The 141,250-nt window shown below is 41.4% G+C and overlaps 11 protein-coding genes across 16 annotated transcripts in view; 4 read left to right on the top strand and 7 right to left on the bottom strand.

Annotated features, from left to right (window-relative positions):
• The window catches only part of bphl (biphenyl hydrolase like), a 3,151-nt gene extending 1,276 nt beyond the window's left edge, over positions 1-1,875 (top strand). For all 3 annotated transcript variants that reach the window (XM_072679421.1, XM_072679412.1, XM_072679402.1), the window contains 4 exons: positions 322-475; positions 621-752; positions 1,194-1,317; positions 1,477-1,875. In XM_072679421.1, coding sequence (XP_072535522.1) covers positions 322-475; positions 621-752; positions 1,194-1,317; positions 1,477-1,567 — 501 coding nt within the window. In that variant the 3' untranslated portion in view covers positions 1,568-1,875. The remainder of the gene's footprint in view (positions 1-321; positions 476-620; positions 753-1,193; positions 1,318-1,476) is intronic.
• Positions 1,876-2,854: 979 nt separating this feature from the next.
• Positions 2,855-4,355, top strand: psmg4 (proteasome (prosome, macropain) assembly chaperone 4). The gene is made up of 3 exons (XM_072679434.1): positions 2,855-3,447; positions 3,683-3,758; positions 4,153-4,355. Exons 1-3 carry the CDS (start codon positions 3,265-3,267, stop codon positions 4,272-4,274), a joined length of 381 nt encoding a protein of 126 aa, XP_072535535.1. The 5' UTR covers positions 2,855-3,264; the 3' UTR covers positions 4,275-4,355.
• Positions 4,356-5,880: 1,525 nt separating this feature from the next.
• Positions 5,881-24,145, bottom strand: LOC140555976 (solute carrier family 22 member 23). Its single transcript, XM_072679391.1, has 10 exons — positions 22,964-24,145; positions 21,327-21,430; positions 18,377-18,531; positions 16,265-16,433; positions 14,231-14,358; positions 14,001-14,103; positions 12,024-12,235; positions 11,584-11,616; positions 10,212-10,335; positions 5,881-7,812 (listed from the first exon to the last, which is right to left on the bottom strand). The coding sequence occupies exons 1-10, from the start codon at positions 23,417-23,419 to the stop codon at positions 7,431-7,433; spliced, it is 1,866 nt and encodes a 621-aa protein (XP_072535492.1). The 5' UTR covers positions 23,420-24,145; the 3' UTR covers positions 5,881-7,430.
• A 9,990-nt stretch (positions 24,146-34,135) lies between these two features.
• dspb (desmoplakin b) lies at positions 34,136-56,278 on the top strand. Of its 3 annotated transcripts, none has more exons than XM_072679361.1 (24): positions 34,136-34,470; positions 38,439-38,532; positions 39,107-39,240; positions 39,851-40,001; positions 42,022-42,147; positions 42,384-42,443; positions 42,562-42,729; positions 43,254-43,358; positions 43,449-43,544; positions 44,003-44,128; positions 44,280-44,432; positions 44,581-44,735; positions 44,954-45,080; positions 46,101-46,287; positions 46,486-46,712; positions 47,161-47,339; positions 47,424-47,562; positions 47,663-47,856; positions 47,978-48,140; positions 49,690-49,773; positions 49,940-50,047; positions 50,158-50,256; positions 50,379-52,205; positions 52,487-56,278. In XM_072679361.1, exons 1-24 carry the CDS (start codon positions 34,295-34,297, stop codon positions 55,733-55,735), a joined length of 8,127 nt encoding a protein of 2,708 aa, XP_072535462.1. In that variant the 5' UTR covers positions 34,136-34,294; the 3' UTR covers positions 55,736-56,278. The 3 variants fall into 3 exon arrangements, with proteins under 3 accessions (XP_072535462.1, XP_072535480.1, XP_072535471.1); XM_072679379.1 differs by having other exon boundaries at positions 34,137-34,470; positions 50,379-50,876; XM_072679370.1 differs by lacking the exon at positions 39,107-39,240 and having other exon boundaries at positions 34,312-34,470.
• A 1,039-nt stretch (positions 56,279-57,317) lies between these two features.
• tbc1d7 (TBC1 domain family, member 7) lies at positions 57,318-61,809 on the top strand. The gene is made up of 9 exons (XM_072679348.1): positions 57,318-57,600; positions 58,073-58,196; positions 58,350-58,430; positions 58,556-58,746; positions 58,830-58,967; positions 59,318-59,463; positions 60,067-60,196; positions 60,555-60,644; positions 61,489-61,809. Exons 2-8 carry the CDS (start codon positions 58,085-58,087, stop codon positions 60,639-60,641), a joined length of 885 nt encoding a protein of 294 aa, XP_072535449.1. The 5' UTR covers positions 57,318-57,600; positions 58,073-58,084; the 3' UTR covers positions 60,642-60,644; positions 61,489-61,809.
• phactr1 (phosphatase and actin regulator 1) lies at positions 61,442-80,675 on the bottom strand. Of its 2 annotated transcripts, none has more exons than XM_072679333.1 (13): positions 80,517-80,675; positions 69,021-69,185; positions 68,833-68,913; positions 68,568-68,672; positions 68,197-68,391; positions 65,690-65,924; positions 65,400-65,611; positions 64,549-64,705; positions 64,134-64,189; positions 63,473-63,534; positions 63,131-63,271; positions 62,882-62,958; positions 61,442-62,786 (listed from the first exon to the last, which is right to left on the bottom strand). In XM_072679333.1, the coding sequence occupies exons 1-13, from the start codon at positions 80,626-80,628 to the stop codon at positions 62,771-62,773; spliced, it is 1,614 nt and encodes a 537-aa protein (XP_072535434.1). In that variant the 5' UTR covers positions 80,629-80,675; the 3' UTR covers positions 61,442-62,770. The 2 variants fall into 2 exon arrangements, with proteins under 2 accessions (XP_072535434.1, XP_072535426.1); XM_072679325.1 differs by lacking the exon at positions 80,517-80,675 and adding an exon at positions 71,196-71,814.
• Positions 80,676-83,267: 2,592 nt separating this feature from the next.
• On the bottom strand, positions 83,268-89,796 carry gptl (glutamic--pyruvic transaminase-like). Its single transcript, XM_072695947.1, has 11 exons — positions 89,707-89,796; positions 89,006-89,095; positions 88,736-88,844; positions 87,144-87,277; positions 85,918-86,161; positions 85,747-85,826; positions 84,908-85,044; positions 84,483-84,657; positions 84,238-84,393; positions 83,468-83,601; positions 83,268-83,355 (listed from the first exon to the last, which is right to left on the bottom strand). The coding sequence occupies exons 1-11, from the start codon at positions 89,794-89,796 to the stop codon at positions 83,268-83,270; spliced, it is 1,437 nt and encodes a 478-aa protein (XP_072552048.1).
• Positions 89,797-90,254: 458 nt separating this feature from the next.
• Positions 90,255-103,655, bottom strand: LOC140538241 (uncharacterized). Its single transcript, XM_072661095.1, has 20 exons — positions 103,652-103,655; positions 103,314-103,442; positions 102,416-102,541; positions 101,305-101,445; positions 101,063-101,188; positions 99,506-99,628; positions 99,269-99,391; positions 98,151-98,273; positions 97,875-97,997; positions 97,342-97,464; positions 97,068-97,193; positions 95,804-95,929; positions 95,577-95,669; positions 95,281-95,376; positions 95,088-95,183; positions 93,819-93,914; positions 92,094-92,195; positions 91,794-91,899; positions 91,536-91,652; positions 90,255-90,880 (listed from the first exon to the last, which is right to left on the bottom strand). The coding sequence occupies exons 1-20, from the start codon at positions 103,653-103,655 to the stop codon at positions 90,802-90,804; spliced, it is 2,178 nt and encodes a 725-aa protein (XP_072517196.1). The 3' UTR covers positions 90,255-90,801.
• A 4,312-nt stretch (positions 103,656-107,967) lies between these two features.
• Positions 107,968-113,232, bottom strand: eef1db (eukaryotic translation elongation factor 1 delta b (guanine nucleotide exchange protein)). The gene is made up of 8 exons (XM_072679312.1): positions 112,337-113,232; positions 111,826-111,940; positions 110,456-110,527; positions 109,502-109,586; positions 108,784-108,890; positions 108,514-108,699; positions 108,227-108,421; positions 107,968-108,092 (listed from the first exon to the last, which is right to left on the bottom strand). Exons 1-8 carry the CDS (start codon positions 113,227-113,229, stop codon positions 108,054-108,056), a joined length of 1,692 nt encoding a protein of 563 aa, XP_072535413.1. The 5' UTR covers positions 113,230-113,232; the 3' UTR covers positions 107,968-108,053.
• A 5,775-nt stretch (positions 113,233-119,007) lies between these two features.
• pycr3 (pyrroline-5-carboxylate reductase 3) lies at positions 119,008-122,489 on the bottom strand. The gene is made up of 6 exons (XM_072695946.1): positions 122,200-122,489; positions 121,168-121,232; positions 120,753-120,932; positions 120,455-120,667; positions 120,182-120,274; positions 119,008-120,074 (listed from the first exon to the last, which is right to left on the bottom strand). Exons 1-6 carry the CDS (start codon positions 122,282-122,284, stop codon positions 119,892-119,894), a joined length of 819 nt encoding a protein of 272 aa, XP_072552047.1. The 5' UTR covers positions 122,285-122,489; the 3' UTR covers positions 119,008-119,891.
• A 1,322-nt stretch (positions 122,490-123,811) lies between these two features.
• On the bottom strand, positions 123,812-138,800 carry LOC140555928 (GDP-L-fucose synthase-like). The gene is made up of 10 exons (XM_072679299.1): positions 138,723-138,800; positions 133,521-133,669; positions 132,963-133,077; positions 132,745-132,873; positions 130,720-130,793; positions 129,293-129,426; positions 127,731-127,862; positions 127,482-127,561; positions 127,081-127,180; positions 123,812-125,961 (listed from the first exon to the last, which is right to left on the bottom strand). The coding sequence occupies exons 2-10, from the start codon at positions 133,667-133,669 to the stop codon at positions 125,906-125,908; spliced, it is 969 nt and encodes a 322-aa protein (XP_072535400.1). The 5' UTR covers positions 138,723-138,800; the 3' UTR covers positions 123,812-125,905.
• Between the last annotated feature and the right edge of the window lie 2,450 nt (positions 138,801-141,250).

Here is a 141,250-nt window from a genome sequence, read left to right as displayed (position 1 = left end):
ATCAAAATGAGATCATTCTCGCCACTGTGATGGGATGATGAAAATGCTCATCATCAGACCAAAGTTTAAATGAATGCTAATTTAAATGCACTATAAGAATCTGCTTGCTTTATTTCCATACCTTTATATTTTATGGCATTTGGCCGAAGCTCTAATTCAGCATAGTGTGCATTTTAATTATGTTACCCCAAGGACTCTTACTACCTACCTACCTCAACCCTCGGTCTGCCGTGTGGATGACCGTGGTACGCACTGTGCCATACCAGTCATAACTGAACCCATATCACACCAACCAATGGCTCTCTCCCCTTTTTTTGTCAGGCATTGGGATTCAGAAGGTTCTCCTTGCTGGGCTGGAGTGATGGCGGCATCACTGCTCTCATCACTGCTGCTTTAAACCCTGCCCTTATTAAGAAGATAGTGGTGTGGGGCTCCAATGCTTATGTCTCGGAGCAAGATGTCAAAATCTACAATGGTGAGAGATGGGGGGGGGGGGGGGAGAGAGAGAGAGAGAGAGAGAGAGAGAGAGAGAGAGAGAGAGAGAGAGAGTGAGAGAGTGAGAGTGAGAGCCTGGCTGAAGAAACTATACACACTACAAGCAGACCTTCTGTATGTTTTAGCAATTAGAGACGTGTCCCTGTGGAGTGAGCGAATGAGGAAGCCGATGGAGGAGATGTACGGCACTCAGTATTTCACTCAGACATGGGAGAGATGGGTGGATGGCATCAGCCAGTTTACACGCAATCCTCAAGGTGAGATTATACCTTAAAGTAAGGTTGCAACAAAGAGTTCTTTAAGCATCGCAATTGCAGAACCAGGTCTAAGTTCATGAAGAACCATGTTTGCGAAGTGGGAAGAACCTTTACATCCACGTCTTCAAACCTGGTTCAAAAATGGTTCTTCATGAAGCCGAACGTGGTTGTTTTGTGGCATCGCTCAGAGAACCCTTTGTAGCAGCACTGTTTTTAAGAGTGCAGGGTCCTGCTGGGGCACCCATTGTTCATTGGTTTTACGCCGGAATTGCTCTGCCTGAATTGATTGTTCATATTAAACCCTTCCTGAATTAGAATTGGGCCTTATCAGCCAAGTACGCTTGCACATCGTGGTTACACAGTATTTTCACACTGCTGTTCACTGGGTGAAGATAAATACTATGATTAAGTGCTTTGTCTGTTTATATTTTCTTACTTTAGGTAGCATATGCACAGAGCTATTGCAGCTGATTGTCTGCCCCACACTAATTGTCCATGGGGCTAAAGATCCTATGGTCCCCTCCTTCCACCCAGAGTACCTCCTACAGAACATACGAGGCTCACGGTGAGTAGATCTCTGAAGAGCAGCTATGTGCAGAAGAGCAGGATCTGTTTTCTCACTCTGTTTTCATTTCACATATTTAACACACATCCTGTTCTTTCAGTCTAGTTCTACTTTCAAACTTCCTCTCATGTTCTGCTGGGGGTTTTCTCTTCCTCCCAGGTTGCACATAATGCCAGAAGGGAAACATAACCTGCACCTGAGATTCGCCACTGAATTTAACACACTAGTGGAAAAGTTCCTGACTGAGTGAGAGGAACCCGGGCTGAGATTATCATGCTGGTTTGTATAGAACAGTGGATAACATCACTGGTTCGCTTCCCTGCACACTATGATGTACCAGTAAGAGTTCCTGGGCAAGACTGCTAATACTACATTCTGCTAAGACCTGGTTATATGATCAAATTGATCTTGATCAGACTGTTTGCCAAATGCTGTAAATATAAATGCTGATGTGTTTTTGTCCAATCAGCGAAGGCCACTATCCAGCGTCTACCAAAGAAAAATGGCGGTTTTCTGTCTCTTTTGTCATTGGTTAGCTAATTAAAGGTGTAGACCTAGCTTTGTCTGAAGCTGTTTTGTGACAATGCTCAGTTGTTATAACATCTAAATATAAATAAAATGAATCAGTTCAGTATTGAACATAATTATTATGTTCTGTTGAACTAAAACGAAAATGCAATTATTTTTCCATAAGCTAGCATTTTTGAGCTAATGGATTGTAACAATAGATTACATTGAGACAACGGTCTCAGAAATGGCAGTTGGCCTTGTATGTGCAGAAATCAATGGAATACAGCATTTAAGGTTTGACTGCATATAAACAGGCCTGCTGCTCAGAAAAAAACTACAGGTTAGAATACATATAAAAGAAGATAACCTACAGCCAATTAATGTAAATGAAGTACAAAATAAGTATACAGAGATAGCAACAAATATATAAGAATAAATAAAAAAGGCAGTACATACACCAATTTTACACAAAATAGAAAAGAAATGTGCAATGCAGGGATGAGATGTCCAGTGCCAAGTGGGTGTGCACTCGAAAAAAACGGGCTTTGAAATAACGGCGATCACGTGATCGCTGGAAACGCAGCTTAGTTCCGTCACTGAAACGCAATCACGTTTCAGACCCGAGCGAATCGCGCTAAACAGGAAATTTAATCAAATGTGTCAGCTACACAAATTAAATAAAATATAAATAAATAAAAGTGCGCGTATTTGCTTGACTTTTTTGTCGGATGTTTTTATTTTTTCCCCCGAGCTGCCAAGAGATAATAAAAGTCCTTTTAAGTCTATCTCCTTTGTTTGCTTCTGTGTTCAGCAGATGTATACAGTCTACATGCGTGATTAATCGCGGTCTTTTATCAAGTAGTATCAGATGTGATCATTTTGTATACGAAGAAAACAAAACGATGAAATACTCTGATGAACGTGCATTAAATAAAATAAAAAAAATGTATGGTGCTCAGGTTTAAGTTTGGACAAAGTCTACCGACACACAAGTGAACCAGACAATGGTGGTGTAGTGTTTGTATTTCGAACCATTTTGCCTTCAAACGTTTTGCCCATCCCTAACGTGTGGAGGACACAGCCTGCCCCTGCCCCAGTGCGGCAGCAGTGAGGGCTTACCGAACTTTAAAAAAAAAAAAAAAACTTGGTTAAAACAATACTATATGAATGACAAAAATGACCCCAACAGAAGCATATGTATGTATATCTATAAAATAATAATTTTTTAAAATCCCCCCGAAAACAATTTCCTCTGTGTCTGTCCTCCTCCGCACCGCACGATGGCGCTGTTAGTCCGAGGTTATTGTTGAACTCAGCGGTCAGAAGAAGTGGAGTCGCTCTGCCGGACTTTCGATTTTGTTGCATTGGGGCAGCATGAAATAAAGTTAGCTAGTGTTATGCGACATTTTCTAGATTGCAGTAATACTCTGGACTAGTATGGAGAACAGGGAGAGCAGCGGTCAGTCAGCCGTTGAGGGCATCAGTGTCCATGACTTCTCGGAGAAGCTCCTGGAGCAGGCTGTGCATTTCCATGTGATGAAGCTGACCGGCGGATTCTTCCTGTGGGTCGGAACGAGCCCTGTATTATCCAACCTGGCAGTTTCGATGAACAGCAAATTTGTGAGTTTTCACATCTGCATTTCTTACAGGGGAGGCCTGTTTTGTTTATGTTCATGTTCAGCTGTGTGAAAAGCAGCGTGGATCCATTAGAAACGGAAAGGAGCTGCATCATGCCTGATCAGTCGTTTCTGTCTGTAAAGAAAAATGTGTGATATTTGTTTAGGTGTTTGTCAGTAATGCCTCTTTTGGGGCTCGAATAGAAAACCTAGGCTTATACAGGTGCTTTCTTTTCCAGGACTCCACGCCGTTGTCCACACTGGTCCTGGGAGATTCATCAGACACGACCGCAAGCTCCTTAGCTCAAAGACTAAGTAAGAGACCTCCACGCCGGTTAAATCTGGGCTGCACAGTCAAGTGCATTTTAAAAGATCAGCATTGAGCCAGCATTGCAGAGCGGTTTCTAATCATGTATTTGTTGTACTTAAGAAGAGCAGATTTGTTTAGGCGCCTCTGGGCTGCCTCTATACAAATTAAATTCATCATCCATAATGCTTATCCATTAACTGTGGTCTGTAGTCTAAATGTTTGTGCATCAGCAGATATCTGCATGTTTAATAATATCACAGCGCTGAATCTACATTGGTGCTAATAGTAATCCATTACTATTACTACACATTCATTACTACATAGGGTGTAGGCTTGTCTTCTTCACATCTTTTATTGTAAATGAAGTGCCTGATCATCTTTCCCTTTCTGAATTTGCAGCGAAGAAGACTGAGAAGCAGGTGTTTGTGAGTTATAACCTGCCAATGACCGATTCCAATTTAACACTGTTAGTGGAGAAAAGGATCAAAAAGGAGATGGAACTCCACCCTGACAAGTTTTAAACTCCCCCTTTCATCCTTTTGCAATATTGCATGTGTTTTGTACAGTACATAGGTAAACTAATAAATGCTAATGTTTACACATCTTGTGACTGTGCTGCTGTCTGTTTTCTATAGCGTACAATGATACACTCAGCAGACAGTTTGTTTGTTAGAAATGCCTACCCCGTTCAGCCAAAGACTACACCCTGCATTGCTGCCATGTATTAGCCATCTTCAAGCCATTCATCAGTGGTCAGTGTCTGACCACAAAGTTGAGCTTGGGTAGATATATTTTTAGAACCACTCTCCCAACCTAGCAATGATCCTGACTTGTAAAGATTTAAAAAAACCCTCCACAGACACCGCTGCACTTGTGTGCACTTGCTATACAGACACAACCATTTCAGTGATGTGCTGAGAACGGTCACCCACGCAAATAACATCTGGTCAGCAGCAGCCCTGTTGTCAGGTAGTAATCAAACAATGAATAGGATATTGTAGCATTTTCCCCACTTTAACAAACTCCCTTCAACTGTAAAATAATCAGGACAGCTATACTCCGGAAGAACGCTTGGTGAACACAATAGCGTGCTTATATTGATGTGACCGTTTGTAACTGGGCACCTTTTGAGAAGACCTCTATGACAGTAGTGATGTAGTATACAAGAGTTGTTTTTTATCACAATACATGTAAAAACATCAGTAACAACAGATTCTTAGAAACTACTATTTAGATTCTCCTCCATACTAAACACAATGAGTTTTATTCAACATCTGCTGCACTTCATCTAATTAAACCAGTCTAATTACACTGTTAGTAATGAAGCCTGCAGCTGATCAGTGTTTATTAAGCACTAACCGTATCCTCAATATGCTTAGAAAAGTATATTGATATCACAATAACCAAATTTATCACAATACGATAAAATATCATCATATTGACCAGCTCTAGTTTACAGATCTAGATACAAGCTGGTTAGTTATTGAAAAGGCATTTAAACAACTGATTCAGCTTGAATATAAAACACTACAGCTCAAATACCTGGAATGACTAAAGGTTTGCATGCTTTAAATGCAGCAACAAGTATTTTAGTAAACACACAAATGTATTTTTGTGTGTTGTAATTAATGCTGTAATTATTATGGGAACACTAATTATTTACAGTTTCTCAAACATTTTAATGTTAGAGACCTGTGAAGGTGCACTTTACCCTCTCTGCTCCCCGGGTGCTGGAGTTAGCTGCCCACCGCTCTGGGGGTGTGTGTGTACTCACTGCCCCTAACACGTGTGTGTGTGTGTGTGTGTGTGTGTTCACTACCAGATGGGTTAAATGCGGAGGACACATTTCGCTGTACCGTGTACACTGTACAGTGACAAATACGTGCACCTTTACCTTTTATATTTTTGCATATCAGCAACCTAATGTTTTTTTTATATTATATATATATATTATATATTTTTATTATATATATATATATATATATATATATATAAATAAAATGTATAATGTATATAGCCTAAACTTTATAAAGTAGCCATTGCACAGGTTTTGTATTAAACACAAACACATGAACATTTTTTAAGAATGCTTATTTACTGAAATGTGATCAATAAATAAATGGTTTATCAAACATTTATTCACAAGTGCAATGTCTTATAAAATGGACTATTGGCAAAACAAAAAAACAACCAAACAAACACTACTGAATAAGTCATTTAAGAGGAGTAGTCAGTTATGGAGCCATGCCGTTCTCCATTGGATGATACAAGGCCAATTATACCACTGTTGTGCTTAACAAGAAAGAGCGGGTGTTCTCTTGCCATCAGGACCTGCATTACATCCTCAACTCATTAGGTTTTGTTCGTCACTATCGGCATGAGGTTCCTGTGAGGGGGTCCAGATCGAATGTTAAAATGTCTGGGTGAATGCGATGGTTTGCTAATGGCAAGATCTAACTGGCCTTCTTGTCTAAACATAGCCTCAGATTAATGCTCACAATGTAAGGCCAGTTATTCACAGATATCTTTTTAAACGCCTTGCAATACTAAGTGATCCTTAGTAAGCCTTAGTTTGCACGAAACAGTGAGACAGCTGTGAATGTTTTGCATGTTATGTGCCATCAACAAAACCATTTCATTAACAGTAGAAATGCATTTTAGAATTTCTTATTTAAAAGCCCAGAAAACTACATTTTGGATGAAGCCAGAGACAATCCGCAGTTGGAAGTTGCCACACTGCTCAGCACACAATCACAGGAAATTGTCAGCAGCCGGTCAGAAGCCTTTCCTCTGTCTGTGCTCTGCCCCACCTCTTTTTTTTTCTTTTTACATTTCCAAATGGAAACAATAACTGTTCTAGTGTACAATTACATAGGATATTCCCTCCCATACACACTCTCTCACACACACACACACACACAAATACGATGCTTCAAAACACATCTGTGCATTCTGCAAACCTGGAGACAATTCTTCCAGGTTTTATGCTTCAGAGCATTAGGAGCATTGTTAAAAGGTAGAGAGAGCATCACTATGAACACAATCTCTGAAAGTGAACATGGCCTTAATGCTGGGTTTGTTTGTTTTTTTGTTTTTTTAAGAGACAAGGCTATGGATTCCGACTGCTTTTTAACCTCAACCATCATAATCCACAGGTTTCTCTTCACAGCTCTCACTCCCTTTCACACACATGCAGAAGACGTCACATATTTACAAATTCTAACTGACATGATTGCTTCTTTTTTTTTTGTCTGGACTTAGTGCAAAACACCAGGTAGGCTTGAGAAGACCTGAAAACTGTGTGGCAACTCCACATCGCCAACATCAACACATCGACTTAGTGGTCACTTGAAAAATAGACTTCCATTGATTGCGTGAGTGAATCAATATTAATTTTCACAGCACTCCTCCCTCTCCATCCCCACTTCAGCTGGCTTATGAGGGTTGACACGTTATGAATCGTTGCAACCTGTTTTATCGTCATTGCTGTATCATCATTCACAGGCTAAAAAGTTCCCTTGTCCTAGTGGTTTTAACCTCATGATGCATCTTTGTGCTTGCGGGCCCATCCGACCATGCTTCCACTGTTCTTCATATGGCCTGTGCTGTTTGTGTGGTTTTTGTTTTTTTGTTGTTGTTTTTTTATTTATTTCTATTTGTGTAACACATCAATGTGATCAAGTCCTGACCCCATTGGCTGTGCTGTTGCTTGGTGCTGTGCTGTTGCTCGGCGCTGTACTGTTGCTGGGGTTCACCACCTGATGCAGGGGAGTGTCCTGAACGCGGGAATACTCCCTGACCTCTTGTCTGGCCAGGAGGTGATGCTGCTCTCCAGGAAGGAGGGGCCTGCGCAGTAGCCCTTCCCCCTCTGCCAATGTCTCCGGCAGCGGCTGGCCTGCCGTCTCCGGCAACAACGGGATGCAAATGATGCAGAGGAGAGTGCAGCAGGTGAGGATGACATGATGTAGGAAGAAGCCCTTCTGGTTGTGGAGCTCCATGAGGGGCGCTGTTAGCATGCCAAACCCTGCACTCGCAAGGACCAGACCTACACCTCCACCCCTATCACACACACACACACATACAGACACACACGCATTAACAGGGTCTTAACAGAGAACACCATACAAATGACAAACTGTTGGGATCTCTATCTAGCTCCGCAATCTCTTTTAATGGCTAGTTTGCATCTTGTGTAATGTACATCGATCAGCCATAACATTAGCACCACTGACAGGTGAATTGGAAAACACTGATTATCTACAGTGGCGTCCGTCAAGGGGTGGATAGATTTGGTAGTGAGTGAGCAGTCAGTTCTCGAAGGTAATGTGTTAAAAGCAGGAGAAATGGGCAAGTGTAAGAATCTGAGACACTTTGACAGGAACCGAACTGTGCTGTTCTAGACTAGGAGGGTCTGGCGTCTTGTGGGTCTCGTGGGTGAACCTGCGACAGGATCATGGGCACCTAAGGCTCTTTAATACAATCCATGGAGGCCCCATCTTATGATTTACAGGGGCGTCACACAAGGGAGTCAGTGAGTATTCTCCAAGTGGGGCCAGAGCCACCCAAAATGTTCAATCGAGTCTTTCTGGGATATGTTCTTGGTGGTATTCCTTGACATTCTGTGCACTGGACAAAGATTGCAGTTCTTCAGTCACCTTAAATCACTTTATTTACACTTAAGTCATTTATTCCTCTGGCATTTATACAGAGAGCTGACCATTATCGTTCGCCTCTGTACTCTGATCCGCTCAGCCATCGTATTCGCTGCCAACTTACATTTCTAAATAAAGTCTCAGGGAATATAAGCAGCCTAAAGCATGCAGCCTTTTAAAAACTGCTTTCCTGATGAGCATGCTCACTATACAGCTTCAAATAGACATCATTCATTTCAATTTCCAATCACAATAAGTCTACAAAGATGCACCTCTGCTCATTCTAAAACACTTTAGGACTTGTGTGTAAAAATATAGGAATATTAAATATAGTTTTATTAATTTATTTTTGTAATCCGTTAAAAATAGGAGTGGTGTCTAGAAAGTGCTGAAATTATGTATGTTTAACTTTATTTTCTCTGGAGGATGTATTCACAAATTCACTTATTCACATTTAGGAAGTCAATAAAGTCTTCTAACTAAGGTTATAGGCCATACTTTGGTATAAAGACAGAGAAAACAAGAGAATAAATGCTCTACAGGACAAACACTTAAATATGAATAGTTTCTGCCCATTTTAGAAACAACTCCTTTTTATTTTCTGAACATAAAGAAAAAAAAAATACATATATTTTGTATGCCATTACTTATACACACATTATTTGCTATATGTTATTTTATGTATGTATATTACATATGTTATATTGCTATATGTTATATTAAGTACGCTTCAGAATGTGCAGAAGTGTGTTCTCTGTAGAAGTGCTTATTTTCTTTTGGAAAAATCATGTATACACTATATTGACACATGTATTGGGACACCTGCTCATTCATTGTGTATTTCTGAAATCAAGGGTACAAAAAGTAGAAATGTCTTTCTTGCTATTATTGGAGCAACTGTCTCTGATCGCATTCAGCAACAACAGTGTTAGTGAGGTCAAGATGCTGGATGATCACCACATCACCTCATCCATAACTCCTCAACTAAGCCCAAAAGTATTGGATGGAGCACCATCGATCATTTCAGAGCACACAGTTTCACTGCACCACAGCTCAGTGCTGGGGGCTTTACACCCCTCTAGCTCATGCCTGGCATTAGACATGGTGCCAATAGGTTCATGTTTATCTGCTCCAGAAAGTGTGATTCTATTGACAGTAGTTCTCTACAGGGTCTAGAGAAGTTGTGAGTGAGCATTTGCATATTTGTGTCAGCAATGGGTGCAACTTAAAGTAGAGTGTGATAATAAAGATATACTGTGATATAAAGAGATATAATTTGACTGAGGTGAATCAATGTTTTAGGTTTGGCTGGTCGCTCTGTTTTGGGAAAGAAGACATTCTTTTGCGTTCAATCAAGTTTCGGATTGCAAAGCTCCAGAAAACCCTCCATTCGCCAAGATTGGTCGCTTTCAGGAATCTCACCCCTACATGTTTAGTTGCGTAATGGTGCTTCAAGATTTAGTCAAAACTATGTTTTTGTGAAAAAGAAAAGAAAAAAAAAAGTTAAGGTAAAAGACACATTCAGGTAAATATAGATGCACAATAAACATGCGGGGCTAATTTGTTAACATGTGACTGGCCGTATGTGACCCCTTACTTAAAGGATCTGCTGCCAGATACCACAAGACTTCAGAGGTCTTGTAAAGTCCATGCCAAACGGTGAGACCTGTTGTGGCAGCACAAGGGAGATCTCCTTAGTTAGGCAAGAGGTACTAATGTTATGGTTGGCCGATGTGTACATATATAACAAATTGGCTTTTCTTCTTTTCATAGATGTATATAGATATAGAGCAAAATGTGACTGACCTGATGACAGTAGGTGTGATCTCCGCGCAGTAGAAGATGCTGAGTGTGCTAACAGCACGCGATGAGAACATTCCAATAATAGAAAACGCCACGGAGAACCGCCGATTCAGAGTATCCCTCAGAACTGACATCACACAGGACAAAACCTTTAAAACTTCTCCTTGGCAACATGTGTGTGTGTATTCAAATGAACAAGTTTCAACAGCCATATGGCCGTGATGCAATGAAATACACATGTAAACATCTCTGATGGAGCTAAATCATTTTTTTTTTTTTAGAATTTGAAAATCAGATCTGCCTTTTTAACAGTGTTAAAATCTCAAGACAAACAGTCCAAAACAACTTACAGTGGCATGCAAATGTTGGGGCACCCAAAAAATGAAAGAAAAACCCAAAGCAAGCATTATTGTAGCAATATTAAAATTATTGTAGCAATAGTGTCTTCAAATTTTTGTTTGGCATCTAGTTCAGTGAGATTATTGAGCCGTCTTGTTGCACTGCTCTTTTGAGGTTTCCCTCCCCAGATTTTCGCAGGTGTTTAAGTCAAGGGACTGTCAGGGAAATGGCAAAACCTTCAGCTTAATCAGTGAGATGTTTCTTGTGCCACAGGACTTGTTTGCAAAATGCATCCAACTTGTTAAAAACGTCGCTGAATTTTGGGGCGAGGATGCAAGAAAGGTTCTAATCTCATGACTTCCATGAAGGTCATATTTGTGCAGGTGGAAAAATGCACTACCACCCCGGAGTCTGCTAAACCGTCCTGAAGGAGTTTCTTAGTCTTCCAGACTTTATCTGGACCATGACCTGTCCTGGTTACTGACTTTTCTAAATTACATTGCAGACTGAGGTAACAGCTACCTGAAAAAGCTTTGCTATCTTTTTGTAGCCATCTTTTGCTTTGTGGGAGTACTAGGTAGCTGTGTAGAGCCTATGACTGATAATTGTTTGGACAAGATTTGAGGAGTCACAGTATTCATTAAACTATTTATAAAGCTATAAAGGCATTACCATCACCTGGTCACCTAACTCGGACTGTGAATGGTGGGCCAAAGCCCAAACAAGCTAATTCAGGTCTGAGACTGTGGTAAATTATCTAATTATCTAATTATCTAAAAATCGATCTTTTTTTTGAGTTGCTCAACCATTTGCATGGTGCTCTTTTCCCTTTTTTCTGACTCCATAATTGTACAAAACTAAAATAAAAAATAATAACAGACAATTTGACCAGGAGTACCCAAATGTTTGCCTAGCACTGTAAATATTAAAAGCTTACACCAAAAGTAAAGAACATATTTTTTCTTTCTTCTAGAAAGTTACTTTTTTGTAGACACAAGATTTTGTTTCGGCAGGTATGATATTTAAGTCATCTTACCTGTGTCATAGCGAAGACTGTACTTTCCGATTACTGTATTAGAAGAAAAACAAAACAGACAAGCATATTCATTAGCACGCATAGCAGTTACCTCTACATGCACACATTCAGATACACATTACCTCCTTGTGTACAACTACACACTAATACAATCAAAAAGGAGTTATTGACGCGCTGGTTGAAATATAGAACTAGCAGGATTGACATCTCTGTGACCTCCAGCCACTGTAGATTTACTGAGCTCCACCAGCAGCCCATCTTTTTAGTCATGGACTGATTAGATATTAGCTGTTCTTCCTCAAGGAGAGCTATGGAAATGGTTAAGGTTATACCTTTAGAACATTTGCACAGTGTGTGTGTGTGTGTGTGTGTGTGTGTGTGTGTGTGTGTGTGTGTGTGTGTGTGTGTGTGTGTGTGTGTGTGTGTGCGTTTCCACTCACAGCTAAGTAGGCCAAGCTGTAGCAATGAGGCTAGTGCTGTGATGATCATAAAGGTCAGGAGGCCGCCTCTCCTGCCAAAGCCCACCACCACTGGACAGAGCACCACACATGAGGCCATGGCAATGCCTGCCAGAGCATAGTAATGCAGGTGAGACGTGCTGCCCTCCAGAACACTGCGTGCAAAGCAGTGGTGGATTCCATAACCTGTCAGCCTGAGGAAGAGAAAGACAATGATGTACAAATCTAATGTAAAGTCAATTGAATTTCCTTCTTGTTTAAAATTAGCATTGTGGAGCATATATGAGTGATATGAATTTATAACCGATTGATTATATTAATGAAATGTTTGATCAGCTGTCTGGAGAGGCATTCAGCATGGTCCCGCACAACATTTGCTTTTTTTAATCTTCATTCAGAATGCTTTGTAATCCATGACTAACCTTAATCCCTGTCTGGAATGAAGCTCAGTCATGTCACTAGTCAGGTGCAATTAAAATGATTGAACAGCCACTGCAAATTAAGCTTATTAGCAAGATGTACAAACTTTCTGCTGTTTACAATAAACCCATCAAACAAGTCAAATTTCAACATTTCAACACAACTAATAGAAGAAGTGCTTTCTCCTCATTCAACACACATTGATACTTTTAATGAACCACTCCAGTCTCACTATTATTCAACCCCTTCAATCCCCTTTTACTGTTATGAACTGCTGCAAACGTGATGCATAGCCAAACACCAGCTTCTGGTAGTGTTCCTGAAGAATCCTAGCCCATTACTCTTGAGCAGTGGCCTCCAGTTCCCTAATATTCTTGGGTTTGCTGCTGCAACAACCCTCTTCAAATCCCACCAAAGATCTTCTTTGGGGTTCAAGTCAGGCGACTGTGATGACCTCTCCAGACTCTTCTGAAACCAAGCCTTGGTGGACTTTCAGGTATGCTTGGGAACATTGTCCTGTTGGAAGGTCCAATAATGCCCAAGCTTCATCTTCCTCACAGAAGGCGGACATTTTCTCCCAGAATTTCCTGATATTTTAATTGAATCCATCTTGCCCTCCACACCCTGCAGGTTTCCAGTGCCAAAGAAAGCAAAGCAGCCCCAGAGCATCACAGAGCCTCCACCATGCTTTACTGTAGGCAGGGTGTTCTTTTCAGCTTATGCTTCATTCTTCCTCCTCCAGACATACCGCTGATCCATAGACCTGAAAAGTTCCAGTTCATCACTCCACAGAACTGAATCCCCAACCCCTGTGTCTTATTTATCTGGTTTAGATTGGACTTCAAACACCACAGTCTACAAACCCAGAGTCAGCCCAGGCATTTGATGGGTTTTATCTCAAGCAAACCTGAAGAAACTAATGAAGACCTTGATTTGCCAACTGATTTGTAAATGTGTCCTGTTCAGGGGTTGCATAATGTGCGACTGCAGTGATTCATTAAAAGTGAAAACACTTCTTCTATTAGTTGTGTTGAGATATTTAAATTGGCCTTGGTTTATTGTAAACAGCTGAAAGATTGTACATTTTGCAATGGGGAATGAATCATTTTGATGACAGCTGCATGTGCAAAAGGTTTCAGACGCATACTCATCCATTATATCTTGCTAAGCTATTAATAAAAAGTTACCACATTAACAATCTACGTCTCTGGGAACAGCTTTACTGGTTTACTGGCCCAAAAATAGCACACCAATTCATCCTATTTAAGTATTTAATGGAACGTCGTCACTTACAAGAACCTGATCTGCTGCTCCAATAATCCAGTGGCACATTGTTTCACATTGCTCTAGCTAACAGAGGTGACCTTATGGTTCTAATGTGTCCCATTCTCCTGACAACACCCTTCTATGGAGATTACCTAGATGTGTGTGGGTATTCTAACACCTGTGTCAGCAACAGATGTAAACAGCTGAACGCTGAAATTAGAAGGGATATGTGGACATGTTTGGGCATACACTGTGTACAAAACACACACTTACGAGTTAACACAAAGTACTACAGTGCTCTTCCAAAGGTTTCTGGTGCTGCTCAGCTGTGTGATGCAGGACGTTCTAGGCTTCTGCTGCAGCTCTCTCTCCAGCTCTGGATACAGACATCATCCACTTTATCATCACCACCACCACAATCATCATAATTTTCTTCCTCCTAATTTTTATCAGGTTGTTTAATTTTAATTGATCCTACTAGTCCATGCCATAACACTACTTACCTGTAAGGATGCCAATGGGATCAGTTGCTGTGTCAACACCGTTACTCCGGGCAATAGAGTACATTTGCTTCTTTGCTCTTTGATAGTGTTGTGTGGCCAGCAACCAGCGTAGTGACTCAGGAAACACCCTGTAGAGGGAAAATTGGGGAGATAGCACGTCTCATGATTCAGCGTTAGGGTGCATGTTTATGCTAAAAGGGGACTGCCATCCGGGAATACAACTGCCAAGTCTAGGGCATAAATGGAGCAGGGGGGTGGCTTATGGGACTCAAGCCCTGGATGTTTTCTTGAAAGCCCCAAATCTTTTTTTAGATATTAAAGTTTGTTTCCCCTCACTATCTCTGACTGGACTGGCAAAATCACTGCCCAAACGTGTTGCGTGTCCCCACAGACGTTATAAATAAGGACACTGGATGAACTATGCTCTCATAAAGCTCAACGTGGTGTCTGTTTAGAGGTAAAGTCCCACCCTTCAACAAAAAGAGCCATTTGGCTTTCTGGTTAACAAGGGTCAACATGCTAGTGTGGAAAGACCCCTCTGTGTGCAGATCTGGCAGGTGCAGTAACCAAAATTACCTGGCAAATTATACAACTATAATTTGTTTCCAGTTTTGATAATCAGTTTCCATTATTTTGGTCTTTTCCCATTCACTCCATCACCTCTGCTTGCTAGCGCTAGTTAGATAACCATGCAGCATCAGCACCAACGGGTGAACAATTTGTTGTCCACAGTGAGCGTGTGACGTTGTTAGCATGATTAAACACTTGCTAAAAAAGCTGTGGTTAGCTAGTTAAATGCTCTAACAAAATAAATGTAAAACTAAGTTTAAAGTTATTTACAATAGTTGGAATGTAATGAATTCGACAAGTTAGTTGAGGTTAGCAAAGTTACTGTGCTGATCCCAAGTTAAGCAAACTTTGAATTGAACATTTTATTAGCATAATATAATGTTAAAATTGCTAAATTTAAGGCCTAATTGTAAATCATCTGTTTTATACATTTCTATTGACTTCGTTTATACTTAGTGTAGCTTTGCAACTCTGCGGGTACATGGGTTTTTGTGTTAATTTGAATATTTCTTTACCTAAATTGTGAAAGTGAGTATGTTCCTGGACATTAGGACTAAGCCCTGAATGTTATAAATATCTGGCTCCGCCCCTGTTCTTGAGACCCCTGGACAAAGTTTCTGAACTGTGAATAAAGTTATATTCAACAATAAACAAGAATGGGTTATTTTTTGTGGTGTATGACTTGAAAGAAAGAAAATAAAGGAGTATTATGCAAATTTTTGGGCACCCCATAAGATTTGAGCTCTCATATAACTTATATGGCTGTATGAAGACAGCAAAGCATTTGTAAAAACAAAGGCTGGAGATTTCTACAGAGAGCTAATGATCCTAAACACAGCTTAAAATCTACAATGGACTACTTCCAGAGGCACAACAAGTACTCCATGACCATATACAAGAGGTTTTCCATCATGGGGATGAAGAATTTAACTCAGCAAATAACTATTTAACCATCCATATGCTTCTTTGAATTTATTATAGTTCAGTAAACAAATTACTGCTTTTATTAAAGAACGCTAAAAACATCTTAGGCCTTTACAGTTGCACTACTGTAACAAATCAAATCACTGCCTTTTTGCAGTATTACACAGAATCCAGTAGTATAATGTAGAATCCTAAATGTCCATCCAAATTCTTATAGTTCACTCCACTTTTACAGTCACACAGACTTATAGGAACATCCCAACATCCTATAACCATATGTGGAAGATACAGCCTGAACCCTTCTGTGACTGTAGAAGATACTTTTTCTGCAGTAACTACAATGCACTCATTTATATTTAGGCCTCCTCACCCACTTTAAAAACGTTACACCTTCACTTCACCTCCAAACTGACACCATCCTCCTGCAGACTCCAAGCCACAATTACGGCATCATCCTCCCATATACCACTCACATGTAATCAGAATGTTTGCAGCACATACCAATTATTTGTTCAGTATATAGAAAGACTGAAGACTTACCACACGTATGGAAGCATGAGGATGAATGGGACGATGATGAGGACCTGAAGAATCTGCCAATCGCGGCACACTGCTGCCAAGCCAGGCATCAGCAGCTGCCCGCCCACCACAACCAGACTGGCAACCATCGTCATGGAGAAACGCCAACCAGGCAAACACAGCTCAATCCCTAAGAGAGAGAGCCGCAAGGTTATTAAAACAGGAAAAGGACACACACACACACACACACACACACACACACACACACACACACACACACACACACACACACACACAATAGGACAACATGAAGACAATAAATTCATTCTTGTTTTGAAAAGCTTTTCTCTATCATTTAACTGAGTGAATACTGTTGGGTGGGGGAGTAGGGGTGGGGGGGGGGGGTGCAAGATGATTGCTCTTTTGTTCAGTGACTCTTTCTCCATCACTCCCTTTGTTGCTGAAGGGTCCTCTGGTGCTGATTACCTCAGCCCACCTCCTGCACCCAGACTGAAAGTGATCCACTCCAGAGAGGACACTTTCACCCTACTCACCCTAATCTGCTCCCTCCCCCACCTCCCGCTTACACACAAACACATACAGAACACCTACTGCAGCTGGATGAGAAGAGAAAAAGAAGAAAGCAAACACTACAACGCACACAATGCTAGTGTAGCGTTTCACTCAGCTCAACCTAATTAACCCCATGTGTGTCTTTGTCCATAAATCATTAACATCACTGTCATCATCATCATCATCCAAATGAATTCCCACCAGACCACTTAATCCCATTATGAGTAGATATCAAACAAAGTGGAGGTATTCAACTATTCTGCCGTATTATTCCTTTCCTAAGAATGGTCGTCAATTTGTTCTTTAAAAAAAGTCCTAACAAAAAGTCTAGGTCAGATTCATGATGTGTTTTTGAAGCACAGAATTGTTCACAGCTCTGCCTTTACACTGATGGATCCCATTGTCCCTGCAAATTGAACAAATCCCAAGTGAATGTCAGAATCTTCGTAAAGCTGCATGAGTGGGTTTTAAGGAGGATTTCTTTTCCCTAAGAACACAATAAACACAAAAGGAACTAATGCTAGGTGATAGATCGTCTGTACCAGTACACTGTGTACCATTGCATACACTGTGTGCTTTTTAATAATATCGCCATAGCGTAACATTGCCTGACACCGTTTGTCAGGTTTGCAAAACATTCTTTTAACATACAGTAGCAGTACTCAGAAACCCTTAACGTAATTAACATAACAGCTGTGTTCCAAAGCCTAGGCTGCAGCCGAGGTAGAACTGTCCTAAAAAGTCTCCTTCCTTTGGCGTAGCCTTCGGCCACACAGATGGATCAGTCTAACCAGGTTGTGTGGCAACATCTTCAGAAGGGCCCCCTACCTCTTGCAGTTGCAACGAAAAACATAAATTACATGAATTAATTACATTTATTATAAAAACTAACATTTTAAAACAAACTCAAGACTTCGTTTTCCAACATTTTTGTGTTGCCTATGTTGTATGTGCATAAAGAACTCTATTCTATTCAATGATCAGGAACATCATGTTGCGTAGGCTGCATTTCTGGTCTGTATAGGAAGAGCACAGGCTTCGCTGTGATGCAGCAGCCGAGAAATGCAGCCTAGGCTCTGGAACGCAGCTAGTATGACAAGTGGCGCGAACCAACAAGGTAAAGAAAGTCAATTTTGATTTCAGCTTGACTTTAATTAACAGGGAGCAGAAATGAGTCAACGCAGAACTCACTTTTAAAGTGAGCTATGCTCTTTGCTTAACTCTAACTCTGTCAGCAATGCTTAAAGATTTGTCATCAAAAACCCTCTGTGTAAGCAGCGTTAAGTAATTGAATCAATCAATTACGGAAACAAACGATCAAGTGCAACGGAGAGGGAGCAGCTGACATTTAAAAGCAGTCTGCTGTGGATGCCGTTTACAAAAAAGGAACATTAGCTAAGCTAAGACCAAGGATGCATGTAATTGTAGCATTTGCTGTACGCTCATTACAGCACGAGATGTGTGACACGGATCACGACCCAGCAGCAGAAGATATATGGAGCAAATCATACCCACGGTGTCAGGGCTGAAAGGATGAAGGAGAGAACCAGCAACACCTACTCAGTACGAAGAGTGACAGCCTGATCGCAGCAAGGCAAAAACCCTCAAAGAAGCGCAGAGTACTGAACATGGCCACATCCACAGAGAAGGCCACGGCCAAGCCGAAAGCGAGCACGGACACCACCGACACCAGCAGCACCGGAATACGACCTAACCTGTGGGGGGAGAGCAAGACAACAATTAGAGGGATAGAGGGGTATAGAGGGGTACACAACCAACACCCCCAAGCATCATTAGACTGCAGACAACTGTGTTATCTGCTGTTTTTTTTAGTCCTTTCTAGAATGTGATGAGAAGGTATCTACAGTGTGTAGGCATGAGGCTCAGTCTACTGGCATTTCAATAGGACAGTTTTTGGTTGTTCATTCACTTGATTGAATTTGAAATGGAACAGAGACTACAAACTACAAAGACTTAAAACTGAAGTTGCTGAGATGTACGCTATATGGACAAAAGTATTAAGACGCTGATGCAGTAATCAAACAAAATAATGAGAAAACATTTCAACAACACCCACAGGAGCTTTTATGAAATCCCATCCTAAATTCATAGGCACTACTATGGAGTTGCTTCCCAGTTATGCAGCTCTAACAGCTCTTCCAGAATGATTTTGTACCACCATGCCTTTATGCATTAAGATTTACTGGATCTAAGGGCTCTATGTCAACCCCTGAAATGTTCTCCTGGCATTCACCAAACCCAAACTTGACTGCCCGTTGGAAAAGCGTGATTCGTCACTCCACCAGAGTCCATTGTGTTTGCTGATGCAAGCCTTGCATGCAGCTGCTAGTTCACAGAAACCCATGCCATGAAGCTCCTGGCCCACAGTTTCTGTGCTGATGTTAATGCCAGAGCAGGTTTGGAACTCATTATTGAGCCAGCAGAGCGTTGGTGACTTTTCTGCACCATGTGTCTCAGTACTCTGTGATCCTGCTCTGTAACTTTCAATAATACCACTCACAGTGGATGGTGGAACATCTAGGAGGGAAGAAATTTCATCAGCTGACTTGTTGCAATGGTGGCGTCCTTTTACAGAACCACGCTGGAATTCAGTGAGCTCTTTGAGAATCAGCCATTCTTTGACTAATGTGTGTAAAAAAAAAAAAGACTAGCATGACTAGGTGCTAGATTGTATACATCTGCGGCAATGAGACTGAATGATTCAGTAATAAACAGGTGTGTCCCAATACTTATGTCCATATTGTGTAAGTGACAATGCCATAGTTAAAAGCACTATTTCAATAGAAGCAGACTTAAGCAAACAAATAGCAGTATATTTTCATATACATATTATACAGGCCTACACGGTTCATAGCATGGATTAGACAAATTTACAAGCTTAAATAAAACTAGCACTTGTTTGGGAATCCTTTGCAGACTGCTTGATGTCTGCAGCCCATAATCATCACCAACTGCTGGTGGCAACTATCTGCTGGCAGCTATCTTCTCTGTGATGTTCTACCAGGAGCTGTAACGCATCCGTTTTCTGTTTCGGGTTGTTTTGGGGGCTGTTTTGCTTCAGTCTTGTCTTTAGTATATAAAATGCTGCTGTTTTGTCCAGGTTGGGTGACTGGCATGGCCAGTTACCAAGCACTCCACTAATCAGTGCACCTGACAAACGCAACACATTTGCTTTAGCATAATGTTGTCTCGCTCTCACCGGCCCAGTCGGCCTCTGCTCTCTCAGGGTCAGGGGTCACCTAATTGATTATTTCTTTTGGCTCCTTTTTCTGCCATTGTGGAATATCCCATGGTTTGGTGCCCTTAATGCTGTGGGAGGTCATCTGAGCTTTGAACACCCTCACCCTAAAAGCGTGGGAGTGTGTGTGTGGGGGGGGAGGGGGGTTGTTGGTGGAGATAGGGAGAATCAAATGGGGGATGTCATTAATTGTTCTTCAGCAATGGTTTTAAAATGCTTGCGGCCTTTGATATTGATGGATCCGTAAATCTAGGCTGCCAATCCTCTCAGCGTACGTGTGTCACCAGTCAGGACACGAGGCTTTGTGGAATTTAGGAGGCGTTTTGGAATTTAGGAATTACATAGTAGTGATGGTGAGGGAGCATACTCCCACTACAGAGTCATTTAAGGACAGGATGCTTGGTTAAACCAAGAGTAGTTAAGGTGTTCCTGTTCACTCCATCATTCTTCCTGCAGTCAATTCATAAATAAAGAGAAGTGCACCACTACTAGTGTACATTGCACCATATTTGACAGATGAGGTGTCATGCTTTACATCATAAGCAGTCGTAGGCTTTCCCCCCCAATCACATGTTCCAGATCTCTTTCTCTAGAAACATCAAATTTTCATCATATCGGTCCTTGAACTTTCTTTTCTAGAAGTACACCCTCCTTACACTCATATGTTCTTCTTCTTCTTCTTACCTACCAGATTCTCATGCCAACATCCTGTATATGACAGTTCTCCACAAGATCCTTGCCAGACCTAACACTAGTCACTGGCTTCTCATGGATCTTCTCTTTGTGCCTCTGTTTAATCTTACATATACATTTTCCTCTGAAGTGGTTCAGAGGAGAACAGGTCTTTTTCCTCCTCTGAGAGTTTCCATCTCATGCTTTTGAACTTTTCAGTACTCTTCAGTACTGATTCCTCTCAGGCGTTTCTTTCCTCCCACTGTAGACTCTTGGCTGGACCATTACAGGTCTGGACTGTTTAGCTACTTGTGATCTTGACTGGTCAACAACAGGAACCTTATGAAGTAGAGCCTGAGGTACTGGCACACTGACCACTTATGGGTGAACATGTCCTCAAATGAAAGCAGCAAACTAGCCTTGTTATTTTCACAAGCAAAACACTACAACTATGTCACTGCACCTAATGTGTACACACCTGTGTTTCCCCTGAGTTTTTGATGAGTGGAAGCAAGTGGGTTATAAGCAGGAGAAAAAATGAGGACCTCTGAGGTAACACTGGTCACTGCAAAAGCTTACCAGTCTGCCATAGCCCCCATCAGCAGGTAACCAAATATGGATCCCACCAGCAAAGAGAACTTAGCAATGTGGACCTTCCACTCTTCATCACATACCAGCTGCCACTGTGGAGATAGAAAGAGGAGGAGAAAGACAGGGCGTTACCACGGTGCTCACGAACACACATCCCGAGGACAGCTCGGTCATACCACGGTGCTGCTTGTTTAGAGCTTGCTAAGTGATACTTTAAAGCACATAGTGTGCACTTAACTACAGAAAAGAGTATATACTTATTCTAAAGGGTGGTGGAACGCTCGTGTTAGTGAGTGCACAATGAAGGTCCCCGAAAACAAACCCACAATTAAGCCGCTTTATATTCACAAAAATGTCTGGTACTCCATGTTAAGTATGTGGAGAGCTGCGGAAAGGCAGCAGCAACTGAAAGTTAGGAGTGAGGTGAATTTGCACCTCATAGCCTGGCCATTCCTTTACCTCCAATTTCAATATGTAGAGACGTCATTTTGAGACATTAAGTGCTTCATTAACATGCATTAGCACATCTGTCTGCCTGAAAGAGTAAATGCAGCAGACCAGGAGTGTGGAAATGGCCTTACACACACACAGAGCATACCATCACTGCATGCTTCCATTGCTGGCCAATAGCCCATACATTCAATGACTGAAATGCAGGCACAGTGGATAGCACATTTCTTAGTGGATCATCTACAGTCTACGCTAATTAGGTTCTATGTTGTCCTATTAAGGGTCTTTTAACAGGTCTCCATCATAAAAGGATGTCACCATTTGATAATGTAAAGATCCTTTTAAGCATACAAATGTAAGGTTTGGGTCTTCTAAAGGGTGTACACAAAGTGTGTCTTAGCCAAGAAGGTTTGTAAAGGGTTCTTTAAAGAACCATACTGTATTGTAAACCAGGGGGGTAGGTTAAGGATCCTGAAAGAGGAAACTCGTGTAAGACAGACCATCACTGACTAATCTTATCAGACACAAGCTGCAAGTTCCAACTGTTCTCAGTCACATGTTCTATCGGTGCAAAGCAAAACATCCCCTTTCCGCCCCCACGTACACACACGTTGGGGCCCCCCTCAGCCGGGACATCCTAATCTTATCGATAGACTATGCAAGTGCCGAGAGAACACAGCGTATAGGCACGCTGACGTCTACCGCTGCTGAGTTGGTCTAGTGGGAGTACAGCTAAGGCCAGAGAGTTATCTGTTCAGGACTGAGGTGGGTGGGTTGGACTGCTGGTCACATTATCAGCCGCTGCAGCCGGCTGCGTTCATCGGCCGAGTACGTGAGCCCTCAAATTGCCATTAAAGCGCCCATGTCATCCTATTCTCCGTGTACCCCCCCCCCCCCCCTCCTTCCGTCCTATACCTGCTTCTCGAGGGCCTGATTTTTAAGTGCACACAAGCCTCAGTGTTACAAAATGAGGTCAGACTCGGAAAGAGATTCAGCCCCGCGAATAAAAAGGGGTCCGCTAAAAGATGCAGGGGGGTCTACAGGGCGTGTCTCGCCTCAGGTACAGGTTGAGGTGAAGTTAGTGTAGCGTGCGCGAGAGGGGGGTCTCCTTCATACACTGAGCAGCTAGGTTTCCTCAAGGACGTGAGATTAGCGGTGCACGGTGACTGCCATACCTTGGTGACCACGTTCTGCTGCAGTCCTGACTGCAGCTCGAACCTGCCCTCGCCGCACATGCACGGCGCGCTGGCGTTAGCAGCGGCATCGTCGTCGTCGAAGTCCTCGGCCGCTGCTACTAGCGGCTCCGGCGCAAGAAGGAGGCTGGATCTGTCGCTGGGGCCGGGGCCGGGGCTGGCGCTCGGCATCGCGAGCCCGCTCCCGTTCCTCGCGCACGCGCTCTTAGGCTGCGCCAACAAGAAGGAGTCGGAGAACTGACTGAAGGCGATGAGCAGCGCGGGCACCCATGTCAGAGCCACGAGGCGCCGCTGGTATGACCCGAAGCCACCGAGGAAGGGCAGCACGGCGGCGTCCACGCGCGACAGCAGCTTGGAGGAGCCGCGGGGCTCCGGCGTCTGCGGCACGGCGCCGTTTTCCGGCAGCTGCTCCAGTCCGTCCAGCCGAAGCGCGGCCATGGCTCTGCCGCCGTCTCACATGCACTACCGCCGCGCGTGCACAGTCTATTGTCTCTGCGAAAGAGCCGGCACGCCGACACACACACACACACACACACACTCACTCAAACACACACAAACACACTGCTGCTGCGGCAGAAAATGGGAGAGTTTTCTCTTATAGCGTGCTGGATCTGTCGATAAATCCAATCGGGCAGAGTAAGCTAGAGGCCAGTTTGATAGATCGCCCAAATGTGGCAGATAGAGCCGTGTGAACCAACCAGCGGGTCAGGAGCACCGCACGGCATGTCCTGCCTCGCCTTTGTGAGCCTCCTCCGGCTTCAGATCATGCCATCGCGGGGGGCTGCTGCTGCAGCTGCGTGCCAGGAGCTCCGGTGGGGGCAGCGCGTGGTAAACGAGGCCCGCCCCGCGTCCCCCCAGGGTCCACAGGTAACACACCTGTCTCTGCGGCGATCGCGGGCAGGTGTGGCTCCGGCACCCATCCCTCGGTTCTCTCCTCAAGAGCCCCTTTCACACCGCTCCTCTTCGTAGCGGCGCTCGGCGGTATAATTCCTTTAGGGGGGAAATGCGGCCTTAAAAACCCGCTCTCCGTTCGAGGTCCTTTGCTACAGTAGCCGCTTTTACTCGAAACCGGTCTTGTTTCTTAGCGCGGATCGAGGACTACGCGACCATTTTCGCCGGCGATTCAATTCAATAGCCTCCACAGAACCGGGCAGCGCACGCCCGCAGCATCCAAATGAAACGCCCCTCTCTACAGCCTCCCCGCGCGCTCTGATTGGTTAAGACGCACGGGACGATCTGACCCCCGGCGTGTGATTGGATGCAGGAGCAACAAAGAACCTTTGTGTGGCCTCTTGCCCCCACGCTCCTATTGTAAACATGGTGTTGCTCCCAAATAAGTTACCCGTCGAACTGTCCGACCTCAACACAACCCAGGCCGTTACCCTGATCGACACACTTCAGGAGCACACTGGAAGTGACCTACTGTGGTCTAATGGCTGGATGGCTCACTGTAGCCTTCCAGTACACAGGTCTGTCACTGACTGCTAAACCAGCAAGATTCATCATTTGCTTTCCAAAGAGTGAAACGGTTTATACCTTCTCATCTCGACTGCCTTCAGAGTTGACCTAAAATCAGACAGGGAGTTCACTGGATGCATCTGGGCCACAATAAGCTTTGTAAATATTGCTGCTGTCCAATAAAAGCCATGTCCATCGGGGCAGTGGTGGCTCAGCGGTTAGAGCGCCGGGATATCGATAACAGGGTTGTGGGTTCGATTCCCGGGCTCGGCAAGCTGCCACTGTTGGGCCCTTGAGCAAGGCCCTTTACCCTCTCTGCTCCCCGGGCGCTGGAGTTGGCTGCCCACCGCTCTGGGTGTGTGTGTGTACTCACTGCCCCTAACACGTGTGTGTGTGAGTGTGTGTTCACTACCAGATGGGTTAAATGCGGAGGACACATTTCGCTGTACAGTCCACACTGTACAGTGACGAATACGTGCACCTTTATCCTTTATCTTTTTCTGGATGAATAGACCAATAGAAATGCTCTAAATTACTAGAATAAAGTCACCATTTACTCCTGTAAAGTCACCATTTTGGAGATACATGTTTTTCATTAGACAGCGACGATATGTCGATATGTGTCATTTTTGGCTGCTTTGCGTTTTGTTTAACAACTGATATCTGTAGTTTCTGTCAGCAAAGGCTATTGAGCAGTGGAGCCCCTCCATGCCCCTCAATGCCCCTCTATGTTTATTTCAGCAACACAGCAAATTTAAAAGGTTCCTACATGACATTTATGACATGAGGCCCACTTATGACTTTTATGTGGTGTTAAATAACAGTTCTTATTCATTTGTGTCCATTCATGTGGTTTTTTTTTTTCCACAAATTAAAAATGTTTTAGTTTTGAATGTGAAAGTTGATTACCTTTCAGCTGTTTACAATAAATCAATCAAACAAGACCAATTTAAACATCTCAACACAACTAATAGAACAAGTGCTTTTTCTACATTCAACACACATGGATACTTTTAATGACCCGCTGCAGTCTCATAACCATTCAACCCCTTCATCACAAGCGTCTGTAGTACTTAGTAGAAACCTTCTACTGTTTTGACCTGCAGCAAATGTGATGCATAGCCACACACCAGCTCCAGTGGCCTCCAGTTCACTAATATTCGTGGGTTTGTGGACCTTCAACAACCTTCTTCAAATCCCACTAAAGATCATCCATGGGGTTCAAGTCAGGTGACTGTGATGACCTCTCCAGAATCTTCTGAAACCAAGCCTTGGTGGACTTTCAGGTATGCTTGGGAACATTGTCCTGTTGGAGGGTCCAATGATGCCCAAGCCTCATCTTCCTCACAGAAAGCTGACATTTTCTCCCAGGATTTCCTGATATTTGATTGAATCCATCTTGCCCTCCACACCCTGCAGGTTTCCAGTGCCAGAGGAAGCAAAGCAGCCCCAGAGCATCACAGAGCCTCCACCATGCTTCACTGTAAGCAGGGTGTTCTTTTCAGCCTATGCTTCATTGTTCCTCCTCCAGACATACCGCTGACCCATAGACCTGAAAAGTTCCAGTTCATCACTCCACAGAACTGAATCCCCAACCCCTGTGTCTTATTTATCTGGTTCTGAGCAGATTTTCTGGTTCATAAACAGTTTGTTTGTGAAGGCAGTGAACTCTTCTCTGAACTTTCTGGATAACTCTCTTGACAGAGTTATATTTCTAACATACAGTCAAACACCACAGTCTACAAACCCAGAGTCAGTCCAGGTATTTGAGGGGTTTTATCTTAAGCAAACCTGAAGAAACTAATGAAGCCCTGCAGTGGGTCATTAACATGGCTAAATGTTCCTTGTACCACTGGCTACAGCAGAAGCCCAAAGCATGATTGGGTCTAAACCTTTGCATGCCTCTGTATATAAATTAGTCCGCCCATGTGAAATGAAGGTATAAGGTCCGGACTGCTATTTTAATGAGATATCTGATGAGATGACAGTGAGTTGCAATTGAGATGATTGAACCACCACTGCAAATTAAAACTGAAGTTGAAAAGAGGAGGGCTTCTACAGCAGAAAAAAAAATCATAAACAAACAAAAATCCACAGTGGACTATCTTAAGAGGCACAGGCCGAAGGTTTTGCTGTGGCTCTCAAAACCCCCCAGCATAAACATCTTCAAAATTCTGTGGATAGACCTCAAAAAAGCAATGTGTGTGTATGTCAGCCCAAGAATTTCACAGAAGCACTTTAAAATGAAGAGTGGACGAAAAATCCCCCAAAGCAAGATCTGAAAGACTCTTAGCTGACCAGTGGCAGTTATATGTGATACTTACTGACCATACAGGGTGCCCAAAACATTTGCTTTGATCTCTTTCCCTTTTATTTGTATGGAAGTGAATGTGTCATCTTTGCCCTTTAGGAATCAGGTCATCTTTTATGCGCTTAGCTAACATAAAAATACTTGATTGAATTATTTTTTTAGCAGATCTGAAAAAATATCAGATTTGTGATCAGACTCAAACTGTGATTTTTGAGATTCAGCATCACTACAATGAATGGTAGGTTAGCATGACTAGGATAGCACAAATTGACTTTGTTTGCCTGAATTTAAAGAAGATTCATCAACTATTTTATGCATTTAGTTTCCTTACAGAAAAAAATATTAAAATCAAGTGTTTTATGGTTTCCTTTTTTCTGTCACATTTGAATGAATAAATAAATAAAATACATTTTAAAACAATTACAGTAATAAATGTAATAATTATTATATAAACAAATACAAATTAAACAATTAAGTAAATTAAAAAAAAAAAGTTGAAAAGTTGAACTGGTAGAGAGACACTATCGAGCAGAACTTTACAGTTTCCTGTGCAGAAATCCAGCTCATGACATGTGATGGGATATGGTCACTCTCAATGTTTCCTGGTCTTTTACCCTCTCAGCATATTTTTACAATACATGCTGGGAGGGTAACACACGTACAAGGGGTTTTCCTATAGTAGGTAAAAAGAAAAAAAAATGGTCTGAGGGATTACAAGAGTCAATCCTGTTTTTGTTGGATAACTGTCTCTAGAAGAAGAAGGCTTTCTACTAAATTTTGGAGGAGTATTGCTGCGAGGATTTGATGGCATTCAGTGACAAAAACATTAGTGAGGTCGGGATGTTGGATGATCACCACGCCACCTCATCTCATTCCAGAGAACACAGCTCCACTGCTCCACAGCCCAATGCTGAAGGGCTTTATACCCCTCTATCCCACACCTGGCATTAGGCATGGGGCCACTTGCACATCTGTATCATTAAAGATGTAACTTTAAAGTAGCTGAATGCACCGTCCACAAACATTTGGCCCTATTGTGTGTATAGGGAACACGTAGGCGCATTACGCACTCTGCCCTGTAGATGGCACCAATACGCCGTCCACTATTACCCCTCCAAGGCCATTGTTCGTTGTTCAGGGGTGCAGGAAGTTGTGTATCTGTGATCTATTGGAACTGTGTCAGCTGACCGCGGTGTGTCACTTTACTCCAAATTCAGCCTCAAGTACAGGGGTGCCTGAGAGATGTATTCCTACATGTACATGAGCGCAGCTTTCTGGACAGCGCCATTGCTTGGGGAGATCATTGTGAATGGCATATTGGTGCCACCTACAGGTCAGAGCGAGTAATGCGCTTAAGTTTTTACAGTACATATATTATATTAACTGTATTTTGGAATGATTGTCCTGAAAACATTATGTTGAGATAATTACTTAATAAAAAAAAATCATTTGCAATTGAAAAAAAATGTCATGTCATTTTCCCTTTATGTCCTTTCCAGGGCTCCGTACAAGTGTACAGAGGCAGGGCGTAATGGTAGAAGGCGGACAGGGTAGAAAGCAGACAGTTAGATGGTTTTTCGCTTTGATGGGAGCATCAAAAGCGTGATAGTGAGGACCTTTCCTCACTATTTCATCATTAATTAAGGCGCAGTTACAGGCGCAGCATCTGTTCAGCCTCTAGGGGGCGCAAAAGCCAACGTTCGAATAGCAAAAGCATAAAATGAACGTCGCTGGATACGGATACAGCACATGTTTGAGCAAAATGCAGCCATAAACATGTGTGTGAACATGTCTGCAGAGAAGCATTTTAGCATATAACACTAGTTTGAGAAGTAGAACATTTTTGTGTGCTCAAAAAAGGGTTTGAGTTCCTGCTCCTGTTCTTGTTTACAGCACCGGAGTGCTTCCCGATCTCATTCTTTCTCTGCTCCTGCAACTCAATTTGTTATGTATTATTAATGTAGGGAGGAACAATTGTCAAATGCCATAGTGACTGAGGTGCAGTGCAGTCACACATCCAGCACTGACCTCAGTGAGAATGTGTGTAGCATGTGCATGCTCCAAAGAGAGAGATGGGATCGTCATTTTCACACAGGCCTACAACCAAGGACTCAGACCTTACTCATTTTTCATATATGTGTGAACCTTCATATGTCTCTCTCTCTATATCTCTCTGTTGTAATAGAACGCATAGCTATGATTGTTGTGCTATGACTTATGAAACTGAATGACGAAGAAGGGAGAAACGAGAGAGAGAGAGAGAGAGAAAGCCTAATTGGTTATAATTTGAACTACAGTACTGTAACTATGTATACTGTTGTTTATTTAATGGAGCTGTAATTAACATGCCACCTTAGTTATGTAAGAAAAAACAAAGTTGAATTTAAGTGGTTTCAGGAGAGCATTTCGCTAGTCCCTTTAGCCTCAACTAAGGTGTGTGTGACTCCACAGTAAGACTGGGTCTGGAAACATTTACAAAATATACCTGGTTAATCCCTAAGCCTTTTTTGGACAATACCTTATGGGCAATCCTTACTGTAACCTTGGAAGCAAGGAGAAAGGAATAGCAGGAACACTATACTAACATCCAAACATGGTGGTGGTAGTGTCAAGTCAAGTTAAGTCTGATTTATTCGTATAGCGCTTTTTACAACTGTTGTTGTCACAAAGCAGCTTTACATAATTAGTAATTAATAAAAGACAGAGACAAATAAAGAAATAACGTTAGAAGACATGAAGGATCAAAGACCCCCAGTGAGCAAGCCAACGGCGACAGTGACAAGGAAAAACTCCCTCAGAGCTGGAGGAAGAAACCTTGGGAGGAACCAAGACTCACAAGGGGGACTTGTCTGACGTCTGACCATTAAAGAACAGGATGAAAGGAGGCTAATAACAAAGTCTGCAGAGAAACTGGAGGGCTACAGTCTGGAATAGTAGAACTACACAGTGCTCCTATATGGTGAGTGGGCCGAGTCCATTCAAAAGAACCAACTCTTCAAAGTCTCTCACTGCCTATCACTGATGTAGAGGGAGTGTCGGGTTTCGTAACATGATCAGCTCAGAGCTGGAGAAACAACACACACTTTTCCTAAAGGACTATCTATGTCAAGATCTATACTAATCCTAGAGCAGCATCCTTCACAACAAATAAAAGAACAAAAAGCCGAAGTAATCCCAATATTACAGACTATAGAACTTCTCTATCTTAGAGTATGTAGCTGTACCTTCCGTTCTAGAGTATTTGTCTTATTATAAGTCAAAATGATCATTTCCAATAATAACATACAGTGAGTGGCCAGTAGTGAAAACACCACAGAATGTAGTTAAATGTGTAGAAGGATCTCCATTCAGACAAATCATTACTGGAAAAGTGGATTTTGCAATACGTATTGCCTCAGCGGCACCTGAACACATGACTAAACATTTGGCCTAAGAAAATCATCCACGCAAAACATGATGAAGATACCAAGGGAAACAGTTTGAACATGGGTCACACCTGATGCATATCAATTGTGATGATTTATATCATTATTAAACTGTGGGCTTTGTATGAGTGTGTGTGTGTGTGTGTGTGTGTGTGTGTGTGTGTGTGTTTGAGGCAACCAGGGAGCTGTTGGATGGTACTTCTACATGTCTACCTGTCAGAAGGTAAAGTTTGATTAATAACCGCCTTTGCTGCAGGCAGTGTTCAAAGCTGCAGTTTAAGCAGTTCCACCTGCTATGTATATGAGAAAGACAAGCACTGCCCTGGCATGTCAGGGAAAAAATGATTTGTGTGTGTGTGTGTGTGTGTGTGTGTGTGTGTGTGTGTGCATGTTAAAACTTAACTGGCCTCTTGAGTGCTTGAGTGGATCCTGAGCAGATTCTGACAGGTGCAGGGAGTGAAGTTCTCAGGTTGTAACAGGATCAAACCTTTAAAGTAAATCTCCTGGAAATGTAAAATATGACTAATACATATATTATTTGTCATTCCAAGGTTCTGAGGTTTTGATAAGGCAGCAGCAATATGTGCAACCTGATCGGGAACCACATAGGGCCTCACCCAAACTTTCCAGAAGTCCCACCCCTATTTAAAACTCTTGTGAAATTCAAAGAAATCGGTTGAAAACGCCCAAGTTGTGAGTCGCAATCTAAAGAACCCTGTCATTGGGAATTCTTGTGGCCTTAGGAGTGAATATCACAATCGCAAAAGGAGAAGTAAGCGTCATCTTGCTTTGGTGTTACTCTAAAAGGTTGATCCCACATTGCTAGAGATGCACAAAGTGTAATAGAGGGAACAAGTGGAGTTAGAGATGCTGTTGGAGTGTTGGAGTGTGTTTAGCTAAGAGGTTGGGGGAGTAAGTTCAGGATTGAGTTGTCCTCCAAACTTCTTGTCCATGGAGTCCATGGAGGGACAGTGGCAAAATGGCCTGTAAGTTCTCACAGAGAATGGACTGCGTATAATGTTTTGATGGGTGAGGCTGGGCATCAGAAGCTTGTGGTTTGAAGAAACTGTAATTTTGAGAGTTTGGACCATTCCATCTGAATTTTGTCTCCTTGTATCTCCATTTTTGCCAACTTTTTGGACATAATCCCAGTCTGGCAGTATTGTTTTTTTATGTTGTGTAAAGAGTTTATGCAGATCTATAAAATGACTCCAGAATGACTTGGGGTAAAATCTTTTATATGGACTTCCATTGAAAGTTATGACTTTTTTTTTGCCATTTTGGAGATTATATTATGATAAGGATTACAATGATAATGCTAATGATAATAAAGGGACGTTCAGGCGGCTTCTACTTTGTGCTTGAAGACCTGACCCCCTCTGATATGTGGTGCTAAGACTGAGAAAAATATGACTGAATTAAATAGTGGCGGGTTACAAAAACTTGATCATCATGGACATCTAGGGTAGAGACGGAATTTTTAGGATGCTGGTTGGGAATGGGGAGGGGCTTCGAGCATGTTCCTTCTCCCAAAATCCAGTTATTTCAGAACTCCACTAAGTGGAAGGATGAGTAGTTTGTTAAAAATCGTATCCAACAAAAATATACTTGAGTGAAAGTTAGAAAGTGTCGACATTAAAACACAGTAAAGATAAAACGATGGAGTTAATGTAAATGAAATTAGTTCGGTGGTGTGTGACACAGTATTGTTAGGTGTGGTGACTCAGCGGCTGTACTGGTGCTTGCACAAACACAAATTAGCATAGTTGCGGGCAGTTTCATTTTACACTGGTATGAACTGGCTGAATGCTTAAATACAAAATACAGTGACTTGACCCCTCACTTACTTCTGTTGATACTCACAGAATCCCACTAAATTGTTGGGGAACATGGCCTACTACTGCTCAAGTGAGAAAACACACATTCCTGTATTTGTGTTGGACTTCATGGATGGATCCATGAATGTACACATCTAATGGTTCTCCTTGAAAGGATGGTGAACCCCAGAAATGGTTCTACCACTAGTCTTTCAAGAATTGCTTCACAGATGATTTGCAGGTGCAGCATGCCACCCTGTCCCTGAGGCACTTTGTTTTTACTGGCCGGCGAGATCCAAAGATAGAACCGCGCATACATGTGGATAGCCTTGGTACACAAAGATCTCTCTCACGCACACACACACACACACTCACACACACACACACACACACACACTCACACACAGAATGTGGAATGTTAATCATTCTAAGGGGACAGTGTGTGTTCATCAGCAGAAATGCTGCTGTGTTCGGTTAGAAGAGTCTGAAGAGTATGGCATGTGTGGGGAATGCTTGTGTCAGGCTTGGGCATGCTTAGAAGCCTATCAGAAATGTGCCTGGAGCGACACGCCGATGAACAGAATGAGCCTGAGAACCTACCCTCCTCTCATACTGCCTGCCTGACTCTTAGTCTGCCTCCCTCGCTCTCCCCTCTTCACGTTCTCACTCTTTCTGAGAGTGTATGACCTTGTGTCAGGATGAATGTGCTCATTCACACATGGAGGAGAGAAATACTACAATTGGGTGTGTGTGGAACTAATGTGTTACATGGACACACCCAGCAGTCGCCCTTGCCACCCCCTACGCACACACACACACACACACTACAATATATGCAAATAGCCCAACTTTTTCTCAGTGTCTTGCACTGGCTATGAACCAAATAAGGAGACAGTGTGTGTTTTTTATGAATCCCAGCGCTCCAGTGACAAAAGTGATCTCACAACTGTATGTTTGTAGGAGTAGTCGTGTAGCAATATGGAAAGCCATCACTTTCTCAAGACTAAGACTTCATCCTGACCTCTTAGAATCCAGATGACTAAGAATAGCAGAAATGTGTAGACGTTGCGTAGTTAGAGGATGAAACAGTAGTCCGTACGCCCCTATGAGAGAGCGGCTGTGGCCCTTCCTTACAAAAGAGCTGCAGAAACCCTGGGCTAGAGGTCGAGTTTGTCACAACAGAAACTTGTTCTTCCTGAATAACTCATTAATGTGTCCTGAAATTTAAGACTGCGCCTGGAGGGAGGGCGGAGGCCGATTAAAAAAAACATTAACCCTCGTTTGTTGATCAAGGCGTAGGTGTGGTCGTAAGGGGGGATTTCTTTACTCACCCGAATTTGGACTCACCCGGCCTCCTGTGCTAGGAATGACTACTAGCGGTTCACTGTGCTAGTTAGTAGAGTAGAGGTGGATACTGGCGAAAAAAATACATGGAATAAAATTGAGTTTTGATTAAGTGCTTTTAAATTTCACATTTTCCCAAAAGTCACATCTGAAATGGTGGGAAAACACAAGTGAGTGCAAAAACACTTAAAACACACAACAAAAGCCATAGTCCATAGATTTGTGATTGGTTCTGTTTTACCCCAAATGATCCCAAATACAGAAGAAAAGTGACCAAAGATCTTCGTATGCTCATCGCTGTCATGCTAAAAATCTTTGTATCTCCATTTTTGCCATTTTCTTTTACATAATTTGAATGATCATTTGAATGGTTGTCATTTCTTACAGAATAACATGTAGTAATACACTATTTTTGCACTGACTTTAAGTTTTTCCCCCTTCTCCTGTAAAGTGGGAGAATTTGGAGATAAGAGGTTTTTGCTGCTATGGTTCTGCTCGAGTCGTTATTTGTCAGAGGCAGCAGTACTTCTACTGGATGTGCTGTGGATGTGTGTGGCTTCTCCCTCCACCACTGCAGAATCGTCCACTTGTTAGGCAGAGGCGGGTTCTCCTCTCAGCACTCAGTCTCGGGACTGGCTCTCGGCGCCCTCCCCTCTTCGTTACGATTGGACAGTAGTTTAAATACTCACGCTCAGCCCATTGTCAAACAGTCCTCCCAGCCAATCCTAGAGCAGCAGGCTGAGTTTCTCGGGAGAAAACCACAGCGCGTCCCTCAAAGTGAGCTCGCGGGTCTTCCGTGTGTGTGCTGTGCAGTGCGTGCCGCTGGGGCGCTCGAGAGCTGGTTGCTATGCGGAGTTTCAGTCTCGGTCACTCGACGCTTTTCTCCGGATACCTGTGGATCTAAACTTCACCAGCTAGACTGAACTCGCTTCGCTTCGGCGAAGTTTCGGACGGAGTCATGAGTCTGTACGGTTCACAGCGGGGGCTGCCGACGATGAGCCGGCGGACGGGCTCACGGAGCGACCTGGCCGGGGGAAGCGGGGGCAGCTATCAGCTAGTCCACAGCGGTAATGGATACACGCAGGAGTTCACGGAGGAGCAGAGCTTCAGCTTCCCCAGAGGATCTGTGCAGGCGTAAGTAGCCAACTAACTAACTAACTAACTGCTCTCCAACAGAGGAGGAAGATTAACTGTTGCTAAACAAACTATTTTGGTAGGAGTAAAAAAAATACACAATTAAAAAAAAAAAGCAATGTGTCGAGTTTCCCCACAGAGCTGCTGTGTATTCGCCTATCTACAGGATAATGAGGTTAAGCGTCTTGTTTTACTCTCTTTTAGTGAATTACTAAGCTATTTTCTAACCTGACACTAATTCAAATTAATAAAGTAATTAAAAAATATATAATGATATAATTAATTGGCGTAGATGTAGGTTTGTGTGCATGCAGGCTGAAACACGCAGTCTTGTTTTATGGGGTTGACTGGTGTGCTGTCTGCACAGCGCGTGCATGTACCCACCAAGGTTTGGCAGACGGTGCAACCATGCAGTCTCCTGTGTGTGACCATTGCATGTGCAGTGAGCCTCACACACTCCATTTTAAGGAGGTGTTTTCAGGGGGAATGCTACACTATAAACACATACAGTGGCATGCAAAAGTAAGTTCTGTTTCTGTAAGTAGTTAAGTGAATAGAAGTACTTAAACACCCCCTTTGGCTTGTAAACACTTTTTTTTTTTGAGTCTTTCAATTCTTGTTTGGGGTTTTCCCTTTTTTCCCTTGCAAAATGCTGTAGTTTTGTGAGGTTCATGGGCTGTCTTGCATACACAATCTTATGAGCTCTGTATGTCTGATTTTTTTTAAATGATGTCTGTGTTAAGGGGACTGTGACAGCCATGGTGAAACCTAAAATTTCTTGAAGGTCTTTTGCAGTCTTTCTAGCAATCTTCCAAAGCAGTCTTCTGTTTTTGTTTGTTTGGTTGGTTTTTATTTTCTTGGTTTTCCAAACCTCAACTTGATCTCCACTTTTCCTGTTAACTGACATCCCGTTATTATGAACTATGTGAAACAGCTACCCAAAAAATCTTCTTATAGCCTTTACCTACTTTGTGGGAATCCGTTATTTTAATTGATGGCAGGGGCAGCTGCTTAGAGGAGCCCATGGCTGCTAGGCGTTGGAGTCATACCTTAAACAAGCGCTAACAATTGAATTAAGGTCTGAGACCTTGGTAAAACGTTTGAGATTAAAGCAACACCGTCGAGCCTATTTACATTAAAATACCTGAAAAGTGTGGTGCTCCATTAATTTGTAATAAGGAAAGTGGCATCTGTCATTGGTGCTTTGGGCTTGGCATGCTGTTAACTGCACTGTGTAACTTGTGCGAGAACTGTGTAACTCTGCATAACCTGCATCATATTACTTTGCTGCAACAGTCCACATGCTTCTTTTCACTTTCTGTATAGTGGTGGTTTACCCACCCCAACTGAATTACCCATCCCAACTGTGGTCCATGAACAGCGATGTTTAGCCAGGAACGTCTAGCTGACTGAGACTTAAAGCACACCTGTTTAGAGATAAAGACTCACACCTGGGAGCACAGAGTTGAGAGGATGGTCTTAGGAGTGTTTTTCACTGTTTTCAGGCACTGCTTCATCCAGGTTTGCTAGCTTTCCCTCTTCGTTGAACTTAGCATGTCTTTAAATTTGCAAATACAGTGGGCGTCTTCCCCCACCTGCTTTCGGACTGGACTTCATTAAGTCTCTTCTGTAAAGAAGCTCTGAATTCCTGCTCTTTTTTGTTTTGTTTTGACAGCATTGTCACTGAACGCCAACACTGCCACTCAGTCAGTCTTTTTGCCACTCTGGGTGTGGCTGTAGTGACTCCCGCCACCTGTCACATCACATGCATTCCCTCTATTCTACTTTATGCTGCTTTCAATTTCGTTCGGTGCCCAAACCTGTGCATGAGGCTCTTCCTGTTTTTCTTTATTTTATGATATAAAACAGTAATTTTCTTTAAATATTGGCAAATGTTTCATCTTTAACTTTGTCTTTTGGAGGTCAGTTAATCTTCTACTTTTTGATCTATTCGTAGTTGGTGCCCAAATGTTTGCATGCCACTGTTTTCTTTTTTAAAAAAGTGATTTTTAAATACTCCACTTTGCCTTTTGTCTGTTTCCTCGTGGTTTTGATATATTAAACCTCCATTCCACTGGACATTCATGCACTCCAAGCCCCTTTGTGTAGTCTGCATGGACCACTGATGATATGTTCAGTGATGTCAGAGGTGTTTGCATTCAGACACTTCCTGGAATTTAAAACAGCGCCTGCACTTCAGTCCACTGGAAAGGATAGGAAATACCGAGCCTAGATATGATCAAATCACTCTATTCTGTTTCATGGCTCTTACTAATCAGGTACTGCGACGATAGTGCCAGCATTTTACGTCTTGATGATCCAATGACAGATAATCAAAAGACTGTGCAATCAATCTCATGAGCAATCTCAGAACTGTTATTGTCAAAGAAGGACAGACAATTGAATGATCTTTTCATCATGCACAATTAAATGCAAATCATCTGCTAGTCATTTGTTCAAAAATACAAGAGATCATAGATATTATTGGTCACGGCTTTTCTTTAATAGCATGCCTGTTTGCTAGCAATTCAGCCTCACTGTTTTTTACTGTATTGTCATGAGTACTGTACTTGCATAAGTGCTATTTTCTGCTACATTTAATGCTAGTCTTCTACATGAATGTAGGGTACATTTTAACGTATTGGTCGGACTTTGTTTATAAGCTTACCAATTTACTACAGTTGTAAAAGAAAATGCATGTTGCACTTCTCGGTTACATGTCAACTGTATTTATATGGCAGCAGATATTGTGGTGTTGGTTGGGGGAGAATGTGTGCAGAGTGTGCAAATACTATTGCCTCCACTCATCCAAGAAGAATTTGGCTTCACTGGTTCAGCATTTCCTGTAAATCATGCAGCAGTCAGTCATGGGCTGTTTGGGCAGGGGGTAGCCTGGTTAATGCAGTGAATAAAGGGAAACACAGTCAAGAAAATGTCTTGAAATTGACATTAAAAGGTGCTCTAGACCGCATTTATTCAGTTTATTTACAACCCTGTTATTTTGGCTCGAATGAAATGAAACACACTGATCTTTCTTTCAGGGTGGACTTGTTCTTTTATGGTGCCTGTTTCAGTCACTGCAACAGCCCATGTCCCCTTAACGTGATGTCTGTTCAACATGTGAAGAACTATTCCTAAGTCTTACATGATAGTGTTGTTGGTCCTCTCTGTGTCCTCTCGGTTTGCAATTAGCAGCTTCCTCTAGAGATTCTGGTAGGTTTAGCTTTTGGCCTACCACCTGCTTGGATCACTGGCTCTCTTTGCAGCTATTGTGCACAGCTAGTGCAGACCTCTCAAGGACACCCGCAGGGCTTTATTTTTTATTTTTTTATTATTATTTTTTTTCTCCTCCTTCTTCAATCGGCCCTCCTTTGGCAGGTTCTTCGCCTGGTCGGCTAGCGTTACCATTTTTTCTTTGTAGCCCTACTTCCATATTTTACTGAAGTAACTGTTGTGTTTAGCCTTCAAACTGCCTAAACAGCCTTCAACTGTTTGATGTACGCAGTATGCCGCTTCCTTATACCGAACATTATTCAACTATGCCAAGATAAATACAGTTGTTTGTTGGCTTTATAACATTCTCTGTACTGCCCGAAAGGGTATCCACATTGTTTCTTATTAATAGCATTTGTGCTCATTACACAACTTTTCTTGAGGCGAATATGTCTATGTGAACGGTTTGTTATGAATGTGTGATGTTGCTAAAATATAATAAAATAACCACTTTCTTTGGGAGCACGTTTGGATTTCATGTTAATGAAAAAGTTGATGATGGTTTTTTTTTGTAACTTTATGAAAATGTCTTTCAACAAATTAATAAAATTAGGTAATGTCTTTTTTTATTATGCACTTGTCTAGAAGTACTAATGATACTGATAAGTGTATATAATTGATCATAACAATTAAATATTTGTGTTTGTTGCTAGTCCCTAAATGATCTAACTGACCCCAATCCCTTTGTCCTGTAGCCCCTCCCCCAAGGTTATCATCCACCAGAGAGCTTCCATTCTCAAGGGCCAGTGCCAAGAGTTTCTGCGTAAAGCAGAGTTTATCCTACAAATGGTGAGTATAGAACATGACAAAAAAAAGAATAAAATTATAGGCTATTTTTTACAATAAACACTAGCACAGCGACTGAGTTCCAGAGAAAGTGTTGGATGGCCAAGACGTCCCCTCTATAAAAGCTTTTATTGCAGTGAAGTATGATGTGAATTAGCGTGGTGTTTTTTATTGTGTGTGTTTGGTGTGATGGTGCTACAACAACGTTCCTTTGTACTGTCTGGGTGGTGTTTTATTGTAGGCAGACGTTGGGGCAAAGTATACTAATGTAATAAACTGTTGGTTTACTGTGTGAGGCTGTAGGCTAGGCCTACACTGTGTGTAGTGAGACAGTAAGTTCTGTGTTGGTGTAACTGTTGTTACTGCAGACTTGGTGTCACATTACCTTGTGATTGTTCTGCAACTGTGCTGTAGTAGGCTGCCTCCCGAGTTTCAGTGTGTGCTATTGTAAGCTGGCAGATTTGTTATCGTGTGATGCTTTAGACTGTTGGGAGAACTGTTCTTATAGGGAACTGTGTTCATACTTACTGTAGGCTGACCACTGTGTTCACTGAGTGTCTCCATGCTGGTGTTGTAGGGCGCAGATGGAGGACGGGGTGCATCAGAGGTGGAGCACTGCATGGCCTCTGCCAGAGAGATCATTGAGCAGCTCAAGGGCCTCGCTGTGGAGCTGAGAAACATGGGGCAGTCCAGTGACAGTGTGCTCATCAGGTTAGATATAACACACACAGAGACATGAAGATACATGCACACATACAGATGGGTGACGAACTAAATGGTGAAGAAGCTTCCAGACAGGATAAACTCCATATTCTGCTTAAGTGGGTTAGCGTGTGTGTGTGGCGTACAACAAGAGGACAGTGCAGGTTTAATGAGTATGAAAGAAAATTATGTTTATTGTATGAAATGCTTTTGGACAAGTGTGTTAGTATTCTCTACCTCATTAAAACGCCAACTGAGAAACATCTTTTGGGGTTTCAGAGGCTTCTAAACTTGAGCCATTCTGCACTAATTTTGGCCCAGCACTTTAATAAGATCGTCACTCTTCTGTACATCCCTGTGTGCTTCTAAACTTTTTTTTATAAATGTATGAATATGAATAATATTATAATTAATAATAATTATAACATTATTATTAAAACAAGATTTTAATAATTAATAATTATAATATTGTTATGCTAAATTTTTCCTCAAGCACCAGCTGTTAGTCATTAGTACAGTTGTATATAGACAATAAGGTGATTTTATTTTGATGTATTTATTTATTTATTTGGATTCTGTGAAACTGTATACCAAGGGTTCTCTCTTTCTGTTTGTGTAGTGTGGAACAGTGTACGGAGCAGCTGAGAGCAGTGCACATGGCTGTGGGTGGCTCTCTTCAGAGGAAGACCAGAGGCAGCAGAGGAAGTGCAGGTTGGGATGACCCTGGCAGAAGCTTCCATGATGCAATTGCCTGGATCACCCAACAGAAGGTAAACAAGATATACCAGCTATAGGGATGGAGATTTGAATATGCAAATGATTTGGATTTATTTTCCTTAACATTGTGTGAAATGACATTTTTATATTAGAATATGTATTTAATGTCTTATTTTGTAAGGTTTTTTGTTTTTGATTTTGTTTTGTTTTTTTTAACTGCAAAAAGAACTACAGAAACTTTGGTAATGTGTAATAAGGGTAATAAATGTGTGCTAAAATTCCCACCCCCAGCCAGCAGCAGCATGTCTTTCTGGGGAGTAACAGTCATATTCTTTTCACAGTCAGAGAAAACAAAATAAGGGAGGTACAAAAAACATGGTCAGCTCAGGGCCAATGAGCTTAAAAGAATGAAAAGAGTGGTCTACCCACACTATAAAGAGCGTACTGGAGTTAAGCCGATACTGGGCACACCGCCATCACTCTGTAAAACCCAGCTCATTGCAGAACACAGGCCAGTGACAAACTGTCCAGTTATTCTCCCTCTAGTGGCAGGTGTGTTCTATGAAAATATGCCAATTTTTGTTTCACCCTTTTGCCTGCTTCCTTTCATGAAGACTCCAGCCAAAAACGCTGGAGCAGCAGGGGTCGAAAGCATTCAAACATTCCGCTCTGCACAAAAATTGCAGCGTGCCCCCAAGCATGCATACAAACCACCCCATTGAGCAACTGGGCCTGAAAGTTCATTTAAAATATGCTGGTGTTCACAAAAGGGGAGCGTAAATCTCCTGAGGCAAAGAGAGGACAGGGAGAGAAAAAGTGGGACAATGGAGACCCGGGAGAGAATAAGGCAGAACAGAATGAGAAAGAAAGGCTGGCTCTTTCTCTCATCTCCATCTGGCTTCTCTTTGTGGGAGTGTCATAAATTCCTCCCTTCTTTTTGTCAAAAAGATTTACTTCTGCACACTCATTAAAGTGCCTGCTGATGTAGCTGTGAATGTTCCAGAATTACAGCCTGCCTCTCTAAAAGACTTGGACTTCAACAACAACTTGCTGTTTACACAACCAGTGTGTCGTAATGCATGAGAAACTAAGAATGTGTAATGTGTTTGCAATTGAAACAGTGTGGCTGTGCTCACTTTTATTTATTATTATTATTTTTTTAAATGCTTCCCTTGATATTGTGTGTACAATTCATGACAAAATACCTTTTTGTGAGTTTCCCAAAAGCTTTGTAATGCTAAGTATTTTTGTTATCTAGTTGTTAATGTTCATTATTTAATCAGCTTGTGTTTCTTTAGGTGGGTTTTGCCCGCAGTATAGCACACAAATGCCCAGTGGCACTAAACAGGGAAGACATCTGCATTAAACTGGAGGACAAATATTAAACATAAATTAATTTAGTTGTTTCATAATGTAGTATTATTATTATTATTATTATTATTAATAATGTTATTATTAACATAAACCTAGTGGCACTATGCCTAATGCCAGGTCTGTTTTTTTTTTTGTTTTTTTTCCCTATTTGTAGCATTTAATTATTTGTAATATTTAAATAGTAATTATGTTTCAGAATATACAGACATGTTTTTTGTAGATGTTCATTTAGAAAATCAACAGCACATGTGAATAAATACTCTACTTAAGTTACCGTTTACAAAGCTCAGTCAAAATGTATTGTCCGACCAGGCATATTCAATGAAAAGTGAAACATGTATCTCATAGAGTTAACTAACTGACATACAAATTAATCTAGAATATGGGCTCTTTAGGAGGAACAGCATTTTGCATTTGTTTATATAGTCCTCTTACTAAACTTACCAGCACACATTGGAGGGGGGGGGGGTGTTGGCAAGATATGATGAATCGAAATTATTCATGCCGCAATCATTTACATAAATATTTTCTCTTCTAAAAAATATCCTCATTAACATTCAGTTAACATTCATACATTTTCTTCTGTGAAGTTAGCACTTAGTTAAGATGGTGACCATTGTGTTTGTGTTCCTTCCTAATAACTTACACCATGTCTTTTCTTTCTTTTTTTTTTTTTTTTTTTCCTTTGTGTTTCTGTAGCGCCTGATAGAGACCTCTCTGTGGGGAGACGATGCTGCCGCCATAGACCAGCAGATAATCAGTCACAACAAATTTCATGGCTCCATCCAGAGAAGCATGGAGGTGGAACGAGCTCGAGAGGAACTGGTGAGTTCACTTGCTTGTGTGTATATATGCACACACGCTCGCACTAAAGACTCCATTAGGATCTCCCTACAAGTCTCTCTAGCTCTCTGTATCTCTCTTTCACACTCGTACCCCTACCATTATATCTATAAACATAAAACTTAGATGTGCACACATCTGGTCTAGGTAATATAATACTGAAACAGCTGTGCGGTAATGACATGCCTACCTATAAACAATCTGTTTTTCTTTTACAGAGAGAGCGAAGAGACAAGGCCAACTTGCATATGCTTGAACAGGAATGGGACAGCCTACAAGTAGGATCAAACATCTGAACAGCTAACATACCATCCATTAGATCAAGCAAAATGGATTTGTTTTTTAGCATTTGCATTCTTCGAATTCTGTATGAGGCTCTTTTTTTCACACTTGCAGAAGCAGTCATTTGCACGAAGCGCCCAGCTACGTGAGCTACAGGGCATTATTGAGGAGATCTCTCGAGAGATCATGTGGGTGAACGATCGGGAGGAGGAGGAGCTGGTGTTTGACTGGGGCAACAAAAATATTGATATCTACATCCCCAAAAAGCAGGAGAGCTACTCAGTAAGACTAATAATACGCCTTCTTTCTCCTGATCACTTTATCTCAACATGATAATAATTGTTTCTCTTGCTTGTAGATCATATAGATCTTGTCACTATCTAAACCAAACATTTTAAAGGTTTTATTTAGACAAAATTATGATTCAGCTAATCGTTTATACAGGTTGTCAGCCATGAGAGATTTGTTTTGCCGGTCCTATTCCCCTGAACTGTCATTTCTTAACATTCGGCACTTCCAAGCACATTTGAATACCCTTTAGGGAGTGTGATTACAATTGTGCAGAGGTGAAGCCTAGTGAGCGGATAGGATTTGGTGTTTTTGTACACATGCAGACAGCTGTTTGTATAAAATCTTTTATATACATGTGCGGTCATACAGATTATATGTTACATTAAACTACTATCTGGACTAAGACCTAAATTTAACCTTAACCTCAGTGACCAAAAAAATAGGGCTGCCTTTCAGTTTAAAAAAGCAGAGAGTATTAACAGAAAACACTGAAGTGTCCTTATTTTCTTCTGCAGAAGTTGATGAGTGAGTTGGAGGAGAAAGAGAAAGATCTCAATAAACTCAAGCTGAGGGTGGACAGCTTGCTGACAAACAACCACCCTGCCTCAGACAAGATTGAGGTGAGAACCTGTTGTCTTTCTGCACAGACCTTTTGTTCACACTGTCTTGCTTGTACACACTGACCCTTCAGCTCCTGTATTGGTTCTCAGGCTTACATGGAGACTCTTCAGACCCAGTGGAGCTGGCTCCTCCAGATCACCAAATGCATCCATGTTCATCTGAAAGAGAATGCAGCATACAGCCAGGTAACACACAATGCAAAAAACACCTTCACACTGGTTTACCAATGTTCTCTCATCAACTTATAGCTTTAAGACCTCAATTTTGTAGGTTGGCAACCATGAAGGAAACTCTTTATTAAAATGCAAAAGAAGGCATAGATCTATTTTGGGTGAAAGGTAGGGTGAGGGAACACTGGGAAGTAGTTTCTCAGTAGTTTAACTGTATGTCCTACTAATTATTGGACTTTTTATAAAAGTAGAAACAGCAAAACCACAATAAATTGACCAGATAATACAAAGTAAAAATGCACAAATACTGTACAAGCCATTAATAAATACTGTTAGTGCACATTTTCTTTAATTGCAATATTCTTAGATGATTGATTGAGAATTTCCCCACTGCGGGACTAATAAAGGACTATCTTATCTTGATGTTAAATAATATGGTGCTTATCACACATGTTGTTTCACCTCTCTTTTAGTTCTTTTCTGAAGCAAATGAGACTTATAGTAAACTGCAGCAACAGCATGAGACCATTCGCAAGAAATTCACCTGTGACAAAACAACACCCCTGCAAAACTTACAGGAATTGCTTAAAGACCTGGAGGTAATATTCACACTCCCACATACACCTTTCTTTTTAACCTGGAGTCAGTATTCAGTTCAGTAAACAGTAGGGTATTCATACTTAGGAATTTGAGACTTGAGGCTTTTAAGCATGACAAGGCCATTTGTTTGTGTGTGTGTGTGCACATCAGAGAGAGCGTGACCGTCTGATTGAGCGGAAGCAGCAGGTGCAGCACCTAGTAAATAAATCCAAGAGCATTGTGAGACTGAGACCAAGAAACCCAGAGGACAAAAGTAGCAGCCCTGTTATATTACAGGCTTTATGTGACTTCAGACAAGATCAGGTAAAAGACGCACACATGCATTCAATAATTTGTCTCCCTGTTGTTGGTACAGGTCTGATCGGATTTTGGCGGCTTTATAAATGTTTCTAAGCTCTACTGATTTTCGATTTTCTCTTGCTCTCGCTCGCTTTCTCTTACACAATCACAGAAGGTGATCTGTAAGGGCGACGAAGGAATTCTAAAGGATAACTCTGAGCGCAGTAAGTGGCATGTGACTGGACCTGGAGGTCTGGATATGCAGGTGCCTTCCGTCTGTCTGCTAGTGCCCCCACCCAACCCACTGTCCATCAGCCTGGCCAACAAGTATGAAAATCTTGCACACTCATTTTAAATTCTCCTACAAACTTGTTTTGTACCCCTTGTTCTAAAATGTTCTGCCCCAGTTCACGCTCTTTTTCTTGTTCTTTAGATCACATTATTAAAGTTTTGTTTGTCATAATCTTACATTTGCAAGAGCTGCTGAGTGAGTAGAGGCTGTGTGTGTGTGTGATGAATGTCACATAACAAGTGCTGCCTTGCAGGAATGAGCAGTATTATGAAGCTCTTCTGTCACTGTGGAACCAGCTGTACATCAACATAAAGAGCCTCATTTCCTGGCAGTACTGCCTTCAAGACATCAACCGCATCAACTCCCTCACAATCTCCATGGTAACTCACATGTATACTCTTATGTGACCATAAGAGCGGACTAGATCCGGACTCTGCACTGCCATGAAAACTAAGTGGAATGACTAAGCAGAATCACATACAGTGGCATGCAAAAGTTTGGGCATCCCTGTTACTGTGAATAGTTACACTGGTAGAAGATGAACTGATGGGCGTAAGCTGAAGATTATATTTATTTCAGCATTTTAAATAAAATTTGTGCTAAAATGATTATATTTGCTTTGGAAAGTTAAGGAACACCATGCAAATCAGCAACCTAGCCCTCTGAAAATGTAAATAATTGATGCCCACAAAGGAGAAAACTGTAAGTAGACGGCTGTTTTCTCAGTTCATAATATAATTTAGAATGGGAGTTAACAGGAACAGTGGAGATCAAGTTAAGGTCTGGAAGACCAAGAAAACGTTCTGAGAGAACTGCATGTAGGATTGCTGTAAAAGAAAAGTGAAGCACTTCAGGAACAAGCCAGTGGCACTGGAAACATTTTCACTAGGAGAAGGAAGAATACTGGTAAATTCAGTGCTAGCAAGATCTGGAAGCAAACTTGGAAGCATGAAATGTTTACAAGCTGTGAGGCTTTCCAAAGGCAGTGTACCTAAACCATGCACAATGACCAAACTTTGGTCCCCTTTATCTTTTTTTTTTCCTTAGAAGTCTTGCCCAAAAATTCTTCTTGGCATAGAGTGATGTGCCTTCCCAGCTGGAGAATTGATCGGCCACAAAGGAGGGCAACATTTTAGTTGCTTGCTATTCACAGCAACATGATATTGAAAGGGGTGCTCAAACTTGTCCATGCCACTATAGAAATCATAGCTGTAATAGATTATCATAGCAGTTCTCCTAGTGATGCACCATATACACAACTTCTTTAAAAGTAGAATGTGTAACAGTATATTAATGTGTTTGTTCACCATTTATGTCTTACAAAGTTTGTGTGTGTGTGTGTGTGTGTGTGTGTGTGTGTGTGTGTGTGTGTGTGTGTGTGTGTGTGTGTGTGTGTGTAGCTGGCTCAAATGCGTCCAGAGGAATACCGCAGCATCGTTAAGAGTTTGGAAACGCACTACCAAGAGTTCCAGAGGAACTGCTTGGGCTCTGAGATGTTTAAAGAGGAGGACAAGAGATCTATAGAGACCCAGTACACAGGAGCTCAGCAACACTATGACCAGCTAGTCATACAGCTACCAGCATTTTGTGAGTGTCTTTACAATACAGTGTTTATACTTTGGAAAACAACACAGACAGCTAGCCATGGTGTTCACAGCCTCATCTGAGCACATAAAAATACGTATGCAAATGCGGACAGGACCATATGGAAGTGGAATACATTAGGCATTCACATACATACAAATGCAAGCATTATGCTGCATAATAATCATCCCTGTCTTTCAGCTGCCCAGCAAGTACATAAAGAGGTGGAGGTTGATGCTGTAGTTATGACGACAATACCGATAAGTCATCAGAGTCGTAAGGTTTCACATGGTGTGAACTTTCTTGGTGAACTGCACGCTCTGCTGCTGAAGCTGGAAGCCACAGAGTCAGCCCTGTCCACTCACCTGCACGTCCCTCTGGGACAGGATGGCCTGGCACAGTGTTCCACCCACATCACTCGCACACAGGTACACACATACACATGGTATCCCAGACAAACTAATGATAAACCCTTGCAACACGTTTGTTTGTTTGTTTTCCTCCCTTCCTCATGAGAACGAAAATCATAAATAGGCAACAAGGAGGTGAAACTAGCATCCTATTTACTAGTTTCTAAGTCTCACGCCAGGCTGCTTCCTACTGATTGACATAGAATTACTCAAATACATTCTGTCTAATGCTACACACTAGCAGAATTGCCTTTGCAGATTTATCGCTGACCTAGGCTGTGTTCTACAAAGCCAGTCCTGTTAAAGCTTTTGTGGATACTTGACAGTCCATTGTGTCTACAATTGATTATAAAAGAAGGAAATCTGCAGAGGTAAATTCATTTTAAAGGCACTGTACATACCATGACCAATTACTTGTTTTCGTGTGTGTGTGTGTGTGTGTGTGTGTGTGTGTGTGTGTGTGTAGGCAGTGCAGAAGGATGTGGAGACACTGAGGGCACAGTTTCTGAAGCTAAAGGAACAAGTGCAAGGAGAACTAGAGGACATGACAGACACAGATAAAGCTCAGTTTCTACGCAGCCAACTCGACCTCATCAATCAGAGACTGGACAGGCTTGGCTCTCACACTAACACTTATCTATTAAGGTAAAAAAAAATGCATGCAAGCCCGTTTTCCAAATGCTGCTTTGTTTGTACAAAAGTCAAAGTCTCCTTCACTTTTGCCATCAGGTCCAAATCAATAAAGGCTCTGCTGCAGGCCTTACTACAGGCAGAGGATGTGGTGAAGGTTTATGAAGCTCGACTCACCGAGAAAGATACCACGTCACTGGACCCAGCTGAAGTCCAAGCATACCAGAGCACTCTGAGGGTATTGAAAATGAAATCTGAATTATTCTTAAATGACTTGTGTGTGTTTAGGATGATTCCTATATTTAACAAATTTATGATACTTTTGTCTTGTCTTATAGATTATGCGGGCAGAGCTTGAGCAGAAAGAGAGTGTGTTGGCTTCACTGCATGCTGAATTAAACAAGGTCAATCAGTACAATGAACAAATTTATCATCCCTGTCAAAAATGTGATGTTGAGGTATGCCAATACGCTGAGCATGCGAAGCTGCTGTCTGAGCGTTGCAAACGCATTCAAACCCAGATTAACAGCAGGTAAGACACTCCCTTTTTAATATCCATTTTGCTTTCAGCCTTTTTTTAAAGAGCTATGCAGTCTGATGGAGAGAGCACATTCTATATATTTTTGTTTGTTTTTTTTTTTCCTTTCTGCCAGATTGAGTGATCTGGACTCATATCTACAGCAGCTACTGCAGTATCTGCATTCTAGCTCGACTTTCGGTACCTGGATTGATGAGACTAGAGGCCGTGTAGATGCACAGCAGACCTCCAAGACAGATGACATCACAGTCCTCACCAGACTCCTTAACCAGCAGAAAGTATGTAAACTCCCAGTTTATTGCAGTCAAATCACCGCTACAGTGGGGGGAAAAAAGTATTTAGTCAGTCACCAATTGTGCAAGTTCTCCCGCTTAAAAAAATGAGAGAGGCCTGTAATTGACATCATAGGTAGACCTCAACTATGAGAGACAAAATGAGAAAAAAAATCACATTGTCTGATTTTTAAAGAATTTACTTGCAAATAATGGTGGAAAATAAGTATTTGGTCACCTACAAACAAGCAAGATTTCTGGCTGTCACAGACCTGTAACTTCTTTAAGAGGCTTCTCTGTCCTCCACTCATTACTCATTATATGGCACCTGTTTGAACTCGTTAACAGTATAAAAGACACCTGCCCACAACCTCAAACAGTCACACTCCAAACTCCACTATGGTGAAGACCAAAGAGCTGTCGAATGACACCAGAAATAAAATTGTAGACCTGCACCAGGCTGAATCTGCAATAGGCAAGCAGCTTGGTGTGAAGAAATCTACTGTGGGAGCAATAATCAGAAAATGGGAGACCTACAAGACCACTGCTAATCTCCCTCGATCAGGGGCTCCATGCAAGATCTCAGCCCGTGGGGTCAAAATGATCACAAGAACAGTGAGCAAAAATCCCAGAACCACACGGGGGGACCTAGTGAATGACCTGCAGAAAGCTGGGACCAACGTTACAAAGGCTACCGTCAGTAACACACTACGCCACCAGGGACTCAGATCTTGCAGTGCCAGACGTGTTCCCCTGCTTAAGCCAGTACATATCCGTACATATACCAACTGTGAAGCATGGGGGTGGCAACATCATGCTTTGGGGCTGTTGCTCTGCAAAGGGACTAGGACGACTGGTCCGTGTACATGAAAGAATGAATGGGGCCATGTATTGTGAGATTCTGAGTGCAAACCTCCTTCCATCAGCAAGGGCATTGAAGATGAAACGTGGCTGGGTCTTTCAGCATGACAATGATCCCAAGCACACTGCCAGGGCAACAAAGGGATGGCTTTGTAAGAAGCATTTCAAGGTCCTGGAGTGGCCTAGTCAGTCTCCTGATCTCAACCCCATAGAAAACCCTTGGAAGGAGTTGAAAGTCTGTGTTGCCTGCCAACAGCCCTAAAACATCACTGATCTAGAGGAGATCTGCATGGAGGAATGGGCCAACATACCAGCAATGGTGTGTGCCAACCTTGTGAAGACTTACAGAAAATGTTTGACCTCTGTCATTGCCAACAAAGGATATATAACAAAGTATTGAGAAACTTTTGTTATTGACCAAATACTTATTTTCCACCATTATTTGCAAATAAATTCTCCGACAATGTGATTTTCTGAATTTTTTTTTTTCTCATTTTGTTTCTCATAGTTGAGGTCTACCTATGATGTCAATTACAGGCCTCTCTCATCTTTTTAAGTGGGAGAACTTGCACAATTGGTGACTGACTAAATACTTTTTTTCCCCCCACTGTATCTGGCCAGACTATAATTGAAGCAGTCAGTGAACTGTATATATCAAGTAGCATTGTTTGGTAACTTTGAATGTGTTGTTTAGGCACTGAATTCTGAGATCATGGCAAAGAGGGAGACCGTGGAGGCTGTGCATAGAGACGGTGATGCATGTGTGAATTCCATTAAGGTACAAAAATAATAAGCACCCATATATTTAAATCTGTGCCAACTTGCACTGATCATGGTCAGTGGTTTTGATTAGGTATTTTATTGAAGAAACTTTACTGTCATGAAAAGTTTGAAATAGTGATGAATACATGACTGGGATTTTTTTTTTACGTGCAAATGTATAGGGCTATGAAGTGGAGTTGGCATCTTACAGTGCTGGGCTAGAGACTCTGCTTAATATTCCTATTAAAAGAACTGTGCTACAATCGCCATCTACAGCAGTGACACAGGAGGTACATAAGTATACACTCTCAAAGTCTAGCACTTTTTTTTTTTCCTATTTTTATTTATTTATTTTTTGGGTCTTGTCTGTTTGGTTGCAAATTTTATGCTTGTGCCTCAGCTTTCCTCCTTGCACGCCCGCTACTTGGAGTTGCTTACACGTTCAAGTGATTACTGCAAGTATCTTGGCGACTCACTGAAAAACTTGGAGCAATTGAAGGTAGACAAATTTACTTTGCTAGAACCTAGGACTAGAACATTCTTTTGACCTCGTACCTGTATTTAAAAATGTATTTATATAATTTTATATTTACATTAATTTTCACTGTCTTGAATACATAGATGCGAAACACCAGGATAGATCTGCTCGAAGAGGAGTTAAAGCTTTTAAGAGCAGACATTGAAGACCGTGATGCTAAGAATACCTCACTTAAGGAGGCGCTCTCACGGTCCCAACTTCAGTTGAGTGAATCTCATGAACAACGTCTCTCGCTGGAGGAGGTCAAAAGGAGCCAGGCGATGCAGTGTAGCGCAGCACAGGAGAGCCTGAGCTCCTCTCAAAGCCATCTACAGGAGCTAATGGAGGAGCTGCAACGTGTGAAGCTGCTTTTGGAGAAGGAGAGGGCAAGCAAGAAGATTGTGGAGGAGCGGTACACCAGTCAACAGGAAGAACACGAGGAGGCCATGCGGAAAGGACAAAGACAGCTTGAAGGGGCCAATTGGGCCAAGATTGAGCTAGAGAAGACGGTGGCAGATCGCACCCGGGAGGTTGAGCGTCTGAGAAGACAGCTGGAGGAGGAGGTGCAGAACTTAAAGGAGACACAGATGGAGCTGGCTAAGGTAAGGCAGCAACACAGCATGGAAATGAGGGAGGTGAAACAGGTCTATGAGTCCCAGATCCTGGTAACACAGACCAACATTCAGAAGCTTTCGCAGCAGCGAGAGGATGACTCCTCATCCATGCGTGTGGAGCTTGACAGGCTAGAGGGGGAATGTAAGGAATTTCAGGAAGAGTTGAAAAGGCTGCGGCTGACCCTCAGTGAGGAACAGGTTCAAAGGAGACGTGTTGAAGAGCAGCTGCAGCAGCAATCGTCAGAAAGGACAGCAGAAGCCAGGAAGAAGAGTGAATTAGAGGCTCAAATAAAGCGGCTTCTCAGTGAAAAAAATACAGATGATGACAAAAGCAAGGAGATGCAAGAGAGCTTCATTAGGGAGCTGAAGGAAAAAAGCAGTGAAATTTCCAGCCTTAAACACTCGCTTGAGGAAGAGTTACGCAAGAGAAGAACTGTGGAAGCCCAGGCAGGTCACCTGGAAAAGGAATTAGCGTCCCTAAATGCTAAACACACAACCTGCAGTCAGGAGCTAATCCAGCTTCGCTCCTCACAGAAAGAGGTAACGGTCCTCCGTGTCGAGCTGGAAACCCAAGCAAACGAGAGGAGCCGGGCAGAGCAGAACATCACACGGCTTCAGGCAAAAATTCAAGAACTCCAGAAGGAGCTGAAACAGCTGGAGGGGGAGCTAGAGCAGCAAGGGCGTGTGGCCCAAGAGGAGAGTGCTAAGCGCAGGAGAATCGAAGCTCAGCTTGAGAAGACTAGCCAGGCCATGCGTGAGTACACCTCCACTTTCACGACTTTGCGGAAGAACCAGGAGGAGGCCAGCAATGAGGCCAAACAAGCAGACGAGGAGTGCAGGCGGCTGAAGGAGGCCCTTGACCGTAATCTAAAGGAGCATGGTGTCTCCAGTCAGCGTCTGGCCACGCTTGAAGCTGAAATGAAAGCTTTGAGGCTGCAGCTTGTGCAAGAGCAGGGTCGGGTTCGTGAAGCCAACCAACGATATGAAGCCCTGCATCGGAGCATGGAGGAGAAAACCCGAGCTCTAAATGAAGTGACCGCTGACACTGAGCGTCTGAAGAAGCACACAGAGAATCTGACCAAAGAGCGCCTCCACCTGGAGGAGGAGCTACGGGCCTTGCGTCTGAAACACGAAGAGCTGCAGCAAGGCAGGCGGCATGAAGATGAAGAGATGAGCTCCCAGATTAAAGCTCTTCAGCAACAGCTTCAAAACAGCCTGAGTGCCAGAGCCGAGCATGACAGCCTTGTCCAGCAACTCTCACAGGAGAGAGAAAAACTACGACTGGAGATTCAGAATATACAGAAACAAGCTAGCGAGGTATTAATTCTCTGTAGAGTGTCTGGGACTATTGTAGACTATAGTTTCACTCAAACGCTGTGTATGTTTAGCTTTAGCTTGCTGCATGCTTTTCCATGTTGTGCTGAATGCTATTGATTGCCCTTTTATCACATAATATTGCATGATTAATTCTTGCACTTGAGGATTCTTAGAAAGCTTAATTCCCATTTTAAGTGCACCCTCTGTTAGTTTTTTCTATGTTACTGATTGTATGTAAATCCATTGACCCCTAAATGATCTTCTCTTTCTCTTCTCTGCAGACTTCATCTTTGATCGAGGCTTCACAATCTCAGTGTACTAATTTACAGCAAGACCGAGATGCCCTCGTCAGGAAGATAAATACAATGGAACAGGATCTGACTCGCATGCAAAAGATTGAAGGAGAGCTCAACCGTATCAAACTATCCCTAGAGTCAGAAACACGTCTGAAAGCCCAGCTGCAGGAGGAGAATGAAAGGCTCAAGAAAGAGTTCAGCCACTGGAAAAAGCAATTCGAGACCCAGGAGGAGCGTGTGCAGAAGCATAACTCGCAGTGCAGAGTGCTAGAAGGAGAGCGCAACTCGTTGAGAACAGAGATAGAGCGCCTGCAGGCCCGATTACAGGAGGTGGAGGAGCGCTATAGACTCCAGCTTCAGGCATTGGAGCGGGAGCGCACAGATCTGCAGACTCTGAGGGATTCCTTGCAAATGGATTTGCAGAAACTACAGCAGAGAACGGATGCTGCAAATAGTTACACACAGACTGACCAGCCTGTCATCGATCCATCCACTCTAGTATTTGATGGTGTCCGCAAAAAGGTCACAGCTCAGCAACTGCATGACTGTGGTGTAATCGACAAAACCACATTGGACCACTTGGTCAAAGGTCAGAAGACTGTCGAAGATGTGGCTGTTGATATTAAGCTAAATCTCAAGGGCACAGGAGCCATTGCAGGAATAGCTGCTGGGCCTGCAGGAAACTTAACAATCACAGAGGCCAAGAGAGACCACTTGATCTCAAAAGAGAGCACCATAAAACTGTTGGAGGCTCAAGCAGCCACAGGACACATACTTGATCCCAGAGCTAATGCGAGGATGACTGTCGAAGAGGCGTATCTCAGTGGACTTCTGGATGAAGAGGATAAGGAGCAACTGCTGACTGCGGAGGCTGCCTGCATTGGATTCCGGGATCCAAACACAACCAAACTTCTATCAGCCAGCCAAGCCATTGGAAAGGGCCTGATAAATGAAGATGCAGCTATTCGTCTTTTGCAAGCACAGGAGGCAGCGGGAGGGATAATTGACCCTATTCTTAGTGTATATCTCCCTAAAGATGTCGCTATGGACCGTGGTCTGATTGATGAGAAGCTTTATCAAGCCCTGAATGCGAAACCAAACTGCTACACGGACCCTGAGACAGGGATCAGTGCTAGCTATGTCACCCTGAAGAGGCAATGCAAAGTTGATGCTAACACGGGCTTGCTCCTGCTTCCAGCCCAAGAGCAAATGATGGTACAGGGCTTACGAGGAAAGGTTTCTGTGTCTGATCTAGTCTGGGCCAAGTTGTTGGAGCCTTCAGACATTGTTCAGCTAAAAGAAGGCAAGCTGACTAGCCAGGACATCGAACATAGACTAAGAGCCTACCTGAGGGGATCCACCTGCATTGCTGGGGTCTACGATGAAGCCAACAACCGTGTCTTGCCTGTTTACCAAGCTATGAAAGAAGGACTTCTGCGGCCTGGCACCACAATGGAGCTTCTGGAGGCCCAAGCAGCTTCAGGCTTCATGATAGACCCTGTTAACAACCAGTACTACACAGTGGAGGAGGCCTGTAAAAAGCACCTGGTGGGGGTGGAGTTTAAAGACAAGCTCCTTTCTGCAGAGAGAGCAGTTACTGGATATAAAGATCCTGGGACAGACAAGATCATTTCTCTCTTTGAAGCAATTGAACGGGGTCTGATTGAGAAAGGCCATGGTATTCGCCTGCTGGAAGCCCAGATAGCCAGCGGTGGCATCATTGACCCCAAACAAAGCCACCGAATTGATGTGGATGTGGCCTATCAGAGGGGCTACTTTGGTAAAGAAATGAACCAAATTCTGAAAGATGAGGGTGATGACACAAAGGGCTTCTTTGATCCTAACACCCAGGACAATCTGACCTACCTGCAGCTGAAGAGTCGCTGTACTACAGATGAGAAAACTGGCCTTGTGCTTCTACCACTTTATGATAAGGGCAAGACCGAAACCACCCAGAAGAACACTACAAGGAAAACAAGGGTTGTGATCGTAGATCCAGATACCAATAAGGAGATGACCGTACGTGAAGCCTATGACAAGCAGCTGATTGATTATGAAACTTATCTAGAGCTTTCCAAACAAGAGAGTGAATGGGAGGAGATGACTCTTACTGCCTCAGATGGCACAAGCAAACTGGTCATCACTGATCGGAAAACAGGCCTTCAGTATGACTTGCAAGAGCTGCTTGATAAAGGGGTCATTGACCAAGACACCTTTAGCAGGTACCGCTCAGGGGCCATTACTCTTACACAGTTTGTTGAAGTCATTAACAGTAAGACCAAACTAATGAAAAAGCCCTCCAGCGCCGCCACCTCCTCCTCGTCCTCCTCCTCCTCATTTTCCTCTCAGCCAACAGTAATCAAAAGTGAAACCGTGTCAACTGTCAGAAGTACTCCCTTGCAGCCACGTCCTTCTTCTCCAAACTCCCTGAAGCACATTTCTAGCATGTCCATTACATTGACAACAGCTGGAGAGTCTGATGAGCAGACTCCAGTTGGGGCCATCTTTGACACAGAAAAGTTGGAGAAGGTCAGTATCCATCAAGCAGTGAGGCGCGGTCTTGTGGACTCCATCACGGCTCAGAGACTGCTAGAGGCTCAAGCCTGCACTGGCGGCATTGTAAACCCAGAAAATGGTGGTCGCATCTCCGTTCAGGAAGCTACCCGGCTTGGCATAATCGATGACGACTTGGCTAACCGACTGAAACCAGCTCAGAAGGCCTACCTTGGCTTTGAGGATTTAAAGACCAAGAAGAAAATGTCAGCAGCTGAAGCGGTAAAGGAAAAATGGCTGCCATATGAGGCTGGGCAGCGCTTCCTTGAATATCAGTTTTTGACCGGAGGCTTGTATGATCCAGAACGTGGCCGAAAACTCACTCTTGATGAGTCTTTACACTTGGGATGGCTGGATGGAAGAGCAGCGCAGAAGCTTCTGGAAACGCGGCACCACCCCAAGGCACTGACCTGCCCCAAGACTAAGCTGAGGATTTCCTACAAGGAAGCCATGGATGCCTGTATGTTGGAAGAGAAAACAGGGGTACGCATGCTTCCTGCAGCCGCCACATCCTCGCATGGTATCAGCAGCCCCTATAACACACAACCGAGTTCCGCTCCAGGCTCCCGGAGCGGCTCCCGCAGAGGCAGCGTGGACCACACTTTCTCAACTTCATCTTCGTCCAGATACAGCAGCTTCAGCTTCAGCAGAACTTCTTTTAGCACCAGGTCTCTGTCCTAGGAAAGCCACCATATATACAGGCTACCAGCTGTAATTCACTAAACCAGAGGATGAACTAATTTCTGATACAAATGATGAAAATTAATTCATAGATAGGATGTAAGCTGATGCCTGAGAGTAACGCTTTCTTTTCTATACCTTCACGTACGTGAAAATGCCTAGTCAAGATCATGTCTAGTCAGTATCCTCAAACTGTTTTGATAAATCATCTTTCACATGAATATCTTGGGATTATTAGCTGATGTGAGCTTTTCAGTTAGATTATATTGCAAGTATTAAAGAGTGGGCTTAAGGATTTCTTTTGAGAAAAGCAATGCTTTTGTATTTCTGAGGTGGTGTGGGTAGTGAGGATGTAAGGAATTACAGTGTAGTGCCTTTACCAGGTTAGACTGGGTAATGAGTGTTCATAATGCTACATGGTTCAGAATAGGGAGACGGTTTCAAGTGCCTTTCTTACCTTTCTACTCAACATTGACTGTTTTAACACTGTTGCTTACTCCTCCTATATCTTTGAATAAAGAAATAAAATGTGAATCATTACAACTTTGGTGTTTTTGCCTGCATATTTGAAAATGTTCTCCGGTATGAATCTTTAGTTTCACTTGTGCTCTCCAGTGAATTTGCTGAGAAAAGAGTGTAAGGTAATCCATGTTTTTCTTATATTTGTGATCATGGGAAAATAGCTGTTGTTATCCTGAGATCATGGAAGTAAGTTATAAAACTTCAGAAAAAAAGACTTACGACCTAGCCTGATTTTAAGACAGTCCTTTATGCTTGGTAAAAATACTTTAAGATTTATTACAAACTAAGTGACTGTCCTGTCCTGCGCTGTACTCTACTCATGGTCACATCCACACACACACACATACAGCAAAGCGCTCAGTATTAGTTCTCAACATGTAGACTTCACACCCTGAAGAGTTGAAGCTGTTCTGAGGGCAGAAGGAGGTCCAACCCAATGTTGTGCTACCCAATGTGTTTCTACTAATGTGCTGGTAATAATTTACAGACCTACACTCCCCAAATACAAAGGTTTTGGCCCAAATCACATACCCCCACACTTGTGGTGTATATCAATAAGTGTGAATAAATAAAAAATAAAATAAAATAAAATAAATTCCACCTAGTGCACTTTTTAGAGTAGTAAGTAAAGGTGTGTGTGTGTGTGTGTGTGTGTGTGTGTAAACGACCCTACAGCACAGAAACCAAAAATAATTTAAAAAAAAATTTTTTTTATTAAAATTATTATTATTTACCCCACATAAATTTGCTTCGTGTTTTTTTGCAGAGAGATTGCATTTATTTTATTAGCTTTTAACAGGCGTTTTGATATCAATGCTATTATTAATAAAAACATTTTTTTTTTTATCTTTTGATTTTTTAAAGAAATATTTCCTTTATAAATGTCGCGTGTTGAAACGTAACCTCCAGACTACGGACTTTTGAGTAGTTCCTGAATACACATATAAGTATTTTACAAAAATGGAAAAAGCTGACTTGGTCCTCCATAGTGCGACGCGGAGGGACTTCTTCACAGTCCTGGACTAGGAGAGAACACGTGGTGCCCCCTGCTGATCAGCGGCGGTATTACAACAACAGACCAGCTGCTCAGCTGCTTCAGAGGCGCTGGATCGTCCCCTGCTCTGAACTGGACCATAAAGCTAAACCTGCTGCGTGGACACCTTTCCCGGTGTGTGGGGAAAGAGGTTCATCAAACCGAAATAGTTCAGTTTTGACAGTGTTTCTGAAGGTTTCCAGGCTTCTAGGACGGGGTAAGTTGTGCGGACTGGGTGCACCCGAGCGGGGAATGTCTGGGAAAATCCGCGGATGTAACGGCGGCCTACAGCACTGCTGGCGCACAGGAGGTGGGTTCTTCAACAGCTTCTATCCTTGTTGTGGTATTTATTCATTATAAATGACAGCTAGAAGACCGGGCATGTACAAAAAAATTATTTTGAGCAGAAGTCATAAACGCTCGTTTCTTGCAGTTTCTTTTTACACCCTGTATTACAAGCCGGTCACACAGCTAGCGCTAGTGAGCTAGCGACACTCTGTAGCTAGCTAAGTGAAACACCTGCTCTTCTCGCTGATTTTCATAAAAGTCATAAAAGGTCTCTGTACTGGTTAATACACATGCACATACTTATACGTGAAGGAAAACTGTCTGTTCTTACACTTGAAACTCAAAATGCAAAATGTCCAGTATAGCGATGCATTAACCCGTAGCTAAACAGTAGGACAAGGCTCTGGATTACATGCGTTTCCCTAATTCTACGTTAAGAAGAAGATTTAGCATTTTTACATTTTTTCTACATATTTTCTCTTTCTTTCATTTAGAAAAATCTGAATATGGCAGAGGATCCTCAGAGAAACTTCAGGTCTGCGTATTATGAGAAGGTGGGCTTCAGGGGTGTGGAAGAGAAGAAATCTCTCGAGATTCTCTTAAAGGACAATCCACTTGGTAAGATGAGCTGTTTCCTATATTTTTTTTATAGTGTTATTTCTTGCCCTTAACATTAATATCTGTTAAATATGATGCTGAAATGCTGTCCCGGTGGCATTGGGCATATCAGGTGCTGCTTTATAATCGTGTCATTCCTATGTTGTCATTCAGATGTGGAGAAGTTAAGTACTTTCAGTCAGCGGTTTCCATTACCCTCCATGTACCGGATCCATGTCTGGAAAGTCCTACTTGGTAGGAACACACTCAGAGATTCACACCCTTGTTGTCGGCATTTTTCTGTTTCATCCATCATGTGCAATGTGTCCCCAAGGTTATTGTTCTTGTCTCGATCATCTTACTGTGTTGACCTTCCACAGGGATACTGCCTCCACACAGTGATTCTCACCCCTTGGTTGCACGCTACAGACAAGAACAGTATGTGGATGTGAGTCAAGCTCTTCTGGCCATGCGCTTTGTTCATGCAGCAACGCCGTACACTGAGCTCTACCTTCGTATGCATCAGCTGGAGAACCAGCAACTGCCCCGCCGATCAGAGCTCACACAGCCTGTAAGGACCTAGTCACATATCTCCACTCACTGTGTCTCCTAGTCTTTTTGCGCCCTTACACACGTCTGCCTTTTATTTCTGAGGGAGAAGAGGATGAAGATTTTTTAACTATTGCCAGGGCGATGGAGGAGATTGCAGATGACCCAGTGGACTGTTACTGGCTGATTAGGTGCTTTGTCAACCAGTTCAACCACAAGTTTGGCGACTCGATACCTCACTTGGTTCGTATGTATTATGTTGAAGAATTTTGACAGTACTGAATGTCAGATTATTTTTACATAAAGCAGCAGTGAGTAATGTAGACATGCAGTTTTCTCCACATGTGTTTTTATTTAAGGCTTTTTTCATTTTAGTTTTTTTTTTTTTGTCTTGATTAGGGCTTCTTTTAAGAACTTACGTCCAGTTTGATAGATACTTAAGACTTCATTGCTCATTTATCATCAGAATGATCTGTGAAGTGTGCTATTATTAATTGAATTGATAGTGACTTTTATACCAGAAATTAATACTGAGGTTTGCGACACTTGTTCAGTTCTGTTCCAAACTATTTACATCTGTCTGCCTCTTTCAGCCCAAAAGCCTGGAACATTTCCTCTCACAGGAGGACAATCGACTTCTGGCCCACCTCAAAACCTCAGGCAGTCTAGCGATGTTGCCTTACTCCCTTTGGTTCAGACGCTGTTTTGCGGGCTGCCTGCCAGAGTCCAGTCTACAGAGGTCAGCACTGATAAAGTCCCTGAAATTTAGAATCTTGCATCTCATTTTTTTTCAAGACCGAAAACTGGGAACTAAGTAAGAAATTGTACTCCATTTCTAAAGTAAAGATTTAGTCTTTTCGAGTATGTTTAAATGTATATTTGTGGCCCAGTTCTTTAAATATAAAAAGGTTGACCATCTCTGCTCTACAGTGCATTAGGCAGTTCATGAAATACAGTACAGTCAAATTATTCACTTAGACTTAGTTCACTTAATTCTATTAAAGAGCCATTTAGTATTAACATTTGTCTTTGGTCCTGGAGTACCCCAGCCCCTCATATTTTGATATAATGCACCAGATCAGTTCATTAACAAGCTCTTTCAAGCTCTTAACAAGTTAAAGTGGGTGTGTTAGAGCAGAGAAACTGGAGGCAGATATCTATTCTGCACCTACTCAAAATGGTGCACACTGCGTAAGATAAACGTTGCTCCATAAGGCTTTAATTATTCATTAAAGTTGAACTAATGCCTTTCTTTTATTTTTCTCATGACTTTAAAGGATGACTGTATGCTAATTGACTCCCCTTGTTGTCTCTTTTGCATTTATATGTGATTGGTCAACAGAGTGTGGGACAAAGTGATTAGTGGCTCCTGTAAAATCTTAGTTTTCGTGGCTCTGGAGATTCTGCTGAGCTACAAGATCATGCTTATGGGAATGAGTCGTCCAGAAGCGATAGTGAACTTCCTGAGCAATGTAAGAACACTACATCTTAATAGAGACATTTTCTCTCACACACTCGTAACCTCCTCTTGAAATTCATTAGTGAATGTTTATCCATTAAATAATATGTATGCAAGCTTGTGTATTGTTTATGAATGTTTGGTGTCATAGCATTTCAGATGCTTGTCATAGATCAAAATGTTGGTGTAATTACTGAAGTGACAAAATCCATGTACAGTCATGATTATACAGACTGCTTTTTGTTTTTAATATACACCAGCAGTTCACATCTTACTGAGTGCATACACCAGTCTCTATTCTTAATAATATTATTACCCCACTGCGGTCTTTTGTTTGCCTGTATTTACTGTACCTTTCTTTTCCCACGCAGATGCCGCAGGAAAATACAGATGCCATTGTGACCAAAGCCATTGATCTGTGGCACAAGTACTGCGGCACTCCCATGCACTCTGTTTAAAAGGTGCCATAAAATGAAAAGCTATTGTTTACCTTCACATAGTTGTCTCCTCATTCAAATGCACATCCTGCATAAGCAAAATATGGCGGTAAAAAGAGGCCAATTTCAAAATCAAACGTTAACCCTGTTTCATAACAGTCCTAACTATATTTACACCCGCCAAAATTCACATACACCAGTGGTCTTGCCCAGTAGCACACAGTGGCCAATTCTCCAAGACAGTCTTTGTCACAATTGTGCATCAGTAGCTCAAGAGAGTGACACATCAACACACTCTACTAGATATTGGAAAACATGCAACCTCAGGTTGGCATGCAAACTGGCTTTTACTGATGCCAGTATCTGGGGGTGGGATGTTGGAAAGTGGTGTGCGAGGAAGTGAAAACACAGGGAGCAAGCAGGTATCCCTGCTAGGCTAAACTCCCTAACTCTCCTAAACCCCAGCTTAGAAAAGGCCAGGCAGCTATGGTATGGCTGTGCTAACATTGTGGCTAGACATGTTGATTGTGAGTTGCTGTAAACCAGCCAGTCGGAGGAGAACTCATTAAATAATTCCCAAGCCCACCATAAAAGGAAAAACAGCCTGTTTGGTTCTATGCCGAATGATTGGGTTGTGAATGGGTGCATATTTACACTAACCAGTCACTTACCTTTTATGTAGACATCAAAGAATAATTTAAAATACTGAATAAAAGCATTCTGTGGCACCTTTTAATGCCTGTGGACGATCAGCTTTGAAGTGAATCTTCAGCACTAGCTTCTCTGGAAAAGCTCAGATCAAATCTCAGTCAACAATACACTTTCTTTAAATGTATGTTCTTTTTTTAATAAGTTCTCTTTACAACAGAAACTGCATACATGATCCAGGGAGCAACAATAAGTTAGAACAAGACATGCACCTCCTCCTTTCATGGATTCTCTCAGCCCCATAGCAGCAGAGAAGAGGAGCACCACAGCAAGACTGTAAACATAACGCGCCATCCTCAACAAGACTTGACCCACTCTACTTTGATCTGTACGGACTCGCTCTCGCCAGTGTCGTGCCTATTTAGTGTTCTATTATCAAAGTCAAGTGAAGTATGTAAGGGATTTAAAAACATACTTTCCCACACTGTATACCTTTACCAGTTTTGCATGAAGTATATAAATAAATATACAACAAAAACAACATTAATATGGTACTTTTTTTTCTCCCCCACAAACACTGGAGTCATTGGTTTTGTCTGATTCTGGCAACACTGCACCCTGTAAACAGAGCAGAGACAGACAGCGGGTGTGTTCCAAATGCTACCTACACCCTCTGGAATGCTTCATTGGAGTGCCCTGCCTCAGCACAAGCCTTCTTAGATAACCCGGAGAGTCCCTCCTAAGCAGCCTGACAATTAAGACGACATAAAAATTAAGACATGACGTGTCAAGACCAAACATTGCTCAGACAAATTATTGCTCAATCCTGTAACTGAGTCAAATGAGAGCTCTGCATCACGGCCAGAATAGGATGAAAACATCTGATCCTTCTCTTTTTTTCCCCATGTTCAAAAAAAGGACATCAGTCATCACAGAGGTAAAATAGCATGACTCCACAGAAAGACAGAAAATGTAAATCAAAGGCAGATATTACTTCCAGATGTAAAGTTATCTTCACTTTATACTGTATCAAAATTCCCTCATTTGCACGTTGTTCCCGCTTGCCTATGTGGGACCATTCCCTGTACAGGGCCACGTGCTGATTTACATCCGCCTCTTCTGAATTGTCAAACGTTGGCACAGAATAAAATCATTCGTATGTAAGTGTACTGCCAGAGCACAAAAGAATAGCGCATTTAAACTGTCAGCCAGAGCACACAAACACACATACATACTTCTTTAGAGTCTGAACTGGTCAGTGAAGGCAGGGAGGGGTGACTCTAGGCAGGTCAGGTTGTTTTGGGCTTTCAGAAGCAGATCAGTGTTCCCTCCTGATCTCAGATCAGATTGGCAGCGCAGCCTCTGCATTTAGTCCCACGGCAGAACTCCTGTATGGGTTGATCCCAGCATATTCCCAGACCAGAGATTCCATAGAAAGAACAGGCCCCATGGGGAGTTAGGGGTCATTGGTAATGCCCTGTGCTGCTGCACAGCAGTCAGCACTATGGTCGGTGAAACCTGGAATGGCGAGAGTGAGAGAGAGAGCTCGTGAGCACATAATAAGGGATTTAGATAAGGGTTATGTTTGTGGATGCGTGCTTTAGCTCACCCACCTGGTTAGATGTCGACTTGACTCGTGCACTTCCATCTCTGTGCTTTTAAATTCATTGAGCTCTTTCCTTATAGCAGCCTATAAAACAAAAACAAACAAGAATAACCTTCATAACCTTCTTAATCTTTAATGCTCAATAAAGACAATGGTTATCAATTAATGATTAAAAGAAATCATAAATACTGCATGGACTTCTGTATTATATCAAATCCAAGACCACTGATGCTATCAGAAGGAATGTATGGCTGACCTTGTCTGCAGCAGTGAGGCGTGTCCAGGGTTTATCTGCCCGTCTGTCATAGTCCTGAGCTTCAGCCACCTCCACATAATCACTGAACCTAATGAGGATCTTCGCCTCCCTCAGCTCCTCAACCGTAGGCCTCTGACTTAACTACAGAGTGATGAGAGAAAAGCATGTGATATTCCCTGTGATAGAGGGTCTCAGCAACATACAATGAAGGCACATAAACCTCAGCGTGTTATATAAGACCAATTTAATCTGTTCCCCATAAACTCAGACGACAACACAGGTTACCATAGAAACAATCTGAAGCACGGTCGGCTTATGTGCCGAGGCCACTTCTCAGCTTACCTTCCGCGACAGTCTTTTCTTGAGCTCTCTCTTCTCCTCAAGTTCATCTTGCTCATTACGTGCTATTGCAGAAAGAGAATGGGGCGAGCAGATGTTATTTCATACATCTATCTTGTTATTTTGTCCATGCAGTGTCTGTGTCTGGGACAGAGAATCATGGCACATTCTTCACATCCTTGTTTTCCTTACCTCCACTTAAGAATTTAGCAATTAGCAAATGAGTTAAATTGGTTGTGTTTCAGAAGGCAAATCAGCAAAATGTGTACAGTAAGGTGTCCTCAAATCTTCTATTCAGCTATTCACTAGACAGGCCATGCTTCTGCAAGCAATGCTGCACAGTAAAAAGGTGCACCAGTACTCCTGTCTCAGCTTAATCTGCCTGCGGGTTCCTTGCTGACACAGGACTACAGGTGCACCGCTTTGCCGTGCAGGAGCTTTTAGCCTTTCAGGAGGGCATACAAGCAGTCCTCTGTCAGCTGCTTAAAGAAACACATTATGTAGCGTTGGCACAAATATTGAAGAGTCAGAGAATTTACTACACTCTGACTGTTAACAACTGTCAAATCCTAATCACAACTGTTGACCTGCCAAACTTTTGCCTGCTACTGAAGGTCTCGACAGTGTGCATGTATGTATGTATGTATGTATGTGTTTTACTTACGTTTCAGAATATTTCGTTGCTCTAGCTCCTCTGCTGTTGGCCTCTGGCTGAGCCTCCTACAAACACTCATTTAGTGAACAAATCAAAACAATCTGCAGCAACTTTCAGGTAGTTTGTGTGTACTACCATTTACAATATATGCCAGTTTCGTGCACCTTCACAGTTTCAAATCTGCCAAAAGCGTACACAATTCTAAAATTATGAACTCTGTACAGCATCATAAAATAAAAGCAATATCCAGAATGACTCTCATTTCAAAAGTGGTTATCAAAACTTAATCATTTTGAACAAGTCTTTGAAATATCTGGATCTACACTGTATAGTTATAACTGTATGTAAAATAACTGTAAATAAAACAAGTGATTACATGCATTTAAACGTGTGCATGTGTGTTTGTGCCTGACCATGTTCTGACCGTGTAAGTTTAGTTCCAATTTGCTGTCTGGACTCCAGTCTCTCCTGGTCGGTCATCATGGGCAGAATGTTCTTGTCCTCCAGTTCTCTCTTTGATGGCCGATTACTCAGTTTTATTGCCAATGAGTCTTTCCTCAGAATCCTCAGAGCCAGAGTGCCTGCTCACACACACAAAATGTAAACTATATTACACAATCCTCACATCACTCTCCTTTGTGGGGCAAAATTCTAGTCAATGGGACAGAGGGTGTTGATGGATAACATACACAGACGCTATTTATTAAAACTGGATTCGTTTTATGTGAGAAGATACTGTAAGTTAAATGATTACTGATCCGTACAAATCCGTGATTTTACTCAAATTAGTATACCTGCTGCCACCAAATCATGCTGCAGGTCTTTTGCAGTCACTCAAGGGTTTTTGACCCCCTGCCTCCTCAGGAATCTGGTGGCAGCTGGTGATAATGTCCTCTTACTGCCAAGTTCAGGTAGTGTATTCAGTGCTCCTTTAACTCTGAACTTGTGAACTGTGCTTCCAGCTGGATCTCTAGGAGAATTCAGTGCTTTTCTCTCTTTCTGTATCACACGCAGTCATACATCACAGTCTACAAACCCAGAGTCAATCCAGGTATGATGTGTTTTATCTCAAGCTCACCTGAAGAAACTAATATAGCCCTTGATTATGAGGGATTCTGTTCAGGGGGTTGAATAAAAGTGTGGCTGCTGTGGTTCATTAAAAGTATCAGTATGTGTTGAATGTGGAGAAAACACTCATTCTATTAGTTAAGATATTTAAATTGGCCTGGTTTGATTGGTTCATTGGTTTATTTGAAATAGAAATAACGGACGTACTTGTAAACAAAGAGTCGTCGTCGTCCTCTTCCTCATCCTCGTCCTCCTCTTCACATGTGTGTGGGCTGTACATGTGTGCACTGGGTATGTGGGTGTTGGTGGCATGTGTAGTGAGTGTGTGTGTGTTGGGCAGAGGTTGGTGTGTTGTGTCACGGTTCTCCTTCTCCTCTTCACTCTCCATCAGCACAGACGGTACGGCCTGCAGCACCGAACTGCACACCACAAAGCAGCAGGGGTCAGAAGCACATGGACACACCTTAATATAGACAGACAACAGAGCGCAGACTCACCTCTCTAGTCTCTGCACAGTGAGCGCCAGAGTTTTGTTGAGTTCCTCGATGATGCGGCTAGGGGGATGGAGGGAGAGGGGCAGGGTGGCATACTGCAGAGGGTGCGTATGTGCGAGCGAGTGTGTGTGCGGGTGTGTGTTCATGGGCTGTGGGCATTTGAGCTGGAAAGAAGGTGCCGGCTCACAGATCATTACTTTTTTTGGCGGAAGAGGTGGAGAGAGTTTTCCCATCGTGTCTAGAGGAGAGACAGAGAAAGGGCGGGTGAAGCATGAAAATGGCCTTATTCTAGATTTTCCATTCATTATGAAATGTGGACATTACTGCTGTCCCCTTATGTGTTAGGAAAACGTTTACAGGACTTTTTTTTCCCATGACCTCCATCCATGACAACATGCATGATTAAGTTTATTAAATACATTCTCAGGATCAGTCAATCTTACACACATGGTTACTGAGGCCACACCTATTACTATATGCAATGCAGATATAAACCCCTCTGTAAATCCCTTGATGTTTTTAATTGGTTACAGAGCTGCCCTTGGTGAATAAGGTACTGTCAAATAATGGCTAGAAATGAAGTCAATTTGCAAATTAGATGTAAAGTCGGAAAAGTTACTGACAGGAAGGCTTGCCAATATGTGTGAGGCACTCGCGTGTTAATGGCTTATCACTGATATTCATCAGCAGTGTCCGAAATACAGAATCTCAATGGCTCAATAGCTCAACTTTTTTACAATCTCAATATTGTCAGCAATTTCTCATTTTCCAGGTGTTTCTATGAGTGGAGTCCTTAAATTCCCAGATTTACCAGGACACATGGGAAATATGACTTACAATGTTTATGTGCCAAAAACAGGCAATTTTTCAACCCTAAGACCTTTAACCTCTTAAGCTTTGTGACTTTTATTACACCCTATACACCAAGGATTGCTAACTGGTAACTGCAAAGTATGCAATACACACTGGCTGAATCGTTCCTAAGTTATACCAGTTAGGGAAAAAATCCAGATATTCTGTGGAGTTTAAGAGGTTAAGACTGACATATGTAAATGACCTCCAATTTGAATGGCCGTCCTTTTTGTGTCTTGTTAAAAATCCATTTGGGCTGTAAATTGAGACAAACTGAAAAGGTCAGACTAAAATTGTCAACGACATTGGTAAAAATAACATCCACTCTTATTGGATGTCTGGATCCTCTGAATAGCTGCAATGATACTTCCTCACAGTGAAGAAGAGCGCAACATTTAATCCTTTTCCCTAAAACACAGCATCCACAGACTATGCACTGCAGTAATGCTCCTTCAGAGTAAATGGGCGCTTAAGGAACCGTATGGACAATCAAACAGTGGATGTACAAAATAACAGAAACACCACACAAAATCTACCACTTAAACACTATAACCAGTTTTATCAGAGTCACAGTAACTGATGTAGTTTGTATACATTCTGTTGCTGCACAGTTTATCAACTTTTCTTTGCTGGAGGGCCATAGGATTACTACTGAATATATATTATTCGGGTGGTGAACCGTTCTCAGCACTGCAGTGACACTAACATTGTAATGGCACAGTAATGGATATATTGGATATGACTTGAGAACTCACTGGTCACTCCTTCTACAGAAGCTCGAAGCCTTGGTGTAGTGATGGATGATCAGTTATCGTTCTCAAGTCATGTTGCAAACGTAACTCGGTCCTACAGATTTCTCCTGTACAACACCCGGAGAATTCGACCCTTACTCTCTAGAGATGCCACCCAGGTCCTTGTTCAGTCTCTCGTCACTTCCAGACTTGACTACTGCAACTCTCTTCTGGCTGGTCTCTCTCTTCGCACCATCAAGCCCCTGCAACTCATCCAGAATGAATGGCACTGGTCGTCTTCAATGTCCCTAAATTCAGCCATGTCACTCCACTGCTGCGTTCTCTTCACTGGCTTCCTGTAGCTGCTGCCCACATCAGATTCAAAACCCTAACGCTGGCCTACAAAGCCAAGAACGGACCAGCCCCTCCATACTTGATGGCAATGGTCAAAAGCCAATCCGCACCTAGAGCCCTTCGAGCTTCAAGTACGGCTCGGCTCGACCCGCCATCCCTCAAAATCCACGGAAGACAAGCGTCCAGGCTTTTTTCTGTCCTGGCACCAAAGTGGTGGAACGAGCTTCCTCTGGGTGTCCGAACGGCTGAGTTGCTCACTGTCTTCAAACGCAGACTGAAGACCCACCTCTTCCGAGAGTACTTAGACGAATAGAGTACTATGGTCACCTTATTGTCTTGTATTTAGTAATGTCTAAGCTTAGAGGTATCTTCTGAATTATTAGTATAGCTATGTAGACTAACAATTATAATAATAATTATTATAATTATGACTAATAATTAATTAGTAACTAGCTATGATTTTTCTTGGGTAAATAGCAAATGCAAATGTTACACACTTCAATTCCACTGCAGGATTGTGAATAGTCCACCAACCAACAAAAAAATCCTGTCTGTGGGTGTGAGCACACATACCTGTTAAATGGTTGGGTATCCTGCTATAAGGTTTAGGAGGTAAGGCAGGCGGCTGCTTCAGCACTGCTGGTTTGGCGAGCGGCATGTCCACACCGTCACTTGGCAATGGCACAGGCTTCACAGGGGGTGTGGATGGAGCTGTCTTGGGGGTGTGGCCCGTTAGACATACCCCTAAATCCCCTGACAACTGAGTCTCTGGAGTAGTAAAGACAGACAGCAAAAACAAAAACACTCACTGTGGCAAACATTTGAGAGATACAGGAATGCATTCAAAATAAAAATGAAATGCTAGCAGGGTCACAAAAGTAGAGTCGCAGTCAGTGGTTAAACGAATAGAGATGATCGGTTGATGATCTGATGGACCAAAATACCTGCTCCAGTCTCACTGGTCTCCTGGATCTCAGAGACAGGACTTATAACAGTGAGTCTGTCCATCTCAGACACACACATATGCCCACTTTCCACTGTTAACTCCTCTGAACAAGAAAAGACAGAACAAGACAAAAACAGAACAGTATAAGATTTACTTGATAACAGCATAAGGCAACATATATTCAGGTTTTCTGGTTGGCATTTTGCTTTCTGTGGCCATCATTATTATTGTGTCTGTGATTATGTGCGTGTACACGTGCCTACCTTTCTCATTGACCTCCTTTAGAACGCCCCTCTTTATCAGCTCCTCTCTGCTCTGCCGTGTGGACATCTTTCTTTCCAAGACTACGAAACGACAACAGCCATCTGTCACACTTCAGCAGATGCCAACAGAGAACAGGGATCCTCAGTTGCTATTTGTGGTGTGTTTATGCATGTGTGTGTGTGTTTACCTGCAGATGTCTGTTTGAACTTGTCACTCTTCTTCTTCCTCCATTTCCATGGCTTGAAAAGTCGCCCCAGGGTCGCCAGCTTACTTCTCCTCCGAATGGGTGGAGTGTGGGTGCCTGGCACCAGTGAATCAGAGCGCATCGCAGCCAGACGCTCTGCCCCCTGTGCTGTATATGAGAGAAATAAATCTCAATAAGTCATCTGCAAAAGATTACAGAGTAAGTTATTACTATAAGTAAATAAATGTCCTAGACACTCTGCTGTATAAAGTATTACATAAAGTAATTTAACTCAAAAATAACACAAATACTGCTTTAATGCCCTTTACCAACAAACAAAAACATCACTCAACCTTTGATCAATCAAATGTTCATTTTCACAAGTCAGAAGGAGCTTGAGTGGTGAAGCATAAAAACATTAAAGCCATAAATCCATTTTCAGTGGAGGAATACACCTAAGGAACATGGTGTATAGTCTAAATCACATTCCTCGCAATAACCTCATAAATGACAGTAGTTCATACTACTGTTAGTTGTTGTTAGTTGTTATTGGTTAATTGGGGATGAGGTACGGTGGTGATTATCCAACATCCTGACCTCACTAATGCTCATCACTAAATGCAATCAAATCCTCACAGCAATGCTCCTCCAAAATCAAGCAGAAAGCTAGTAGAGACAGTTACTACAAAAGCAGGATCAACTCTTTCTTAATACCCTTGATTTCAGAAAAAACAATGGATGAGCAGCTGTCCCAATACTTTTCTCCATATAAGCGTACATTAGACTCAATCAAGTCGCCACAAATGCAGCACGATAAAGATGAAGAAATGTCCTCCTGGAAAGAGAATACAACTAAATGACCCCCTTAACTGTTTTCCAGATGGAAAAAACTACATTCAGTGCAGCACATACAACATCAATTCATCTTTTTTTTGGAGAGAGAATTGGCAGAGAAACATTTCCCAGCTGTTCAACATGACTGAGCTCAATGGAAACAACTCAGCAAAGCTTAGTCAGAAATACTCCACTTTAAGCACGCAGCAAAAATGATGACCTCCTAGGAACAAATATGATGAAGAATTAAAGAAGCTCTGTCCTTTTTGACTGTCCTGTGTAAGGCCTCATTTTAAAAAAAGTAGTGCACGCTAAATACCGCTTACAACCTTAGTATGAATCGGCAGGGTTAAACTGCAGTAGAGGCAGATGGATAATGTGTGGAAAGTCTGGTAACCTTTTACTGTTTTCTGTGCTTCTGCATAAATTTGACCTGAACTGTGATTAGAGCATTATGTCCTAAAACTAGTACACCCAGTTAAATTCATTTTGCAAAACATTACAATTTTTACTTTTCTAAGTAAAATATGTCTTTCTTAGACAAAGTAGTTGAACTTTAGCTTTGATTAACTGCAACCAAACACTTCTTATGTTTATTTCCAGCCTCAATTCTCTTTACAAAAATGTTGCGACTTTTAGGTCCTTCCACAACATTTCTACTGGGTTATGGTCTGAACCTTGACTTGGCCGTTCCAAAATACTGAATATCTCCTGCTTGAACCAGACTGGAATAAGAATTTCACATTTCACAATGTTTTGCCAACGCTTTATATTTACTCCACTAAAGTTCTATTTTAGATAAGATAAGATAGTCCTTTATTAGTCCCGCAGTGGGGAAATTCTCATCCGTATGTGTGCAGAACATTCTTCCAATAGGCGTCTGCAAGTGGTCTTAATTAAACTTAGTAACAGTGCTGCTGAATTTCCACTATTTGTACATATAATCTGCCTCACATCTGCAGACTGATGGAGGGCAAACTCTTCAGAAATGGTTCTGCAACCTTTTTCAGCCTGGCGAGCATTGATGGGTCATTTTCCGAGGTCCCCAGGAGTCTATTTTCTTCAAGACATCAAGACAAACAAGAAGTGTAAAGGGTTCACAAACGTTTTCAGAGACACTGTATAGGTGAAGTGAGTGTTTTTTGAGACTGTTTTTCAGTACATGCACTGTATAGACTGGCGAGTGAACTGTAGCTTTTAAAAACTTTTGTTTTTTAATCTCTTTTTTTTTTTTAAATAAAATCAAGAGCAATGATTTCACACGATCTGCATCCTATAAGGTACACATTTTTGTATTTAGCTTTATCCCTGCGCTGCTGGCAGCCCGCTCCTGTGGACACTCACCCTCCCCTCGGCTGCAGTTGCTGCACATGTGTTTGATCTGTCCGGAAATCATGAAGGGTGTGTTGTTGTTATTGGGAGCCGCAGGCTGCTGCAGCCGCGCTCGCGCCGCGCTGAAGGCTCTCCGTTTACGCGGCTTCTCCGCCGACATGCCTGCAGAAGATGGCTCCTCTCGAGCTCGAGCTGCCAGCCGAGACGCCATGGAGGCCGTTAACCAGGCTCAGCGCTCCAGACCTGGGTCTAAAAACGAGCGGCCGGAGACGGAGTGGATAGACAGCGGGGCAGCCCGCGCTCCATGACGGAGATCCGCCCGCCCGTCCGTCCCAGCCGCTCAACCTCGGACGTCAACCAGGAAAATGGCCCACCTGCCTTCGACGGAGTAGGGTACACACACTCACACGCCCTGTGATGAAAGCCACGTTTCTCACTTTACTGTGCTTCAAATTCCGCTCCGCCACGACGCCGTGACCGTCGCCTCTCTACTCTCGACTGTGTTTATTATTATTGTTGTTATTGTTATTATTATTATGATTAATATTATCGGTGGGCTAATCCGCTCCTTGTCAGCCGTACACAGCGGTAACGGTAGCATCACTAGCGTCTCCTCAAAATCATCACAGTGACGTTGGGCTGCACGCCCACCGTAAGACCCGGACTGGAGCACAGTAGCGGAACGGAGTCAGAGCCCATCCAGTCACACTCAGCCGTGACGACCCGGTCCGTCTACCGCCTACATGCCATGTTTTACCGCAGGTCCTGACTTACAGCCGTATCTTTTGAAAATCCTGAGGGAGACAGTTTGAACACCACAGTTCAGTCTGAATTGAGCCGGATGAGGATCCTATAAAATATTTTAGGTAAGCAGTTAAAAAATGAACTAAGAATGACCTCTTTGAGTTTAGGCTTTTAAAAACACCTCCATTTAGTTTTGCAAATTGTGCACAAAAGTCTTTAGACATCTCTACAAATTTGAATGAAAAAAAGCTGCTTATCTGGGCAGTATGTGTCTATTAGCTCTGCAAGGCACTAATATTACAATAAATACAAGTAACATTCATACAGAAAGGCCTGATTTTATTAAAACATCTCTAAAGCTCTGCTAATGGGAGTCTGGTTTTATTTAGGGTTCTCCTCCGACACCTGGTTTGGTAAATCAGTGCTTAATGATGGTAGATCAGGTGAGATGCTGATGGAATTGGGGCGTCCAGGAAAAACCTGGAACCAAGCTTTGTCCACCAGACTTGCTCACAAGATCTCACCCACTTTCTCCAGAATTAAAAATTCTTGCTCATTTTTACTGTATTTATGTTTACTTCCATCTGTTCTGATGCTGAGAGTCATGATATAAATAATATGGTCGTCTGGGATTGTTTTGTAATTTCCAATGTGTCAATGTGGATATTAAAATGTATTTTTCGAAGTCTTTGTAAACCGTAGAGTTGAGTAAAGTGCACTAACTACAACTGCTGTGAATATATAGATACCATATCTATACAGCGATATTTCACATGACTGTGTGTGTGTGTGTGAATCAGAGAGAGAATGTAGAGGGGAAACATAGTTCTTATTCTTATTGATGGTACAATTATCTGATACCATCATCTCACTTATTCAGCATCATATCATACAGCGTATTTTGATTGTTGCTTAAAGGAAATGGGTGAAATTATAGATGTGATTTGAATCAACTGCATTACACTTCATTACCCAGATCAACACACAGAGAACAATCCTTCTGCAGCTGATATGAATGTCAGACTGACCGAATAATAACTCTCTCCAGTCCAGTGAAATATTAAGCCATAAACCATATCGCCTCCTTTAACTCCCTTCTGCCTTGTGAATCTCCCTGCTAGAGTTGTACAGGTTCAGTTTATGGCATAGTAAGCAACTTGTCATGGATTTATTACACCGTGCCTCGCTATAATGATTCAGATATTATCTGAGACCACACTACTGTATATCACGTTTACAACTGTTGCCTGCAGCAAAATGTAGCATCTGAAAGTGCACTGAACAGAAATGTTATATGTGTACACTGAGCATAGATTTGAACCTTCCCCTTTCTAAAAGCCTCCTGATTATGTAAACATGCATGAGAGATTCAGTCCAGACTGCAGTAATCATTAATTTTACATGTCTGGAAGGAAAATATACTCGATCTGCAGAAAGACATGGAGTGGAATACTGTTGGTTTTGTTGGAAAAAGTATGAACAAGAAGCGCAGCAGTGAGATAGACATTATATTAGTATTTGTATGTGCGGCATATGTAAAAGTAAATTTACGTTATATGTACATGTCTAAGCATATTGAGGATATTGACAGTTTTTAAAAGACACTGATTAACTATACATTTCAGTACAAACAGGACAATTAGTCTGGTTTGATTGGATGAAGTGGTGCAGATTTGAATACAAACCACTGTACTCAGTATGGGACAGTATTTATAGAGTAGTTTTTATGAATCTGTCACTACTGATGCATTTTGTCTGCGATCACATGTATCACAATTAATGTCATGAAAATGTCCTTAAATACTGTTATATAATATTTTTACCATATGGCCCTGCCCTGTGTAAGTCATGGTTTCTATAGGAAATTAGTGTCTCCCAACGCCACATTCCAATAGGGTTTGGGTCAGATCTTTTACTAAGCCATTCCAGAAGTATTAATGTCTTATTTTTAACCATTGTGAGGTAGACCCGCTTGTGTGGTTTGATTAATTGTTTGTCTTGTTGCATGACCCAAACTATGCTTTTGCTTTAGATCTTCTGCAGGGACTAGACAAGCCGTGTATGTGTGTGCATCTGCACATCTGTGTCAGCAGTTGGTGCAATATGCATGCCTAGATCCTTTTTACATGTACCTCAATAAGTTATATCCAACAGACTCGCTTACGTGGTTTCTGAGACTGATATACTGACATCAATAATCCATGCTCTGTTCTCTCCACTCCAAAGCTCCAACAGATGGCAGTCTCCTATCATAACCGGAGGCCTTTCAAAGCCTTTTTTTATTAAATATTCTTGAGTGGAAAACATTAGGACGCTCTATGCCCTAATAGCTGGTATTCCCTCTTTGACTGAAATAACTTCAGTCCTTTTTCCCACTTCTCCATGCAGAAATCTTTCAGCTGTGTGAAATTTCAGCTTCAGTTTTTAGACAGATGCTTTCACATTCACAGTCGTCTGATACAGTAAAGAACTCCTAGTGGATTCTATGTTGGAGATCTCTCCAGGCCCTACTGCAGAAAAGGAGTCCCAAACCATGACATTTCCATCTCCACGCTTCACAGCTGATAACAGTTCCTGTAATCAAATGCTGTGTCTGGCTTAAGTCAAACATGTCCTCTGATACTGTGTCCAAATACTTCAACTTTGGATTCATCTGTCCAGATGTCGTGGTCTTGGTCCAGGTGTTCTTTTAAAAACTTCTGTCTTGCTCTGATGTTGTTGTTTTGTTTTTGTACAGCAAGGGTTTTCCTCCTCGAACACTTGCCATGAAAATCAAACGTGTGTGGTCTCTTTCTGATGGTAGACGCTGTACTTCAGCTGTGGCAAGAGCTACCTGTAGATCCTGTGATGGCATTTTAGGGTTGTTGATGACTTCTTTATGTATTATGTGGTCTGATGTAGGACTGATCTTGCTAGGATAGCCTGATCTGGCCATGTTGGCCATTGTTGCACTTGTAAATGATTTAGCGGACAGCGGAACAGCTGATTTCTAATTGTTCTGAGATCTTTCCTTCCCAGACTCATCTGCATCTACAAACTTTCTCAGAGAGCTCTTTGAATTTTAAACCACAGTAATAACACTTATTTTACCAACCAAGAGCAAACCAAACTAAATGTCTTAATGTGTTTAAATAAGACAGGCTCCTCCAGAACCCCCTTTAATAATGATCTAATTATCTGCACCTGATTCTGATTTTAGACACCTGATGTAGTAATACATATGGGGGTGCCCTAGTAAAAATATTTTTGAAAGACATTTCTTCAGTTTCATGTGTTTCATGTCAATTCCATCTCCCAATATTGTTCAAATGAAGATCAAATGTCCAGGTGTTTAAATATAATAAAATACTTTTTTTTACATGCCTGTACCTGTTCTCTGTCTGTTACAATGAGTAATTCGTTTGTGAAAAAGTGGAAGGTGTATGTGTTTTAGTTCTGTAACAGCATATGTGTTTAGCTGAACAGAACAGGAATATAATAAGAAAGCCGCCAAGCAAACTTTAAATGTGGTCTTGAGAAAAATGTAATGAATTAAGTTGAAAAAATAAGGTAAATGTTGAGGTGAAATAAATTACACATATCTCAGTGTCACTTAAGACTGAAAATACTCATAATATCATAGTGCTTTAAATACAGCACTGCAGTTTCAATATTTATTAATGTATCATAGCCAAACTATCACTCATCTGTGCTCATTTGTATTATTTTGCTTCAGATAAACATAATGAATTTGTTTCCTCAATTCATATATTGTTTTTTGTGTGTCTAATTACTGGAAATTATGAAAAGCACTGTTAGACAAAATAAACCAACGGTTCCATTTCTGTGCCTCTGTTTGTCAACAGGGTTTAAATGGATGCCTACTGTTTGGGTGAAGTGAAAATGAATTACTGAGACTATTTGCTGAGACAGAATTGCTGTTTATAATGTGAATTCTAAACATGGCAAAATATGTAGCATGTCTGGCTACCATTTAGCACAACAACACATTAAATAGGCTTACACGATATCTAAAGTTGTGCTGTAAAACATGAGAATCTTCTCAGGATTTTCTTTGGTAATTATGAAGGGCACACACACAGAGCATTTTAAACTCCAAGACTACAGAGACTGACTGGCGACACAGTCCATTTCTAACAACCATTTACAGAAATATTGATGGCTTTGTGAATATAAACAAAAAATACCAGCCTTACGCCAAATGACTTTTCAAGCAATTTCTCCATTGCAGGATAGCGGTCATAACTCATAAAGACTCATAACAAGGTTCCAATAAAATCTGCCATGTTTAGGACTGTCACAAGTGTTTAGTCTTGGCTCAGGCAAACGGTGGCACGGACATTGTGGATAATCAGTATGTGAGCTCTCTCCACCATTTTTTGGGTGGGGCTTTTTTTTTTTTTTTTGGACAAACTACTACTCACACAAGGGTCAAAAGCTGCTTCTGTTTCTGCCCCATTGTTCAGTAGCTTCTTTTCTAGTAAACATCCACCAGGAGCACGATAGGAAGTTATCTCAAAAGGAATCCAGCTGCAGTCTTGCTAATAGGGACTCTGCAAGATTCTCAGTCTTAGCAAAATGAACTAAGTGTGATCAAAAACTCAGTGAGAAATGATCAATTGTCTTTAGGTGTGAGAGAGTGGTCTATAGTTAGTAGAAGGTCAACTAGAAATCTTGCAGTAAGTTCACAGCTCAGCTACAGTTAGTAGCTAGCTTCATTTCATTAATAATGTTTCCCAGTTAACAGTGTTCTACTGTTCACCCTTCGTAAAGGAGGGTTTATGAACAAAGTGTGATCATAAGCTTATCAATTGTTGACATTTTTCCTTGTTCTAAAATAAAGTAATAAGTGGGCTTATGAGCTACCATGGTGTCATTTAAGCCCAGTGCAGATTGTTATTCTTTTCATCATCATCAATTCATTTCATTTAAAAAACTCCGACAGAAACGTGGGTGATGTATTGAAATATCTTTCATTTCATTTTAAGGTATGCCACTAAAATCAAGAAGCTAGTTTTATGTCGTGGTGCATTTCATAATGATAGAAAGCAGCAGCAACATGCCCACCCTGTGATACAATGCTTAGAGGTCAGAAGTGATTGGCCTGATATATTCGAATGAGAGTAAGAGTTCCAAGTGTGGCATAATGACAGCAGCCTACTGTTTAATCTATGTTCTTATGTAACAGCCAACCCATCACACACGAACACACACACACAGTGTGAATCAATGATTGGCTCCCCTTGAGCGTACCTCTGACAACCACACACACACACAGACCATCCAGGATTAGCTCTTTCTCCCTCTCCCTCTCTCTCTAGCACACAGATGCAGGCCTCAGTATGAACAGAGGCTTCCTGCAGGGTCTTGCTGTGTGTGTATCAGAACTCCTGCCTGAGAGTGTCTGTCATTGTTGGGCTCAAAAACCTAAATCCCAGCAATTAAAAAATCTAACAGCTACTCAAAGGATCAAAACGTGCAAATTTGGGTTAAGGGTAGGGTTAGTCATTAGGACCTTTTGGGCCTTTTCTTGGTCCTAGCATTGTATGCTAATCCTGTTTTTTTATTCTCTAGGTATTTCAGCAAAGTTGTGAACTGTTGTCAGAAAATGTACAAAAACAAACACACTCACACACACACACACACAGATGGCTCAGATGGTTATCCCATCTCTTCTTATCTCTCCAGCTTTTAATCAGACAAAAATAATTATTAAATACACCCAAAGGAGATGATGACATAACCTCTTTCTCCATTGCGGGGGCATAGCTTGGGTTTTCCAAAGCACTGGAATAAATTCATTGTGGCAGAACAGCACAGCCTGCAGGGTGTGTGTACGTATGTGTTAGTGTATGCGTATGTGTGAGTATCAGTTGGTAACTAGCAAAAAGTCGCTCTCATTTTCTCTCCACCTCCTGTCTTAATGGTGGTGTAATATGTAAAACTGTCATTGGCTGTGTTGACTGTCATGCCACTCATATCCGCCTCCTTAAGAATGACAGAGGGGCTGCTATGATCTGCTAAGTATAACCCTTGCATTTATGACACTGTAAACTGTCATTGCTGTATTAATTTGCATACAAAAAACCAGCTTGTCTAAATATGTGGGCAGCTGTCAGGCCTTCCTTACACCTTTGGGGTATGTCACAAAGCGGGATTTCTCAATCATCTGAATAACTGGAGCCAAGGGTCTGTGCAATAGGACAGGGGCTAAGACACTGCTATGGACAAGCCTTACTTCTGGCAGCGGATTAAGAAATCTTGCTGTATAGAGTGACATAAGCTTAAATCAGTCTTTGGAGCAAGCTGATAGAAAAAAAGGATGGTAAAGGAGCTTAATGCCATGGATTACGCCACATGTTCAGACTTCCACCTTTGCGGGTCAGAGCGATGCTGACATCAGCGTTTAACATGATTGTGTAGCAATTTTATCTTAAAATAGCAGATTCAGAATCATGCTGATGCTCCACTGACTGTACTAGGGAGAATGACGTCTCTGTCATTGCCACTCCAGTGGCTTTAGTGGAGCTGCACAAGACCTCTTGACTGTCCAGCAAAGCATGTGTTCCGCTGCACATGTGGAGGGGTTTAAAGCGTGATTTGTATTTACGAAAGTGGTGTAAAAGTGAATTACACTCCGCAACTGTAGGGGGAGCCCAATAGCAAAAAATTATCGCATAATGCTGCTTTAACACACCAAATTCAACTCATTTGCAAGGCAATGCTCATTTCCAGGCAGCCAGTTTGGTGGAATCTAATTGCCCTGTACTGCTTGCCAGATGGCAGTGGGTTAAACAGGCATTGTCCAGGGTGTGTTGTGTCAGTGCTAATGCTCCTAGCCTTTTACTTTTTCTTGCTTAGCTAGTGTAGACACTGTCCAGGTCGGTCCTGCTGAGCCACCCTCACCACCTAGCTCAGACTGTTCCACTCAGCGACTGTGCAGCTACCATACAACACCGTGGGAAAAGATACTTTTAATGGGGTGGAAAGTAAAAATCTAAAAGTTGTTACATTTTTACTATTATTGACAACTTATTGAATAGTTACTACAGTAATACACAATCAGAAGAATTACTGTGGTGATCAACTGCATGTTACCGATGTAGCAAATTAGGCTTGAGAAAGACTTAACACACCAAGTTCTATGGCACAAATGGTTCTCCAACTCATCCCAAAAGTATTTGATTCCACTCTAGCTTGGGAATGGTGGCCTACTTACTTTTCAGCGCTGGTCCTTGAGGCACCCTATCCTGCACGTTTTAGTGAACTCCTGTTAATGAGCTGATTAGTTGGATCAGGTGTGTTGGGAGCAGGGAAAGCACTTCACTGTGCAGGGCAGGGTTGAGAAACACCTAGAGAAGCTTCCTAAAGAAGCTGGATTCACTTGCACTGGTGGTTTGAACTTGTATGGCCCCCTAGGCAAACCCCCTTAAACCCTGAAAAAGCCTATGGGCTAAAAGGCAGGCTGAAAGTGTTATTACAAGCTTGTAATAGTCCCTGTAGTTACTGAATAATACACCTTGTGTATTAAGACCTTCTGAGTTAAATGGTTATTGGGGTCACAAATGATGGTTTCATTGATGTGACAGTGCATATAAAACACTTAAGATTTTTTGGCTGTGGGCACTCAGTGCTGGATCATTTTGGACATACGGTGTAGTTACGGACAGTACGGACAGTAAATGGGTGGGGCGCGGTTTGAAGAATGACAGGGAGACAGAGAGACGTGAGGGACAGTTTGAATGCAAGTAACTGTTTAGAGTGCCAGCATGTAGACAAGCGGGTGGCTTAATGAACTTAATGTCACGTGTGAAGTGTCTGCATTGTCAGAGTGCACAGCGGTCAAAGCCACTGCAGCAGGTCTCCGTTTCAGCACCTCCGTCCAGCGGACAGCTCTTAGTGATGTCAAATTCTGGCACGAGCGTGTTCCAACACAGCCCGTCACAAGACGACGACGACGACGGCGTCATCAAATAACACGCGTGGCGGTGTGTGTGTGTGTGTAAGAGTGTAACTGTGAGATGGACAACGCCAAATCACCATGGCAACAGCGATTACAATCCGGCCTGGAGGCGTTTAATGATTTAGTCAATTTAGTGCAAAACAAGCGCGTGAGCGCACGTGTCTGGGTCTGACTGTGGATCTAGCAGATGTGTGTGTGTGTGTTCAGGGCACCAGACACTGAGGAGCCCACTCTGGCAGAGCAGCGTAAGCATGGAGGGCATGAGCGATGATCGCACGCGCGTTGAAACCAGTGTGCCGTGATTTCTTTCCATTGAAATTCCGCAGTGGGTTTGACAGCGTGCTGATATCTTTACGCACCCGCGCCGGACTGGTGTCACGAAACGGTGTCCGTTAGCTCGCGCTGTCTATCTCTTTCCCTTCGTGCCATTAACTTCCACCGAGATGCCCCCCTGCGCAGTTTGGCGCGTGTCACGACGCGGCGGACGGTGGAAAAACGTTTCTCGAGACGTTCACCGCGAAATCTGTGCGTCACCCCGTGTGTGAGGACACACACTGCACGCACTCTGAGTCAGTGCACAGCGCATGCATAACTACACGGTGCCGTTGATGTGTCGCACGCCCTACCTGTCTGTAGCGTGTATGACAGCCTGGTCTCGGCGAGGTAGGGGGTGTCGCTCTTGGAGCGCGCTCTCCGGATGGGCCGCCGGTCCACATCGTCCTCCGGAGCCTCCGCCATTGAGCCTCAGTGCAGCGCGTGAACGGATGGACGGGAGGGAGGGTTGGAGTGTTGGGGGTGCGGGAGGGGGGGGCGGGGTGGCGGAAGAAACGGGCAGGACGGAAACTGAGAGGTGGAGATGCCCCCCACCCTCCCTACACACACACCACCACCACTACCTCGTCTCCTCCCTCCTCCCTCAGAACGACACACGAGGGATGCGAGACACCGAAGTGAAACGAATCCCGCCCCTTAGCGCCAGCGTGGATTAGAAAGAGCACAGCACACTGGAGAGCTGAGCTGTAGCGCTGCAGCAGCTTAATAACGCGCTACTGGTGTCTCTCGCGTAGGCTGCATGTGCACTGGATCACTGAGGGGAAAGGAAAAGCTCTATTATTAATTAGCCCAGGTCTGTGATAGAGACAACTCCACCAAACAGGCTGGAGCCCGCTATGCCCCACAACAGGACAATAGGACGTGGTGAAATGCGTTAACCTGCTTTAATCCCGCGTGATTTACTGCTCTGCTGCTTCTGAGCCACTGCTGACCTCACCTGCCTTATTTCATCCATGAGCTGACGTGACGTCAGCTGACTCATGGTTGCAAAATGAAACAATGGCCTATTACTTTATCCTGTAACATACACCATGACCACACCACCACTAAAAGCACGACTAAACAAAACCTTTTTACACTCACTTAGTTCCTCAGCGACAAGCTCCTATTCCACCACTTCATAAACTGTACATCAGTGGCCTTTGAGGGACTGATGTATTTCAGAGTGAATTTGTTGCTGTCAGGGGAAATCACAGCAGGAAAGTACATGGTAAAATATGGTGTCCCACAAGGTTATGTTCTAGGACCTCAATCAAGATGATGTACTTCAGCTACATTAAGATTGGGTCATTAAAAGCTTCATAAGAGAATTGTGTAAAAGACGGAATTATCAAATAACTTCCTCTTGCTAAACTCTCTAGTATCACTAATTGTGATACTTTCCAGTTGCATGAGGTACAACTGTGAAAAACTGCGAGATTCTGATCTGTCCTTCAGTGCACATACAGACAATATTATTAGAATAGCCTCATTTGCATTTTTGATCAAATTCACTTTTCTTACATGATACAGAGAAACTAGATCACACATTTTTGATTACCTCATGCCTAGCTGTCAGGTTGCTCTGCTAAGAGTCTAAACAGGCTCCCTCAGCAGCAGTACCCGTAACCCAGTGACCTCATCCTCCTTAGATCACATGTTGCTCGCCTCTTATTAGTACTAAGAATTATGCATGCTGCAGCAAGTGGCACTGGAATAGTCTTACAATCATTGTTATCAGCCTGTCTCTTGAAGTCTACACTGAAAGGTAGACTTCACTGTTTAGATGAAAGGTGCAGACTGCTGTGAGGATTTGATGGCATTCAGGAACAAGATTGTTAGTGAGGTCAGGATGTTGGAGGATCAACACCTTACCTCACTCCCAACTCCCTAACTCATCTCAAAAGTATTGGATGGAGCACCATCTATTATTCCAGGGAACACAGTTACATTGCTCCACAGCTCAATGCTGGGGGGATTTATACCCCTTTGGCCCACATCTGGCATTAGGCATGGTGCCAATAGGGTCATGTTTATCTGCTCCAGAGAGTCCTATTCTGTTGGCAATACTTATCTACAGGGACTAGGCAGGCCGTGTTTGTGTATTTGCACATCTGTGTCAGCAACAGGTGAAACTTAAAGTAGCTAATGCATTCATTAGAAGGGGTGATCACAAAGATCTGGAAATGCAGTTCACTGTGGAGTGTTCTTTTAGAAACTGGTGGTGAAGGACCTGCATTGGCTTCTAGAGGCAATTCTTCTTTAATTCACAAGCCATCAAACCTGTACGTCAGTTTCGGACGCAATTCTGAGGAGAATTTCCCATAGACTGGGTTTTCTGCCACTGCTGGTAGACCTGTATGACTGTACACTTTCATTCACCTGCAAATTCAGCAACTTCGTTTATATTATGGCTTTTGGTACGCCCAAATGCAGTCACTCCTTTTAGCCAATCATTCCATCCATCCAACAAGACACTCACTGCACTGCACTCCATCTCTTCTCAATCTTAGAGCGAGACTGAGACTCAAGTCATCCAAGTTTTTTTATTTTTAGATTTTATGAAAAAAAAATGCTGTATATTATGATATGTTATTGAAATGGAATTAGGTTCCACTAAATGAACTATACCAACCTGGTGTAAGTAAAAGAATAAGGAGCCAATATAGGCTTAGATGCAATTTCTCAGTTTCATTGTTTGTATTTACATATGCATTCTTCCTTGATTGGAGATAACAGTAGCCTATATGTTAGTTAAAATAAAAAAAAACTGTAACTACACTGGCAATTTAATGTATAATAAATGCTGCTTTATTTGAGCGGCAGAACGTCTAAAGACACGAGGGGAAGCTGGTTCTTAATCAAAGAGCACCTTCCTCTTCTGGCATCACAGCCTTGCCATTGCTGCTCTCTGCTGTTCATAGGACATTCCAACAGTGCACAGTTCATTCTAAGGAGAAGCAAACTGTACTATAGGTGCACCACAGGTTCAGCATGTGTTACTGCAACAAAAAAAACATCAACGCAACTAATGCAGGCAGATTCCACTTTCCGCTGCTCTCCTTTTAGAATCCTTTGAGAAAACGACAGTGAAAAGCTTGCAGACGGCATAGAACCTCCTTCAGAGCGTCAGGTGGCATCAGGACACACATCCTGAAAATAATAAAATAAGGTTAGAAATAGATGTAGAACATTCTTATTACAGATATGAGGAGTTTAGGTATATATAAGAGTCTAAACAGGCTCCCTCATATATATATATTACCTTAAATGCCAGTTGCTTCCTGGAGGACAGCTTTGAGTCACTGCTTTCCCCATACACTCGTTTACACCAACACACACACCTTCCTCCTCTAACAACCTTTCACAGTACCACAGCCCTGCCTCCACACCAAGGCCCTAGAGAATGGATGGCAAACTGAGGGGACTGGGCATAGTACTTACAGCCCAATGTCAAGGGGGCCGGACCAATTTTTGGGACTGGCATTCAGTGACATTCACACAGTTTCACAGTTTCCGCATCATGGTAAAAAAAACCTTTGCGGGATTAGTAGACAGTGCCCTCTCTGAAAGTCCCACCCATACCTGACGGTTCTGATTTGTGCCAGTGTCAGAACAGTTGTATATGTTTAGAGCAAAGTACAGACTGTATATTGTAATGCGCACTTGTGATTGTCTGGGCTTAAATATTTTGGTAACTCATACAGTTCATCCTATTTTCAGTTATTACTGACAAACTAGACATAACTGCACCATTTGAAAAAAAAGTATTGGGACAGTAGCTTGTATTCCCCCAAAGAATGCATGCTTTTAGGCAAAAAGGCAGAACGCATTTTTACCTTGGGGGCAGATAATACCATTTATGTCAAATATCTCGTAAAAACATCAATGTATCCATTGATATCTTTATATTATATAAAAATGTGTATATCATTTTGACATTAAAATGACCTGAACGTAGTTCTGGCCACAAGAAGTAAACTGCTAATGCACATATTTAAATCAAATGAAAGCTTTTTTTGTGAATATGTGTACCTGTGCGTGGGTCAGTGCCGTGGGTAAGAGCGTTAGATGTGGATAGATAAAAACTCCGCTCTGTACTGGAGGACAGTGGAAACCGGGCAGACTGTTAAAAAACTCTGCACTTCTGTGCATATTACGCCGTAGTGTGTTTCTTCTGGATTCCACTTCCTGTAACACACACATACACACACACACACACATGTATACACAAAGAAAATACAGTGATCATAATAATAAGTAATTGCCTGTTTAAGTACCTGTCTGTATAAACAGTATGATGGATCTCCAGGTCTTGGTGGGTCAGCCATGACATCGAGGGCAATCTGACCAGTAATAGGCGTGCTTATGTCCCCACAGAGCAATGTCTCAGCAAATAACATCACATGTTCATCAACATTGACCAGCTCTATATAGCCAGCCCTTAGACCACACCTGAATCACAAATGCATTAGCAGGACACACACACAAATTTACAACCACAAAGGAAATCACATTTTTATGCATCTTTTTCAAATGCTGGGTCAGCATTTTCCAGTTCTTGTTTTTTGATGCATTTCTTCAACATTAACCAGCTCCAACCTGCTTATAGACCACAGAGTTGGTCAGTGTTGAAGACCACCCACGCTTTGCCAAATACACAAAACCTAATTGTTTAACTTGGGTGTCTTGAGTAAAAACTTACTCTCCTAGGATACCGTTGGAGAGGGAGTGGACAGAGGCCAGTTGCACAGTGTGAGAGTAAGGAGGACCCATCTCAGCTAGGACCTTCTTATAGGACACAAACTCACTGCCCATCCCAAAAACAGTGTCCTGGTTTACCTAGCACATGAACAGAGAGGAGAGGAGAGAAAAGTGTGTGTGTAAATGTGTCCCTTAATTCTGACTATTAGATTTATTTTAACTGTGAAGTATATTGTCCATATTTTAAGCAACAACCTGTCAGCAGATAGACATCAGGCATGTGTGTGAATGTGCACATTGGCATCAATAATTAGAAAAGTGCATTTCCTGAAGAAGACAAATCATTGCAGGTGGTTGCTTTGATGTTGATAATTGGCCGATAGGTGGTTGCTATAGGGTTGCTAGGTGATTGCTATGGTGTTAACTAGTGGTTGCTACAGTATTGCTTGGTGGTTGCTATGTAATTCCTAGTCGTTGATTGCTATGGCAGTTGCTTAACTATTTTAAATGGTTGCTAAGGTGTTTCTATGTGGTGGCTATGGCATGCCATGTGGTAGCTAGGTGGCATCTAAGGTGTTCCAGGTGGTTGATGGGCAGTTGGTAATGTATTTCAGATGGTTGCCATGGCATTTGAGGTAGTTGCAATGGCTGTGGGTAAGGTTTTCCAGGTGGTTTCTACTGATTTGCTTAGTGGTTGCTAGTGTGTTGCCAAATGGTTTCTGTGATACCCCATGTGGTTGCTCGGGTGTTACTAGTGTATTTGCATCACCAGGTGCACATAATAATGCTGATTAGTCTGTAGTTCTCTCATACAGTAAAAAAAATAAAATAAAATCTCACCTCATCAACCAATAAAAACAGATTGTTCTGTGCAGCAAACTCAATCACTTCCTGAATGGACTCTCTGCTCTGGACATGACCTATCCAACAGATCAGGACAAATACTCACATTCTGTATCAGTATTTATGTATGAATATTTACAACCACGTATGTATGTGTACAGGGGGTACCTGTAGGGTTGCCTGGGTTACTGATGTAAATAGCTCGTGGCCAGCAGTGGCCTTTAGAGGCCTGTATAGCTCTGTGAAGCTCCTTCTTCTCTATCCTCCACCCTGCCTCCTCCGTCAGACTATAAGGCAAAGGCACAGAGCCCACCCTCTCCAGCACACGAGGCAGGGTGTAGGGAAATGGCAAAGGAATCATGACTCCAGTTCGATGTGCACCCTCACCTTGATCCAGCAGCTTTAGAACTACCTTCAATTAGGAGAGGATAGAGGTTGCAGTCAGGAAACAAAAACAAATAAATACTTAATTTTTTAATCCCATCCCTGATCGTTAGCCACAATGAAGCAATAACACTATACTATCTGTTAACCACGTTAAACAATATGCTGTAGTTATAATACACTGTGTGTACAATTATTAGGCAAGTGAGTATAAACTTGAATGCTTAATGGATTTAAGCATAGCAGGTGATGTGTGTCTGTGTAATGGGGAGGGCGTGGCCTAAGGAGAGCAACATCCTATATCAAGGTGTGCACTATTATTAGGCAGTTTTTTTCTTTAGGCAAAATGAGCCAAAAAGAGATTTAACTGACTCTGAAAGTCAAAAATGACCAAAAGTCTCTCAGAGGGATGCAGCCCTCTTGAAATTGCTAAGATATTGGGGTGTGATCACAGAACCATCAAACATTTTGTTGAAAATAGTCATGTGTTGAGAAAAAAGACGCAAATTAACTGCCAACGGCTGCACAAAAGGTCCATTATCAACAGATCAAGAAACTGACAGGGTGGCTATATCGGTCACAGATTTTTTTATATGTCAGAAATGTTTATTGGAAAGTTTAGATTTTTTTGTTTATAATTCTCACTTGAACAGGTAAAGATAAAAAAAGTGAGTTGGGAAAATGTGTGTTTTTCATTTAGCTGCATAATAATTCTGCACAATAATTGTTGCCCAATTATTGTGCACATATAGATATTCTCCTAAGAAAGCCAAAACCTCACTTTTCCTTCCTCAATATTTATGTTTGAGGTCTATTAATATTTTAGATTAACAGAGAGCACTGTAGTTGGTGATTAATAAAAATAATCCTCAAAAATAAGACTAATAATAATAATTGTGCACACAGTGACGTTGTGTGAAAAACGTTGCTTGTTTTTCTTTTTCACTGTTCTTTGCACTGTTTCCACATCCTGGTTTCAGTCAGCATGCTTAGATGTTTCTTTAACGTACTGTTATAGCTCTCAGGGAGCCAGAAGCGATGAAGATGTGTGCTGGATTGGAAGACAGACCACCGTCCCGTGCAGAAATAAACTTCGCCACAGTGCTCTTCACATAAGCCATTCCACTTGATTCAGCATAGGCACCTGAAACGATAACTGGAACCTTAAAGGGTATTTGGAAATTAAGATTTAGGTCCAGAGATATTAAAAAAGTCAGCCCATTTTTTTAGCCCACTATTACTCAGTATAACATTCTTTCCATCAACAAATACACACAATACACACAGTCATGTAATCATGGCCGAAAGTGTGTGTGTTTTTTTTTTTCAGTATTAAAATTACATCTGACACCATATAAAAAGGAGGGAAGTTGACTCAGTCTTTGCATTGTGTGTCTGTGTGTGCCACTCTAAGCATGGAGAACAGAAAGAGAAGAACTGTCTGAGGACTTGAGAACCAAAATTGTGGAAAAATATGAACACATTTATCTCAAGGTTACACCTCCATCTCCAGAAATCTTAGCTAATCTCCCTGGATGTGGAGGGAAGAGAAAAATCGATGAAAGGTTGCAATGTAGGATCATCCGGTGGATAAGCAGCCCCAATCAAGTTCCAAAAAAATTCAAGTTGTCCTGCAGCCTCAGGTTGCATCTGTGTCAGAGAGAACTACCCGTTTGAATGAAATTTGAATGAAATAAATCACTATGGTAAGAGACCCAGTAGGACCCCACGGCTAACACAAAGACATAAAAAGCTAGACTCTAGTACTCTTACATGAGTAAGCCAAAATCCTTATGGGAAAACATCTTGTGGACAGATGAGACCAAGATAGAGCTTTTTGTAAAGCACATCATTCTACTGTTTAGCGAAACCTGAATGAGACCTACAAAGAAAAGAACACAGGGCCTACAGTCAGATATGGTGGGGGTTCAAAGATGCTTTGAGGTTGTTTTGCTGCCACTGGCACTGGGCGCCTTGACCATGTACAAGGTATCATGAAATCTGTAGATTACCAAAGGATTTTGGGTTGCAATGTAGGGCAAAATCCCATTGAACGCTCTGTTTTTTATGTTGTTCCAATACACACAAAGGAAATGAACATGTGTATAACAAAACATGTGTAATTACAATAATTTTCTGGGAGAAATACTTTTAATTTTTTGGAACAATGTTATCGGTGCCAACACTTTTGGCCATAATTGTCTCTCTACACTATCATGCGCAGTGATGTTGTGGAATGTGTGTATGAGTATGGCTAAGTGTGAAGGTGATGGGATAGTGTATGAGAAAGTGGAAACTGGGCCCTATGCACTACATAGTTCTGCCATTTAGTAGTGGGGTCTAAAAAATGCAGTGCTAAATGTTCAGTGCACTCTAACAATCCCACAATGCACTGTAATATATATGGTGAACAAACAATGTACACTAAACAGACGTGGAATACCCATAATCCATTGCATTGTTTAGTTTGAAGAGTTACGTGTAGCTTCTCTGAGGAAGGTTGGCGTTCACCAGTGACCTCACACACATAACGAGGGGTCATTCATTCACTATCTTAAAAAAAATACCTCACACTCCTTCACACCCATTAAACATTCCTCACCAACACTCCCTCCATCACAGTGTTCCAACAACTTTCGGGCCCTCAGCTGGGAATCATGAGGAAGTGTGTCACTGTCCAACAGATCAGGACATAGGCATCCTGCCAGGACCTGAAAATCAGACACACACACACACACAGAACAGAACAGAACAGAACACTGGCATTGAAGACAACGAGCAGAATCTATTGCGTACGTTTCCAAATCAGCAGTTTCATTAAACAAATGGATATAAATGGCTTTGTGGTGTTTAGACAAGAGGCAGTGTCTACCTGTCTGACAAACGTAATTGGCTTCATTCCTGTAGAGTGTATGTCACCAGAACTGACATCAATTACCTTCTTAAAGGGTTTGCTGATTCCCTTTGGATATACAAACACAAACCCGCACACAGCATTAATAATGACCAATGAAACTGAGATCATTAGACTGTTTTAATTTTGCATTTTCTGGTACAGTATGGCATCATATACTGCATTTGTTATAACTGGAGAATTATATCACCTAATGATGACCTTATTCTTTATTTCCCCCCATAATATAAAGTATTTACTGGGTTAATCAATGAACTATGTGCTTATAAAAAGGGGTTAATGACATTAGCAGCAATCAGTAACAAAGGCTTTTAAGGTCAGTGCTCAGGACAAACCGTCCCAAAGCCCTGGGGGTAAAAACACATTTACCAAAACAAGACATCAAACATTACACAATCCCTATCAGCCCAAAAAACAGAGGGTTGATCCTTGAAAACCTTTAGTTAAATTTCTATATTTATATTTAAACTTTTATATTTTCTACATTTATATTTAAACAGATTACCTCTCAGAAATCTCACCAGTTTGCCACTGCAGCAGTTAAGTGATTTCAGTTTAACATGAAATTATACACTTTAATCATCCTTTAAAGGCGTAATCAAGAACCACAGAATCTTTCGACCTGAAGCACTCTAGAAGTGAGTGTGTGTGATTCTCACCTGTGTGACTTGCAGTCTGATGGCGTCTGCTCGTTTCTGTAACTGTTCCTCTGCTGAAGGGGCAAGGGAGCGCTTTGTCACAGCTGACATGACTACTGATCTGAACTACTTTCACTGCTGAAGCAAGGTCTGTCCTGCCCTCCTCTGATCTTCACACACACAGTTACTGTGATGACCACAGATTAACTTCAGTTAAACTTCAGGTCCAGGGCACACACAAACAAGGCACATGGCATTTCAGAATGGTACTAAAATAAATATTACTAAAAATAATACTTTTCAATGTATTTCTGTACTATTTTACATTAGAATTAGACTTGCTTTGCCATTGCACTGATGGAAATGTACAAATAGCAATTCTTCAGTGTTTAAAAAAAAGTCTTTAAAAACTAAAAAACAAATAAAACATGACAAAACTGCCCAATACTTAAAACAAAATTGCAAATTGAGGTGTTGCAGTGTTAGAAAAACTCTTAACTCACGTTTTAATAGCATAGCTTCTTTATTAACCCATTTATTATGCCAAAGCATAACTAAAAGGTTCAGACAGTCATTTATTTGTATTGCTTTAAGACAGTAGATGTGATACATATGAAAGTGAGGTGTTATATTTTGCTACTGATTGACCAGATTACAGAACTTTAGTTACACTTCAATAAAAAGCAGATTATATCCTAACCACAGTAAAAGTGACTCATTTGTAAAGCACACATTTGATCCTGAGGTACAATTTAACCAACAGAAGAAGCAAAATACACACTATATAAAAAACTGTAAAAGAAATAGTTACAGAAGCACAGTTTGATGGGTTTGTCCAGGTCAGTCACTCAGACCAGTTTTCATCTAAACTCAACTCTTAGTCCAGGCTTGTGTTCATAATGTTCATTATGAAACAGTTCTATAAAATCAGAATTGTTCCACTTCATTCTTCCAGTCAGGTGCACTGAATCATTTTGTAAAGAACTGAAACTGAGTTTAATGGTGAGGTCAGATGTTTACATCCCTACTGAATGTGTGCAAATTTGCTACAGTACAGATGATTGTGTTTGTTTGTTTGTAGGTAAGCTGGTCAGGATACAAAGGTGATATTGTGGGTCATATGCCTGCTTTATCAGGACACTGGATCTTGTAGCCCACCCTGTATGCCTGAAGATAAACACGGGCCTGGTTTATCCTGTAAAAACACACAAGATACACCATGATTTCATTTTTTATGTACATGGCTGTACATCAAAATATTTATGTACATGGTCAAGTTTGGATCGTAAGCACAAAAATAGGTTATGCTGGCATCTATTAGCATCTGTATTACTTGTGCTAACAGTCCAAACAGGAAAACAGGAATTTTTAGAAGCACAGAACCATTTTTTCTGAAATAAACTGACATATGTTTGAAATCAGAAAATATGAATAAGGCAACATTTTCGTGCTACAAATCTTCCATTATCTCAAATTATTATTATTATTTTTTTTAATTAATGGGCTCGAATTACACCACCTGTACCAGTGGTGACATAAGTTGACATAAGACTTGTTGGGTCCATGGATTCATGCATCAGACCAGGCTACGTTTATCCAGTCTTCATCTGTCCAGTCTTAGTGATCCTGTGTCCACTGCAGCCTCAGCTTTCTGTTCAGCTTTCTTGACTGAAGTGAAAGTGTAACCAGTGCCAGTCTGACACAAACAATCATGCCATGCTCAAAATGACTTAGATCACTTTGTTTTCCTATTCTGATGGTTGATGAGAACATTAGATAAAGCTGCTGATTATACACATACTGCTGCCACATGACTGGCTGATCAGGTAATTGGCACCATATTAAATTACCTGTACTTGGTGCAGAGCTGGACACCCAGAGGTCCACAACGATCTACATAACTCTCTCTAAATCCTTTACGTACTGCTCGGGCCATACTGAGCACTGTGGTCACCACCGGACATGTCCTGGGGGAGAGAGAGAAAAAGAGAGAGAGAAAGGAGAGGTTGTTAACCAGTCTGTCAGTGTCTGTATCTCTATTTCTTACACACTGTATATATATGTTCTGTGTGTGTGTGAGAGAGAACATATGTGTGGACAGTACATACAGTTTCTCACAACGCAGGCCGCTGGTCCCTGTTGGGCAAGTGCAGGTGTTATGGGGGCTGCACATGGCACCGTGCCGGCAGGGAGGCACACAGGGAGTAGTGACAGCTACTCACACACAAACACATACACATACAGATGTCACATTCCCACTCAAGAAATAGTGAAAAGTATATTGAGATATTAAGCAGGTTAAGAAATAATGATTAAAAACCTAAATACATATTAAATCACAAAGCATGGAGGGTAGTCAAGCCCACCTAAAAGATGTTGCATAGAGATCAGGACACATATACACACACCTGTTTCACAGAGCCCCCCTATAAAGCCACTGATGCACTGGCACCTGTTGAGTCCCACACATACTCCCCCATTCTTACAGGGATTAACACACTGCACAGGTTCTGAGGAAACACAAAGTACAAACAAAGAAGTCAATTTTTTTTATTATCACCTCAATCCTAGTGTTGTTTTTTTTTGCTTATTTGCTTATGAGCATGACCTGTGTGTTTTTTCTTTGGGTGACTACCACATTCTGTTTCCATACTTGCATGTGCTGTTAGTGATTCATAACGCAGCACTGTCCCAGACAAAAATAATACCTGGGCAAATGATGACAAATTTTACCAATAACCAATGTGCATTCAATTATACGTTTTCTATGATACTTAGTCATACGGACGAAACAAATTGTGCACTTACACTCACTCAGCTTAGTAAACAACATATTTAAACATTTATTATGAGCCTGGATGGAGCATCATAGCAAGCAAAGCAAATGTAATTGAGAAGAATTTGACTTTCGTTAAAATGCATTACTAGAAAGGCTTTAACCTCAGTCAATGAGATTAGAAAAGGAGAAAGTATCCAAAAAGATAAGCATAGCATACATACAGTTTACTGAACATCAGGACTCCCTGAATATGTGTTTGATTTTTCATTGACATTTTTCTTCATCTTACCACTGATTTTAACTATGCATGAAAAGTTGTTGTTACATGTATTAATAAAAACTGATCATTAAATATGTTTATTCATGTTTTGTTTTTGTACTGATCTACCAGAGATAACTTTTTTTTTTTCTTGCAGTCTGTAGTCTGATTTTAAGATTTTAGTTTTTTTTGGTGTAGCATGGCTAACTTGGCACTCAGCCTGGTGCTGAGCTTTGGCCATTAATATGCATGTGCTAGTTACCGATACTAACAAAATTAGCTAGATCGGGAATCGGATAATTAGGCCGATCTATGGAACCAATCCTTTCACTTTAATTTGTTGGTGTGAGACTGCACTAAATGTTTACATGCAATTGTTGATTGCTGCTTCTATGTTTGAAGAGTTACTTATTTATTCCCAAGTTCAGCTGCTAGATTTTATTTTGAGTTACGCAAAATATTTAGAGTAAGATTGATTTAGATTAAGACTGATTAATGTTTGTGTGTTTGACAAAGTGAAGATAGTTATTTATATTAATATTTTTAAAAAAGTTTTTTTTGAATGCTGTGTCAAGGTCCTGCACTTTTTGTTTATTTTAGTGACAAATAAATATCAATTAAGTACAGTTATATCTATGTGTTAATTTGTTATATTTTGTTTTACAAAGTTAGTAAAGTAATGTTTAAGTCAATCCTGATTCCTTAAGTCTCTCCCATATGGTGAGGTATAAGGTTTATTAATTCAACAATAGTATCAGATCGAAGTTTATGTATCTGTATCGGAATCAGAACTGAAAAGGCTGGATCAGTGCATCCCTACTTTAGACATCATCTCAGAATTTAATTACATAAGAATTTTAGAAATCGTATAGTAGTAGACTGTATAAGAGATCTGTGGGAACCCCGCTGCTCCAACACACCTGATCCAGCTCTTCTACTGATTATCAAGCCGTTCATAAGCTGAATCAAGTATGTTAGGGAATGGAACAGCCAAAAAACTATAGGTGACTAAAAGCAGGATTAAACACTGATCTAGAACTACTTTGTGCATATATCCACATGACTGCGTGAGTGTGTGTGTGTGTGTGTGTGTACCTATCTGACAGCGAGCTCCTTGCCAGGCTCCAACACAGCTGCAGGTGTTAACATCCACACACCTTCCACCATTCAGACATGGAGGAGTGCAAAGAGCTAAACAGACACACATTCAGTTAGACAAAGTGAAGTTGACAGAAATTCTCCCATAACAGTAACATATATATATACAGAACTCCTGTAACATATATATATATATATATATATATATATATATATATATATATATATATATATATATATATATACAAGATCAAAACTATACACACAGCACACCTAATACTTGGTTAAATGTTCCATTAAATTGGTTGGTTTCCTGGCACAGACCTGACTTTTAGGCACTTTTAAATCTTTGTGTTAGCCTGCTTCATCCATTACACAGCCACCTTTGATGTGTGTTTGGGGTCACTGTCCTGTTGGAAGTTTCAATCATCTAGCTGATGGTTTGAGGTTATATTGAAGACTTTCTGAGTTAGCAAAACATCCCAAGAGACATTTTTGTTGTACAGTGTGCTCAGCTGTAGTTGTGGATTTTGGAGCAGATGCTTTTTACTGTCTGTAGACAGTAATGATGGTGTTCCAGCAGCTCCAGCTCATGGCTGTCCTATACCTTGGAGGTTCATTGGTTGTTCATGACGTTGAGGGTGACAGTTTGGGTTTTCTTTCAGATCATGGCAAAGTGGTTACACCTCCTAATAAATTGCACTTGCATAAAATTGTTTAAACAGATGATGCTGGAATCTGCACATGTTTATGAATAACTACAAGAGTGTAAAACTATGATCATCCTTCTCAGATCTGCATTGAGCTCCTTGGACTTGTGTTGGTCAATTCTGTCAAACAAACCCTCTGACTACAGCTACCAGCTGTAGTCAAGCATGAGTACTGGCAGGAAGTTAAGAGGTTTTGGCCAGTTTAAAGACATTTTGGAGCTCTCAGCACTGAATTCATAATATGAGTGGGTGTCTGTATACTTTTGAACCTGTGTTGATATCAGAAAACTTCCCAAAATATAAAATTTGGGCACCACATTCTTGTTTTTTCCATTAAAGATATATGTTGTACGTGCATTCTGTTCCAGAAAAAGGACAGTTAAAAAAATAACTGAAATAACTGCTATGATGATTAATGTCCAGGACGAGTGTATGTGAACCTCTGACCACAACTCTATGTGTAGTAATACTGCTTTGCACTCCAAATATAACGATAACATCTGCATTAATTTATCTCCCATTCCTACTTTGAACAAAAACACATGCATAAACTCACGAGTGAGGCACTGTGGACCAGCATAATCAGAAGGACACTGGCAGGTGTTAGGAGCTATACACCGTCCACCATTTCCGCAAGGTAACTCACACACAGCTGGTAAAAAGAAAAAAAACAAACAAAACACATTTTAAGACTGTGTGTGTGTATATGTGCCTGTGTGTGTGTGTTTTGAACATATGGGGCGTGATACCTGTGTGACAACCCTCTCCAGTCCAGCCAAGAGGGCAGAGACAGGTGTTCCATCGCATGCAGGTTCCTCCATGAGCACAGGGTGGCGAACACATAGCTGTGACACATATAGCCCTGGATAAAGTCAATCAGCCTAGACCATCGTGACATTTGACATTCGATATTCGATGCTTATTTGCTACATTAACTTTGTAGTACAAAATAAAAGCACCAAAGAATCAAGACTCAAATACTAAACACCAGCTGGTAGATTACATTGCTTGGAAGAAGAAACCACCACCCTTCAATATGCTGTACCTGAGCATCCAGGTCCTGGGTAGCCAGCAGGACATTCACAGGTGTTAGGAGCGATACACACTCCGTAATTCTGGCAGCTAGGTTCACAAACCGCTGAGGAAATCAGAGTAAAGCAGAGTAAAGCCAAGCAAGAGAAAAGAAGAAAGAATGTGGCCTTAAACTGCATTAGCCAAGGCTGCAGTCAAGTAGAGCTGCAGTTAGAATACACCTGGATAAGGGAAACTTACGCTGGCATTTGGTGGGGTCATCAGTGCGAGGTTCAAACCCTGGTCTGCAGGTACAGTTAAAACTGCCCGCATGATTCACACACACCTGCTCACATCCTCCATTGAATCTTACACACTCATCCTCATCTACAAAGAGAGAGAGGGAGAAGGGGCAAGTGTAATGTGATATCATTTATGGCAGTGACTAACTTAATGAGATGAGGTCTGTGCCTAGAAATATATATATTTTTAATGCTTTGAAGTTGAAAGTTATATAATTATTACAAGTATCTTAATTAGTTACTAAGTAATTATGAAGTACATTATAAAAAACATTGAAGATTGTAATCAGACTGCAGTAAAAAGTGAATTGAACTTCTAATAGCAAGTTAACATATCTAGAGATAAAAAAGGATGGTGTAATGTGATTTGAACGGATCAGTGAAACAATTGGAAAGAAGCATGTCCAAAGTGTGGAAACTGATGTCTGTGGATATATTTTAACCATCAGCACACTGGTGTTTGTAAGTGGAAAAGAATATATTTGATCATGATTAGAATGTGAACTTGAGTTAGTTATTGTTCTTCTGCAGAACAAAATCAATTCATTACACACACCTTTTCCTGTTTTTCCAACAATTATTGCAGCAACTAGAGACTAATCAATTAGTCTATCGATTAATGTTAATTAATTAATTATAGCATAAAGATTTTCTTTTATTTTGACAAAACAGTGAATAAAGTTTTACCCTATGAAAATCTAACACTGCAGGTTTAAACTGAGAACTCCAGTGTGAAGGTCAGCAGTGCAGTGGGGTATTTATAACCCCTCATCAAAGTGTATGTGATCTAGTGTATTTATGTTATTTCCTACACAAAGAACTGTGCTTAAAATCCTGAGTAATTAGAGTAATTAGATATGGTTTATATCCAGTCAAGCCCAAAGTGTACGAACACACACTGACACCATCAATCAATGTAAAAGCCCAAATTCTAGACTTAACTTTTTCTCTTAGTATTCACTGGAATTTCCAAGGTAGCAGGCAGACAAAAACATAGTTTTATTAACCAGTGTGTTTAAAGGCTAATACAAAATGGGAAAACGTGTTATTTGAACTTAATATTAATATTTTAGAGACCTAAAAATGACTAATCGCAGCAGCCCTGGACCTAATGCATCAGACTAAACTCCTCAGATAATAACCAAACTACTAATTAGCTATAACAAGTGTGTGGGCTAGAGCGTGTGTTCAGGAGTGTAAATATGGTGGTTGTGTGATGTTACCGAGGCAGGTTCTTTGGTCCTTGGCCAACTCCCAGCCTTCTCTGCAGCTGCACTGAACACGTCCCTCAGCACCCAGAGAACATGCATGATCACAGCCCCCATTCCGCAAGGCACAGGAAGTGATGTCTATAAGAAGAGATTGTATATGCACACACACACAGGCATATACACACAAATACAGGCATACACTTATTAGTAAAGGAACACACAATTTCATTAATTACTTCTTTTTTGATTAGACTATTAACAATACACTTATATGAGTGTAACCTACTGACGCAGGTGGTGTTGAGGTGATCCAGCAGTAGAGGAGGAGGGCAGTGACATATGTATCCTCCTGGTGTGTTTGTACAGCCATGAGAGCAGCCCCCATTCTGCAACTTACATTCATCTATGTCTGAACATGCACAGACACAGACAGGCCCACATACACACACACACACACACACACACACGCACGTAAGAAGAAGTTATGCTGTTAAACTAGACAATTGTTATATTGAAACCCTGTCCTAATGCTAACACAAATACAAAATATTTTGGGTTTCCTAGATTTCTAGAGACACTTCACCTAAAAAAAGGACATAAAGAATCACACACACAATTGTGAGCAATCTGTGATCACAGTCTGTGAATGCAACCATTTGTGCCAAGGCCAACACTGTTCACAGTATCTTTGGGTACACATTTTCTAATAATCCATAACAGCATACAGCTATGTTTGCCTACTCTGCAATGGCAATGTTTTGGTCATTTTTGTTTGGGGTGTATCTTTTTAACATATTTTAAGTCTTAGCATATACTAACCCACACAGCTGTATCTGTCTATGTGCAGCTGATATCCCTGCAGACAGGAGCAGAGGAAGGACCCTGGTGTGTTGGTGCACATCTGCTCACACGTTCCATTACTGCTCACACACTCATCCACGTCTGCAGAGAGAGAGAAGGAAAACATAATGTTAAATGTATAGTGAATGAGTTGTTCTGACAGGGATGCATTTAGCCTGTCTTGCAGCAAAATATGTGGCAATATCAGAAGAAAAAGGGAGGTGTGTGTGTGTGTGTGTTTATGCATGTGTGTACCTGTGCACTTGTGTAGGTCCTCTTTCAGTGTGTATCCCTCATTGCACATGCAGCTGTAAGTGCCAAGCTGGTTAGCACAGCTGTGCTCACAAAGGCCATTGTTCACCGCACACTCGTCCACATCTGTCGCCATAGCAGGAAAGCCCACCACCACCAACAAAGACGAAGACAAAACACCACAGATAATGATTAATACGTCACTGTCATGCAATGTCATGAGTGACGCTCAATAACAATAAAATCATAACTGACAGCCATGTCTACTATCAGGTTTTGTCTTTGCATTAAAGTAAACAGGATTACTATTGTTGAGGGAACCTGAAGTAGTATTTGGCTTTACAACACCGTGTATGTATCTTTTTTAAAAATAGGTTTAAATTCCCAACTTTAAACTATCACAAAACAATGTGTTTAGTGATCAGTGTTACATCAGTGTTACATGGGGAGATGGGGTAATGTACTTTTACTACAGGGCGTCTGTAAACTTTATGACTGATTCACACAGGATAAGAAATCTTGGCAGAAATGGCTATTAGATTTACGTCGTGCTGTCACCTCCAAAATACTTATTGATTACTAATCTTATAAACCATCATATTTAAAATAAATAAATTAGCAGCTACATGTTCATAACATCCATAAGTCCTTGGCTCGTCTTCTGGATTTGAATGGAATAGAATATTTACCCACATGTTGGTTTGCTCGGGATGAATATAACCTGAGGTTATTTTTACAGCTCATTTCACAGAAGGTAAAATACTGCAGAGTATTTACCTACGCTGGAGCACGCAGTCCATAAAAATGACTGACATGGTTCATTCTGACTGGATTAAAATGACTGATAATTACATTACCCCACCTCCCCATGTAAAACTAAGCTCTTCAGAATGGGGCTTTATTCATCATTTTTTGTGATTTCTGTAAGGCTGCTATCACTAGCTCTGTTAACAGTTCTGACTCCATACCTGTAGAATCTCAAATAATAATCTCACCTAATAATCTCTAGAGTAGCATCTTGTACAATTTAAGACAGATCAGACAAAGACCAGACTTTAAAATGATAGTACATTCTTAGATAAATCTAATACAGATACAAATGCTGTAGGGACTGAACTGACCGTAGCAGGAGTGGCCATCACCACTGTAGCCCTGGTGGCACTGGCAGAAATATGAGCCCATGACGTTCCCACAGCGAGCATTCACATCACAGCTGTGAACTCCTGAGACACACTCATTCACATCTTTACACCACCACAAAAAAAACATTTACACAGCTCTGTCAGTGTACATAATTTCATCTGATGGGAGTACATATATATCTTATACATAAAATAAAGGTAAAATTTGTTTCTCACCCATACAATGCGTTCCATTGCCACGATATCCACGTGAGCACACACACTTGTAGCTCCCCAATGTGTTCTCACACTCTCCTTGATTAGTACACACACCATCCAGCTCAACACACTCATCCACATCTATGGAGTAAAAAGATTTACCATGAAACCCATACTGAGTTTTGGAAATATAAGTCATTACTGAATGTATACTTTAGGGTGCAACATCTTCATGTCACAAAGTCTTTTTAAAAATCTTTTCTGATGTTCCATTTCAGTACCTTTACACGTGCGGAAGCCAGGACACAGAGCATCTAAAGGAAAAACAGTATGCGAGAGATGGAGAGAGAGACAGAAAGAGTGCACAGATGGAATAAGACAGTTCAAATCAGCCGTGGGCAGCACACAGTTAGCGTTTGTGCAGAAAAAGTGACAACTTCAAACATCCATGTTTAAACAACAAAAGCCATGCGTGCCGTTAGCTTGATGCTATCATATGATTTAAGATTCTTGATGGTCACTAGCAGAATGAAGTCTGAAGCATTACTGTAGAGTAACCTATTAACCTGTATTTTTTAATTCAGTGAAGCTTTTCAACAGTCTGAAGAAGGCATATTTGGGGATCTCCCCTAAGAACAAGGTGGAGGAAGCATGAGTATGAGGTTGAGGGGGGAGGGGGACAAAAGGAGATTATAAAAGCCAGAGAGGCATTTCAATACCCAAAAAGGTGTGTGGAGTCAGGGTGAGGGGGTCAGCGGGAGAAGCTAGGGGGTAACAGAGCAGATAGGACACAGACAAGAGGAGACAAGAGCAAGAAAGTAATTACATTAACACAACAAAAGGGCACAGGCTAAAACAAAGAGTGGGTTAGTAATCATGAGAAAATACTATTTGTTGTAAATAGTTTCTCTCAAAGGCTTAGAACAGCCTGATTACTGCAGTTATACATACAACTTATACCTGAAATGTTGCGAAAAGGTGTGATGTAAGATACTGGACCATTCAAAGCTGTCAAACAGCCAAAAAGACATCATGCAAAGCTTTGTCTTGGAATAGATTCTACACGTATCTGGAACTTCCAAAAGAAATACCCTCATTGGTGTTGAATCATATCAGTCCAAAATATCCTATGAAGGCAACAGCATATGGATTACACCACTTGCTTGACCTCTTAGGGGGTCTGGAAACTCCTCAGGAGCTGAAATGGACGTCGACTGGGGGTGTCCAGAAATACCTGAAACCAATCTTTGTACTTCAGACTAGCTCAACTACTTTCTACAGAATGACAGAATCTGTATTTATGTTTACTTGCATCTGTTCTAATGAGATCTGGAGATTCTACAGTAAAAGCTCTCGTAATAAAAGAAATGGTAAATTTTAAATTATGTCCTTGGGTGCCCAAAAGGTTCTGCATAGTACAGGATATTACACATGTCTACACATATGATACACAAAAGGTTTATACTGTAATAGAACTGATAAAGACTGATGAGACTGGTCTCATCCATCTCTCTCACACACCCACGTACGCAAATGCACATACACACGCGGCCTCTTGCACACACACAAACTCACCCACGCAAGCCACCTTGTCTTCTCTGAAGCCAGTCTGACACACACATTTGTAGCTGCCCTCTGTGTTCACACACATATTTCCAAGCTCCCTCCGACAGCTCTCTTCATAACTACACTCATCAACATCTGCAGAATATAAGGAAACATGTATAGTGAACAACTTTATATAATGTCCCACATTCACTGCCGCCAGCTGCGAACATACATAGAGCCAGAGGCATATTACAAAGTCAAGAACTCACCAATACAGTTGTGTCCATCAATTGCCAGGACAAATCCTGCTGGACAGTGGCAGGAAAAGGACCCGGGGCTATTCTTACACATCGCCCCTTTACCGCAGGCTTGCAGACCAGTTACTGCAGCTAATGCACATTCATCTATGTCTATAACAAACACACACACACAGCAACACACAGCCATTACAAACACATTATTAAAGCAGTTTAGATACGTTATTGTCTAATTTGTAATCACATAAATGCATAGGATTAAATTACATGAACAGACTATTTAGTCTATGGGTGGTTTTTATGACATTATGTTTATCTCTCAGTGCTTAGCACTACAACAATGCCAATAATAGAGAGACTGTAAACAACATCAGTCAGTGTACTGTAACCACATTAACTAGATAGTGTCAAATAGCAGATTAGAAAATGCATGTCTTTGTGGGCTGCTAAACTGCTGGGTGCTCTTATTGGTTCTGTAGCCTGATTATACTGTATGTCAGTGAGCTGTAATCTGAGGAGCTGTGTTGGCCAATTGCTTTAATTTGAGAGGCTACATTGGTCAGTAGCACTGGCAGGGCAGTAAGTAACTGAGATCCATGTTTACTGTAATGACACTTGACAATGTGACAGCTCTCTGTCAGACAAAAGCTGTCCAGAGTAGACACAAGCTAGGGTATGCACGGGATTCAAACTCAGAACCCCTTGGCCATAGTGGTATTGCATATGTTTCCAGAGCTGTTTTTAAGGTACAAATGCTACATTATGTTGCTTTAAGTACAATATAATTACTAACTCATAATCAATGAGATATACAAATCCATCAGCTATTTAGAGCTTATGTCTCACGAGAACCATGTTTATAGACCTATGCAGGGCATCATCCTGACTAACAGAACTACAGGACTGTAACTGAATGATATTTTCTCTGCTGCAGAAACAGGCTCTATATTTCTATACTACTTTTCTATACTAAATGTTGGAACACTGCAGTGAGGATTTCATTGCACTCAGTCACAAAAGCATTCACTGCACCACAGCTCAGTGCTGGGAAGCTTTACGCCACTCTAGCCAATACTTTAAAGTAGGTGAATTCATACAGCATTGACAGTCGAAATTTGCTCACCGTGACAACCTCCAGCACCCATCAGGTAACCATGGACACAGCTACACACAAAGGAGCCCGGGGTGTTGGTGCAGTTGCTGTGGTAACCACAGGGCTTAGGGTCACCATGCTCACATTCATTAATGTCTTCCATTAGAGAAATAGAGAAATGATGTTAATGGTATTAAATACTATTAAACAAGAATGCAGAAACTAGAAAGGTGATCATCCGGTGGCATGCAAATGTTTGGGCACACCTGGTGTAAATAGTTGAGTAAAATTCCTGATACTCAAAAGGCAAAAAGTTTATATATTGGAAAAATAACTTTTTATTTCCATCATCTATAGTTTTAAAATGCCAAAAAAAGGAAAAAGGCCAAAAAAGCTTAGAAAAAAAAAAAAAAAAGTTTAGACACCCTGCATGGTCAGTATTTAGTAACACCCTCGTGGCAGGTTTCACAGCTTGTAAAAGTTTTTTTTTTTTTTTTTGGGGGGGGTCTTGTTTGGGGGACTAAGGCTTCTAGTTCAGTTAATTTTTCATCTCACTGTCAAGCAAGGGGTTTGATGAGATTTTCTCGAGTAGTTTTCTCTGACAATTGTTTTGGTCTTCCAGACCTCAACTTCACCTGTACGGTTTCTACCAACTGTCATTTTTTAACTACATTATGAATTATAAAGATCAAGTGACAGCTGTTCAACAGCTGAACAGCTGTTCCATGTTCCAAAGTTATGTGAAACTCATATTTCTAGGGGTGCCCAAACTTTTTTTCACTCTACACTTCTACAAAACAAAATAATGTACTAATTTTGCTTAAGCTGTTGACAAGAATATTACATCTCTAACATTACGTTTTTTGGAGAGCATCTTTTTGTTGTTAATACTGCATACGTTAGGACAGAAATCACATCCGTATATTACCTACACACTCTGCCCCTCTCTGAGCATAGCCTTTGGCACAGGAGCAGTTCTGACCCTCCATGTTCACCTGGTTGCCCTGGCAACCAGTGTCTGGGTTAGTGACTGAAGAGGTGGGGGTGGGGGTCTGGTCTGAGAACAGAAATTAGAAATGTTGTAAAGGAGACCAGTGTGGGGCTTTGACTATGAGAAAGTGTGTGTGTGTGTGTGTGTGCTCGTGTGTTTTACCTGTGTTAGAAGTGTCCTGAGTAGTATAACTCAAGTTGCTGGCAGCAAGCCCAATGTGCTGAATCTGGTTCTGTTTATGAGCACAGACAGACAAAGAATACAGCCATACTGACTCATGACTCGACTCTTGACTTCATTTGTACTATGCACATATATGGTTGGTCTTATAGATTGTCTCAGCATTTCATGAAAAGAAAAGACTATCTATATAATTATATATATCGTTCTAAATGACTACATAAATAAAGAATAACTAAATGCTTTGGATTGTCCTGTAAACCATTTTGGAGATGCAAAGTTTTGTTAAGAGAGTAATACACATTCATACACAAACATTTGGACACCTCTGTTCAAATGACATGTATTGTTGTTTTTCTCAAATTAAAACAACTTAACAAATCCTTTACTTCACTGAAAATGGGTTCTTTAATTATTATTGAGTAGAGCTAATAGTTCCATATGGAACCACGACAGCTCAAAAAACACTGAAGGTATAAATGGTTCTTCATACATAAGAAAACCCTAGATGGTTTAGTTAAAATTGCTTCCATATAGCATCAGAAAAGTGTTCCCTTATTCTTACTAGTCAAACGATCCCCTCACAGAGCGTACATTTTTTTATGATGGTAAATGTCTATTTACTTGTTGAATTCATCAAATTGGGAAACAATAATGCATATATTCCACAGCTTTGTACGTGCTATGTGTTATGGCCTTTTCTTTTCAATTTGCTAAAATCAGCAAACAAACAGTACATGTGCAGAAGTGTGTTTGTCTGTGTGTCTGTACATGACTTATTTTCCACCTTAGACATTTAACCAGGGTGGCCATTCATTCATCCATTCATTCATCCATTCATTCATTCATTCATTTGTATGCCATTGTATTTGTAACACGTTTACTAAAACAACATTGCAAACTCAGGAATTTCATTTCAGTATATTTCAATCTCTGACCTGGTGCTTGGCCTGTGTGTCTGTGGGTTTGAGGATTTCGTTGTCCTCCTGGGCAGCGGTCAGGTAGTTAGCAGAGGACTGGATTGCTAGCAGTAAAAGAACACTTGGAATTCCCATCCTAGGGGCAATGTGACAGTTCGAGACATTTACAGTACGTTAAATCAACAAACCACCTTTGCAATGAGACCCACATTATTAATAATATTTACTTATGTAATTTCTACTGAAACTGACTACTTACAGTGATAAATGCACAGAAAGAGTGACTAAGTTCAGCTTCAGCATAACTACTGCTGTGGGTTTCCAAGAAGGTCTGGAGGTCATGCTCTCTCTACCTTAACACAAGCCCAGGCTTGACAGTAAAGAAGCCTGTTATTAACTGTCTACCAATACCCTATAAAGCACTCGTAGCAATTAATAAACAAAGAGTTTACTGCTCTTTCCCTCATCTCTGTCGCTCTCATTTTTCTCAAGTAAAGTTTTTTAAAAAGTATAAAAAAAAATATAGGTGGATTTTAGACTACACACACAGCTGCGTGCTTACACTCTCCATCTCACACACAAGACCGTCTGTACTACCATTAGCTACCGCTGAGGCCGCCCAAACGGCACACACGAACAGGCTTCTGTCTGTTTCTGTATCCCATCACTGAATATTAAAAATAAAAAAGTTAGCAAAAGACAAATCACCTGAAAGAAACGGGGAGTCCGCGGTGAGGGCAGCTCTCCTCTCTACTCCAGCTCGACGACGCTGAGGGCTGGACTACCATCATTCCACATCCTGTGCTCTAATTGTGTACTTCCCATTCACTGCCCGAGACACAGCTGTTTAACACACCGAGCTACAGCCGCTGGAGGCTGGGTCTCGGAGCCTTGTGTGGACAGTAACAGGGATGTAGCTACCAGTGGGTTCGGGGGGAAATATCAGCATTTCCCTCGTTAAGAGGGAGTCAGCTAAATAACGCGGTGCTGGCCCAGAACATGCACGCACGCACACTCACTCGCGCGCGCGCGCGCGCCCGCACGCACGCACCCGCGCCCCAAAAACAAAGCACGAGCACATCAGTTTTAGGAGACGAAGCAAAAAAGTTAGCAGTTAGCTTCCCGACTGAGCTTAAGTGTTTCGCTGAGCGACAGACGTTTAAAAGAGCAGCAGTCTGCACCAAACCGAGTACACAGCACGTGTTTTATTGAGAGAGAGAGAGGCTGGGGTAAGACTAATGACCTATAATAGCTACAGACCGTATTGTGTACTGTGTTATCTATGTTGAGTAGCGACGGCATTGAACTCCTATGAAATCGATTCCTTAGAGATTACTTGATTGATTGTAGTTTTACGACACATCATAAAACATCATTAATACACTATATAATTATTATAAAGCCATATCAATGAATATACAGTGCCATCTATCATGTAACTGTCTGAAACTCTCACATCCAAAGACAATGAATCAGGCTCTCTGCTGAGAGTGGGAGTCACTGCAAGGTCACTGTACTGGATTCCTGTTGAGATGATTTGCCATCGTGCTCCTGCTGGAAGTTTACTAGAAGAGAAGCTGCTGAAAAATGGAGCAGAAACAGAAGCAGCTTTTGGCCACAGCTGTCCTTGTGTGTGCAGTAGTTTGTCTGGGGAAAAAGAAACACCTTTGGAGTCTGTAGTTGCCATCGTTTAACAGGAGGACAAGAGCTGCGTCAATGACAGTGAAAGAAGCTACAGTATTATGAGGCCTGTTCATTGCGAAGGGAGTGGTAGGCCCAGAAAGACTTCCCCAGCTGATGGCAGAAGAATCTTCTCTGAGCCTCCAGAAAGTCCTCTACTGTTCGCCCTATAGATTAGGAGTATTTGTCAAAAACTGATACATCCACAGAAGACTTACGAACAGAAATTGAGAGCTGCAGAATTCTGGAAAAAGGTCTTGGACAGATAAGTCCAAGTATCAAAGTGAAGGCTAGAACTAAGTGTGGAGACCAAAAGAAACTGCCCACAATCCAAAACATACCATACCAACTCGTGACTTGTGGCATGTATGGCTGCCACAGATACTGGCACACTTGTCTTCATTGATGATGCACATGCTGAAGGCAGTAGCACAATGAATTCTGAGGTGCTTAGGAACATCTCATCTGCTTAGATTGTAATTCATTGGGCAGCGCTTCAACCTAAAGCAAGATATTGATCCCAGACATGCTACTAGGGTGTTTTTTTAACATGGTGAAACTGATGTGTACTGTACGTCTGATTGGTTTGATTTGAAATGTTTAACTGTGGCGCAGTGGAGGGGCATATCAAGGTATTCATATTAATGTATATACCAAACATTACGGAGGGCACTGTACTGCACAGTACATTACTCCACATCATTTTAACACAAAATTGTAGACATTACACAAAAACATTCTTTAGACTTTCTTAATGATCCAACATATTTGGATACCATTCTAGTTTACATTTGACAAAGTATAATAGGGTAAGTTATTTGTGCTCATGTTGCCTTTAGCTGAACTGCTCATTATCAGTAGGTGATGGAAAACATACACAGAGATATGCAGGTTGAATGAGTCATAATGTTAAAAATTATGAATTTAAAAAATGTTTAGTGTTGGACCCCGTTCACGTCTACATGCAACAATTGCATCATCTTAAATTCTGAATTAAACTATTCATCACTAGTATTAAAAATCTTGATCATAACATTTCAGCAAAATAAAAGATATTTCCCAAAATTTTACTGAGAATTAAAACTTTGGAAAACATCTGTAAACTTACTAGTAATTCAGATACATTACTAAATCATTTGGAAATGATGCATTCCTGGATTAGAACTTTGCAAGATAATAAAACACAAAAGATTCATCATACTAGACACTTAAGAGTATGTAGAATACTGACGACTGTCTTGTACAGTCCTGTTATTATACCTTGTATTGTCTTAAAGATTAGAAATGACCTGCCTGTAACAGCAGAGAACCCCCCAAAATGATCATGACTCAGCTAGAAATTGATTAACTCTTCCTAAAGGGACCCCAACTTTAGAGAAAGTGGATCACTGCATTTGTCCATACTTCCATGTATACAGAATGTTATAACTACACAAGGGTTAACACGGTGTGGATTTGTAGTTCTCTCAAATCCATGACTCATAGGACCCATTGCTTAAGACATAAGAGCAAAACAGCATAAATAAATGCTAAGAGCTTAAAACATCCATCTTGGTTCACAACTAGGGGCAAAATCCAGAGTTTGGTGGCACTTTTTTGGGCTTTTGTATTGTTTTAATCAGTTGACAAACTATAGATTGTGCAATTGACATTTGTACGCAACAGTGTAAGACAGATAGGACAGTAATTCAACCTGCTATCCACTGTTTTCAAATACAACAGAGGGTCCATGACATCCTCAGATGGTCCTTGGCTGCAGACATACGTTTTTTGACATATCAAATGAGAACGGATATGAGGCAGGAACAAAATGCAGTCAGAGTTCTTTATTATCAACTGTCATTTTATCAGTAGCAGTAGTGCATGTGTAAATGAGTGCATGTAAATGCAGAGTGCTTTAAATTTTATTGAAAGCCGCTACATCCACACTCTGGACCTGCAAAAGAACATACAGACACACCGGTGAGGGTACACAAACTGGCAGGGCAGCAACACAGATCTACAAATGATGTGCATTTCCTGGTTATATATCTCCTTTCACTCATTCACATGTCCTTATTTTACACTTACGTAATCTTCAAACTTGGTGATCTCTTCCTCCAGCAGGTCTGTTCCCACCTTGTCGTCCTCAACCACACAATTGATCTGCAGCTTCTTAATACCGTAACCAACAGGTACCAGCTTGGAGGCTCCCCATAGCAATCCGTCAACCTGTACTGACCTCACACACTCCTCTAGTTTTGCCATGTCAGTCTCGTCATCCCACTGCATGAACACACACAGAGAAACAGCCTGTGAGGAAGTGTACAAGCAAAGACACTTAACTTTTTAATTTAGGCAGCGACATCTGCACTTACAGGCTTGACATCCAGCAGGATGGAGGATTTGGCAATAAGGGCAGGCTTTTTGGCCTTTTTGGCAGCATATTCCTGCAACCGCTGCTCTTTGAGGCGTTCTGCCTCTTCGTCCACTTCATCATCACTGCCAAACAGGTCAATATCGTCGTCCTCTTCATCATTTTTTGTCGGTGCAGGGGGTGTTTTCTGGGAAACAACAGATTGGAGTTAAAAAAGTGAAATAAGCATGTCTATGATACAGTACTTGTGGGAATGTTAATATGTATTCACATTAGGAGCTGTTCCATTAACCACTGGTGCTGCAGCTGCAGGTCTTTTTTCCAGGACAGAAACTCGACTCTCTAGTTTAGAGAGAGCAGCACGCAACTCCTCCACCACTAAGAGAGACGGTAAGAGAAAAAAAAAAAGGTAATTGAGACAACACATTTTACATTTATGAAGGGATTATTACTGTTCAGACATGTCAGGTATTTTGGAACAACAGACTGTTGAACAAAATTCCAGTTACAGTTGTGTACACAAAATTTGAAAGTTTATTAAGAAAAAACAATTAATTTTTTTATTTCAAATTAAAATGTAAAATATTAATATTTTAATATATATATATAATAAATAATATATATACACATATATACATATATATACATATATATATATATATATATATATATATAAAATTTTTCCCAAATTAAGTATTATGTTTGTGTCAAAACATGCTAATGAGGTTTATAATGCAGCAAGAGGAAACAGGTAAAAAAAAAAAACTTGCAAAACTTGCACTTGTTTTTAGTGTGAACCTCGCACTGTAGTAAATTTGACACATTTGAGACAAACTTTATAATCCTGATTAATCCCAATATAATCCTACATAATCCTAATGCCATCCCAGAGGAGATAACCATTTTTAAAAATGTTTTTTAGCAGGTGCAGTGCAGATATTCCTGATGATGACGAAGTCTAAGGAGCGCTTTAGAAAGGTTTCTCACACCTTTGTGAAGACCCTGATTCTCCAGCTCCAAGTTCTTCATGCGTGTAAGGAGTTCTCCCTGGTCTGCACTGCCGCCTCCTGAGGTCTGAACACACATGCAAACACACAGAAGAGTGTTCGTGGAGAAGCAAATTTCAAGGGATGTAGGGATGGCGACTAGCACCTACTTTTCCACTAATGCAGTGTTAGAGGCAGTGTCAGTTTCACACATATGTAAATATTAGAAATAGGAAAGGCTACATTCAACTAATTAAAACACACAGGACACAGCTGGGGAACTCCCTACTGTACACACACACAAATCTGTGACAAGTCGGGGCAGAAAGAACACACAGCATCAGGCAGCTAAACATCATCTACTCTCACACAACACATTTGACCTTTTTTTCTGGATTTCCTTCTTCCTTCTTTTTCTAATCAAATCCTTTCTAATTATGTTGTTCTGTCTCGTGTGAGGAAACTACTAAAAGCGGCGGCGTACTTTAAGGCAAACACATGCATAGACAGGAGGTTTCTAGAACACAGCACACGCTACCAGCTCAACTTGACTGGGACACAGTGTGTTCAAACAGATAACATAAGTCTCCCACAAGGTCACACACACTTACAGTGGAGGTGTGAGAGGGGTTTACAGATTTATGGGCAGAGCCTCTAGTTGGCTGCAAGGTCATCTTCAACTAAGGGAGAGAATATGGGTAAGGACAGGGTAAGCAGAGAGGAGTGCTACTGTGAAAAAGAGAGAGGGCAAAAGGGCCAGTCAGAGAGAGCAAGAGGTGAAGCGTGAGAGAGAGTGTGCAATAGAGCACAAAAGAGAGAGAGAGAGAGAGAGAGAGAGAGAGAGATGTATGAAGACATTAAGAGCATTAAACCTTCCGTCTCTCTTACACACACGTATGGAAGAGAGGTTTAAATGAAAAGAGGAACTGTGTTTGTGTCCAAGCCTGCACCACTTACCCCAGCGAGAGACTTCTGAATGTTCTCTCGTGCTCTGGCAATGTCCTGGAGAATGCTGTTCGCTCCCGAGTCCTGTATTTTCAAATAGAGACAATATTAGAGGAAATCAGTCACTGTATTTAGCAAGCCTAAAGGAGACATCAGCCAATTTCCATTACTTCCAGCATGATCAAGTTATCTCAGCATACCTCACTGGATTCCCTGATTTAAGTACACAACAGATTTTCCCCAACATCTGCATCTAGTAGAGCACCTTTGAAATGCGGTAGAACCGAGCATGAATGCACAGCTGACTAATGTACAAGAACTTTGTAGTGCAATCATGCCAACTTGGTGCAAAAATTGTTCTTTAGATATTCTGGTCCATGTTTAATCCATGCCATGACACATTCAGGATGTTTTTTGAAGTCTACACAGAACTAGAGATGTGTGCCTGATAAAGTGGAACACTTGATAATATTCAAAAGCTCAATAGACACAGTTAACAGACATTAATATGATAGCACTGTAAATATGCCAAGCTTAGCTTTAGGTAGAGCTACCTTTAATGCTACCTTTTCAGCAGCCATACCATTAATGTCACCTGCCCTATACGGAGTATTCAAGCATTTGAGGCACAGACTCCACAAGATTGCTAAAGCTGCCCTGTGGTATTGGTTACCAAGTCTTTTTAGGTCTGAGGTGGAACCTCCATGGATTGCATAGACAAGACAAGGGGTGCCTATGAGCAGAAATCTTCTACTAGAGCAAACCCCACAAGATCTGCCTGATGTTTTGTAGATGCTCTGACCCAGTCGTCTAGCCATCACAAAATAGTCAGTGTCCCAGATTCTTCCATTTTTCCTGCTTTTACCACTGCTTTCCCCTCACCTCCCTTTAAAAAAGGAGGTACTGTCTGGTACAGGCTTTTTTTTTTTTTTTTACTTCATTACATATCATACAATACACACAATATAAAAATTAATACATGCTCCAGTGTCTTAAGGGCACTGTTTGATTCTTAATACTCTGTCTACGTTCCTGATGCTCACTGGAGTAAATTTCCAGTCAATACATCCTCGGTTCTTTAGCCAATTACAGGGAAACGTGTCAAAACTACTTTCTGTACAGTACCATGCAAACATTTGGACACTCCTAGTCAAAATGTCTGTAACTGTAAATAATTAATTGAGTAGAAGAGTAACTGATCTCCAAAAGACAGAATTAGAAATGACACATTGTCACCATTTTAAGCAGGATAATATTAAGAGAACATAAGGAGATAAGAAGAAACAAGCCATTGCCTTAGTTCTTAATGTAAATTAGAGGTAGAACACCCCGGTCTTGTAGCACTAAGCCTACAGGGAAGTATGTGTAGAGGATAAGCAAACCTGTGTGGGTAGCGTAGGGCCGTTAATCCTTTCGTAGAACCTTCGCTCAGCCTCATCATAGCGTGGCTTGTCAAACCATATCCTCTCCTGCGCCAAGTAGTCCACTCCAGTCATTCTACACAGATTTAAGCAATGATGCACTATTAGTTACTACTGTGAACAATTCAATACTTTTTAAAATATAAAGGTAAGATGCTCCCGCCATGTGAGCAGCAACTATGACACTAGACAATGACAACAGAAAAAACAACAGAAGTGTGATAAGGGAATAAAATGAGGTCTAAAAAGGAGGCAAACAAGAACAAGAACACTGCATGAGAAAATAATGAGAGAAATGACAAAAAAAAATGGAAGATGAGTACAACCAAAGGTGCTGAAAAAAACAAAAAGGATCATGTTATGACATGCATGTTGACCCAAACTATCTTAAGACGAACTGACAAAAGTGGGTGCAATCTATGGATGTGAATTTGGGTGCAAAAATACAGTATACTTGAGTACTGCGTCATACTTTGGCGCCGAACTAGAGGGGACTGTGGCAGTTTGGCTGGTCCTGGCAGCAATAGCCTTGTAGAAACTAGCCTCTGCCTCCTCATAACGGCTGCGGTCTAGCCACACCCTCTCACTGTCTGCATGCAGGAAGTGACACCATGTTTCTCCTCCTCCTTTCTTGACGCCACTGTTTCGACCGCCATTGTTGCGACTGCCATTTTTGCGACCGCCGTTGTTGCGCTGTTTCGGCTGCTGTGCCAAATCAGGTTTGGTTTCCTTGGCACCAGTGCCATTCAGGTTCTTGAGGCCTGCTTGTTTTTCACTGGTTCCAGTGGGCTTGCAATGGGGCTCATTCTGACGGTACAGGTTCTGGTAGAAAGCTGCCTCCGCCCTGTCATACAGGGTTTTCTGAAGCCACACCCCTTGGAGTGGAGCAGGGAGAAAAGGTAGGCCGTTGACCGGTTTTGAGGCGGGAGTAGCAGGAGTCGGGGTTTGCGTCAGATAACCTTCATCACACAACGTACTGGAAGAGGGGCTAGTATGTAACAACTGGAGAGAGCTGGGTGTGGTCACTGATTTTCGCTGCTTGGGACACTGGGCCACAAAATTGCTTTCAGCTTGGTCAAAGACGGGTTTATTCACCCAGACAGTGTGAACCACATGGTGACAGGCCTCCTGGTCACCATGGTAACAGGTTTCTTGGTTGCTCTTGGAGCTCGCAGGGGCAGTCGTCCCGTTCTGATGTTCCTGCAGCTTGACGTAGTAGCGGCTCTCTGCTCTCTCGTACACGCCGCGGTCAAACCACACCGCAGCGCATTCTGAACGCAGGCCTTGCAGGACTGCACTGGACATGCCTGAACGGCCAGCGGAGGTCTGGTCCGCACCAGCATTTACTGGACTTCTCTGAGGCATTGTCTTGCATCCAGGACAGATGGAAGAGGAGGAAGACCACAGGCAGAGGGAGAGAAAGGAGAAAAGCAGAGTGACAGGGACTAGAGCATTAGTAACAAAGACCATTACTGAGCAAGAGGCACACATGCAGAAGCAAGCAAAGAGAACACATGCAAAAAAACACATTGGTGCAGGCAGGTGTGAACAAGTCCACTGATGCAGTGTTCTTCAGAGTGGAAGTGAAGAACGCAAGATGATTTTCACTATCCAACAGTACATCTTAAACGGGAATGCTACCATTTAAAAAACGTTGTGCAATAATATCAAGGTCTAAAGAAAGTCATTTTGTTTATCATATGATTAAAACAGCATTACACCCAACTCAAGTATCTCAAAAGATGTCTTTAAATATCGAGATATATATTTTAGCATATCGCCCAGGCCTAGTGGAGCATCACCATGATTTTAAAGCAGTTACTTTAAGATAAAACTGCTACATCATGTTGATTTAAAAACTATACCCTAAAAAAGCCATTACATTAAAATGGTATGTATATGCTGCCTGAAACAGTGTTTTACAATACCTGAGAACATCCAAAAACAAGTATTTAATAAACAAACAAAAAATTTGCTTGCATACAACAGGACACCTAGATCTTCCACCACCAGTTATTAAAACCGTACCGTAAAACAAAAAACATGCAAAATTGGCTGAATTCCCCTTTAAGAGTTTTTCCTTTAGTTTTTCCATGAGTTAGTGTTAGTGTTTACATGACACTTCATGTCCTGATAAAGATTATAGTCTACATTTAGGGTATTATGCAAACAGCAGAATCATGAATCCACAAATTGATTGTGCCTAATATTCTCTATGAAACATCACTTCTTAAATGCGCACCTATCTGCACATTTATCATATCTGCATAATTAACACGGGTACATAAAAGGTATTGATTTGTTTCACTTGACATATTTCTTTGCATGCAAACACTTTGGTCACAAGATTTTATGAAATTATTTTGGGATTTTTGTTGAACTGATGTTCAGCTAGACGTTCAGCTAGACATCCAGTCCCCCTCCCCCTCCCCCTCCCTTCATGCAGCACATTTCAAATGTTTCCATGAGCTTCAATTCCTGGAGGTGCAAACTCACATACCGATTCAGCTCAGCCACAACTCATCAAGTGCTTCAGATTGAGAATCCCACCTGTAAGCACTGATGGTGCTAAAGTGTGGACATACTACAGGACTAGGACTGGCAAACAGTGGAACAGATGAGATGCAGGGGGTTCGGAGAGAACACGGGTGGCGACACTGACTTTTTCATGCATTTAATACTTCACGAAAAGGTACATCAAGTCGGATCCTAACTCACCTTGTAGAACGAGTAACAGAACAGCCAAACTAAATCGGTTCACTAATGTGAGCTCAGTTGGATCTTTTCATCCAGCCAGCAGCAGGAACAAAAAACATAACAAATCAAGAGAGAGAACACTTCAGCTAGATTTGGACTAGAGGTTTTGTTTAAGAGGACATATATTTAAGGACATTTATTTAAGAGGAAAAAAAATTATTCTCTCTCACACACACACACATCACTGTGAAAACACTGACGTGTTCTTTGACTTTCTGGTCATTCATTTAATCCTGATTCCCAAAGCCAGCAAAATGAGAGAGGGAAAGACCCACAGCAGGCCTTTGTGCATAATGTTATATCTGTTCAGCTACTAGACAGCATTTGAAGGTCAGATTAATGTGATATAGCGATAACCCTGAAGCCTGAACACCAGCAGCCTGTCAGAAAGCAGAACAATAGCAGCAGACTGAAAGTGCGCACATCCCCACACTGCCTCCATGCTTCATTCAGCTAGCCTGCCGTGCAGCTAGCTAACCACGCTAGGCTTCATGCTACAGGCAAACACAACTGGTTATCCTTGTTTTTCTTCAAGGACAGCAGGCATGTACGCGTCTTCTACAGCTTTTTTTTTTTTCCTGAATATGATATTTTGTCACGTCGGTATTTCAGGTTTGGAGACGTAGCGCTAGTTCATGATCCTGGTCAGACAAGGAGAGCGCTGTAATGTCAGTGGGAACAGTAGACCGCTGCCCTTTATAAACACCGGACAAACACACACTAACATTAATATCACAGACGTATGTTGATGAAAATGGACCAGTCCCCTTCACTCTGACGACAGATACTCACTTTTCCGTGGGTTTTGTGGTCTTTTTTTACCAGAGCCCTTACAGCCTCTCGCCAAGACACCTCGGAGAAGAGAGCGAGGACGTGCCGGCGCGCCCATTCATCAGAGCGTGTAGGGGTGCGCGAAATGTTACCGCTCTTAAATGTGTTTTACACTCAAACAGAGGCTCATTTAACACAACCATGTCTGGAGAGCCGTATCCTAGTGTCCTCTCAGAGCAAAGCGCCTAAGAAATCAAGTATCGTTTACATTGCAAATCGCCGCGCAGGTGGTACAGTCCGTCTTAAAAGAGGAGCTCACCGCGACTGCGCGGCGTGACGGAAACCACGGACTGCCTCGAGCGTTCGTGGAGCGTTTTAGGGAAGCTCGTTTTTACGAGGTGAGAGCATAGAGATCATTCACTGTGAGGACACTAGGATTTTTCGAAGAGTCCAGACTGAAAATGAATATGATATGATAAACCTAAAAAAAAATATGATAAAAAAAAAAAAAGCTTAAATAATTGTATTTTAAACTATATTTTAGTTTTTCAGCAGGAAAACATGAACACTACAGTGTAATATACGATATGGACAAAAGTAATGGGACAACTACACATGTTATGACATCCCATTTTATGTCCATAGTCATTGTGTCTGTGGGAGGTTCTGGCCATTCATCTGGAGAAGAAGAACATCTGGAGGGTCTGAAGGTGTTTGATGGGGTTGAGGTCACGTTCTTCCACCCCAATCAGGCCTTTATGGACCTTGCTCTGTGTCCACAAAGTTGGAAGCATTCAATTGACCAAAATGCCTCGGTATGCAGAAGCATTGCGATTGTGCTTCACTGAAACTAAAAGGTCTAATGGGCCAACCCCTGAAAAACAACCCCATAGCATTATCCCTCCTCCACCAAACTTTACAGTTGGCACAATGCAGTCAGGCATTTACCTAACCCAGACTCGTCCATCAGACTGATATATGGAGAAGAGTGATTCGTCACTTCACAGAAGCTGTTTCCACTGCTCTGGTGGTGTCTGTTGCATTCCACACTGCATATGTTCCTTTTAGAAAATTTAAGGGGTTCTTCAATTTGAAACTGGGGATGAACCTTTTTAGGTTTTTTGAGGAACCTTCAAGAAACCCTTTTCTTCAAAAAAAAAAAAAAAAAAAACCTTTTCTTTAAGCTTACTTAGAGCACCTTAATAGGTTCCTCCAAGGTTTCAAATGGAAGAAATCAAAGGCTGCATCCAACACTTGGCATTGTGCTTGGTGATGAAAGCCTGGCATTCAGCTGCTGTGCTGATTGTAATCCCAGAGGATGTTTGGAAGAGCAGAACGTGGCTTTTATGCACTCTGCGACCCTGCTCTGTAACTTTATGTGGTCCTCTGTATCAAATATACACATCATTTGGCAACAGAAAAACAGAAGATTTTTCTAGGGTGTTGTTTCCAACCAAAACCGCTTGAGCTGAATTCTGGGAGGGGTCACATCTGAAAACCCTCATCCTTCCATGTCCTCATAAAAAAATCTTTACCTTCTTTTTCCTACAACATTTTCACCCCAACCCATCTCCCTCCCCTTCCTTAATTCTATTTACTTGGAAAACATATCATTGTGTACAATTAGGAATGCTTTTCATTGCCCAAAACTATTTTAAAGATGTGAGGTACTATTACAACGGTGGTGCATGCTGCTGCTATACAGGTCTAAAAGCTGTCTGTCCCACGGACTGTCCCACTCTGCCTGCTATGATCAGAAAACCCAGCTGTGAACTCCACTGCTTCACAGCTTGTGCCCTTGAACATGGCACTTTAGCTAAGATATCCCAATTCTGTACTTTAGACTTCTAATTGGCACAGTTGTATGTGTGCTATGCATGTATGGTACGTATTGCTATATAATGATATTTTACATTTTTGGGATTATGTAGTGTGATAGTACAAGAGTTTCAACTGAAAAATAAATTAACAGTAATGTAAAGAAAAGAAATTCAATATCATTCATTATGGGATCATTCTTAAAAGGATTTCACATAAAATGTCGACATAAAAATGTTTGTTATGCAAAGCTGTTTGTTTTGTGAAAGAAGTCGTCATTTCAGATTACAGTCAGACCCACCATGGGAACCCTTATTGTCAGGTAGAGTAAAGAAGAGCTAATGCTTGAATACATTCTAAACAAGCAGCAACAGATCCTTGAACAGATCTTTGAAGAGCAGTAACAGATCCTTGAACAGATCTTTGAAGAGCAGTAACAGATCCTTGAACAGATCTTTGAAAAGCAGTGACAAATCCTCAAACAGATCTTTGAAGTGCAGTGACAGATCCTTGAACAGATCTTTGAAAAGCAGTGACAGATCCTCAAACAGATCTTTGAAGAGCAGTGACAGATCCTCAAACAGATCTTTGAAGAGCAGTGACAGATCCTCAAACAGATCTTTGAAGAGCAGTGGCAGATCCTTGAACAGATCTTTGAAAAGCAGTAACAGATCCTTGAACTGATCTTTGAAAAGCAGTAACAGATCCTTGAACTGATCTTTGAAAAGCAGTAACAGATCCTTGAACTGATCTTTGAAAAGCAGTGACAGATCCTCAAACAGATCTTTGAAGAGCAGTGACAGTTCTTTTCAATTATCAGCAAGTTCCATTACATGGTTTCTCTGCTGCTGTGCCATCTTTTACATCCATTTCTTTTTCCTCCGTATTTTTCACGTCTGTAGATTGCAATAAACCAATCTCAACACAACTAATAGAACAAGTGTTTTCTCCACATTCAACACACACTGATACTTTTAATGACCCACTGCAGTCTCACAACTATTCAACCCCTTCATCCCAAGCATCTTTAGTACTTAATAGAACCCTTTTACTGTTATGACCTTCAGCAAACATGATGCATAGCCAGACACCAGCTTCTGTCAGCATTTCTGGGAAATCTTAGCTTATTCCTCATGAGCAGTGGCCTCCAGTTCACTGATATTCTTTTGGTGGTTTGCTGCTCCAACCACCTTCTTCAAATCCTACCTAAGATCTTTAATGGGGTTCAAGTCAGCCAACTATAATGCCCACTCCAGAATTTTCCAGGACTTCTTCTGAAACCAAGCCTTGGTTGGCTGGATCTCTAGGAGCATTCAGTGCTTTTCTCTTCTTCTGTATCCTTGTCCGTGTTTGTGAATGCAATTATCTCTTCTCTGAACATTTGACTAAGTCATATTTCTAACATGCAATCAAACACCACAGTCTACCAAACCCAGAGGGATTCTGTTCAGGGGGTTGAAAAATTGTGAGACTGCAGTGGCATTAAAAAATATCAGTCTGTGTTGAACGTGGAAAAAACACAACAGTTAAATTGGTTATGTTGAGATGTTTAAACTGGTCTTGTTTGATTGGTTTATCGTAAACAGCTGAAAGTTTGTACATTTTACTAATAAATATAATTTGCAATGAGAGTTCAGTCATCTCTTTAACATTAAAATGACACCATTTCTATAATTGTCAGTTTAGAGTAAGTGCCGCTCGACAGAGCTCTTCTGTTTGTTATATTTGGTGTTTTGTTCTAGAAAAACTAAACAAGTCAAAACTGTTCACAGGGGTGGTTAAATGTACATTCACACGTTTTTTGGGAGATAGTAAATTTAATGGCTGCATTTATTTTGTGTATATGAGAACCCCTGGTTCCTATCATTTTTATTGGATAAATCTCAAAAATTATATTCCCTTATAATTGATACAGAATTTGTTGGCTCTTAACACAGTAGGGAGAGTTCAGAAACAAATGTGACATCAGGTAAAGTGGGACAAAGGTCGATCATAAATTATTACCAAAGGATGCTCATCACTCAGCATTTGTTTTAATTGGCTTGGCGTTATGGTCATGAGGCATTTGGTACTGAATAACTTTTTTTTTCTACCATCTACCCAAAGTTTGCTTGGTTTACCCTGCAAACCAGAATGTTATCCAAAGAGCTCTTTTTTTGGCATCTTTATGTGTAAGACTGCAGTAGTTACTGATCAACAAGCCAAGGGTCTAATGCACTTTTGCTGCTAAGCCCAACAAACATTTAGTTATTCTGTAGTTTGTACTTGGCTACTGAACTGGATTTGTCAAGCTCTTGTCTGTCCTTATACCCTTTTGACAACCTGTGATGAAGAAATTGACCTGTGTTAATTGGTCCCACAAAAAAACACCACCACATAACTGAATCCTAGTAAAGTGACCTTTTAAGTACCATGTGCACCATGTAGACAGAGGTTAGCCAATGAGAATGTTTCGTTTGGCACACTATAAAGTTACCCCAACCTCACCACACCACAAACATCGTAGCTCCACCACACCAGCTAGCAGACATTGCATTAGACTGCTGCGCCAATTCACTGCTGATTTACCACCATTTCTTCAATTATTCCTCTCACTCTGTAACTAATGTTTCCTCTTGCATCTTCTCCTTTTTTAGTCATTGGTATCCCCAGTCATCTCTTCTTCCAGTTTTGTGTGTCCTCTACTTGCGCCCCATTTCACTTGCTCTTTCCGTGGCTGCCTCCACGGCTCCCATGGTGGCTGCCCTGAGCCCACCTTTTTCCAGCACATGAAGTCCATGTATTGTGGTCCCTCCTGGGGTACACACCTCTGCCCTCAACTGAGCTGGGTGCTTCCCTCCATCTCGCAACAACCGACCCGCACCCTGCCGAGAAAGTGCAGTGTTTAATGAGTTCCATAAAGCAATCCACTAGATTTCCCATCAGCTTTGAATAGTATTGATGACGCATACACTACTGAATATGTACTTACTAGTATAGTCTGGGCTGCAATACGCTGAGCTAATGCACTGGGCATTCCCATTTTAACAGCTCCATCAGCGAGGGCCTCCGCAAACACGTACACCTAACAGGAATGGATGGATGAAAATCACAATACATTCGCTATATCTTTTGATTCTAAAAGGAGCGCAAGTCAATTATATTTTTTTATAATACAATAACTTCCCAAAGAATAATGTACACTATAACAGTATAACCACAGTAACTCATTGGCTTTTTAGTATATATAATATAATCCACTCACAAAAGCCACACCGCTGCCACTCAGGCCTGTATGGACATCGATCCAGGCCTCAGGCCCTACCTCCACCAATCCACAGGGAGAGAGGAGGCTCTTCAGTTGAGACCCCACCTCTGGACTAGCCCCTGTTCCACAGGCCAGCAGCAGGGCTCCTTCCAGGAGCATGCAGGGAAGGTTTGGCATCATGCGCATCACACAGGATCCACCTGGCAACAACTACACAAGGAGAGTGAACGTGAAGTTGTAGCACAACTAAGAGACAGTCCAACGAAAACAACGTTCAAATCTAAAGATCGTACACCTCCTCCAGTTTTGCCAGGGTGATGCCAGCTGCTATTGAGACGACGATGTGTTGTGGGGTGACGCGCTCGGAGATGCCTTTTAGGACTTTGGGAACGAGGTGTGGTTTGACAGCCAGAAAAACCAAACGGGAGCGATCCACCACTTCCTCATTCGAATGTGTGACTGCAACTCCCATGGCCTGTTGGCACAGTGACATGATCAGCAATGGTGGACGAGAGTTGGGGTGGCATTTGTGATCCATAACTAATCACCTAACATCAGCACCTGACCTCATTATTGACTAATATTAACTAGATGATAACCCTAATAATGCAGAATAAGTCCAGTTGTGACCATATTTCAATGGAAAATGTCGATTTGTAAGAAATAAAAGATGCTGTGTGCGGGGCATGCAGGTTTGTAGTCAGATTTACCTGGAAGCGTGCAAAGTTATTTTTGGAGGGTGCGCTTACGATCACATTCGATGAAGGAACATCACCTAACAATGCAAATGCAGACAGATTTGTTCAGAAGCCCCAGACAGGGTACAACTTCAGAGAGTACTCTATATATAAGCACAAGACTACACTACACTAAATTGTGTAAATGACAGTGTAAAACTTTGACAAGACAAGAGTGCTGGCTGCTGTTAACAGGCTCTCTTTTACTGGTTCTGTTTTCTCTGCAACACTGCTTACAGGGCCATGGCAAGGTGTTCGCCCCATCAGAAATTCAGAATTTACATACCTTTCCTTCCTTTCCTCATATTTATGTTTAATCTGATTGTAGTTCTGTGTTTTTTTGATTTGGTTGAAAAAACTGACGCAAGAGTTTGGTAATTGGAGAATTGGGACACAAAACAATTCAATTGAAATGCTCAAGTTCGCCTAGATGATCCCATTGCATTCTTAAACAATGGACCTTTTTGATCGACATGAAGTAAGAACCTCATACCGACTGGGAGGCATGGTGGTAGGCGTGTGATCAGAACCTGGATGCTTTGCTACAGTTGAGGGAACTATAAATTCAGAGAATATCAGGTTAGCACGCACAAGCAAGTCTATACTACATGGACAAAAGTATTGGGACACCTCCTCATTTATTATTAGAGGAACTGTCTCTACTGTCCAGGGAGGGCTTTCTGATAGATTTTGGAGCATTGCTGTGAAAGGACTGAAAGGACACCGGGGTAATTCGACAGCTTTCTGAAGTAAATCAATATATAGCTACAATGTCTATCACACTGTTGTGTTTTTGCTTCCTCAGTGTTGCTTTCAGGCATTATGCTATTAGGACCCATCCCTTCTTTGGTGCTCACATTACACTGTAAGGTGTCTGCCCAGAAGACGACAACCACTGAGATAACAGGAGCGCAACCAAAAACAGTGCTTTTATTTATTTATTCTTTTTTTAATCATTAATGTGAAGGTGTTACAAAAACGTGAATAACTTCAGAGGTCCGTTACCTGATTTAAGAATGCCCTGAGCTATTGCGAAAGCCATATTCCCCGCGCCAATGAAGCCAATCTGTAATGGAGAAGACTGATCCATGGTCTCCTGTAGTGAGAAAAAATAGACCTTTCTTAACGTTAACGTACTGTATGAATGGCCGGCTCTCTGTTATGTGCGCTGTCTGTGTTGGTAAACAGATCTGGCTCAGTCTCAGTACAGTGAAACCCTCGGGGAAGTCAGCGCCATGCTCAACGCACAACCACAGCCGGCCAGAGAAGCAGCGCACCCGTCAGCCTGCTCCTTCTGCTCATTCAGTCCTACAGAGACTGCCGCCTGCAGGCCAGGAGGAAGAAGCGCCATAGTGATGGACTGCATCAATTCCAAGTGTTTATGGTGGGTGGTTACAGAAATACGTAATTATCAATCATTTCAGGTTGTAAAACCACCCAAACAGTTATCAAATGTCTTCAGTTTCTTCCTTCTGTATGTGAACAGAAATCATACTGGGTAGGAACTCGACAGGAGAACTGAGTAGTGAAGAGACACTGTGGAGACTCCCCGTCCACCTTAAATAATGTAGTGCTATCAGTTACATTCTGCATTTGTTCTTATTTGTTTACAATAAAACCAACTAAATTAATAGGAGCTTGAACTTGCTCTTTAAAAAGTGGTGGCTCAGCGGCTAGAGCGCCGGGATATCGATAACAGGGTTGTGGGTTCGAGTCCCGGGCTCGGCAAGCTGCAACTGTTGGGCCCTTGAGCAAGGCCCTTTACCCTCTCTGCTCCCCGGGCGCTGGAGTTGGCTGCCCACCGCTCTGGGTGTGTGTGAAATCACTGCCCCTAACACGTGTGTGTGTGAGTGTGTGTTCACTACCAGATGGGTAAAATGCGGAGGACACATTTCGCTGTACAGTGTACAGTGACAAATACGTGCACCTTTACCTTTAGGGGCCCACAATTGGCTGCCCCTAACTGTGGGTCCACAGCTCAGTAGGCCAAACATTTGACGGTGGTGTGGGCTAGCTCACAGCCCTTGTGTGTGTATGGGATTTGCCCCAATAGCCCCGATACTGGTCATCGGTGTGCTGACCCCACTAAATGTACGCTACCTGTCTGACCCTGGGACCTTGGAGATTATCAGCCTGCACATGGAGAGATTTGTCAAAGGGGAGGTGTGAAAAGGATGCATCTAAGACTTTTGGCATAGTCAAGATCACTTTTCTCTCTTTGGTATCACACAGGTGAATGGGGCAAGGTCAAAAGGGCTAGAAACTGTGTGTATAGGGCTGTGTAGGGCTACAGGGGCACCCCTAGTCAAATGTTCTGTTATTGTAAATAGCTAAGCGAGTAAAAGAAGTAGTGATCTCCAAAAGGCTTTTTTTTATTTACATCTTTGTTTGGGTTTTGGGGTATTTTTGCCCCTTTCTTACTAGCAAATCATAACATAAATTGAATGTTTATTCAGTGTTTACTTGTGGTTGTTTTGAGAGCAAAAGGAGGCCCTATCCAGTACTAGTATAGTGGTCCTAATAAAATGTGCATATAAGTATGTATAAGTGTATATAAGACTGCATATACATTCTGTTGTAGCCAAACCTTTACATGTACTCAGCATGGACATGAATGTCATGGTAATATTGGGCTTTATTTAATTTTTGTGGCAAAATGAATGAATTACAACACACATCTTCAACAAAACAAAGAAGACTTTGGTCCACAAGTTTGAATTTGTTTCCTGAAATCAACACAGGATCCAAATCACACATACAGGGTCAAAAACACAACCATACATACAGAACATTTCATATTTTGTTAAATGTCTGTTAGCAAATTGACCAGACAATTTAGGATGCCATTGTTCCCAACATGGACCCAACCTTCAAATACATATATAGTTGAAAAGGGACTTATGTTAGGCCTAATGTTTAAAGTCTGCTTTATCCATCTTTGATGTGTGTTTGGTGTTACTGTCCAGTTGGGACAACCAGATCTGTCCAAGTTGTAACCGTCTAGCTGACAGTTTGAAGTCATGCTGAAGTATTGTTCTGAGGTAGTCCTTCTTCTTCATTATTCCATCCACTTACTGCAATGTACCAGTTCCACTGGCAGTAATGTGGCCCCAGAGCATGACGCTACCACCACCATGCTTGGTACAGTTAGTACAGTGGTCTTGGGGTTAAACCTAAATTGTGTGTTTAAGCTTTCTTTTGATCCAATACAGGTTTTGGAGCAGGGGCTTTTTTCTTGGACAACAGCCTCATACATGGTGATGAAAAACGTGCTTGACTACAGACAGTGACTCTGGTATTCTAGCAGCTTATGGACAGTTTTTTAACAGAACTTTGCCTGGGTGGTTCTTAGGCTGTTCCTTACAATTCCCTCTAAGGAGAAGGTGGCAGTTTGGGTCTACCAGAACTGGGGAAAATGGGCTACACCTTCCGAAATCTTGTTCTAACATACAATTTTGTAAGCAGATATTGGAATCTGCTGCTGTTCAAGAAATGGCTCCTCCTGGCTCCTCCTTTTTAGACTGTACTGTGTGTTGGTCAAAAGCTGTAAACTAATAAGTTATAAGAAAAAGACATTTAGGAAATTTCAGCACTAATAAAATAATCTAAGTGGTTGTGTGTTTTATTTGACTTCATCAGTTCACAGCACTTCATACGTTGAGCTTTGTGACAATGTCTTGAGTTAAACTTTCCACTTTATGTCTCCTCCAAGAAGATTATGTTTGTGCACGCAATGTTCAATCTGCTGTGGAGCGGCGCACCACCTCCCTGCAGGTTCTTGGCAGTCATATGAGCTTGATTTGATTGTGTGCTGGCAAGACAAGCAGTTCTCTTGGTCTTCCAGATCTCATCTTGAGCATCTTGAGCAACTTAATGCTCTGAACGGTGGTTAGTGTGGCGCAACAGATAACACCACTACCTGTCTGTGAGCTACCACCACACCACGCGGGAGACTGGGGTTCAATTCCCGGTCTGGGTGACTATGCTGCGCTATACTAATAAGAGTCCTTGGGCAAGACTCCTAACACTACATTGGCCCACCTCTGTAATACCAGTAACCTTGTAAGTCGCTCTGGATAAGAGTGTCAGCTAAATGCCATAAATGTAAATGTAATTTTTGCACAACAAATGTAAATGTAAAATGCACAGTATTTGCATCTTTGTGTAACAAACTCAATAATAGCAAACACTGAGGTGCACAATGATCAAATTAATGTTTCCTTTAAAACCCATGGTTTCAACATTTTGCCCAAATCCACCCAAAGCAAAATATGTAAGCCCTTTCCGTTTCATCACACTATAAAACCTTTCACCAGATTTTGTTCATGTAGTCACCAGCAAACTCAGTTGAGTCTGAAGGTGTTGAAAGCCCTCATTTTAGAAGAGTGCCAGCTTTGCATCTTTAATTGTGACTAAATGACAAAAAAAAAAAACACCCAACAAACAAACAAAAAAAATTAATTACAATAAAAGTATTACAATGAAAGGATTATGTACGTTGATAAAAAACGTAGAATCTCCCTTAGTCCATTAGTAGCAATAGGCCACACTTCTTTATCCAGAAAAGTAACCCACATAATGTAAAGCTTTAGAACAAAGAAATTGCAATCTCACAAAGGGCTCATTAGTTCATTTGTTTACCCATCATAAATTACAGTACTTTGAAACAAATCTGTTTTACCATCTTGCAGTAAGACAGCTGGAGCAATTCTCATTTGCGTGCGGTATCGTAATTGACCACAAACCAGTCACATGTCTCCTTGATGGCTGAGGAAAAAAAAAGTGGCACACTTTAAGATATATGACTGGATGCTTCATGGGTTGTTTGTGAGATATATGTAGTGTATATTACAGCTATGATAGTCAATTTTTTTAGGAATCCTTTAGGGTGTAATAACCGTAATGAAGCTTAAGGGGTTAAATGTGTACTTAACAACTGGTTTAAAGCTAAAGATGCCCTGAACATGACAACTGTATTTATCATAGCACAGTTGAGTAACAAGAGCAAAAAAACAGTCTCTTCATTCAAAAGGAAAAATCCCACCTAAAGCAAAATGGAACATGTAGACTTCAAAACTCCAAGACTGCTAACCCCCAGCCCACTAGCAAAAGCCTTTCGAGCCCATCGTCGTAGTGAAACTTACAATAACTCAGTACAAGCCAGAGTTCTGTAACAGAGCTGGCAGTTAGTGTTCATCTCCTAGAGTGTTAATCTATTCCAAGATCCCACCAGTCCTGGCTGGGAATTGGAAATGGGAGAGGATTGTGCATTATTGCTTTGCCAGCATGTTTGAGATCACTGTCTTGCTGATGAGAGGTTTTCACACGCCTCAGAATTCACTTTAGTAGTGACAGCAGGTACAGGCTCTTTTTAGTCCTTTTTAGCACACTGTAACATGGCCACCCAGTTTTTATGACTAACAAATGAATTCTTTGGACAGCAATTAAATATATATATACCAAAGTAATCAATAAAACCTAAAAGAAATAAAATAAATAATAATAATAATAATAAAAATATTATATAATAATATATAATATCTATATAAAAAAGCAGTTATAAAAAACTGTGAAGCCCTATGCCACAATGGTGTCTTTTTTTTTTTTTTTTTTTTTTTGTTAATGTGCAGGTGAGCTTGCAGATGTATTGGCAACATATATACCATCACTGTCATGCCAAAACCTCATATTTCCAAAATAGCAGTTTTACAGGAGAAGAAAAGGTTTTATTTCATTTCATTTTGGAGCATTTCTATTGGTCCAGTCATCATGGAGGTTTTACATAATGTAAATAACAACTGCCAGATTCAAATCATGTACCAAAAAAACAACAACAATGGCAAGAAAAATGGCAAAATGGGTTTGTGGCAGTGTGGTGGCGCTTACCTTTGCGGAACGGTGTGAAGGTGAAGTCAGGAAGGTATTTGCGCAGTTTGGCATTGCTGGCAGTTTTCTTAAACTGACCATCAGCTTTGCTTGTGTCATACTGAAAACACAATGTCAAGGCTATGACATTATGAGAGGAGTGAAGACACTGCAGTAGAACTGAAAAACAATGTAATCCTAAAACTTAAATGTTACACATTAAAAAAAAAAGAGAGAGATTTGTAAAATCTTATAGAACATCAGAAGACTGCTGCTTAGTGCAGGGTGAGAAGGCTAAGGATAAACCAAGTATTAAAACTAGGACAGAGAAATGAAAAAAAAACAGCGGTATCATCACTCTTAGTAGCGACATGATCTTATTTCTTAAAACCTCTGTTCACATGTAATGAGTGAAAGGATACAACCACTTTTCCTTTAAACTCTAAAGCTTCAACAACGGAATCTGCTGCTTCCTTAATGGACACCTCATCCTCCTCTCCAACTACAGATGTAGAGATAAAAGAGAGAAGGAAAAAGACAGAGAATGAATGAGAAAAAGAGAGAGGGGGATCGTTATTTCACAGTGCATTCTGCTGCTTTGCAGATACTTAAACGGGAGTGTTATGTGACACCTATTGTTTTGTGTTATTATTTGTATATACAATGAGTACCTGACAATATGATCGGATCCACCTCATTGTATTCCCTTAGGGCCCACAGAATGAGACGAGCCAGATCCAGTGAATAGATGAACTGTCTCAGGGGACGACCAGAACCCCACACATGCAGATTTGTCCCCTCCTCTGTTATAAATACACACACACACACACACACACACACACACACACACACACACTTATGTTAAGTTATGTAATTGTTTGCTGGTTATTTCCCATCCAATGTAAGATGTGACATACAGTGTACCCCATTTCTCTTTTTAGTAAATACTACAACTGTATTGTTCTTTCTAGCCACTAGAGGGCAAACAAACTCATCCAAAACAAGTCAAAGTCAGTCCGGCTTCCACAGATGTCAGTAATGCTCCCAGACCAGGTCGCTACAGTGGTTACAGCTTTTTCACATGTACATATCCATAGTGTAGATCTAAGTGAGTTACATGACTCCTACCACTGCCTAATATATTCCTCCTTGTGCCGTCAAAACAGCTCTGGCCCAACATGACCTGCTTGGCGTTTTGGAGATGCTCTTTTCCAGACGTCCAGCCATCGGCGTCTCTTATTCTTGCGCTTGTTACTAATGTTTACTAGTTTAAACACACCAGCTTCAGGACTGTTCACTTGCTGCCTAACATGATGATTCCACTGCTTGAGAGGTGCCGATGTAACCAGACAATCAATGTTATTCACTTGACTTGCCAGTCGTGTTCATGTCATGGCTGATTGCTATATATAGGAGTTTTAAACCCATGACTTGTGAGAACAACTCAGTTATACATTAGCGTACATTACAGCATGGTTGACACTAATAAAAAAATAATAGTTTTCCACTCACCGAAGGCTTTATTTATTTACAAGCCTACTTAAAGCCCTGGGATTAACAACGTGTACATTGCAAGTACACACTGTGTTTGTGGCCAAACCAGTTTCGTGAGCGTCATTTTATGGCACACGGAACTCCACTGACCTTTTAGGGTGTGGTTTCCTTCAATGCAGCCAATACTCTGTAAATACTCAATTTACAGTAGTGGAAAGAATTTCTAAATGACAGCGTTTCTATTAAGATGTGCTGATGATCAGTCTTGACACATCAATATTGACAGTTTTATTTATATTTCACAGTGTATAATTATTGATTTTAATATTAAGAGTTTAAACCCAGATGCACTTTTTAATGCTGTTCTTAAATTTTCTATATTCTTTCTGTTTTGCAGTTTCCTTCAATGTTTTTCTGAGACTATCAGAGTATTTAACGTCGCTATATGAATTAAGCCAAGTTCTAGACCACACATCATTCTCAATCGAGATTCTCCATGTTAAAGGAAAATATAGTCCAGAACTAGGCTTAATCCCTGTGTGTGAAATTGACTTTAAGAAAGGAAATGATATGCAACACGGGTCATACTATTAAGCTGTCTAAGGGAATTGTTACTCGTGGATGTTAATGTATAAAACCTATGTGTCAGTCGGATATTCCTGTTTGTTAGATGTCCTGGATAAAGGGCACACCTGTTTGGACAAAGAGAGCGCGAGGACGACTGAACTGTATTCCTTACTCTTTGCTATATAGGTCTTGTGTATAAGTCCAGGCAGAACGTGACCATCCTCTATGTTGAAGTTGTCATGGGGGCCGAACACATTTGTAGGGATAACAGCTGTGTATCGTCGACCATACTGTGTAAAATAGGCTCTGTCCAAAAACAAAACACAAAACAAAACCAAATGAATGAAATATGACTGTTTAACCACAAATAAAAACCCCAAATAATGCACGCTTTAAAGCAGTGATTTATCTCTTTACACCTTCCATTGTCTGTGTTGTCCCAAATTGCATGAATTCCTCTGAATAAAGGCCAGAAAGGACTCCAGGAAACTTAATATGTCTGCACATAGGCCACAGTCAGGGGGATTCGGTAACTGTGAATGTCCGTGTAGATGAACAAAGTCTATGTTTAAATTACCAGGTTGAAGTTGCAGGAATCAGATTTTCTGCTTTAAATGTGACCCAGATCTGATCTGTTTGGACATGTGCATAGGGGTGATTTCAGAGCAGGTGCATTCACATGAAAGTCAGATACAACTCACTTGAACAGACAGCTGTGAACATTGAGGGCCTAAAGATTGGACCTGAGCATAAAAATTAAACCGTGAGATTTGTTATGTGAACACAGCCAAAATATTAGGATTTGTGAAAAATTGCCTGTGTTGTTATTTAAGTCTACAGAAAGGGATAGCACTGATCTGATATCAGGAGTCAGTATTGGGCCGATATAAAAGAATAAAGGAATGAATCTGGTCCGATCTCGGTTACAAACCCAGCCTAAAATATACATACAATATACAGCCTACTTTCAGATGCATAGAGTGCAAAAATAGCTTAATATTTTAAAGCCGAGGAGGGGAACCGAGAGCCAAGGTCCAGCACAGTTTGCTGATTTCCCTGCTCTAACACACCTACTATGCCTGGCAATTAATATGTAAGTTGACCCAGGTGTGCTTGAGCAGGAAAAGCACAAACTGTGCAAGAATTCCTGGGAGGGTCCAGTTTCCAAGTGTTAATGGAAAAGAAAAGTGGTTGATAACGCCTCAATAGAACACAAGAGGAAGTTTATTATTGTGAATAACATAATGGCTTAGGTTTAGGTAACACATACATATACATAAAAATGGTTTAAACTGCTTCTGAACTGCTGTTCAGAAGAATGATACAGGTTTGGTAATAAATAAAACATGATAAATATCATAAATATATCAAAACAACTTATTTTATGACATGGTTGTAATTAGCTGTTGTATCAATCTGGATTACGACTATCTGAGAACACATGATGGCCTTGCAAAGATCAATTTACTGCAATGTGTCTGCATTTAATGTAAACTATTAGACCCTTCAGAGGTCAATAATCATAATTTATTAACAAACATAATTTATTGACATAATCCACAGCCTATACATACTCCTGTATAAAGTAAAAAACCTTACCTGTTGTGGACGTCAATCATTCGTTTGGCATAAGCATACCCAAAATTAGATTCATGAGGAGGACCATTGTGAATCTGAGACACAGAGGATAGACATGAATGAGGTTCAGGCTAATACCCTAAGTTTGTGTATATGTGCATGTGTAGAGAATACTTCTGTTCACTTAAGACATCTGAATCGCTCAAAACAACACTTTCGGGTTATCGTACAATATATGGACATGACCTCGATCATTTTTGCTACATCAAAGATACCATTAGCAATGGGTCCAATGGGATATGTGCAGGGAACCATAGACAAATGTCATGTCTAGTGCTTTTTAACAGCACATTTATCGCCTTAAAATGAAGGAATGAACTAGAATGCACAAGTTTTCACTTTTTCCAGCTATGAGTCAGAAACATTTAACTGAGGGAAAATTAAGACCGAAACAGACAGAATATTTATCAGATATGATTTGCAGTTCTTTGAATTCTTCAAAAGAGCATCATCGCGGTATTCCATGTGACTCAGTAATCATTGTTTCAAACATTGGAAAGATAGTAATGGCATTCGGTGGTGACTGGCACATTCCACAGTGTTGTTGCGGCACTGGCTTCTGACAGGCATAGGCTAGTGTATTTATGTAAACCTCAATATAGCTAGCACTTGCTTTATTCATGCTGTTGCTATGATGGTGTTTTTTTTTAATAATAGCTAAGATGAGTAATGACGCAGTATTGCACTGTGCTCAACAAAAAGCACAAGATAATTGTCCTGCAATCCACTGCTTATTACAGGTGCCCGTGTCTGTTGGTATATGCCAATATATATATATATATATATATATATATATATATATATATATAGTGTCTGTTTGTAATGTTATATAGTGGTCTGTGGTATCAGGGTCAGTTATAGTATCATATGGCAATTCTAATGTAGAGGTTTCAGTGCATTATGGCACATATACCACCAATACCACCAATTTCTCACTAGATGCAGCAAACACACTGCCTGATGTGTCACATTGCGCCGCACCAAGGACAACAGTTTCTGTATTAGTCACTGAAGTCAGTTATACTAGCTTGTCAAAGAATGCTACCATAGTGTATTTCTGTAGGTACAGCTGCCTACATAAAACAGTAGGTGGGATATTTCAATAGGCTTAGCACCACATCAGAAAATGCTTCCAGTAGAAGTACAGGCAGGATATTTGGATAGCCTAAATGCCTGAATCTGAGGAAAGATACATTAACTGATGATAGTGATTTGTTTATTTATTATTCGCTATTCATATTTATGCTCAACAACAATAAGGATACTGTAAACAAAACAGCTAGCTAGCTAGCAAACACAATCGAAATATGCAGGTAACAATGAGCTCTACTAAGAGCTAATTAAAACGCTATGCTCAAATTTCATCTACATAAAGTTAATATCAAGCAACATCAGCTCCATGCTACATGCTAATAGGTACGGCACTGGTGTGGCATATAGTGTCACACCGAACACCCCTTTCAGTCATGTTAATGATACCGAAACATAACACACACACCAACTAAAAAAAAAGAGCTAAAACAACCGTGCAAAACTGCAGTAATATACAAAAAAGGAATACTGTTAATTACAGTAATATGTGGCTATAAATTTAATTTTGAAAAGTGTCTCATTCCTGTGGGGTCATTATAATGAACAAACATTACATTAAGGCATTTTTTTTCTCACCATAAAAATCCCTTAGTGTCAGTTCACTCAAACTTCTGAGCCTGAGGACACATATCTACCATGCCCACAGTTCACAAATTGTAGGCCAGCCTATTCAGTCAACACTGCAGCTGGTGAAAGTGGTGAGAAGTCAGAGATTGAAATTGTAAGAACCCTCATCCTGGAGGCTGAAGGGTTAAGATTATGATATGTACTTTGCACTAACAGGACAATGACCATCTCTCTGCTTACTCTGGTTTTATGCCAAAATAAAGTTTCTTAGAGCTGACAGACTTTAGTTTGGTTTAAAAATGAAGTGGAAGAAATGACGACACAAACCATGGTCTCATTAATTGGGTAGGTGGTCTTGTCTGGGAAGATGCAGGTGGACAGACAGGATACGACTTTTTCCACATCAAAGTCATGAGCTGCTTGCAGTATGTTGTCATTGATGTACATGTTGTTTCTCTGAAACATGACACAACACGCACTATTCAGCATTTCAGACCTATACACAATAGTGTTGTAAGGTTTATCTTTACTTTTGATATAATTACCCAAAAGTCCAGGTTCTGTCTCATGTTTTTGAAGAGGCCCCCCACCATAGCTGCTAGGTGAATGACGTGAGTCGGACGGTGCTTCCGGAAGAGAGCTGTTGTCTCGCCTACATCCCTGAAATATGAATAGCACGGGAACACCCGTTCACCGCAATCACGACTCTAGAAGGCTGTGATATGCAAATGAGCTGTTTAAGCAAGCAATGTTTTCAATCACAGCTGCAGAGGAGAGATCCTGTGGGTGCTCTGGTAAATCAAAGTAACCATGTAATTCAACAATGTTTAGGATAGTGTGGCCCAAATAAATGCTGTCCAATCTTTAATTATGCTACATTATTGATGCACCAGGGTGGAAATTGTGTACTGCTATTTTGGGATGTAGCAACACAATCCCACATTACATTACATTTTCATATTGTGTAGCCCAATAATAAGCAACCCATGAAAGTATAGATATGAAAATATAAGCTGCACTTTACATTTACACAGTATTTTGTGAAATGTTACTACCACAGTTTTAAAAAGTATGTGCGAGTGTTTAGAAAGATTGGTGCTCACGTTAGATTTGCATCTTTAGAGGACAGGAAGATCCATTCCTCATTTTCTCTTGCTGTTCCTTCCTCCTTCAGCACATGCTCTATTGCTTTCCCCACCAGACCACTCCCACCTGTCACCATCACACGTGTTGACCCTGTTTTCTCTGCCATCTAAAAAAAATATAACAAAAAGCATAGTTACTTGCACTTTAACACCAACACTGAACACTTATATTAACTCTTACACTGTCCACACTGGCCTTTGTAGCTCATAATGTAAAACTAAACCCAGAAAGAGTTCATAACATTTTCAGAAACCTACAATTTGCATACACTCATCCTGGCATGTAGCACATGGCAATATTGGGCTTTCAGTGATTTCTTTATATTTTATTAAACTGTTCTTTTTCTGGGACGTAATAAGAGTACAACGCACACCACCAGGGCACAGGCCTACCATGAACAGGAGGATGCTGGCACACCAGTGTCATTGTGTACAGACAATCAAGTTTTACATGACCATGGACCAAGAGGCTGCCATCCAAGAAAGGAACCCCTGCTCCAAAATCTACACCTTCCAGCTCGACAGGAGTTTGAAGCTGACCACGTGGACAAAGAAAAAGCTTTTCGGAGGAAAGATGTAAAGTCAGATGAGACAAAGATGTGGCCATAATGACCAGAGTTATGATTGGAGGAAAGGTGAGGCATTCAACCCCAAGAACTCTGTGCCAACTGTTAAGCATAGTGGTGGTAGCTTCATGTGCTGGAGCTGTTTTGGCACTGGTACTAATAAGAAAGAATAAGAAAGAAGGAGGACTAAGCTAAGGAATAAGCTCAAACCAGCTGCTAAACGACTGAAACGTGAACACAATTGGGTGTTCAAAGACAGTTAAGTCCTGGCCTCAAATATATGGATTGTGTTTAAAAGTCAGATTTGTGGCAAAAAAGTAACACATTTAATTAAATACCACAAATGCTCCTAAGAGAAACCCCATTTTTTGTTTTTTATTTGAGCACTAAACAATTGTTTTTTTCTATTAAAAATATATGTTGTTCACTTATTTCACCCCAGAAAAACAACAATATTACCATGACATCCATGTCTATAAACGTCTGACCACAACTGTATTGGTGCATCAAAAACAGAACCAATCTAATGAAAAAAGAAAGAAAGAAAGAAACAAAGCTTTATTAAATAAAAATACTCAAAGTACAAATAAGTGTTGTGTATTAAACAGTACACCTTCTCATATGTCTGAGCACCAGACATACAGCTCACAAATATGGAGACATGTACAATTTTATTTCTTAGTGCAACATGTGGCTTGTCCTTGTATGACACAGCAGTGATTATGTCAATCACCAAACACACTGGGTCTGTGTACACATATCTACCATGCCCATACTTAAATTGTGGGCCAGCCTATTCAGTCAACACTGCAGCTGGTGAAAGTGGGGAGGCCAAAGGGTTACATTTGTGTTTTGTTTATATTATAAAAGGTCCACAAATATTTGGCTACTTTGCCCCAATGCTGGGCTCTTTTTAACTCTTTTGTTGGGTTTGTTGGTTTCTACTCAATAATGCTCAGCAAACACACTGTTCAAATAAATTCAACAATTTATTGATATCATCATATACATGCTTCTTCTCAGCTTGCAGCAGATACTCTGACCTCTTTGTCCCTACCTGTAAAGAGAAAATGAAAGGAAAAAAAAGTTTAACCGACACGCAACAAAACAAATTTAACCGCATAAGTAATAAATCAGCATTAAGAGAAGAGCAAATAGCAAATTTGTTAGGTTTAACTAGGTGCTAATGCTCAGCTAAGTAACTCAGCTACAATTAAACACAAAGACAACATTCATTTCTACATGAAAATATCTTTATTAGCTAATAGTAGCTGTGTAAACATGAAGATTTTTTATGTAGAAATGAACATTGTCTACAGGGTTTATACGTTTTAATGCTGTTAAATCCAGTAGTTTATAATACTGTTGTTACTTAAACTAACACACACACACATACCGGTTAGTTTCACTTAATAATAAGCAGTAAAACCTATATTAAAAAAAACAACTATATTTTACAGAATTTTACTCACCGATTCCAGTCACTCTTGACTGCGCTGCACTGCTGCATGAAGGAAAGCCTTTTAACGGACTCTGTTCTAATCAGCTTCCTCAGGTGCTAGAAATGAGTCCAGCTGACCTCTTTAGGTGCTGCTAATTAATGCTCATAATTAACCCACTGGCTGGGTTGTTTGTGTCACAGTCAGTAAATTAGCAGCTGGGTTCCAAGAAAACTGCACAAAACCTACCCAGCACTGTGGTGATAACCACACAGTAACATGACCAGCCAGATCAAGCCAGCATTTGGATAGAAGAAAAATAAATAAATAATTAAATAAAAATAATAATAAAAAAACAACCACAAAATAAACAAAACTAACTGTACTGCTGATATTTGCACAGGCCGTATTTCATCACAACAGGTGTGTCCAGTTTTGCTAATAATTACATACCGATTAAATCCATTTGTGGGCAAATGTTTGGACACTACATGTTTGGTTTTAAATTTTTCTTGTTACACTGTTTTCCCCCCCTCTCAAAACGCTGAACTCCGAAATGAAGCAGTAACTGGGTAACTTTTAGGCGCTCCCAAATGTTTGCATTCTACTATATTCAAATCTACAGAGACAAGGGACCAAGGGAAGATCTCTAAGAAAATATGTACACCAAGTACGCACAAGCTGCCAGAACCACCTCAGTGCGTCCTGAAACAGACTCCACAATCCTTCCTTTCCAAACTGGAAATCCATCTGAATGTAGGGGTCATCATACTGTTCTCAGTAGTCAGATTCAAGCAAACATGCATCATTTTTGTTAACTTTTGGCAGCATTGTTGCACTGCTACCAGAATTGGACTGACAAAGTGCGCCATGAAATGTGTGTTTTTTTTTCTTGTGAAGTCTGAACTGTAGCTGTATTTCAGTTCGTGATGAAGAAAGCGTGATGGAAATATATAACTTATGTGAATTAATTGGAATTAGTAGGAAATAATGAATAATTTAAAGGAACTATATCATACACTATCATCAATGTAGAGTTATTTCTCAAGAGCAGACATGAAGGCACAACAATATGAATACATTTACAGAGGGAATAAATGTAAGGTAATTATGGGAATGAATTGGAATTAATGGGAATAAAATGGGAATATTACAAGGTAAAGGTGAGAAACTTACATATAGTTGGTAAAAAATATACTGAAGCATAATCTTGGCTAAAATAATTAGATATGAAACCAAAACAAGTCACATGCACAGCATATGTCCATATGATTTCTAGTTAATTCCCATGGAAAATTCACAGAATATTGCAACCCTACACATGTAGTTTTCAACATCTGAGAAAACAGCTGCATAGGTATCTCCTTTATAAAACCGTACGCTATCATCAAGAGATAAGCCTCTTTACAGACCCTGATTAAATATCTTTGGCAACGGGGAAGTGGTTCAGTGGTTCAGTGGCTTAGGGGTTAAAGTGCTGGGTTACTGATCACTGTGTTGTGGGTTCCTAGATACACTCTGCTGCCATGGTCGGTCCCTTGAGCTAAGCTCTTAACCTCTCTGCTCCAGTGGCGCAGTAGAGGCCACATTAGGCACACTATCAAAAACAAAGGTATATCTAAGTTTCAGATTTTAGCCATGATTATTCCCAGATAGGTTACTACATTTCTTTATTTGCTGTTGTTAGTCAGCTCAATTTCCTTAACTGCCAACAACTCTCATCATTTAGAAGCGTTTATGGGAAGACTGGGGAAATGAATACCCTTTAGAGCTAAAGGAATCTGGGAAATACCTTAGTCAGTTGGTGAAACAAAAAAAAAAAAAAAAAAGAGAGAAATGTTTTTCAACATCAAATATTCCTGCATACGAAAGTCACACATCATATGGGTAAAGTTCATATCTGCCTCTCTTAATGTTTATGTTCACAAGCTGGAATAAATATACAGTTGCCGTATATCCCGGCATATTTTGATGTATCGGGTATCGGCTATGTTAATCCCAATCCAGTTACGGGTATTTGTTTTAACAACGGCGTTCAGAGCACCAGCTGTTGTCCTCAAGGCGCCATGAACAGACATTGTTGCCCAGTCATCAGCTGCGGTTAGCGTTCTCAGAAGGTAAATAAAAGAGTTTAGGGTCTGCAGTGTGTCTCTATTTTACAGTGGAACATGAACAGACCATAATATCTGAACCTTAATAACACTAGCACTGAAACGCTCAGTTTTACCAGCGGGAGAACCGCACACCTTTCTCTGCTTTTAAACCAGCACTGACTAACCCATCCAGAAACGTGTGGGCTAACGCTAATGCTAACACACACACACACACACACACACACACACATATACGCTACAGAAATCACACACAGCACATTCACCCACTATAAACCAGTTATTACACACCAACAGACAACAACAACAACAACAGATACCACTACAGTGTACCACTACACACACACACACACACACACACACACACAGGAAGTGGTTAGACTGCAGTGTTGTAAAGAAGCTGGGAGGCAGAAGGCCATGGGAAGGCATGCTGAGGGCAGACCTCGTTATTCCAGACTACACAGACGGGCCACGTCATGCCGGTGGGTGAGGCTGCGGTGGGCTTGATTCGTACCTCAGACAGGTAGACAACAACGAGTTGACAGAGATCCCCCACAGCCCCTAAACTCCTGAACCTCAACGACGGCACCAGTCTGGACGCAGTAACTGACCACCTCAGCCGTAGAAGTGTGGAAGTGAGTGAAGGCTGAACTCTGATAAACGCCTGGTGAAGAAACCGAGGAGCTGACTCACGTGTCGGGACTGGGAATGACGGGGACAGCCCTCGGGGCTAGAAACACCAGCACTACATTAAAGAGCTCGAACAAAGTCCTAAACTCACATTATACATAAACACACAGCTAAATAAGCTGTGTGTATTCCCGACCCATCTCTGTCAGGTGGGTCTCTGCTAGTACACTAGCGCTACACTTCGCTAACGGGCTAGCTTAGCTGGCTAGCTGCTCAGCTTCAGGAGTCCTTTTCTCAGCTGCCGCCCTCTTCTTAAGCACCACAAACTCAGGTCTCGTCTATTATGCGAGTCAGAAATACTTTGCACTTTGAAATACGTACAGCACAGTAGACCGGGGTGTATTTCCAACTTACCGGGTGTGATCGCTGTGGACGAGCTCCGGACTACAGTAGCTAGCTCAGTGAACGCAGGTGTGGGGTTGCCAGATACCTCCGTCTGATTCCCCTTACAGGAGCTTGGTGGGTGGCGCCAACACCACGCTCCTCCAGATCAGAGGAAGTCAGTATGACACACGGTGTAAGACCCCGGTGTTTGCGAGGGTACAGTTTAGCAATAATACTTCTAAGAGCAATACGAGTACAGTTTGGGTGTTAGATACATTTACAGTATATTGCATTACAGTCACAGTAGAGGTGGATCGCAGATGAGGTGGATCATCGTAAAAGCACTTCATAAATAAATAAAAGATAGATAAGATAATAAAAAAGAACCTGTACTAGATAGCTGGGAACCCAGATAACACGCCGTGTGCGGCCTGTTCTGGTAGTCCAGAAGAAGTTTTTATTAATGGGTTCCATGTTGGCTTATAGATAGGGATAGATATGGATGCCCACCAGAGTCAGTGATGGGACCAGGAGGGGTTCAACATGGGCCTCTGTAACAATGGCGTCTATTCGTTCAGACCTTGAATTGTCTTTAAGTGCCCATATCTCAAGATAGTGGCACTCTGAAGCCATCTCTGTAGATCTCAGTCTGCCCAGGAAGGCCTTAGACGAGCCACAGGTAACAACTATTAAATATGAACAGTGTCCTAATCATAAGCAATACAGGAAGCAACAGCAAACCAAAACACTCCCAGTAGAAACACTGAGGCAGCACACTGATGTTCCACCACAAATAAAAACTCCTCTGTGGTGAAGGATGTAGGCCTCCATCGAACACGGTTAAGCCTGACAAACACGGATATGCTATTGCGTAAGAGCTGCACCGTCTGATGACATCCCCTTCTGCAGTAGGCCAGGAGCAGTCAGCTGCTCCTCGTCCTCCTCTGTCTCTGCAGGGTTTTATAGAGGGGGTAAGAGGGGGTTCTTCATGATCACTGGCATCTTTGCCAGCATCCTTCTTTCCACCACCTTCTCCACTGTGTCCAATTTAGCCACAAGCACTGAACACCGGCCCTTGTTTCTAATTATGCTTAATTAGGATTAATCACGTTATAGTGCTAGCCAGCACTAATTTTTGGGCGGAAGAACAAAAAACATTGCCTAATAAGGGTGGAGTAAGAGAGTGGGAGGTGGTTATGAGATTTAATCCACATTCCAGCATGACTGTGGCATGAAGTGTAATCCTGCCTCTGAGCTCAACGCTGTGTTTACATGGTTAAAGAAAAGGCTCTGAACAGATGGTGACCTACGGAAGGAATTTGGGGCCAAACTTTGTAAGATAATTAATTTGCGTTACAAAAACCGTGTGCGTTAACGCGTAAACGTTGACAGCACTACATGTAAGGTTAGCATATCCCTCCGCCTGATTATAGTTCCTTAACAAGCAGCCCGTTGCGACCTCACAGAGACTCACCGCAGCACAGCCTGCTGTCCCTTCTCATTCATTACTCAGGAGATACGAGGGTTTAAAAAGACGTCTATAGACGTTGAGGTATCAACTTAAGCAGCTTTTTACTCAACGAAAAGTGTAAAAATACTGGTTTCACAACAACTTTACCAGTAAAAGTAAAAGTAATGTAAGAAAAACAACGGCCAGGAGCTTAGACCGCACCACAGGGGCCTATAGTGCACTACCCCACCTCCCCAAAAACACATTTGTCTAAAAGCCATAATATCTATAATCTTATATTAAAATATTAATGTTGAAAAATGTTGGGCTGCACTAGGCTGCCTGTTTCAGCTGCAGATCTGCCCGTTGAAAAGTTATAATATTTTAGTAATATCAGATCTATTAAAGGAGCGTCTCTGTGCTCTACTGAGCATTAACATGTGCTTCATGGAGGGAAATATGATAAATAGTTGCTTATAAGTTTTGTAATGGTGTAAAACGTCAAACTTTAGAGGCTTGTGATCGGTAAGCTTTATTGGAAGGTAAATGTGGGGCTTAGTCGGGACGTTTCACTCCAGTTCTCTTGAGTCTCTGTCTTCATACTAGGCTACAGACGTCTGCTGTGTCCCTGCTGGAGAGTGACGTGTCGTGTGCAGGTGTGATGGATCGCTTATAAACCAATAGGGAGTGAGAATGGTGTGTGTTTATACTTCTCATCCAATCACGATCAGACTCACACTTTCCGGGTGGAGAGATTTATCTGGACAGGACTTCATTTTCGGAATGAAAACAAACCGAAAATATTATTATTATTTTTAAAACAATGTAAAGAGTAGAAAGTACAGATTACTGTGTGAAAATGTAAGAAGTAAAAGTAAAGCATAGCTACTCCAGTAAAGTACAGATAACCAAAAGTTCTTACTTAAGTAAGGTAACGAAGTATTTATATTTCATTACTTAACATTTCTGTTCTCCAGGTTTTTTTTTTCCACACAGACCAACACATTTATTCCTGTCTTAATCTTTTTAGTTTCGTCATTCTTGTGTGTTTATTGTCTCTCAGTCTACACTGTCCGTATCTACACTGCTCCTGGCGGAGTGATACAGT

Source organism: Salminus brasiliensis, chromosome 1, assembly GCF_030463535.1.
Source record: "Salminus brasiliensis chromosome 1, fSalBra1.hap2, whole genome shotgun sequence".
Classification (NCBI taxonomy): Eukaryota; Metazoa; Chordata; class Actinopteri; order Characiformes; family Bryconidae; genus Salminus; species Salminus brasiliensis.
This window is presented reverse-complemented; position numbering and strand designations above follow the sequence as displayed.

Coding starts and splice junctions, on each gene's coding strand:
- psmg4 (XM_072679434.1), top strand. CDS start 3,265: ATGGAGAACAGGGAGAGCAGCGGTCAGTCAGCCGTTGAGGGCATCAGT. Junction 3,448..3,682: donor TTTCGATGAACAGCAAATTT/GTGAGTTTTCAC, acceptor TTTCTTTTCCAG/GACTCCACGCCGTTGTCCAC. Junction 3,759..4,152: donor CTCCTTAGCTCAAAGACTAA/GTAAGAGACCTC, acceptor CTGAATTTGCAG/CGAAGAAGACTGAGAAGCAG.
- phactr1 (XM_072679325.1), bottom strand. CDS start 71,394: ATGGCGTCTCGGCTGGCAGCTCGAGCTCGAGAGGAGCCATCTTCTGCA. Junction 65,925..68,196: donor GATACCCAACCATTTAACAG/GTATGTGTGCTC, acceptor TCTCTCCTCTAG/ACACGATGGGAAAACTCTCT. Junction 65,612..65,689: donor ACTGTGCAGAGACTAGAGAG/GTGAGTCTGCGC, acceptor TGTGGTGTGCAG/TTCGGTGCTGCAGGCCGTAC.
- LOC140555928 (XM_072679299.1), bottom strand. CDS start 133,669: ATGGCAGAGAAAACAGGGTCAACACGTGTGATGGTGACAGGTGGGAGT. Junction 133,078..133,520: donor TCTAAAGATGCAAATCTAAC/GTGAGCACCAAT, acceptor TTCATATTTCAG/GGATGTAGGCGAGACAACAG. Junction 129,427..130,719: donor ATGATTGACGTCCACAACAG/GTAAGGTTTTTT, acceptor GTTTTTGGACAG/AGCCTATTTTACACAGTATG.
- pycr3 (XM_072695946.1), bottom strand. CDS start 122,284: ATGGATCAGTCTTCTCCATTACAGATTGGCTTCATTGGCGCGGGGAAT. Junction 121,233..122,199: donor TCAGGGCATTCTTAAATCAG/GTAACGGACCTC, acceptor TTGCATTGTTAG/GTGATGTTCCTTCATCGAAT. Junction 120,668..120,752: donor CCCTGGCAAAACTGGAGGAG/GTGTACGATCTT, acceptor CTCCTTGTGTAG/TTGTTGCCAGGTGGATCCTG.
- eef1db (XM_072679312.1), bottom strand. CDS start 113,229: ATGCCTCAGAGAAGTCCAGTAAATGCTGGTGCGGACCAGACCTCCGCT. Junction 110,528..111,825: donor GCCCTACGCTACCCACACAG/GTTTGCTTATCC, acceptor TTGAAAATACAG/GACTCGGGAGCGAACAGCAT. Junction 109,587..110,455: donor TTCAGAAGTCTCTCGCTGGG/GTAAGTGGTGCA, acceptor ATGTGTGTTCAG/ACCTCAGGAGGCGGCAGTGC.
- dspb (XM_072679361.1), top strand. CDS start 34,295: ATGAGTCTGTACGGTTCACAGCGGGGGCTGCCGACGATGAGCCGGCGG. Junction 43,545..44,002: donor AGAATGCAGCATACAGCCAG/GTAACACACAAT, acceptor CCTCTCTTTTAG/TTCTTTTCTGAAGCAAATGA. Junction 47,857..47,977: donor CAAACCCAGATTAACAGCAG/GTAAGACACTCC, acceptor CCTTTCTGCCAG/ATTGAGTGATCTGGACTCAT.
- LOC140538241 (XM_072661095.1), bottom strand. Junction 101,189..101,304: donor TGATGGACACAACTGTATTG/GTGAGTTCTTGA, acceptor TATATTCTGCAG/ATGTTGATGAGTGTAGTTAT. Junction 99,629..101,062: donor AGACAAGGTGGCTTGCGTGG/GTGAGTTTGTGT, acceptor TTTACTCCATAG/ATGTGGATGAGTGTGTTGAG.
- LOC140555976 (XM_072679391.1), bottom strand. CDS start 23,419: ATGGCCGCGCTTCGGCTGGACGGACTGGAGCAGCTGCCGGAAAACGGC. Junction 11,617..12,023: donor ACAGCTTGGCCTACTTAGCT/GTGAGTGGAAAC, acceptor CTTCTAATACAG/TAATCGGAAAGTACAGTCTT. Junction 7,813..10,211: donor ATCACACCTACTGTCATCAG/GTCAGTCACATT, acceptor TGTGTGTGATAG/GGGTGGAGGTGTAGGTCTGG.
- gptl (XM_072695947.1), bottom strand. CDS start 89,796: ATGTCAGCTGTGACAAAGCGCTCCCTTGCCCCTTCAGCAGAGGAACAG. Junction 89,096..89,706: donor TCAGACTGCAAGTCACACAG/GTGAGAATCACA, acceptor GTATATCCAAAG/GGAATCAGCAAACCCTTTAA. Junction 85,827..85,917: donor TAACCCAGGCAACCCTACAG/GTACCCCCTGTA, acceptor TCTGTTGGATAG/GTCATGTCCAGAGCAGAGAG.
- tbc1d7 (XM_072679348.1), top strand. CDS start 58,085: ATGGCAGAGGATCCTCAGAGAAACTTCAGGTCTGCGTATTATGAGAAG. Junction 58,747..58,829: donor GATCAGAGCTCACACAGCCT/GTAAGGACCTAG, acceptor TTTATTTCTGAG/GGAGAAGAGGATGAAGATTT. Junction 59,464..60,066: donor CCAGAGTCCAGTCTACAGAG/GTCAGCACTGAT, acceptor ATTGGTCAACAG/AGTGTGGGACAAAGTGATTA.